Raw genomic sequence first — 144,179 nt, 5'->3', positions numbered from 1 at the left:
TATTTTTTACCAAGCTTCCTGTATGATTCTGTGTAGCCCAGAGTATGCACTTTAAAAATCACAATTTCATTTTTTTAAATCAGAAATGAATTAATTAGACATTTCTCCAAAGAAGATCAAAGTGACCAACATGTATAAGAGAAAGTTTCAAAATCAGTAATTATTAGGGAAACTCAACTTAAAACTATTATGAGATATTATTACCTTATATTTGTTAGGATAGCTATTGCTGAAAAGTCAAGAGAGTACAAATGTTTACAAGGGTATGGAGAAAAGGCAACACTTGTATGCTTGCTATTGGTGGGAATGTGAATTAGTCCAGCCATTATGAAAAACAGATGAAAGTTTCTCAAATAATTAAAAACATAACCATGGCCAGGCCAGGAGGCACACTCTGTAATTCAAGCAGCTCAGAAGGCTTATATAGGAGGATCACAAGTTTGAGACCAGCCTGGACAACTTAGGGAAACTCTGTCTCAATAATCTTTAAAGGGCTAGGGATGTAGCTCAGTAGTAAAGCACCCCTGGTTTCAATTCCCCAGTACCAAAAGAAAGAAAAAGAAAGGAAGGAAGATAGGTAGATGGATAGATAGATGAATAGATAGATAGATAGATAGATACATACATACATACATAATACATACATACATACATACATATATACTTACATACATATATCATATGATCCAGCAATATCACTACTGGGTATATATCCAAAAGGAAATGAAATAAATATGTTTGAAAGACATCTGCACTCCCATGTTTATTGCAATGCTATTCACAATAGCTAAGAAACAGAAACAACCTAAGTCACCATCAACTGATGAGTGGACGAAGAAAATATAAGTATAGATATAGATATATTATTCAGCCTTTAAAAAGGAGATTCTTTGCAACAACATGGATGAATCTGGAGGACCTTATGCTAAGTGAAATAATCCAGATGCAAAAAGAGTAATATTGTATGATCCCACTTATATATGGAATCTTTTTTTAAAATGTCAAAAAATACAGAAAGTAAAATGGTAATTACTAGAAGCAGGAGTTGGGGAGAGGAAAGGGGAGGAAGTGGGTCAGAAGATACAAAGTAGCAGATAGTAGGAGGAATAAGTGCACAACATGAATACTATGGTTAATAAACTTGTACCTTATTCAGGTAAATTTTAGTTACTCTTGATAGAAGAACAAACAAAAGCGGTAACAGGGAGATGGAGGATATGTTAATTTGCTTCATTGAAGTAACCTTTTAACTATTTGTATGTACACCTTAAGTGTAAATGATAAAAGTTATTTTTAAAATACTAAATTGTACTTGTGCTGCGTACAGTTTGCTGTTGGATACATAATTTAATCTTGTAACCCTCAGTGTTTCTGTTACAAAAATGTAGATGAAAAGATCTAATTCTTGGGATTGTTTCAAGAATTGAGTGAGATCACACATGTAAAACACATTACATATACTAAGTATTTCATAAACATTAATTACAAAGTGCCATATTACAGGAAGAGATTTAAAAAGAATGTAAGTTAAAATATATTTAATGTTCCCTGTGTGCCAGTATTTTATATGCACATAAGCTCCAAAAGGGCAGAATGTCTCACACCATCTTATATTCCCAAAAAAGATGGGGGTGGGAAATAAGGTTAAGGTAAGATTAACAACAGGGTGAAAGTTAGGGAAGGTTATTGTACATATCATGTGAAATACAGTCTGTGTGTATGTGTATGCATGTGTGCTCTTCATATCTGAGGAAAGATGTATTGACACTTTGGATTAACAAGATAAACCCATAAATGATTGGTGTTAAGTTTGTAGAATACACAAGTGCTGTAGAAGTTAAGTAGGCAAGGCATTGTACAGAAAATGAGAGTCATGGCTTGATCTTAAAACATGGGCAGAATTAGATATAAAGGCAGGAGTATCTGCAGGTGAGCAGAGTTTGGGAAAAGGATTTTTGAGATTAATTCAACCTTACATCCAATGCAGGAATTCTCTCTACCATATCCATGACACTTTTCCAGTCCTCCTCTATTTAAAAACATTCATGGATACAAATTACCTGACTAGGTAGCCCATCTGTTCTGAGTAGATCCGACTGTAAATGAAGCTCTTATGCTAAGTCAGAGTCTACCTCTTTATAATGGCTGACCATTAGTCATAGATCTGCCCTCTGGAGCTCCAGAGAATGTCTACTTACTTTTCCACATGATGACCTTCTACATTTTCGAAGGCAGCCCTCCTGATTCAGGATAAAGCAAAGAAGACATTCCTTCCTTGGACTAATGTACAATATGCCCAGGCCCAGTAGTGTCAGGAACATTCCAATCCCAGTGCAGCCTACCCAAAGGGAAAAGCATTTCTGCAAAAATAAAATAGAGACAGAAATGGGTCTGGTGAAATAATCACTGCTAAAAACAGCAACTTGCTGGGTGGCCTCCAATTCACAAAAATAAGCAGCCAGCACAAATGTGTTCAAGTGAGAAACTGGGGAAATGGATCCATTTTCTCTTCAGCAATTGTTCTTCCTGACATTGAACAATCTCTCACACTATTCTATATTACACACTAATTATTCCCTAATGCTGAGACCAGTAGAGGTTCCTTAACAGAAAAGTCCCAAAGAAATTAAAGTCCCTCCCTCCCTTCCACTTTTACATTTCCTCTCTTAAGCTAAGGTTTATTTGTCCTTGGGGTGGGGGGGGACTAGAGTGTCCACAGAATGGATGAGCCTCAAACATGTGTTTTCATGAGATGACAAGGGGAATAATTGCACTTGCAGAATTTCACAGAAAATTTGAGAGAATGTTGAGGATGTGAAGAATTTTGCAAGAAATATTAACATTGTCAAAAGTAGCATATTTCTGTGAAAATCTTTAAAATTCAGCCACACTCATCTCACAAGGAAATTGGTCATAACCTAATGGAACAGATTTTAATTTCATACTCTGTCTATGCAGCTTTCATTTATAGTTTAACAGTTTTAGTGAAGAGTTCATAGTGCATGCTTTTACCAAGAAAATTCTATTTCCTGGATGAATTTTAGGCACTATTTCTCTCCACAAACTGCCTGTATCTTACCTTTCCAATTGTAGCATAGATTCTTCCTTTTTGAAGATTGGTCTATTGGCCATGTTTCTAAAATACTTTTGCTTCCCTACCTGCACAATTTTCCCTTAGTGATTTCTTTTTCCAGAAAAGTCTCATTCCCTTGATTCCACCCCCATATACAAAAATCCTGCTTTTTTAAAGGTACAGTTCAAATTATTCTTCCTCCATATACCTTCCATGTTTCTCCCATACCAGTTCCTTCCTCTAAATTCTGTAATTAATGTATCTTTACTAGCCCAGGACCAAAGCCTGCTTTAATACAATAGAAGAAGATAAAGATGATGCTAGAATTCAAGGGGAAAATACCCAATGGTCAAAACCCAAACAAACAAAATGTTTCAGCAAATCTGAAAAGGCTAGAATTGGGGTTAATTAATAGAAAGTATTTATTTATTCAACAACTATCTATTGAGTACTCACTATGTGCTAGGCACTCTAAGAGTTGTAGTATAGCACAGAATAAAAAGGAGACAGGTCATACCCAAGAGATCCAGAATAATCAAATTATCATCAAATAGACACAATACAAAGATTTTTGCTTGAGCAACTAGATAAATATAGATGGTAGTGCCAGTTATTGAGATGAGGAAAATTGGGAGAAGTGCAGGTTGGGTGGAACACTGAAGACTCAAAAGTTCAATTTTTGGTCACTTAAAGTTGGAGAAAGCTGTGAAACATCCAAATGAAAATGTCAAGTAGGTAATTGTATAGACAAGTTAGGGACTCAGAAGAGAGGTGAGGACTAGAAATGAGAGGAATAGTTCAAGTCAACAACCAGATGTCAAGAGATGGAAAAGTAAGTGAAATGGAGTCAACATGCAACCAATTCTGTAAATGTTGATTCTCAAAATGTACCCTTTTTTTTGTATTAGTGACAGGCTTTGCAAAGTCAGGAGAAGAATCTTTAAAGAGCCAAGCCATATTCATGGTATTTATCACATTTATATTTCCTTATAATTATATGTGGACTATCTCATGCCTGTATGAGACTTTGGTAGGGGTGATAAGGAGATCAAATAAGTAGCATTCCTCTGAATTCCCAGTGAGCTATATAATATTCATACCAGTAGAAATTAAAAAATAATCTTTGTTAATGCTAAAGTCTAGGGTCAAGGACATAGCTTGTATGCAGAATTGTATAAACCTATCCGCTCAATCACAAATGATATCAGAAACCTGTAGGTCTCCCCATGTGGGGACTTAAGGCATGCAGGAGCAGACCAGAATGTATGTTTACTGAAAAGTCCTCAAACAGAAGCAGGGCACAGCCAAGCATCACCTGTCCAGTGCCTTCTCTCAAACCCATCAATCAGAGTAGTCATTTCTCTGTATTAGAGGAGGGGATGAAGGGGCAGAGAGAGACTACGAGTGTTATGCTGAGAGATTGTTATTCCATATGGAAGAAAACAGCAGTGGGAGATAATGGACCTCCTTAACAGACCTGAGGCTCCTGAGAGAGGAACGCAAGGCTGAAGCTATATACCTCCATGTATCCTCCAATGAAACCTACATAGTGCTATGCTACGACAGATGCCAAATAAATACTTATTGAATCAAGGAATCGTGCCAGCAGCACTGTATGTATGTGTTGTGTACTTCCTTCATTCAAAACTCAGCCTAAAATTCTTCTCCTTAGGAAAGGCTTTTACTAACCCTGCTTTACTGTCATCATCTTTTTATTCTCAGCCTCCACAGACCCTCCCTGCTCTAGTTGCACCACATTGATTTGCATTCATATCTGTATGCTCTTTTGCAAATGTTATTATAAGTTTGTCATCCCCCCTACTAAAAATATTTTTGTCAGCTATATAGCAAGCTCCTTATGACAATGGGCTCTAAACCTCCCCCTCAGCTGTGTGCCTAGAAATAGTGATAGGCACACAGTGGGAACTTAGAAAACATCATGACTGATATTGCTAATTGTTGAGGTTGTTAGACTTCTTGGAGAAGTGGAGTGCAGTAATATTCAAGATGAAAAAAAAAATTCTGCCAAGGCTCTGACTTCTGTACTCGATGCATTTCTCACTGCCCTTCTATACTAAACTCTCAGAAAAAGATTCCTTGCCTATTGCCTTTTTCCATCTATCACAAAGAAGTGCATAAAGAATGACAGGCTCTAAACAGACTGAGCTTATTCCCGCCCCTTTCAACTGAAACAACACTCCACAGTGACAGGCTTTTGAAGAAGATGACAAAGAGAAGCTCCAAAATGAAAGCTGACAACTTGGAGATTTCTCTGCATGCAGTTGGTCTCGCCCTAGTTCTTCTGTGAAGTGGTTATGAAGCCATCAGTGGTTATACAAACTGATAATGCATTTGATAGGGTATTAAAAATAGTAGATATAAAAAATTCTAGAAATAAATTTCCACTCAGATGGAATTCATAGAATAGGGAAATAATCCAGCATATATTAAGTGAAATACTAGTTTTAAATCTATGGGTCTTTCAGTTCCTGGTCTTATCTTGACCTCACTCACTGTGTAATGATCTGGCATAAACCAGGGGTAAATTAAAAATAAACTCCACGAGGAAGGCAGAACTTTTACACAAGTTTGTCATAACAATATTTGGTGAGATCAAAGTTCATGTCTTAGCATTTCTTTGTCACACTGCGAGTATGTGGTATGTATGTGTGTTAAATGAAAATAGAGGGTGATCAAGGGGAGACTGTGTATATGATTGGGGGTAATTTTCCTGATTTGAAAATATATAATATATCAGAGCTGGAAAAAATGAGTAAACATTAAACTCAAAGACATTATTCTATAAATGAAGAAAATAAATCAAGACAGGGTATGTCTTAGTTCTCAAACACAGGCCTCTGGCCCCTAGTGATATCTCTCTGCTCTCTGCAGGATGGGGACCTCTAAAGGGTAGGCTATTTAACATGACAGTACTTTAATGATTTGTCCTTTTAATCATATAAACTGTAGTGATATATTTTAACCAGTTTACTTACATGTAACTCCAGAGCCACTTTTAAAACTATCAGTTACCATAGCTCTTTAAATAAAACACCACATCTTATTTTTCCATCTGGTGTGCAGTACCACTGAGGGACAATGACAATTTTTTTCCTAATATACAGAGCTCATTATAAACCCCAGTACTGCACCTTTACTGCATGGGTACTTAGAAGTTTGGATTTTATGGTAAAACTTATCTCTACTGCGCTCTAAATTTGCTGTGTGTTTTCATCAAGTTATACCTTGAATTATGCTATTACTTTGCCTGTAACATCTTTCTACCAACTCGTCTTCCCCATTCCCATCATGGTCTATCAAGATTCTAACTTTAATGGCACAAATCAAATATTGCCTAATTCATAAAGCCATCCCTTATACCAAACTCTCTAACAAAATTATTTCTCTCTTCTCTGAAGCTACAGAGTCCTCAGATTATACTGCCCTGAAGTATTCTCCCTTTTATGATGACCATTTGTTAAGGCAAACACTCTTGTCACCTACTCAACAATTTCCTCTTCTTGCTTGGAAATCTTCATTAAAGAAGCAATGTAACCAGCCCTAGGGAATGAACTATAATTTACCTAAGACTAGTAAGATTATTCCATTTTCCTTTGCTTTACAACCTCTATCTCAGTCTCCCACACAGCTAGGGGTGGCCATATGAAAAATATTTGCTCAACAAAACTCAAGAATTGTGATCTTACCCTACTTACAATATTATCCTGCCATCATGTTACAAAGAGGGCCACATGATACTTGTACACTTACTGAGTTATAACAAAGGAGAGGAACCCTGAATATAAGAAACCCAAATATTTTATAATGTGCTGTAAGCATACCAGCTTTTTGCCCTGAAAGAAGATATTATTTATATTGTCCAAGGCCATTTCCTATACAGACATCCTTGAAAAAAATAGTCAAGAACACAGGGCATCATTATCTGTATTAACAAGATATGCTGAAATGCAAGTAACCATTGGAGAATCGTGTCACAACACACACATAAGTAGAAATATTATCCAGCCATCTTGAAACTTTAGGGAGAGGTTAAATGAATCCCAGAGTGGTGACCCAGTGCCCTAGGATCATAGAGCTGCTGAGATATCCCTGCAATCAGCTACCTCCAGGCTTACTGTAAGTAATAATATAGTGGTATAGTGGTCTTATAACTTAAACCACTCAGTAGAGTTTTCTAGTACCTTCAAGCGAAAGTGTATAATCTGAAATGTTTTTCACAGGTCTCATTATTTACCCACTTATTGAAAACAAAACATATCTCAAATGTAGTAACTAAGATGAACATGAGTTTAAATTCTTAGTGTATTGTTGACTAGTTCTATGATTTAGATTATTACCTAACTTTTCTAAGTCTCAGTTTTCATGTCTATAAAATAGGCATAATAACATAGCCTATCTCTAAGGGGTTTTGTGAGGATGATGTGAAATGATGAATGCCATGTTCTTACTCAGCCTAATCCTGCTAGTATTTTTTATTTTCCTCCCATAAGAGACCTAGGTTAGAGCCAGATATAGAGTTGGGGAACTGTATAAAGATGAGTTCCATAGGGTCACGTTGCCTGGAAATTTAATTACTTCTTAACTTCCAGGGATAGTGATAAACAGGAAGAATATAGCTAAATAAATCTTCTGAGTATTTTACAAAATTAATTTTTTCAATATTTTCAATTTATAACCCTATTTTTCACTGAATATTTGCAAACAAATTTTCCCAATTATAAGAGTGGTGCATATTTGGTGTAGAAAATTTGGGGAAAATGCAAAAGAAATAGAAAGGGTCAGAAAAAATTATAGTACCACATTCAACCACTGTTCATCCACATTTCAACCACTGTCCCCATTCAGTTGTGTTTCCTTACATCCTTGGAGTATACTTATATACATATTTTTATAATATTATTATGTTCACTCTGTCTATAAAAGATTGTGTTTTTTCTGTTTCTCCAGTTAACATTTCAACTTAAGTGTTTTGCCATGTTATTAAAAGCTGCTTATAAACATATTTTTAATGACTTCTTAGTAGTGCATAATGTGTAAAGCCATAAATGTACTTAAACCTATTCCCATACTCTCATTTATTTTGGTTGTGTCTGGTATTTGGCTAAAATAAATAAGTCATAATGAGCATATCTATGCCTAAAACTTCACCTACTTAATACCACTTCCTGAGAATGCATACATTCCCAGAAGTTAAATTATAAAATAAAAAGATATACACACTGCCAAATTGTTTTCTAAAGCAGGTGTACCAGTTTACAGTTCTTCCAGCAATATGCAAGTATGTCTATTTCATAGTATCGTCTTCAGTTTCGTATTTTAATTTTCCCTCCTCTCAATGCTCTAATGTACATGTTTTTGCTTATCAATGAATCTAAAGATTCCTTTTTCTGCGTATTTCACTGAATCCTTTGATCAGACACACTGACATATCACTGATCTTAATGATTCATACCTTCCTTATTTCTATTCTGGAAGTAATCCTCAGACGAAGGAGGAGGCAAAAACAATACCTAGGAAAAGCTTCAGAGGTCCAAATTGGCTCCTAAACAACTTATTTGATTGTACAAATAGTTGGCTAGAGATTCTCCTTCCCACAGTGTTCCCTGCCTCCAGGTCTATCCCCTATAAACATCCCAATTATTGACTGAGCTACATCTGAGTTGGGAAGGAAGTGAGGTACTTTCCCACTGCCTCTGGGTTTTATAAACATAACCTATAAGCAACTGATTAAAGAAGCAAGAAATCCTGCTTTGGAAACCTCAACTTTAGAAGATCTTGCTTAATAGGCCCTTAAATCAGTCATCATGCTTGCTTTTAACTTTCCTTACCTTTAAGAGGACTCTTGATTTACAAGAATGCAGGATATAATGTAAGTCTTTGTCCATCAAGACCTGACAGATTTCTCACACCTGCCTATCAACTCACCTCCATTACACCCACGCAGTTGTCAGTGGAATATCCTGAAGAGTGATTTAGGCTAACCTCACTGGGTCACCATTTTATTTTAGAATATTTGGAGGGGAGGGAAAGATGTACAATTATTCTTGGGTGAATGTCTATGTCTTCAGAGCCACAAAAGGGACACATACAATCTCTTCATCAGTTCCTGTCTGCACAGCATGAGAAATACTTTGCTGTTCCATAGGCAGTTTTAGATGCCTACTAGCCAGTTTTGTCACAGTGACTATCTATCAGGGCCATCCACATGACTTTCCTTAATGAAGGAGATAACTTTGCTTCAAATGTCTCTGCATTTGAGAGAATCTACTTTCTGAGAATGAGCCTGAGAGAAGAAACCTTGAAGATGTTTGGTATATGATGTGTAGAAATTCACTTCTTGATCTAGATTCCTCTTGCTTTCCTTCCCAAAGTTTAATTGGATCCAAGATCCAGCTAGCATCATTTTCTGAAGCAAGGCCACTGTTGTGTTAGGCAGACAACACAATAGATCAACTTGACAGGGAAAGCCACCAAAGGTGTTTTAAGATTCCAACCCATTTTCACTTACTCAGCTTGACATTAAGTCAGCACAAGCTTGCATCTCTTTTAAAATATAATGGGCATTCTTCTATGCAGTTCACTGAAATCAAGAGTGTGAGGCTTGTAATGGAGGCATCAACCCACAACCACTTTCTGGAATAAATCCCCATAATAGATGTGTGTGCTCTGGGGCTGAATCTACCATTATCACACTATTTTAGTCTGACTATCATATCCCAACCCCCTCCTTCTCTCAGCAACCCTCTGGTCCACTGCTGACATGTCAGATGAGGCAAAGCCAGGGAATTATGAACTCACCCTCCAGTGAGAATATTGCAGTTTGACTCAGATGTGAGTTCCATTCAGAAATCCCTTTTTCATCCTCAGTTGATAACCTTAACTGTCTTTTGTCTTTATTTTTTAAAATATCACATTCTGGTCTGGTGAGAGTAGAGTGACTGACTTGGGTGCCAGTGCCATGTCACAGAAATGATTGTGTTTTGGTTTAACATGGGCACTTAGCCCAAGAGCTCAGGACCTGATATTTGCTTAACATGCAATAAATGTTGAATTGGATTGAACTGAGCCACATGTAATCAAATGAAGTTAAATAGAATTCAATTGGTTTAGATTTATTAAATGGGGTATTTCCTTTCATACATATGGCAGCCTTCCAAGTATCCTATTTCAAGCTCCCTCCAACAACCTGAGAATAACTAATCAATAGAACATAGAATATGTGAGAAACAAAGATGGAGCTGGGATTTTTGTAATAATAACCATCTAATTAAAAGAGGATAATTGTGTAGTTGGCACAGAAAGCCCAAAGTCTACAGGAAAGTTCACTTTAGAAAGTTCTATGAACAGAACAAAGCTTGTCCCCAGGACCATCAACCTCTCCATTATAGGGCCTTCTCATATTCTCTTGTAACCCTTTCCCCACAAAAATCCAATTTCAACAAAGGATGAAATGCAGATTCAGAAATGTAAATTTTCACAAAGTCTTAGAAGAATCACCCAAACATACCTGTGTGTTATAAGGACTTAAAGGCTTATGCTAAAGGGATAAAGAGGTGTATCATCAGTCAGCAGTTAGAGGAAACCACTGGGGACCAACATTGCCTTGGTGCATTCTCCAAATCATATCACCCCAAGAGAAAATAATCCCTCCTCAGATTTTCACTTCACCCTGCTTAAAAGTTGGAGGTTTGGATTGTTTTGTTTTGTTTTGTTCTGATTTGGTTTTAATTACACTCATGGCTTAACCTCTGTGGTCTTCCACTTCCTCATGATGGAAAAACAAAAACATAAGCAAAATTCAGACAGCACTTCCTGAAGGCACTTCTCATTAGCAATCAGAAAGCCCCCCCAAACTGAATATCACCTTGGTTCCTTAAATTGTTTATGTCTCTGGGCTGATATGTTTGGGAATACATTTCTAAAGTGTTAACAGTAAATGCAAACCAAATATATCCTCCAATTACCTCAGTCTCTTCCCCAAGGAGACTCTAAACTATGTACTTGGAAATTCCCCACATTAAATTGGTTCCTCTGTCCATTTCCAAAAGGTACACAATCCATTCAGATTAGAAAGAATGAGATCTAAGTCATAGCCAGTTTGAAGTTAGGAAAGTTGCTAATGAGTATAATCTTCAATGGAATGATAAAAAAGATATGATTATTTTCCTTAAAAAAAGGAGAGTTGGATGAACTGGTGCCCACCTGTAATCCCAGCAGCTCTGGAGGCTAAGACAGGAAGATCACAAGTTCAAAGGCAGCCTCAGGAAAAGTGAGATGCTAAGCAACTCAGTGAGACCCTGTCTCTAAACAAAATACAAAATGGGAATGTGGTTCATTGGTCAAGTGCCCCTGAGTTCAATCCCTAGTACCAAAAAAAAAACGGTGAGAGAAATATCATTCTTCCTGCATTCACACCAAAACATGATTCATAAGAGGGAAAATCCATAAATTATGCCTCATCAAAATTCAGACATTTTGCTATATAAATTAACAAAGAAAAACTCTGTTTATATGAAAAGATAAATTACAGACTTGAAGAAAATATTTGCAAATTACTTATCTGACAAATACCAAGATGTTTGCTTCTAAAATATAAAAGAAACTTCCCAAATTTAAGAGTACAAATAACAATTAATTAGAAAATGGGAAAAAGACATGAGCAGAAATTTTACCAAAGAGGATCTAGAGATGTCAAATCAACATTAGGAAAGGAAAATTAAAACCACAATGAATTATTAGTACATACCTACCAGAATAGAGAAAATTAAAAATAGTGATAATACCAAATGATGGGAAGGATGTTGATAGCCAGATTGCTGATGAGAATTAAAATTGATACAGCCACTCTGGGGAAAAAAATCTGGCATTTTCTTGTAAAACTAAATGTTCAATTACTGTATGACCCACAAATTCAGATTTTCATGTCAACTTTATGCCTAAATCTGGAAACAGCCCAGATATCCTTCAATAAGCAAATATATAAACAGATGAAGGTATATACATATTGTGAATTGCTACTCAAAAATAAAAAGGGAGGAATTATTTATACAATACATGCAACACCTTAGAGGGATCTGAAGGTAATTAGCTAAGAAAAAGAAGTTTACATACGTTATGATTCTGTTTATAAAACATTCTTGAAATAACATACTATATTGATGGAAAAGAGCAGTGGTTGCCAAACATTAAGGCTCTGAAGGAAAGGGTGGCAATAAAATCATTGTATGTGGTTATTTTATAGCAGTAGAGCAGTCCTACATATTGATTATGGTAGTTATTAGATGAAGCTACCCATGTGACATAATTGCATAGAACCATACATATACATACCCACCTGCAAAAAAAGGACATCTATGACTAGTCTGAATGAATTCTGTAGTATGTTCCAATGTCAATTTCATGGTTTTAATATTGTGCTACCTTTTAATATTTTTAATATTTTAATATTGTGCTATAAAAGTTGAAAACATTGGAGAAAGAGGGTTTAATGGCGAATGGGATCAATCTGTACATTTTTGTAATTTCTTATTAATCTAATCGTATTTTAAAATAAAACAATTTAAAGATGAAGACTCAGTCCCAACCCTGCCTGCTGGCCTCCAAAAAGAAGAAGGCTGGCTATGGCAAGCATTAGCAAGCATATACCTTTGGAAAGACCTGACATTAGACTCTCCCTAGGACTGGACACTAGCAGCAGGAGCTACCCCTGACCTTGTTCTTCTGTTTTATAGTGCCTTAGATCACACACATGGCTGAGACTTATTCCTTCAGATAGAGACAATAAAAAGTAGCAGATATCCCAGGATATTGTGAGAGCCAAAAAGTAGAATGGAAATGGGTCTTGGGGTCATGTGTCAGGGCACCTTACTTAAGAAAAACATAACTTTTGACTATTGTCCTTTTCATAGACCAATCAAAATTAGAAAATGAGACGAAGCAACCTATCTCAGTAAGTTGCTTTCGAACACAAAATTTTATGCCTGACTGTTCTACTTGTTGGTTTCCTGTCCTGTGATGTGAAGAAGGAATGAGTTTTTGCTTCACTGAAAATTCTACTTCTAAGTTGTGTCCTTAAGGTATTACATGTTAACAAAATGTTGACAGATCAGACAGCATTTTTAAATGCTTCTTATTTTTTTTATTTTGACTACGTTTTTTTTTTCTTAAGCAGAAGTACTGCTAGCAGCACCTTCAGTGTTCATTTCATCAAAGGACTCTCTAAACATATCGTATATTTATTGCATCTTTGGGAGTAATAATTTTCTTCCCAGCTTTCAAATTACTACATATTTGTTACTGCACCACTGAGGGAGGAGATCATTTGTTATTAGTTCCTTGTCTGATGTGAACCATTTAATTTGAACTGAAACCACTGCACAAGAAAATAAACAGTGCATTTCATACTCAGAGTGTCTGCTTCCCTCACTGGGAGGCAGTGAGAATCATATTGACCATATGGTGGGTGTTTATCATCTGATGGCTCAGGAGTATCTCTGCTGTCTGCCTCCCTTTTCCCCTTAGACCTAGTCACTGGCTCTTTTTCAAAGAATCCAAGACAGTTTGTTTCAGAGTTTCTAAACTCTGAAAGTTCATCAGAATCCCCAGGGAATATATTTTTTTCAATACTAATGATGAAACCATATCACTACATCACTGAATCTGTCAAGAGAAAGGACTGTTTAGTAAAGTGGTTACTCTCCTGAACTTTGAAACCAGACTGCTTGGACATGACACCCAGCTTTATCACTTATAACCATGACTTGGTGGGCAAGTTATTTCATATATCTTAGTCTTGGTTGTCTTAAATGCCAAGTAAGAATAATAATGCTACCTAAATCATAGGGATATGTTGAGAACCAAATAATAGAATTAGTGTCAAGTAATTGAAGCCAAGCCTGGTCATAGTAAGTATCAAATAATATTTGCTTTTACTTTCTTGATGAACAGCCCAGTTATTCACCTCTAACAAAAAAGTTAGATCAGTGAGATATTGTTGTTCATGGAGTACTGAGACAGCACATCAGCCTTCTTTTAATAGCAGATTTTCAAAAAGGAATATAAATGAAAGCTAGAATTTATCCACCAACAAACTTTTCTTACCTCACTGAGTTTTCCCAGCCATTGTTGATTAAATTCCAGACAATTTGCAAAAAAAAAAAAAAAAAAAAAAAAAAAAAAAAAATATATATATATATATATATATATATATAGAGAGAGAGAGAGAGAGAGAAATTCCAGAGCTAGTTTCAATTAGGCCCAATAAAAAAGTTGGATTTATTTATTTTACTTACAATCAAAATTCAAGGTGGTATTTTTGGTAGTTGTAAATGGACAGTATGCCTTTATTTTAGTTGTTATTTTTATGTGATGCTAAGAATCAAACCCACTGCTTCACACATGCTAGGCAAGTGCTATGCCACTGAGCCACAACCCCAGCTCCAAGGGTGGTATGTTTTATCTCATGTAGCAAATAGAGAAATAAAAGGGAAAAGAAGGGGGATCTCCTGAAAATAGAAGGAACATCAGTTGAGTAGAGGAAAGGGGTGGGGAGAGGGAAGAGAAGAAGGAAATTACTTGCATGTATGAATGTATCACAATGAATCCCACTATCTTTTACTTTCTTTATTAGTTTTTTTTTTTATTTATACATGACAGCATAATGCATTACAATTCATATTACACAAATAGAGCACAGATTTTTCATATCTCTGGTTGTATACAAAGTATATTCACAAAAATTCATGTCTTCATACATGTACTTTGAATAATGATATCCATCATATTCCACCATCATTTCTACCCCATGCCACCTCTCCTCCCCTCCCACCCCTTTGCCCTATCTAAAGTTTGTCTATTCCTCCCATGCTCCGCCTCCCTACCCCACTATGAGTCAGCCTCCTAATATCAGAGAAAACATTTGGCATTTTTTTTTTTTTTGCGGGGGGGGGGGATTGACTAACTTCATTTAGCATTATCTTCTCTAACTCCATCCATTTACCTGCAAATGCCATAATTTTATTCTCTTTTATTGCTGAGTAATGTTGCATTGTATATATATGCCACATTTTTTTTATCCATTCATCTATTGAAGGGCATCTAGGTTGGTTCCACAGTTTACCTATTGTGAATTGTGCTGCTATAAACATTAATGTGTCTGTGTCCCTATAGTATGATGTTTTTAAGTCCTTTGGGTATACACCAAAAAGAGAGATAGCTGAGTCAAATGGTGGTTCCATTCCCAATTTTCCAAGAAATCTCCATACTGCTTTCTATATTGGCTGCACCAATTTGCAGTCCCACCAGCAGTGTATGAGTATGCCTTTATCACCACATCCTCACCAACACTTATTGATATTTGTCTTCTTAATAGTTGCAGTTCTGACTGGAGTGAGATGAAATCTTAGAGTAATTTTGATTTGCACTTCTTTAATTGCTAGTAATGATGAACATTTTTTCATATATTTGTTGATTGATTGTATATTATATTCTGAAAAGTGTCTGTTCAGTTCCTTGGTCTATTTATTGATTGGGTTATTTGGTTTTTTTTTTTTGTTTTTTTTTTTTTTTTTTTTTGGTGCTTAGCTTTTGAGTTCTTTATATAGCCTACAGATTAGTGTTCTATCTGATGTGTGAGGGGTAAAGATTTGGTCCCAAGATGTAGGCTCTCTATTCACCTCACAGATTATATATTTTGCTGAGAAGAAACTTTTCACTTTGAGTCCATCCCATTTATCAATTCTGGATTTTAATTCTTGTGCCAAAGAAATCTTATTAAGGAAGTTGGGGCTTAATCCCACATGATGTAGATTAGGGCCTACTTTTTCTTCTATGAGAAGCAGGGTCTCTGGTTTTATTCCTAGGTCCTTGATCCATTTTGAGTTGACTTTTGTGCATGGTGAGAGACAAGAGTTTTAATTTCATTTTGTGGCATATGAATTTCCAGTTTTCCCAGCACCATTTGTTGAAGAGGCTATTTTTTCTCCAATGCATGTTCTTGGCACCTTTGTCTAATTGAAGATAATTGTAGTTTTGTAGGTTAGTCTATGTGTCCTCTACTCTGTACCATTGGCCTACCAGTCTGTTTGGTGCCAATACATGCTGTTTTTGTTACTATTGCTCGGTAGTATAGTTTAAGATCTGGTATGGTGATGCCACCTGCTTCACTCTTCCTTCTAGGAATTGCTTTACCTATTCTGGATCTCTTATTTTTCCAGATGAATTTCAGGACTACTTTTTTCTATTTCTATGAGGACTGCCATTGATATTTTGTTCAGAATTGCATTAAATCTGTATAGTGCTTTTGGTAGTATGATCATTTTGATAATATTTATTCTGCCTATCAAAGAGCAAGGTAGATCTTTCCATCTTCTAAGGTCTTCTTTGATTTCTTTCTTTAGGGTTTCTGTAGTTTTCATTGTATAGATCTTTAACCACTTTTGGTAAGTTGATTCCCAAGTATTTTGTTTTATTTTATTTTTTGAGGCTATTGTGAATGGGGTAATTTTCCTCATTTCCCTTTCTGAGGATTTGTCACTGATATACAGAAATGCATTTAATTTATGGGTATTGATTTTATATCCTGCTGCATTGCTGAATTCATATACTTATTCTAGAAGTTTTTTGGTGGAACTTTTTGGGTCTTCTAGGTATAGAATCATATCTTCAGCAAATAGTGATAATTTGAGTTCTTCTTTTCCTATGTGTATTCCTTTAATTTCTTTCATCTGCCTAATTGCTCTGGCCATTGTTTCAAGAACTATGTTGAACAGAAGTGGTGAAAGAGGGCATCCCTGTCTTGTTCCAGTTTTTAGAGGGAATGCCTTAAATTTTTCTCCACTTAGAATGATGCTGGCCTGGGGCTTAGCATAGATAACCTTTATGAGGTTGAGATATGTTCCTGTTATCCCTGACTTTTCTAGGGTATTGAAAATGAAGGGGTGCTGTGTTTTGTCGAATGCTTTTTCTGCATCTATTGAGGTGATCATATGATTCTTATCTTTAAGTCTATTTATGTGATGAATTACATTTATTGATTTCTGTATTTTGAACCAACCTTGCATCCCTGGGATGAACCCCACTTGATTGTGGTGTGTTATCTTTTTGATATGTTTTTGTGTTCAATTTGCCAGAATTTTATTGAGAATTTTTGCATCTATGTTCATTAGAGATACTGGTCTGAAGTTTTCTTTTTTTGATGTGTCTTTGCCTGGTTTTGGAATCAGGGTGATATTGGCCTCATAGAATGAGTTTGGAAGTGCTGCCTCTTTTTCTATTTTCTGAAATAATTTGAAGAGTACTGGTATTAGTTCTTCTTTAAAGGTCTCGTAGAACTCAGCTGTGTATCCATCTGGTACTGGGCTTTTCTTGGTTGGTAGACTTCTGATGGTGTTTTCTATTTCATTGCTTAAAATTGATCTGTTTAAATTGTTTATATCATCCTGATTCAATTTGGGCAAATCATATGATTCTAGAAATTTGTTGATGCCTTTGATATTTCCTTGGAGTACAAGTTTTCAAAATAATTTCTAATTATTTTTTGTATTTCTGTAGTGTCTGTCATGGTTTCTTACAATCTTCACTGTGTGATCAACTTTTTTTCCAGAGTGTATACTTTGTCTTCATTATCTGATATTCTTAGTTCCAAGTGATCTGGTCTGTTGGTTATGCTTTCTATTGAGTTTTTTATTTGGTTTATTGTATCCTTCATTTCAAGGATTTCTGACTGTTTTTTTTTTAAGAGTATCTCTTTCTTGAAGTAATCTTTTGCTTCCTGTATTGCCTCTCTTATTCCTTTGTTGGAATGATCGATTTTTCCTGTATTTGCTCATTTATGTTATTCTTTAAGTCACAGATCATTTTAATTATGAACCTTCTGAACTCCTTCTCTGTCGATGTGTTCTGTTATTGTAGTATCCTGGTTTGTTTGGGGCACTTTCCTCCCCTTTTTTTTTTCATGCTGTCTATATGTCTTCCTTTTTGCCGTGTGAATCTGAGATATTACAGTTTATACCCTATATTCTTGTAGTTCCTATGCAGATTATCTGTACTCACCTTGATATTGGACTTCCAGACCCTGCTGGTGTCCCTCGATGTATGCTACTGCAACTAAAGGTGGTAGTGGCGATATTCGAGGTAACTCAAGATAATAGTGGAGGTGCCCCAAGATGGATGCAATGTCTTACAGAGATGGGGCTGAAAGGATGGGCCTCACACTCTCTTTGGGATACCTGCTGAGATGCAGTTGCTTCTAGGCCCTGACTGTGTCAGAAAGGTAGGGGCTACTCTGTGTGGAAGGCTATGGTGATGACTGCAGTGTCCCAAGATGGAAGTGGGTTAGGCTTGGGCTCCCAGGTGATGGGGGACAAACTCGGACCTACCCTGGACCTGGGAACCACACAAGTCTGTGAGGGCAGATCTGGTCTGGACATGACCTCCTGTGATAGTCTGCTGGTTGGAAGGAGTGGTCCTGTCCCAGAGGCTGGGCTCCAGCCGGTGTCTGCCAGTGGCGGGATGGACCCAGTCCTACTATGAGCCTAGGTCCCATGCAGGCTGGTGTTGGCCTACCTTCTATTTTTACTTGGTTCTCCTTAGTTATACATGACAGCAAAATCTGGTGTATTCATATATGTCCAAGGGAAACTTATGTCAGAATCATTCTACTTTCTTTCCTATTCCCATTCCACATCCCTTCTCTTCATTCCCCTTTGTCTACTCCAATGAACTTCTATTGTCTCTCCCGCCTTATTGTTGAATCCAGCTATATATGTAATTATTATGTGACAATTTTTAAAAGTTAACAAAATCAAAACTTATTGAAAAGAATCCTTTGAGGAAACCTGATGCTTTCCACTTGAAAAAATTTAATGCACATACATGTACATGCACAATACCAAAAGACTTCAATATTCCAAATTTCACGTCTAAATATTTTCAACCATCAACAGATTACTAAAATATCATATGCAAAGTGGGGAGGGAAAAGAATCCATCATCCAAATGGTTAGAGCTTTAGGATATGTGACTACAGACACATGACAAATACAACAGTGACTATTCATTGTATTCCTTCTTATAACCAAACCCAGATCTGATGGCCCTGGTTATTATGCATCTATAAGCAAACACATTGTTTTTCTGATTTCTTCTAATCCTTAGCCCTCTTGGATGAGTTAGATTCATGGGAGTGCTTTCACCTTAAAACATGCCATTTGGTCATCACAAATATATGAACCATTACTTGGCTCTTTAGATTGAAGTCTTATTGCTATTAAACAGCCACTTTAGTCTGTGTTGGAGTTGCTGATTAACACATGTTGATGAATTTTCAAAAATATTACATATAAAGGAGCAGGGGAGAGAGAAACATGTTAGATAGGGCTCTGAGCTCTCTCATTTTACATTTGAAACATAAAAATCTACGTTTTTGTTCATTCCATGGCACCTAGCATAGTTATTTCCACAAAATAAGTGAACAATCAAGATTTGGGGGCTATCGAATAACATAAAGTGCTCTGTATGTCCTGGAGAGTTTACACATATTTAGGATGCAGTATAGAACATTACTTCCAACAGCTTTGTTTTAATTTTTATTGCTTTAAAATAAAATAAAACTAAAAATCTTCTTATCTACAGAGACACAAAATGGAGACTGATAAAAAGTCTTTTACTTACAGTAATTTTTGGATCTCTTCTGGTTATTGCTTATATTTTCACCACTCATATTCATCTTCTTTTATTGATGCTCAACTACAAAACATAGTCCTGTGTTTATTGTGGCTTATAACTCTGAATGAGACATCATTTGATAAGTGAGCATGAATCACTAGCCTCTCTTATCTAAATCTATCCTTGTACATTTTTCTAGTGTCCATTAGCCCATCAGCCAAAGGTACCCAGCCAAATATATTAAATATATCTTACTTTCCTGTTAGATAAGAATGACACTTCAGCACAAAGTTTAAGAGCCCCCAAATCAAATCGTGACTGCCATTTTCCAAATATGAATATACGTTGTTAAATTTAACCCTCTGAATCCACCTACCTGTTTTTAAGTGAGGCTCCTAAATTAAACTAGTTTTATTGTTAAAAGGCGATGCTTTTTCCACTTCGGCCATGGCAGTAAGTTAATATAATGGAAAGTTATTAAACATACAATATTCTTTTAGCATTGCCCTGTCACATTAGAATATAATTTTATTTTTAGATCTTTGAGCAATTTAACACACTATGGATTTCACTATCTTAAGAGTACTATTTAACTAAAAAAAAAAAAAAACGGGGGGGGGGGCATGGAGGAGAAGGAGAATAAGAAAGAAAGAAAGAAAGCTTTTTACAATGAAGAAGCTAATGGCCTCTTGTGAAAGGGAACTTTGCAAGTGCTTTTCCTTTAAAGTGAAAATGTATACAAAGACCAGACTGATTGTTGAGGGAAAAATATCATCATTGTTAGGAGGAATGAGTTAATTGACCTGATAAGTTCTTTCCTAATTTGATACCCATAACTTTATCATTCAGTTCTTACTAAGGTATCCACAAATAAATGGACTGTAATCTTTCCACACACACAGTTCATGGAAACATGTGAGCCCTGGGTCTCTCAACAAAAGTTTGATGTTGAAATTGACACATGGGCAGGTCTTCTTACTCAAAAGACAATGTGTATTCACTCAGCATTTGCAGGTTTAAAACTGGTAGACAAAGAACTATGCAGGAAACAATCTGGTGAGGTGACAAACTCCAGTCTCCAGTGCTCTGTGAATTTCTAGTCCATACCACTTCCATCTGCTAAAAGTATAGCAGCCCCAACTATATCCCTGCACTACGCATTGAGAGCAGATGTTCTCTCTGGAAATAGGTTTCCCTTATAAAGATGAACCATCAGACTCCATTATAATCTGATCTCCTGTCATTTGCTTTGTTACACTTTTTTGTGCCAACAGATTGTGAGACACAAAACATTTTAAGTGAAGCTCTGTAAAATTGTTAACATCTAGCAATAAATATTAATGTTCAACTGATATAAGATAACTAGAGGTGGATATAAAGTTGGCTAACATTTGACAATAAGTAAGAAGTCATTGTTTGATTTCACCTTAACAAATGTGGTCAAGAGTGAACTTTTATTATTAGGAGAGATGTGAAATACAATTTTATGTGTAATTCTATTATATAACACTTTCAAAAAGGAAAATTATAAAGAATGAATGCAAAGGATACTTATGTGGGTGTGTGTTACTCAGGATTGAACCTAGGGGTATTTTACCACTGAGCTACATCCCAAGCCCTGTTTTATTTTTTTTATTTTTTTTTTTTTGAGACAGGGTCTCACTAATTTGCCCAGGCTAGTCTCGAACTTGTGACCCTGTCACAGCCTCCAGTCACATGGATTGAAGGTGTATGCCACCATTCCCTGCAAGGATACGTTTTATATACTGTACTCAACTGGGCTGGCAATATTGGTGACAGTGTAATTGAGTTAATTTCTTTCACTTCCACAGGCATGCACATATGCACACCTATAAGCATACACAATCATATACATGTGTATGTGCATACACAAATGAAGCACAAAAAAATAGCAGCTTTCCTAATGTTTTTTTCAATACAGACTTTTCACTCCTATTAAATGCTAGGAAAAACTGGTTTGTGTGCATGAAAACTAAGATACTTAAAGGTCAAGTAACTTGCCCAATGTCATGCAGTTGGAAAAAAGGAAGTAGACTGGATTTCAACTCTGGACTATATAAGTCTAAAGATGACATGTTTAACCACTATCCCATACTGATTCTGCACCCATGGACACAGTGCAATTTTAGAAGTGTCCTACAAAATGTTAAAAAGTAGCCTATAGCACCAGTACAAATCTATCAGAACTTCTAGAGATATCAAACTAGCAATATTGCAGAAATTGAACACCTTTCTTGGGTAGCTTTTCAAATCCCTCACAGCAAAGTATATACTCATACAATATGGACTTAGTACCAAAGATCAAGAAATTGTATTAGTAGTTTGAAAATAAATGGAAGCAAGGGCTGCACATGGGAAGGTTAGAACTTTGTTATTCTGTAAGATTGGCTATGTGCTTGTGTATTTGCTTAAGCATTTTAAATACTTATTTGGAGAGCACAACATTATGGAATGTGGGGCCAGAAAGTTGCTTCATTTGAAAAATGGTAATTATAATATGATCTAACCTTTAGTGAAAAATGGGTATTATAATATGATCTAACCTTTAGGGTTGTTAGGAAAATGAAATGAAAGAAAGTATGTCAAAATCTTAACACAAGGACTGGGGTACATTATGCTTTCAATAAATGTCAGCTACTGCTATTTTTGTTGTTTGATAATGGCTAATGTTCTTTCCTGCTCTCCAAATAATCCACGAGCCCCTTGGGTGCAGATTCTTATTCTTTTTCTTCTTTTTGCACTTATTTATTTTTATTGGTTCTTTTTAGTTATACATGATAGTAGAATTCATTTTTATATAATTATACAAGTATAAAATATATTTTATTCTAACTAGGACCCCATTTTTGTCAATGTAGACAATGGTGAGATTCACTGTGGTGTATTCATATATGTACACAGAAAAATTATTGCTTTCACTCTTTTTTAAAAAAATATTTTATATGTATGGACCTTTATTTTTATTCATTTATTTATATGTGGTGCTGAGAATCGAACCCAGTGCCTCACACATGCCAGGCAAGCACTCTACTACTGAGCCACAGCCTCAGCCCCTACTTTCATTCTTTTTGAAAGGCAGAAGGATGCAATAGTTAAAATAAGTCTCAGGAACCACACTACCTTGGTTCAAGCCCATTCTGTCACTTATTGTCAGTGAGATATTCCTGTGTCTCAGTTTCCTGAACTATACTATGGGGTTAATAACATAAGTAAACTCTTAAAGACATCATAAGGATTAGAGTATGTTTCATGAGGGCATGATTTTTTGTCCATTTTGTTCAACAATGTAATCCCAGTGTCCATAACATACCTTGCACACAAGTGCTCAATACAAATGTGATGTATTTTTATACATAAAGCACTTAGACCAAACACTGGTGCCAAGGTTAGCTACTTTGAAAAGGTTAGCAATTAGTATCATTTGTACCATCAGAGCCTAGTACAGTGTTTATAATAAATAAGACCATCAGAAAATGTTTGTAGAAGAAATGAATGATACGTTTCCCTAATCTGAACCAGCCATCTCTGATGAAAAACTGTTAAGATAGAAAAGTCTGAACTTTGTATGTCTCCCTCACCTATATTACATACTATGTAAATATTCTTAGTAATTAAAAATTATGGAGATCAATAAAATAGAATTTTAGACATATACAGAATCTCATAGAGCCATAATTCAAGCCCCCCATTCTGTTCTTTTAGTCTATATTCTTATAATACTTTTGTATTAAGCACCTACTATATGTTTGACCCTATGATTAATAGTGAGGGTTTCAGTTATGAGCAAAATGGTTATGATCCTTGCCCTCACAAAGCTATGTACCTTACATTATAGTCATTTTCCTTCTCTGTATTTCATTTTTCTTGACTTTAAAATTAGAGTTATCTCTAAGGTTATTTCCAGCTGAGAGATAAATTATAACATGCTGATTAAAAACCATGGGTTTTCAAATGAGGCTACTTATATTTGAGCCCCATTTCTGGTACTTGCTACTATTGGAGCCTGATGAAGTAAAGGATCTCTAAGCCTTGGTTTCTTCAACTGCAAAATGGTAATGATGATAAAGTGTTTTGCTATCATGTTAGGTAGACTGTGAGAATATGTATATATTTCAATTTGATGGTGCCTGGCACATACTAAATGATCAATAAATAGTGGTTAATATTTAACTTCTGTTATTCTATGATGTGCAATCTGTAGGTCCCCATGTGAGAAGTTATTCCCCCAAAAGCCAGCCTTGACTATAGAGGTGAAATAGGGCCAACCTGCATATCAAACTTTTTTCCAAAATGTCTTTGTATTTCACCTGCTTTTAATTGGGCTTGAGCCGTCAAATGAAAAAAAAAAATGGAAAGTTTGTTCCATAAAAAAGATTTCTTACCTGTGGCACATTGCTGGGAAACATCAGTGCCTCCAGCCACCCCTAAATAGCAACCTAGGAGTGTGTGTTTATTTCCTCAAGGTTTCCAAATATGCAATCTGCTTTATTATGCTGTCTTGGGAAGAAGGGCCTTCTTGTGCTCACTGCTTTCTGATGGAAGCACTGCTGTTTTGATCACATTATTTCTTGGTTTATCAAAGCCAGGTGTAGCTTCCTCACAAAGTGCCAGAAGGGATTTTAAACATCTTCAGCTTCCTTTGGAGGCCTCTTGAGGGATTGGTTCAGGGCAAATATTTGACCTGCCATCTGAAAATAAGTAAGTAAAAAACTACCATGTGCTCAACTCAAGCTGCACCCAGGTGCAGGTTCTGGAGCCCATCCCCAATCTTCCACACCACCACCCCAAGGGCTAGTCTATGGCAAATTAGCATGGCCCTCCCTGATAAAGCCTCACTAGGGTTCTTTGTGTCAAGCTAGCTATTTACTAAGCAAAATTGCACCAGCATTTATCCATTGGGCCCCTTATTGGTAACAATTACTGGCCAAAAGAATGGAAACATCTGTAGGCACTCCCCCCACATACCCACCCTTCTCTAGAGCCACATAAACCACCCTTCCTTCTCTATAGACAAAACACCTGCATATATACACTAACACAAATACACAAATACATATTTTTGTATCCAACACAATTGAGATTCAGGGGCAAGAGTAATTAAATTGGTACAAAGTTAAGCTTGACATTTATTCTATGAGGAAACACTGCAGAAAACTTCAAAGACCTTACATCTTTTAAGAAACATAGAGCTTGAACTTTAAAAAGTCAACATATTGCAAAAGAAAAGTGAGTGAAAGGCAACTATTGGCAAAGTAGATTACTTTACTCATGGATTTCAATGATGAAATATAACATTGAATTAGTGTTTCATCAGAAGGAAAGAAGGAAAAGCCCTTAGTAGAATGAATAAACTGAAAACTTTGAGGGAGAAAAAAGGTTAAGCAACTCCATTACCTCTGGGAGTTCATTCTTTTTTTTTTAACTTTTTATTGTTGGTTGTTCAAAACATTACATAGTTTTTGATATATCATATTTCACACTTTGATTCAAGTGGGTTATGAACTCCCATTTTTACCCCATATACAGATTGCAGAATCACATCAGTTACACATCCATTGATTTACATATTGCCATACTAGTGTCTGTTGTGTTCTGCTGCCTTTCCCATCCTCTACTATCCCCCTCCCCTCCCCTCCCCTCCCCTCTTCTCTCTCTACCCCCTCTACTGTCATTCATTTCTCCCCCTTGTATTATTTTTCCCTTTCCCCTCACTTCCTCTTGTATGTACTTTTGTATAACCCTGAGGGTCTCCTTCTATTTCCATGCAATTTCCCTTCTCTCTCCCTTTCCCTCCCACCTCTCATCCCTGTTTAATGTTAATCTTCTTCTCATGCTCTTCGTCCCTACTCTGTTCTTAGTTACTCTCCTTATATCAAAGAAGACATTTGGCATTTGTTTTTTAGGGATTGGCTAGCTTCACTTAGCATAATCTGCTCTAATGCTATCCATTTCCCTGCAAATTCTATGATTTTGTCATTTTTTAATGCAGAGTAATACTCCATTGTGTATAAATGCCACATTTTTTTATCCATTCGTCTATTGAAGGGCATCTAGGGGAGTTCATTCTTTACAGGCATCTCTGTTTTCTAGTTTTCCTTGGTAGAATTTTCTCAATTATAAAATTTATCATTTTCTCTTTACCCTAGATATTCTTTAGTCTGAAAAATCTGGAGCTTCATTTATTTCTAGATGTGACTATACTGAGTTTCCTGATTGTAAGGAGATCAAAATATCAAATTTTCTTTTGGAGAAAAGACGATCTTACCCAAGAGAGCTACTTTCCTTTACTGTCTATGAAGTTCAAGGCCTAGGTGTGTTGGTAATTATTAAAGCTGCGTGATATATCACATTCATTATATTACTCTTTCAAATGCTTTTTTATTTTCACTTTAACCAACATAATATTTGTGTGTGTGTGTGTGTGTGTATATATATATATATGTGTGTGTGTGTGTGTGTGTGTGTGTGTGTGTGTGTATGTATATATATAGGGTATTGTCAAATTTTTCATAATAAATATTTTTAAAACTCAAAGCCCAAACAATTTCCTATATGTCTTACTTTTTTTCAGTCTTCTGAAGGAATTATAAGTTGTTATCTACAAACAGATGGTCCTAAACCTCACAAGTATATATCATATACTTGGTAATCAGAGAGCAGACAAAAGAAGGAACTTTGCCTATATTACATTCATATAGGAAGTACTACTCCAAAAATGGATGGGGCTGTTCTGATCCATTAATTACTTTTCCCAAGACCAATTACAAAATCTTTTTGCCTCATTTAGCTTGGAGAAGAACAAGTATCTCCCTAATCTATACATAAAAAAGAGAACAAGTTCATTATTTCAAAATGCTGTAAATCAAACAAGGAGATAGATAAAGGCATGGTGATGGTCCAGTCTACGTAATCAGAAGCCGTTGATACTAACAAAGGATTTTAAAAACATTCTAATTCCCTGCCTTTACTCTCCCATGTGACCCTATTTTTATTTCTCCCAATTATTTTTCCTCCCCTCCCCATTGTCTATTCCTTTTCATGCACCAGGCCTCAAGTCTCCCTAGCATTTTACAACTCTTCTCTTCCACTCTTCAGCTTTTATTTCCTTCCTTACTTCCCTTCTTCCTTATTTCTTCCCCCCCCCCTCGATGGGGTTTCATAATATTCCCCTTAAAGCTCATGGCATATACAATGGACCATGGCTATGAAGATAGAGTTATGGCACATGAGGTTCCGAGTAGAAGAAGCTATATGCAGCTAGATTTCTATAAAGATCAGAGAGGGGCTGATGCTAAAAGAAAGAAGAGTCTAACTGAAGAGGAAAATAAGTGGCCTGTTGTCCCAGACATTGTGGTAAACATTAGAATGAGAAGAGCCAGAAAGAAAATGTGGGGGGGAAATCTAAATAAACAGAAAGACTCAAGCTGCAGCATTCTCTCCCAAATTTGTAAGATATGGGTAACATGATCTGAAAATGTAAAGCTAACATGCTTTACAAGGGTAACTTTTTCTCCTACTGTGTTGTGTTCTTCAAAAACTTAATTTTGTTCAGTGGGGATAGAGATTAAGTTTATGTTAAATTGTGTTTTATTTGTTTGTTTTGTATGTATTTACATATCTAAATACACATCTCTCTGTGTCTGTGTGGAGAGAGAGAGAGAGAGAGAGAAGAAAGAAAAAGAGACACAGACCTTGTTGTGTGACTCATTGATTTTCTTTCCGTTTTAGGGTTAGGGAAAATTCTTTTCTTGCTCATGGCTTCTAATTGACATTAAGTATTTCATTTGTATTTGAGAAAAAATGTAAAAATGGGAGGTTTAATACAAAAAGGGGATACTGGTGTTGGACAACTCACAATCTGGGCATGTGAGTAGGGTACTGTGTGATAGTGAGTTATCTCTAGTTAAAGCATTTGCTACCCAAGTGGAGGGTGGATGCTCTGCACTTCAAAACCAGGGGATCTATGCCTGGGGGATACACAAGGCCCCTGGAGTTATAAACAAAAGTATTTGTGTGTGCTGCTACAGTGATAAAATTTAGCAGCTGCAACAGAGACCATATGTCCACAAGGCTTAAAATATTTACTGTCTGGCCCTTTACAGAAAAAGCTGACCCTTGGCATTCAGTGTTGAATCGAAAATGTCAGAGTGCATTGCAGGTAACACGGATAAGTATTGTTTGTGAAATGTTCATTTCAGTTATGAGTGTGTGATACTGAGTTTGATGTAAAACGCATTTTTTACTTCAGGGAGCAGAGAAAAATTGGAAAATCACTTTTGTAGTCCATGTTAAGGAAATTAGATTTCATCTTAAGAGAAACCGTTGATGGTTTTTAAGCAGAGGTGTGATTTAACTGGTGGTATATTTTAGCAGGATCCCTCTGGCTGTAGTGTAAATAGAGTGATAAATAGAGGCAAGGAGAATAAGAGGAGACAAATTAGGAGACTGTTTCCGTCATTCAGATGAGGGATGCTGAGGCCTGGACCCTATGGTAGCAATGGAAATGAAGAAAGTTTATCAGACATTTTTGGAAAAAATCCTGAGTATTGATTTGGAGGCATAAATTACTTCTGTCTTAGTTTCTGACACTATCCATATTTTTCTGCTAAAAGTAAAAGAAAAAATGCTAGAATAGTGTCGGCAAAGCTTCTCAGTGCTTAGCATTGCATGTAACTCAGCTCTGACAACCAGAACCCTGTAAATTAAATTCCACACTGAGGAAGTACTGGGACACCAGGCATATTGGACAACAATACTTCAACAACAGGAATGTTAAATTGAGTTTTTCTTTCAATTCTATATGGAGGCCTCCTTTGAGGAAGATGAACCATTCCTTACCAAAGGCTTTATGTATGCAGAAGGAATCATTCCTTTCCTCCCTTTCTTCCTTTCCTTTGACTGAACTTACTGCCTAGCTTAGCTCCATGTCAGGGCCCTTGCTGACTTGGAAGGACCCAATAAAGGGATCTTGAGGGCCTAGAAATACCTCCTAAACTCCACCTGAACTAGGCAGGCATTTCCTATAAACTGGTGCCCCAGTGCTCACAACTGCTTCAGCCACTTTTCCCAGCTGAATTTTTGCACCCCCTGACATCCTTCCCTGCAGTAACCAGCAGTTTTAATTTCTTTTTCAAACATGCCTCCCCTCACCACTACCACTACCACCCTGCTTTAGCCTTTAACCTCTCTCACCCTCTACCAACCTTCTGCATCTAAAAAAGTAACCCAGGTCTATTGTGAAAATATATTGAGATTGACTCCAGCTGTGCTGACCTGTAATACACATGAATACATCCTTGACAGATTGCTTGAAACCCAGAGGGACAGATGAATATAGGGTTACCAGACCTTCATTTCAAGGGCTGTTGACTAGCTAGAGTGCACAGACTCTAAAAGGAGCCACAGTCTGCCATGCATGACTAATGCAACTTGAAAGGGAGGCACTGTGTAGAGAAGGAGTAGGGAGATATGTGGGAGGCCGATCAAAATTACACTAGTTTGGGCCAGCACACTGGCACATGCCTATAATCCCAGTGGCTCGGGAGGCTGAGGCAGGATGATCACAAGTTCAAAGCCAGCCTCAGCAATTTAGCAAGGTCCTAAGCAATTTATCGAGACCCTGACTCTAAACAAAATATAAAAAGGGTTGGGGATGTAGCTCAGTGGTTAAGCACCACTGGGTTCAATCCTTGTTATTTAAAAAAAAAATGCTGGCCTGAAAATACTGCTGCAATAATCACTTCTCTAGGCCACGACTTTGGGTTCTTAAAGATTGCATTGCAGTTAAAATGTCAATATGTTCTCTAGGATGAATCACTACCTTAAGACAACAGCACCCACTATTAATACTCTAGTCAGAAAGAACTTAACAGTTTGGTTGCTGATCCCTCAGGAGGAGTTGAAAAGGTTAATCATTTCTAAGTAGACTGACATGTGTTCGAATCCTAGTTCTATCCCTCAGTCACATAACTATGTGACTTGGGCAAGTTCCCCTAAGGACTCTGAGCCCCAATTTATTTGTGTATAAAACAGAGATATCATCATCTATTACACAAAATTGCTGTGAGAATAAATGGGATAATGATTGAAAAGTGTCTAGTATAAAATAAGGGCTCAAGCAAAGTTCTGGTTCCTGAAATCCTAGCAGAGAAAAGGCCTAAAAGGTATAGGATAGAGCTCAATTTTAGAGACAATTTAGAGTAGAAAAGGAAGTAGGGGACATATTTTCAAGAGAAGGGAGAGCTCTGGTTAGAGAGAAAGGTCCGTACTAGGGAATCTGGACAACTAAGGGAAAATCAGGGCTTTGGGTACCTGGGGAAAGTTATAACAATAACAAATAAAAAGAAAGTATGGAAATTCTGGTATCAACAGCACAGTTACCTTACTCCTCACTTCCAGACAAAACACAGAGGTTCCTGACAGGGCTCTGTGAAAGCTCGGGCAGTGCATTGATCACTAAGACTGATGGGTATAGTTAGAGCCAATAAGCCAGAAATGGCAGATAACTGGGAGAGTCTTGTCTCACCACTTCCCACTCATCCTCCTTCTCCACATCAAAAGCAGCACAAGGAAGTGTTAGATACATGCAAGTGGGCAGTTTGACAAAGTGGGCAGCAGGGTTCAGAACTAAAACTCTAAGGAAACATCTCTCTATTCCCATCCTGGAGAATTTTGTCTTGAGGCCCTATTTCCTTTCAAGTGCTGACAGTGACATCTAGGGTATGCCTTTATAAGTCATATCTATACCCCAAAAGCAAAATAATGAAAATGGTTAGTCATGTCTTTGTGTCTGGAGCAGCTTTTGTCTGCTATCAGAGAGTATTGCCTTAGGCATCAATTATCACCAGGGTTTCTTGACCCCATACAGCATGCCAGTGACACATACAAGTTGTGTCACAAGCACCTGGTTACCAAAACGAAATACATCATTTTAATGATTTGCTTTGTTTTGTTTAATAAGTGTAAATATATTTGAGTTGATGCCAATAAACCCACACTTAGGCAGTTACTACCATTGTCATAAACTTGGATATGCCTGTCTTGCCTGTGTGAATCCCCTTCATCATGTGAGAATTTATTTTCTCTTGTTCATTTCTTGGAGGATCTTATTTTAAGGAAGAGTTGCCTTTCCTTTTTGTCCTGCCTATGAATGGTAGATGGAAGAGGGTCAGAGTAACTTATTTTCTTTTTGTGTTAACCCAGAATCGCTCACTTTGCTTCCTATGACTTAATGGCCTCTAAGTCAGTGACAGACTAACCACTTTCCAACATGCCTTTATGAACATCTGTGAAACTGTTTGAACACCTGTACATACACCAGTGTATGTGACTCCATGTGTCCCAGCATGTCTGTGTTTGCATTCCAACACCTGTTAAACTGTAATAGCATCTCACTGGCTATTGCTTTGGCTCTAGGGCTAATTCTGTGGGTTATGATGCAATCTCAATTTAATCCAGGTGGATAGAGATAATAGTAAGATGGAGATCCAGGGAGTCAGTGGATTTCCTTGAGATTATTTTTAATTGTTCAGAGAGAATAGGTCATGCTGAAGCAATTTAGCCCCTAACCACTAAAGGCACAATTTGGAATGTTCTGTCATGCCCCTGATCCCGCCTCCCATGGCTCCCACCCTCCACCCCCTGCCAGTTGCAACCAGAATGAATACTTACAGCCCAAGTGCTAAGTCCCAGAGAATAATGGTTTGGATAAAGAAAGCTTGTCAGGGCTTTCTCTGCAGCCTTGTTATGTGCAAAGTCAGAGCCTCTCCTGTTGCTTTGCTTTCAAACCTAAAGGCATCAAAGGGGCAGCCAGGTCATCTTTGTTTTAAACTCTCTTTTTCCCTGCTGTCAGCCTCTACTGTTTTTCACCTTTTTTAAGATTAATTCTTCAGAGAATCCCACTGTGAAGTTGCCCTGAAATGATTTATTTTAAACAATGGTTTTAGTGCTCTTGTTTAAATTACCACCCAGGAAAATCTTTACCATTCTGGATGTGAATGGACCCCCCTCCTCCAGCAAAGGTATTGACTGACAGGAGTGGCAAGAAAGAGAGGTGCACAAGAATAACTGGAGTCTGAATGGAGGAAGAGGCCCCTCTAAATTGGAGAGTCAGGGTAAAATGGCAAAGACAAAAGGAACCTTTTGGGCCTGAACATCAATGATTCCAAGGATTCATTACCGCCTGGGTCTCAATCACCCCCACCCGGAACCAAGGAACACTCTCCAGACACATTTCATCAAACACTCAATAATTTTTCCATAATAGCCTTTAATACTAAAATGCATTTAATTTTTGAAGCAGAGAAAACACATTTAAGGGGGAAACAGAGAACCACCAGATAAAAGGAAACAATGTGGCAGATAACACCATTTAAAACATAACTGTAATAATTTAATAAAGCTGCTTTATCATCTTCATAAAATAGACAGTGTGTTGATTCTTTTTTGTCTTTTTCTTTTTACAATGATTCAATCACTGTGAAAATGTACATAACATACAGATCAGCATATACAACAATTTCATCTTCATATAATCAGCAACAGAGACTGCTTAATGAGACATACTGTACTTGCATCCCTCTAAATTTCCACCCTGGTTTGACAGGTAAACAGTAATAGCGTCATCAGGCTCATTCCCCTCACTAGAGGAGCGAAGGCGTAAGCCTTTTGCAACTAATACCTTAGCATTCAAATAGCATGAGGAGGTATTTGTTGCTGAATTTCTAGCTTGAGCTAGTCTGGCTCTTGGTCATTAAAGTCTGTATCCTAGCCTTCCTCAGCTGAATGCCAGCCAGTGCCAGTAAAGTCTACTTGACCAGTGCTGTAATGGTGTTAGCTGGTTTCCTTGCTAACTAAGGTTGACAGTGACTTTAGGTTAGTAACAAGGTCATCTTTAATTGCCAACACAGCTGGAGCAACAGTCAGTATCATCAGTTTTCCCTAATGACCTACAATGCTTTCCAATCAAGATCAGGTGTTTGTGGGTTTTTCTTCACCAAGAGCGCCTCACAATATCTATTTCAGACAAGGTGGTTGATTTTCTTTGTTTTACAAAAGCAATATGATTCCTATTTGAAAATAATTCACTTTTGCACAACAAGTGACCCACAGGCCAATGTCAGCCTCACAAGAAAACAAAGAGAGCTGCAACAACTTCATTAGGACAATGTGTTTTGCTCTGGAATATTTCATTATCAATATAAAGCCACCCAGTCCCAGCCCCACCCCCACACATCCCCTTTGAATATTACTTTGTTACATACTTAAACTAAAGAACAACATCTCAATACACTTCAGTGTCAGCAGATACAATTTGACTCATGAAATGACATCCTTAAATGTAATTTTTCCAAGAAGGCAAACACTAGGACTGTATACAATAGACTTCTTAAGCTCATTTATGCCAGTTTTTCAAAGTCAGTAAGGGTCTTATTACCCTGGGTAAAGAGCCAAGTGGACCAGACTTGTCAGAATGCCTTGGGGAGCATTCAACATCAAAATGATCCCCATAAAATGGTCCTTGTGATTCCAGCCAGAACTGCTATTATGTACAACAATAATTTTTTCCACCTTGGATGCCCAGCTGAGCTATCCCACTTTACCCCTGCCTCTGCCCAAACAGCCCTTTATCTTCGCTGCTTCAAGTGGACCACTTTGTTTTCTTTTTAATGATATGATAGGTATATAGAAAAAAGTCATCTAAATTCCCCCATACAATCAGTCAGTCATATGTGAAGTGACACATTGGGAAAATACTCTGGGTGGTTCTGTCCAGTTTTCAGAGTTCTGAGTTGTATTTCCTTTAACATTTCTCATTAGTGACTACTGCATCACCACCTCAAGGAATTTGTTTGAATGGGTACCTTAGGTGAAATTAGCCCTATTAAACATGTTTTCTCTAGAGCAGTGATACACAAAGTACAGTCCCATCAGCATCATCTGAGAATTTTTAGATATGCAAAGAGGGAGGCCCCATCCCAGACCAACTGAATCAGAAACTGTAAGGGCAGGGGCCCATACACCTGTGGTTTAAAAAGCCCTCAACCTTCAGTGGGCATCTGATTCATATGGATTGCCGGGCACTATACCCAGAGTTTCTGGTTCAGTTTGTCTAGGCAGGGAAATAGAATTGGTATTTCTAAGGAGGTCCCTAGTGATGTTGTTACTGATGTTCCAGGGACTACATTTTGAGAACCACTGCTCTGCAGGAACTGCAGGATCCCTTTGCCCATTACCTATTTTGGTAATAAGATGGACCATAATTTAATGTGCTGGCTTTAAGAGGATCAAAGAAATGCTAAGAACAGGTTCACGGACTAGTCAGCTTAGGGAAAGAAAAAAAAAGATACTACATTCCATCATGGCTCTCTTTTCCTATCCCTTGTTATATAGTATATTCCCCTACTTGTAGGAAAGCAATCAATCAATGCAAACTAAATCCCTTAGATTGCATGAAGAAGTTGTCTTTCCCAGGGAATTTCTGAAAACTGTTGTTTGAAAAGTATGTCAGACTCCAAAACCAAGGGATTCAGGATAAATGGAACAGAGCTCTTTAGGACTTAGGAACCAAAATTGTCCCCTCATATTTAAGTGTGTAACATGTTTTCAGAAGGAAAATAAAGAATATTTGGCCTTCTGGCCCTTGTAACTTTTCTTCAGGCATGTTTAAAAGGAGGAAAAAACATTGGGCAAAGAGAGATTTAGGATTCTTGCACAAATTTACTATTTGCAGGCACAGCCTGCCTGTAAAATCAGCTTACAAAGCCCTCCTAGGATGCACTTGCACTTCTGGGAGGACGCATACATCAGAAAATTGTAGGGGAAAAAAAGATATTTTCTTAATGAGAGGAATCCTGTGAACATGCTCAGTAAAGGCTATGGAAGCCAAAAAAAACTCTGACTGCCCATTGAGAAGAAAGTATTTGGATAGGGAAAAGGGATAGGTTCACAGCTTAAAACTGAATTCTGGGGAAAAATGAAGGCGAAAGAAAACTCAATAAAAACAGCAGTATCAACACCACTGCTACTCTAACCATTTTAAACTTGGTTGGCAAGAGGCATGGCAGTCATTGGAATCTCTGATTCAGCAGCCATATAACATTCCATAGTCTTGCACACCTGTAGAAAACTGTCAAATCTGACGTAAAAGTGACCTTGAGGTGGTAGCTAACAACATAATATAAGGATGGGTCAATGTAAGGAACAGTCTAAATTCTATAGGCAGCCATCATAACTTAAAGGGGAAACTTTCATTTTTAATATGTTAATCAAATAGTCACTTGCAAAAAGAAATAAATACCTAATTCAGAATCTAACAAAATGAAATAAATCATAAGAGGAGAAATTATATGAAACAGAATGAAATGAGGCAAAATAAAGATGTTATGGTAAATTGATCTCTATTTGTGTCAGTTTCAGAGGGAAATTTGCAGCCACACCAATATTTTGCATGAGGTAGTATTCAGCACTGAATAAGAAATAAGAATGGATTTGTAGCTCATTATAGGTTCTTCCTCAGAAATGTTCTCCCCTACCTAACCCCACCCCCACTGCTTTACCCACCCTCCTCCCTCAAAACCCTTCCCCCTCCCATAAAAGAAAATATTCCTAGTAAAGTACAAAGCTAGAAACTCAGGCAAAAATAACTAAAACATTTAAAAGACATGACCTTATTTACCTAAACTTAAGAAAATAAATTATCTTTTGCATTCTAGTACTCTAACCTAGGGCTTCTTTCTGGGTATTCCTGAATTTCAAAAAAATGAAACAGAACAGATCCACAAAACTTGTTTCTCAAGAAACAACTCTTTTAAGACCAAGGCAGAGCAAAGGTAACATATTTCTTGAGTTTTTATTTCTAAAGAATGAACTCTTAGGCTGCAAGAATACTATGTTGGCTAGTGAATATTAATAGACAAATTATAAATTGTGGATTTAGAGCAATGTTAAAACAACAACAAAGAAGAAATGTGCAGTCTGTTAATAAAAAAGGTGTATTCCTAGCCTACAGCAAAAAGAGTTAGCTAAATCTAAAGGATTTTTGTTTTAATAATTTCTTGTTCACATTTTTAATCAAAAAAGTATTAGTCATAAAAAGACGAGTTCAAGTGTCCAAGTGTCTCCATTTAGAAGGCACAGTAATTGGATTAGTGATGCTGTTGCCTATTACCTGTCTTTTCCTAAATGTACATTTTTTACTGCTTACTCTATCCCTATTTGTAAACCTAAGATACAGAGCAACATGGAGTTCTCGATTCAAGCCCATGACTTGCTTTACAGTCTAATTCCAATCATGATTGAGAAACACTGAATCAGGAAGTGTGTGTCTAAAGAGACACTAATTTAGATCTCAAAATAGATTCAGTCAATTTTGAGTTTTAGATGATTGGAGACAGGGAATTTCTAAGCCTGGAACCCGATAACTTCAGGAGCAACTTTCCAGTTCAGGGTCTGAAAATTAGAAAAATGGATCTCATGAAAGTTTAAGCACAGTATTTCTGACTACTGCAAATTAGATAGCAGCATATCCAAAAATGACTTTCTGTGATGATCTATCATGGACCTGGGCAGAAGACTGAAAGGCAGGAAAAATACATTGCAAGGTGGTGAGCAATCACTACTACATGGGTTAAAAAATGTGAGTATCCTCCAAGTACTCAATCTATATGTGTGGTGTTGCTCATTCATTTGCTGTCTCAGTTGTTTGCTCTTTGTTTTTATCTGTATTTTTATTATTTTTTTAAGAAAAAGAAACACCAACCTTTAAAAGCCTTTTTGCCATCACCACACACATAGCAATTTGCAATATCAAATACAACAATAGCACAGCTAGCAAAAGGGTTCTTAAAGCAGGGGTGTCCACAGCAAAGTAGCGGCATTAGGGCATTAGAAAGTACTTGAGCTTCAGAAACAACCTTTTGGGGCTCGATTTCACATCACTGAATCAATGAATAGTACACAATAAATGACCATTAACTTGTCTACACTACAAAAAACAGTGGCGAGCTTATTAAAGGTGTCCAGAGCTTTTTTTTTTTTTTTTTTTTTTTTTTGCTTTTGCTTTTTTTTAAATGTAATCCTCCACAAACAATGGTAATTTATATTATAATTTTGACATAGAAAAATATATAAATCCAAACACTTAATACATAATACTTTTCACAACTGAATTTGTCTCTGTTTCCCCAACATCAAGGCCCCATGAACAACTCAAGCCAAAGCTAATTTGCTCTAACTGAACACCCCTGCTGCCTGTTAAAACGAGAGGGATTGTCACAGAATGATAGTCATTTATAAACAATACATTTAGGGAAAGCTCTGAAATATAGCCACTCAAGAACCAACCATTGGTGAGCAATTAAAATGAGTAGCTCCTACATCTTCGCTAGCCAGCGTAGTTTCTTTCTCTTCTTCCCAGAGACTGGTTTAGAGAACGATATCCTTCAGACGCTTCACACCAGGGGACTCTTTGTCGCGACCCTCCTTCAGAATGGGGTTAACCTCATGCATGATTTTCTCGCTGTCAGCTCCACGGGGCTCAGCTTCAGAAGGACGGGAAGGGCCATTGTTGACATTATTGACATACTGCTCCAGATCACGGGCCGGGGGAGCCAGGGCAACGGTGTAAGACATGGAAGGCTTGGTGGGCAGAGGGCTCTTGAGGTGGAGGGGGGAGGTGACAGGGCTAATCGCCTCACAGCCGTTGCCCGCCTCCCGGATAGCGCCATTGACCTTGGGACTACAGACGGTTACATCGACAGTCCTCTTCCCTTTCAGGGTGGACCTCTCCTCAGCTGGGTGATCGCTGACATCTTTCCCAAAGGTTGCAAAAGTCCGCTTGGTGGGGCCGCAGTCGTCGTAAGCTTCAACATCAGCAGCAGTAGCTTCAATGGAGAGCGCGATGATGTTCCTCACATGCTCAGGAGACTTGGAACGAGTGGGCATGGGATTCCGGGGCATCCAGCACCTGTCAGAGTGGCCAAGAATCCGGCATTCTTCTCTGCAATGAAACCCTTCATTCTGATCTGTTTGGAGAAAAGAAAATGTCAATTTCATCAGCTTTTCCCCAGGAATCAGTGTTACTCACCAGTGTTCTTGTTTCTTAGGTATCCACAGGCCCTTCTGGGAAATGGTACTTTTAGATAGTCCTTTATTGCCTTTTGGGACAAGTGTGAAGAATTGTATTTTTAAAAGGCTATATATCTCCCCCTATATACTCCTCTGTTTTTATTGTTGTTGCTGTTCCCACTGCTGACAAAACAAAAAAACCTAAAGGGAAACACATTATGATGAAAAAATATATTTTAAAAAAAGTTTATCGTGAGTGTCAAGATGCTGAGAGTCAGCAATTTCATCAATACCTCCTATTAAAAATCATCTGAGTTTGAAAATGGATTCAGCAGAAGAGGGAGTACAGTCAGGGCAGGAAATCCAACAGGCAGTATATCTAAAAAGACTTGGCCATATTTTTGAGCAACAGAACTGCCATCCACCCTTGTATCCTACCCATCACCGACACATAGTGCTTAATTTAAGTTTAGATTAGTATCGCAATCCCTTTAAAAGTCCACTCACATCATTTCTTTTTTTTTTTTAAGAGAGAGAGAGAGGAGAGAATTTCAATATTTATTTTTCGGTTTTTCAGCGGACATAACATCTTTGTTTTTTTGTATGTGGTGCTTAGGATTGAACCTGGGCTGCACGCATGCCAGGTGAGCGCGCTATCACTTGAGCCATATCCCCAACCCAGACATCATTTCTTCTTGACCACTATTCCTATCAGCCAATCTCCTCACTATACCATTTCTATGATTGGATTTCCCATCAGATGAACTACACTGAGATCCCTTCCTTCCAGATAACCCATATGCTTCAAATACCTATGCACACATCCCTTATATGTTGGGCATCATTTAATTAGATCCAAATATCCATCCCTCTTTATCTTTGTTATCTACAGTTTTATTAGGGACATATTCCTTAAACTAAAGAAATATAAACTGATGATGGGAATGTGAATTAGTATAGCCATTATGGAAAATAGTATAAAAGTTTCTATAAAAATAGGTCTACCATATGATCCAGCTGTCACTATAGTAATAGTGATAATTAGACACAATACCTTTATTTATTTTATGTGGTGCTGAGGATTGAACCCAGCGCCTTGCACATGCTAGGTAAGCACTCTACCTCTGAGCCACAAGCCCAAGAAGGAATAAGTTTTAGTGTTCTACAGCATAGTAGGGTGACAATAATATACAATAATCTATTGTATACTATATTTGAGAAAAAATAGTGGAGAGGAGCTTGAAGGCCCCAAACATGAAGAAAAGATAAGGAGGTGGAAATGTTAATTACCCTGATCAGTACAGGCTGTATGCATGTATTGAAATATTACACTGTACCACACAAATACATACAATTCATTATATGTTAATTAAAATCAAATATAAATACTTCATGGATTACTTTTAACTCTATTATTCAAGATCTCAGCAGCTAGAATTCACAGCTATTGGGGTGAATATTTTTCTCTTTACAGATTAGGTTCATTAAGGGTTAACAAGTTATTTAACTCTCAGAGGGGCTATCTACAGAGAATGTTTCACCAACGCATGGCCTCATGGTTAATATCTGTCACTTCATTGGAAAACTGTTCATTTCAATGTCTAGTTTATAACCCTAGTTCCCCAGACCCATTTGTATTTATGTTACATTCTTGCATTAGGATGATCTGATGAAAATTTTCATCATTTTGCACAATGCATCAAAATATCAGAAGCCTAGCGTTTATAGAAAACCTTGAGGCAGAGTTGGAGGAATTGAGGAGATTAAGAGAGATTGCAAAAATGAAAAGTGTGTGTGTGTGTGCACGCGCATACCCAGGCACAGACTTGTACACCAAAAACAAGTTGGAAACATATGCTCTGACTGCTTTTTTACAGGGGTAAAAAGCCTGCAATTCAAGTTCTTGCTTGAAATCAGTATTTATAAAACAAGCCAGCTTTGTACACTTGCATTTCTATTTTTGGAGTGTTTTCTGTTTGATTCTTGATTCTAAAGAGTAAATGGCATTGCAGAGCAAGGTACTGACCTTCCTCATTCACCAAACATTCATTGGTGAATGGGCCCAGGGAAGGGAGCTCAAGGAAAATGGCTAAATTGGTTGTACATTTCAACATTTGGAGAAAAGCAGTTAAAGGTCAAGGATCTAATCCAAGCTGAGTCCAGATTTGAACACAACTCTGGGCATGGCCCATGGCTTCATTTATGCTACTTAAAAGACCCCATCTGTGTACCTGGACACAATTCGCCAATTTATCTTTAATAGGGACATTTTCTACCCCCTTTCAATGATGGGGAATGAAACCTTCAGAGTTTTGCAAACTAAAGTGGGGAACTTGAGCTTCTCAGAAACTTCTCTACAAAGACCATGTTTACCTTCAGTTTACCCACTGCCTAAAAGAAATGAATTGCCCTTCAGAAAGGAAGAGACAAAAGTAATTTATTCAGCACCCCAAATAATGCAATCAATTTAAGTCGACCAACCAATCTTGCTAAACCTACCCTATATGAAGTAGAGTAATATGCAATTATCTGAGATGACTTATATTAACTTATTACATATACTACTCTTACCTCATCCAAGTTAAGACTTAAATCTAAGATTTACTCACCCTTGGCCTAAATCTGATACCTGTGTTTCCTTTTGTCCTTACCAAAGACAGTGAGTTGCTGTTTATAATTTTTTTTTTGTTTCACACAATACTTCATGACATTTATGTCAATACAGTTAAAACAAATCTAACCTAGCTTTAAAGTATTTATACCCATTTTATGTATGAAAGAAAACACAGTTAATGTATAAAAGCAGGAAGAACATTTCTGCCCAGCACAAGGTAACCTACATACATAAATGTACTGCAAATGAATTACCTTTCAAAAATCAAAACTTCAGCTTAGTAAATAAATTAAGTGTTGTATTAAAAGTAAGAAATTTACAATATAAGAATGGCAATAAAGAGACCTGATGAAAAAAAGTGAAGATACTATTTCCAGAATGACACAGTACTGGTAAAGATTATGTGCTAGACACCATGTATTCCAGCAGCTGGGGACAGAACTATGAGACTAGAAAGGAACCATTTCATATCATCAAAAATAACTTGTTAAGATGCTGGCCCCTGCTTTAACACAGGCCAAAAAATCACTGACTCCCTGCTAAAATTCCTCTATGAGCCTATTTATGACTTAATATTTTGCTACATCTTTATCTGAAAGTATTGACCTAAACCTAAGCAAGATAAAATTGAAGAACCTAAAATCCACACATACTTGTGGAAATTCAAACACATTACTCTGTATGGATGAATTAATTTGCAAACTAATCTCCCCTGCTTCTTAAGTTGTCCCTAGGATTTGCAAACAGAAAAAAATAACATGAAGAAAGCATATAAATTTGGAAGAAGGAGTCAAATATTGAGGCCTAAAAACTCCTTAGTTCAAAACAGATCCAGTTATTTTAGATGATGAAGAAAGAGGAGGAACAGGAAAAGTATGTGGAGGAGGAGAAGGAGGAAGAGGAAGAGGAGGAGGAGGAGGAGGAGGAGGAGGAGGAGGAGGAGGAGGAGGAGGAGGAGGAAAGTGATAAAGAAGAACAAGAAGCAAAAGCAGCAGCCATCTCTGCCAGAGACAAGACAAAACTTCTTCAATCTAGACAGTAATAAGTATTTTTGGTCACAGTTTGTCATTAGGGCACTAGGTAAGGGAATTGCAAATCCACTGGCAAAAGAAAAAAATATTAAATCTTAAATAAAATCTTAAATCTTAAAAGCATCAGACTTGTGAGGGTATGGGAGGCATAAGAGGCAACAATGTCTAAGTTATGATGGATAAGGAAGTAATTCAAACAGAAAAAGGCCAGAATATGCTATTTTGTACACACAATAGAAAACTTTGTGCATTGATTACTACCTTCCTTGGAATGTGAAACTGCTGTTTCTTCAGATGTGGGCAAACAATGTGCTTTTACACTAGAAAGAATCTACCCATGGTCCCAATCAAAGTAATATAAGAATATGTTGAAAACACCATCTTCAAGTTTTTCTATAACTTTAAAGTTCTAGCAGAATAAAGGAGCTGAGGTTCTATTGAGTTTGTAGAGATATCAAGTCACAATGGATATGTTCAATAATCCTGGCAGTTCTTTACTATGATTTGGAGTTTGGATGTATTAACTCAAAGATCCCAATGATCAGAGACAAAAATCCAATGCTAAAATAGTTCAAAGTTACACTTACAAGAGTTATGCATTATCTCTTCAGAAGCAATGTGAAATCAATGATGCAGAAAAGTTAAATTAAAATAGTTCCAGTTCCTGCAAACTCAAATATTTGGCTACTTCTAAGTAGCACCAGTAACATAACCTACAAAAAAAATGATGTGTAAATCAGAATACCTTCCTAGATTGTGCTTTTTACACATCGATTTAGTATAATCTGTATCAGTTCATGAAAAAGGCAAACTATGACCAAAGCAGGACCAATATGAAATATAATGGAAGGGATTGTGACACTAATTATGAAAAAGTTAAGTACTATTAAAATTGGTCACATGTGCCTAATCAAGAAAACAGAAAAGCCAGGTGTGGTGGCACACAATACTCAGGTCCAAGTTTAAGGTCAGCCCGGGCAACTTAGCGAGACCCTATCTCAACATAAAAAGGGATATGGACGTAGTTCAGTTGTAGAGCATCCCTAGCTAAGTTCAATCCCCAATACTGTAGTAGCTGTACTAGTACTAGTAGTAGTGGTAGTAAAAGAAGAAGAAAGAGAAAAAAAAATTTTGAGCAATATCACCCCTTGACCTACCTAACTCCCACTTATCTAAAGCAGAGATATCTAATTGCCTACCAAATATCTTTATTTTTTTAAATAACAAAGACTCTCTTCTATTAGGGATGGCAATGTGTGCAGCTAAAAAGTCAACGAACATTCTAGGTCCTCCCTGATAGGGATGACCATATAACTAAGATTAGACCAATGTTATGAAGGCAGGATGTCAAGAAAACTCCTTAAAAGAAGGGAGTTGACTTAGCTGGGAGACGATTTTGTCTTTATTTCTTGCCATTTTGTCTTTTCTGGAACAGAATCATAATTTCCAGAGCTAAAACATGCATCTTACTACTAGAGAAGCAACCCTAGGATGGAAGCCATGTGCATATGGGTGGCAGAATAAAAAGATGCAAGGACCTTGGGATACTGAAGATATAGAGCCATCTCATTGGATCTGAACTCCTTTTTTTTTTTATGTAAGAGCAAAGAAGGCTCCCTCTCATTTAGGCCATTGATTTATTTTCCTTAGCCGGAGAGAGGAGTCTTTATCACCAATAGTTAAACATAATCCATGACTGACACATTATCCCTGAAGCCCTAACTGCAATTTCTCTTCCTCAAGGAGTTCTTTCCTGATCCTTTAGACTAAGGCAGGTTTCATAGCACCTCCCTTTTATAGCACTCATCATACTTGTAATTACCTCTAGATGGACAAAGATTATGTCTGTCTTATTTCCTACCCTGTCCACTGAAACTAGCAAAGGGTCCAGTGCAGAGCAGGTAGTCAATAACAGTTTAACTTAATTCAATGAAAAAAATACAGAAAGAACAAAGACTCTTGATCAACAACCCAGATAACTGTGCCACTGATATGACTCCGAAAAGAAGAAATAACTATTCTATCTGAAGGAAACAGTATAAAAACCTGCAAAGTAAACTATGTTGCTTTGTCAAAGGCAATAAAGTAAATGTAGAACTTGAGAAACATTAGTTCAAGTGTCAAGTGCCTCTGGGTGGTTTCTTACACAGGATATACAAAAGAGATCTAGTGTGCTTTGATGTGCAATTAAAAATACACTTGCTTGTACCTGAAAGTATTCTATCTTAACAATAGTTAACGGGGTGTACTGTGATAATTTAAGAACACAATAAGCAGAAAAGTCTAAAATGAGCTGAACGAGCTGTTCAAATATTAAGCATTGTTTTTGACATGAAACAAAATTGTCATTATTTCCTATAAAATAAAAGGCCAAAATGTGACCTATGATAAGCCTTTTAGAACCATTGCAGATGTTGACTTTTTCACTAATTAAAATATACATGACAAAACTAATATTCCAATCTAATATGCTAGGGAATTATGAAGAAAAGAAATATTCAGGAAAGATTTCTTGAATGCATTTGAAGGCCTTCAGGGGCAAGAGAAAGAATGCCTATCCTATTTATGTAACTACAAGGCAAGTGGAGTAGCAATGGGCTCAATGTAAAAGGAAGAAAGGAAAGAGGGAAAAGTGGAAGAAAGGAGAAAAGCAGGAATTACTAGTCTTCAAATAGTATATCTTGTTTTGATTTGACTGACATCTTAAGAACTGGGCTTCTTTGGAGTGTTTAGATACCATTTAAAACAAATCAGACATAACTTTTCTGTGTTCATACACAACCAGTATAACTCCACATCATGATCAACCATACAAATGGGATCCTAATGAGAATAAGTTATACTCCATGTATGTATAATAAATCAAAATACACTCTACTGTCATGTATATCTAAAAAAGAACAAATTAAAAATATTTTTAAAGTATCTGCTAATCATCTAGCAAAAATTCAATAAAGACTTAATGACAATTACCCAGAACCATCGGAGTCTGTGATGCCTTGGGGGGGGGGGTTACATTCACTTCCTAAAATAAAATTTTAGCCAGAAAAATAAATAGAACTCAGTATGTGCAACATCCAAGGGAACATCAATGAATGATGAGACATTTTTAGAGACGCAGGAACCAATGACACCAAACTATCCTGTAGCAAGTCTAATTAAAATGAAAAACAATCACAAATTATACTACAAACAGCTACTTGTCTCTTTCTCAATACCTTCTTCCCTTTCCTTAAGCAATTTTTTTCTGTTTTAGTTTCTCCATTAAGCTTTCTTTTTGTTCTCTTCCATAGCCTCCTGCTTCTTTGCAGCCCTTCCTGTAGTATTAAGCTCTAACAGAGAGAGGGGAGGAAGGGTAGGATGTCAGAACTGTGACTGGCATTAGAAATACCTATCTGTATTATTTGACAGATGCCAAAAAGTGCTATCCAAAAACAGCCCTTGTAACATGGGAAAAAAATCACATACTTCATTTATATGGGCATACACATTAAGAAATGCCTGTTAAAGGAAGCAAGGTAGTGCATACCTATAATCCTAGCTACTCAGGAGGCTGAGACAGAAGGATTGCAAGTTTGAGTGCAGCCTAAGCAATTTAGCAACACCCTGTCTCAAAATAAAAAATAAAAAGGAGCTGAAGATGGAGCTCAGTGGTAATTTACCTGGGTTCAGATCTTAGTGCCCAAAAAAAGCCTATCGAAATAAGAGAATACATTGCCAAATTGAGATCATCAGATTTTCTTTGATTATTTAGCTGGGCCCTGGGTGAAGAGGACCCAAATCAGAGAGTTTTGACAAGGTAAGAAAGACTAAACATGTCTGGGGAGTGGAGATGCCTTGGGAAGGATAAGGGGGGAGGGGGATAGGGCACAGAAACAAAGTTTCCAAGGCTGGCAAGAGGGATCTTGCCAATAAAGAGAGAGGACAGATACAAAAAAGCTTGCTCTGATTAGCATAGCTTGCCATTTTCAGGATGGCTGACTAAAGAGCAGGAATTCTGTAAAGTTTAGTTTTAGCTTTGAGATAGGGAGTATACCTGAAAAGATTGATGAACCCCCAACCTGTCCTAGTCCATTTGACAGATCAGCATCAGTTAACAAATGCCACCCAATATTTGGCCTCTGTGATGCCAAATGGCACACAGGCCTCTCTCCTCATTCACAGTCTATGTACCTGAAATTCACTTACTCCCAGTGCAACATGAAAATAGATTAAAAAGATGCCCCTTTTAGAATTCAAAGCAATTGAATTATCTTCAATGGAATCTTTAGTGCTGAGCTGGTTGAAGAGACAAAGTTAAAACATATTGAAGTATAAGTGCTTGAGAATTTAATATTTATGATAGATGATAGTGTTGCATGTACAGTCATATAATCTAACTTGTAATTTGGGCAATCACAATAGTTCCTGGAGTTTTCATTTTTGTACTGGGGCTCAATTCAACTCGATCCATAAAGAAGAGATTTCAAGATGTGTATACGTATAAATCATTTGTGCTGATGCATGGGGAGCAAGGAAATGAAGCAAAAGGCTGCCTGGAAAATTGAGACTGAGAAATAAGAGGTGCTGACAGTGACTGAGATAAGCAGAGATTGACTAGGCTGGAATCTTTGTATTTTGGCTTCTGTGATAGAGAAAATTACATGACAAAGTGCTGGACTTCATCTAGGTGCTTAAAAACCATTTGAAAAAGCATCTTTATAAGTAAAATATGAGATGACACAGAGGGCCACTGAACTATTCCCCAAAAGGAGGAGCACTGAGGTATCACAATTCTGAGAAACATGAGGCCATTTTCAAGAGTTTCATGCTAAGACACTCACAGAAATGTCCCTTAGTCTATATCAGTAGGATGCCTACAATACCTAGTCAGTTTTCTGAAGAGTTCAAACCAGTTGTTTGACTTTGTGTAGATTAAAAATAAGCTGTTTCACACATTATACAGGTAGTCATGCTACTGGAAAGACCGAGTCTTTAGATCAGGCTGATAAGCCCCTATAAAACTGAAGTTGTCTGCAACTTGGTTTTTCTGCTTTTCGTGGAAATTAGGCAAAGTGTTAATGCATCATCAGCTTCTGAAAAAAACATTTTTATTATGACTATGAGCTTCTTGATGTCTTAGAAAACATGTAGTATGGCACAAACAATGCTGGTACAGAAAGCAAGAGAAGGTAGTACATGTAGTCTATGAGAACAAAAATCTTCCCTTTATAATGAAAATTTAATGCTGGAGTTTTAGAAAAAGGCACCCAGAAGCTGGTGTCCCCCTTACCAGACCTGACACTTCCTTCAGTCAAGTCCCAGGACACTCAGTTTTGCAGAACACATAATGCTTGATATAAGCCAATGAAAAAATATTGCAACTCTAACTTATAGATTCCTTAAAGCTTCTCAATGGCTAAAATATTTGTGGGATTTGGTGGGAAAGCTAAGAAACAGCATTAATAATTTTCCAATCACTTCTTCCACAGATGAAAAAGTAAATGCTTAATTAAGCCAGTCACTGCCTCTTGCAATATTTCAAAAGAATAATATGTCATGTCATCAACTGGGCAGTAATCACTAGAGACGATCACTGGAAGCAAATAGGAACATTAAGAGGATCAATGTGGATTAGGTACCTAGAATGGACTCTTTGTTACTAATATAAACCTGGTATAAAAGGGTAGCTTTATCTCAATATTTCATCATAACTTCAGCAGCCATCTGGAATACTATAGTGCAATGACACTGCTTCTGGGTACAACAAACAGCACAATCATTGAAAAAAATCCATTTCAAATATCTTCCTTCAAGCTAATAAATTTTACAGCAGTTTCAATCCTTTTTCATTGCAACAAAGAAAAGCTTAGTTCCAGACAAATTAAAAGTAAATTGATTGCCTTAGGGGAATCCATTCAAATATCACTTTTCCATGTTACAAATCTTTTTTTTTTCCTAAAACATTAAGAAAGGGAGAGCAAAAGAAAGAGAGAGAAAAATCGTGGGTGGGAGAGTGAGATGGATGTGATGGATGATAAAGACAAAGAGTGTGAAAGGTATAAAAGTCAATATACAAAAAAAGACAAGCTATAGCAACAGAGGGAGAGGGAGAGACAACTGAACCATTAAATCTTTGTTTGCAAAACGAGGTAGAAATCAACTTAAAATAAAATGCAAATATGTCACTGGGGTGTAAGCCTAACATTTGTGCTAGAATTTATGAATAATAAATATGAATAATGAATATTAAAATTGAAGGGATCAAACACCACCTTCTATGTTTACTTGTCATTATCCATCTTTCATGGACAATTCTCGGTTCATTTTTTTGTTCTTTTCCTTAAAATTACATAGAATTATTCTTTTTTAGTTGTCCACTTAATCATTCTAGTAGGGGAAAGCAAGCTGTACTTTATTAGGGCGTTGCCTCAAAAGCAATTGCACAAATTCAAAAGAGAAGCCAATTAATCAATTCTTTGAAGAAGTCTGATAATTTGAAGCCATCCTACATTTGTCCCAGTGCTCTTATTAAGAAGAAAAAGTCCTTTATGACTTTAGCACATGGATGTTCCATCATGAACCCCTGACCTCCAGCTTATCCAACTCATCTTTGATGGGGAGAATAGCTGCTCCATCTGAAGCATCAGGAAGAACTTGGAATCTATTTGGGCCACAGCTAAAAGGATCTTTCTGAGTTGGCACAAACTTTTGCCTATGGGATTAGCAGAAAGCTCTCTGGTTGATATTACATGAGCTAAGACACAATTTCACAGCTCTAGAAAGATTTACATAGGAAACAATGCATAGAAAGCACACACAATCATACACACACACACACACACACACACACACACACACACACAACACCAATGCTACCACCACAATTAGTCCTCATCTTTAACACTCATTTAAATTCACGAATTAAAACAATGGAAATCAAATGCTCTGCCTATCTGTAGATTATGTATCTTTACACCCTTGGAATAATCTCTTTTCACAGCATTGCATCTCACTCCAATTTTATTGTATTTGCCTCTTGTTGGTTCAAATGTCAGTCTTTCATAGCTAGGTTTGTGAAACAGGGGGCTAATGAATGAATGTCATACTGTGGTGAGAGGAGCCCTGAGGAATCTAGTTCTGTGTAAAGACAAGACAGCATTAGGAGTAGAGAATTTGAAGGTTCATTCAAGCCTGCTTGATTTCCATTCTCTGAGATTCTAATTTGGCAGTTACAAGAGGAAGGGTGCAGATTTATTAAATAAAAGATTTTGGACTGCAGCATAAAAATATTCTAAGAATAAACTGAAATTATTATTTAAAGGAAAAGCCTTCTTTAGCCCTGGAGCTTCCTTATCTGCTTACCTTTACTTTGCAATATTTTTTATTTACTTCTATCAGTTAGTGAACAGCAAATAATCTGGTTTATTATTAAAACTGCAGATAAAATAATCAGCTTTAGCAGTGCAAATCGTGCCTAGCTAAAGGGCTAAGGATAATCATTTGCTCATACATTAAGACAGCACAAGTCCTTCATCTATCCTAATGGCCCTGGATTGGTGGGTGTGGGTGGCAGAGAGGTAGAAAGGCATTGGAAAGAAGAGTGGGGCAGATGCAGAATGATATTTCAAAACTCCTGCTGGTGTTCAAAGAACTCTCAGCTGTCTCTCTCTCCATCTCTCTCTCTCTCTCTCTCTCTCTCTCTCTCTCTGTGTGTGTGTGTGTCACACAGAAACACAGAGTGTCTACACAGAATTATAATGCTGACATAGCTTTCTAGATAAAATGCTTATAGGACAGTAACAAACAAGGACATTGACAAATGATTTTCTTCTCCTGGAGAATCTTTGTCCGCCTTCTTCTAGAGTTTATGCAAACTGAAAAGTTTATATTTTTAACACCCTGTTGTCCATTCCAATATAAGAGGTCAGTGATAGTTCAACAAAGAAACCACTCATGAGTAATGATCTTACAGAGACAAGAGTAGGGAAATGAACTGTTTGAAATGAGTCTAATTCCTTGTGTGACGGCTAATAAAAAGAAACATCTGAACACAGTGCTTGAGAAGCATTTTTGTACTGTTCAACAGACTGAAAATAATAGCCTTTTTTCTGGTCTGCATTACCATTAATAACAGCCTTCCCTTCTGGTCATGTGTGTTTACAGAGGGAATAAAGATTGATACAAGAGCTCATCTTTCTTTTGTACCACCCAACTAGACAAAAACTGGCCAAATGATCTTTTAGCATACATCAACTTTAATTTGAAAAAGCAAAATTAATCACAGCCTTTAAATAGTTCAGAAACTACCTGGTAACTGAGGAAACCAGAAATTCTTCAAGATAGTTCTCAGTAAGAGGTTGTTTGGAAAGTTAAAGGTGACACTCACTTCTCATCTTTATTTAAGAAAGCTCTTGACCTCTCTTCAGAGAAAATCTTTCATCTTTTTGTATTTATTTTCTCCTGACCACACCCTGCAGATTGTCCAGGCCAGGGGAATAACCCACAACCTGCATGCTGTCAACTCACCCAGTCCATTTAAGATGCAATTTCCTTTACAAATTTTCAACATATTCAGACATTGCATAAAGGAAGTTTCCCCTGTTCAATAAACCTTTTATTCCAATCTATAAATAATAAGTGCTTTCATGAATTAATTCCCATTCTTCTCATCTCATCTCCCTGATCTCCATTCTGTAGTGTTTAACTCATCTCTGCCATGACCAAAACACCCTCTAATCTTACCATTCACCCTATACAGACCTTATGTCTCTTCCTTCAGTTTTGTGGCCTTTTTTCACCACAGCAAATCCATCTGCTTAGAAACTCATACCACCAAGAAAGCTATAGGGAGGCAATCATAGACAATAGAAGTGACCAAGTCTCTGCCAGAAAATCCACTGATATGGAAAAGGTCTGTTCTCTTGGGGCATTTCCTCCTTCCTATCAAAGAACCTTCAGAGTAAGCTGGATAGTTCTGTAGGGCCCCTCCTATTATTAGAAACAGCTGTGTCTGGTATGTCCTTAGCAGGATATGTTACCAGCACCCCTCACAAGAAAAACTTGAGAGGAATATTAAATGTACAGTCTGCACACCCTATAAAGAGAATCCACATTCTCTATGAGGGGAGTAATGGTTAACATTTACAATACAATAAAATTTTAAATATTTCAATCCCCTCGAATTCTAAAATGCTGCCATGAATTTTGTGTCTGCCAAAAAAAAAAACACAACAACCAAAAACGCAATGGGGAATTCAGTAAATCACTCAAATATTTGCTCATTGGAAACTCACAGCCTAATGTAACACTGGTCCTCTCTTGTCCTTCATGTCAAGATCATTGGGCCATTGGCCAAAGCCTAGAGAAGTGAATTGGAATTCACCAATTCATCTTGGTGAATTGGAATCTCTGTGTCAGATACAGTCAGCTTGACTAATGGGAAGCACAGCTTGCCAAAATCTACAGCCTCCCTGTCTGTTCCACCCATCAAATAAGCTTAGAAGTCCCATGGCACAGGCTAACAGTCTACAGATCCCAATCAACTATCAATAGTTTAAGTGTAAGTGATTGTGGATAAAGTACAAGCCAAATGTGTTTCCTTTTTAGTTGCAGGAATTCTAATGCTATCATGGCACCCATAATGCTCTCACCTAATGATTTAGACAAGAATCCAGGAATTGAGTGTTATGGGATGCTCTGCACATAGTACAATTACAACATTCAGGACAGCACTAATAGGCATCTCAATTTCAAGATCCAGGGACACCATACGGACAATACTGACAGGACTTCCCCACCCTAGTTGAATATGATGGAAGATGGAGGTGTCCCCATATGCCCTGCTAGTCTTCTGGAGGAATGTTTCTCTTTCTTCAGGATCCAAAGCTGGTGAACAAGGAATGCATGTATACAGATCACAGTTTGGAACACTCTAGTATTGCATTAATGGTATTCCAGTATTGCATTAATGGTAATTCATTGAATTTTATTTCCCTTTTTATAATTAAACACTTTTCATATGATTCAAACTCAGTGCACTCTATCAGCCCAGATTTTTCTTCTCATTGCAGAGCGCCCCATCCTGTAAAAAAAGATTTTGTCTCAGAAACAGCATTTTGAAATGAGCTGCTTAGGAAAAAGGGATTGAATATCACTGACTGAATTATTCCTAAATGCAGTAACACCACAGTGCATTGAAAACAATGTTTTTCTTTCTTTCTTGATCAGGACCCTGTCCTTACATTCACATCCAGTGAGAATCCAAGTACCTCTGTGTTAACTCTTAGTCACCTTACCCCAAGAATAACCTGGAAAATCTGAGGCATCAAACAATACCTGATATCTCATAAATAACCTCACACTTAAGAGCTCAGGAATATGTATGCCCATGTGCCTCTTTAGAAGGACAGAACAATTACTAGAGCTCAGACTACTGAACTCAGAAGAGCCAACTTTGTATATAATTGCAGGTGGTGGTGGGAACAAAGAATTAGAATGATCCATAATATTTGTATTTATTATAGAAAATCACACTCCCATATTAATAGTTCTCATATATCAGAAGTATCAAGCATTATTTAATTACCCATTATTTAAACAAATCTCAAGAACAAAGCTGAGCACAGATATCAGATATGATGACAATATTTTTTTCCAATCAACATGATATCTCTCTGCCCTTGCTTTCAGTGGCCAAAGAGAAAATCAAATGGAATATAAATACAGCTACAATTTTAGTAGATTTTATTGGATTTTTCTTGCATATTTAATATTTTAGGCTTCCTATTTTGTCCAAAATCTTCCATTTCTTTCTTTCCTACTGCCATAACTGGAATACCATTGAGGATATGATTTTATATTTCACTAACTCTTTACTAGTCCTCATTCCTTAATGATAAGCAGCTATAAAACAGTATAATTAACTCCAGCTGCCCCATCTTCACTTTGGCCTCCAGGAGCTGAGCAAGCCAACCCCGCAGGGTGTGGACTGAAGTGGGTGGAAGAATGTCTGGCTCCATCCCAGTCATGGTGTGCCTCTCCCAAATTGCAATCCTCCTCCACTAGACAATACCTAAGTTCTGCAATCATGTTTACACAGCTGGAACTAAGCAGACCCTGAATATCATGCAAAGAAGACTGAGTAAGACTGTCCCTTCCTTCACTCTGAATTTAATCCTATTTATTGAAAGAATAAATTAATGTATTAAACTTCCTGTGTTAGGGTAAGGGCTGCTGAAAAAGAGAATGAGTGCTCCCCTTCTGAACAGAATGCTCATTACCATGATTGCAGCAGCTCACAGGTGTGAAGATTTCTGTCTGCTAGTAAATAAGCAGCAGCCAATAAAATCTCAGTCCAGAAGGAAAAACCGTACTAACTGAAAACACAGCCATCCACCTCAGAAAACAATTCATTGAATCACTTCCTTTAAAAAATGTCTTGTTAGAGAAAATGCTGGCACTACCTGATTAAGGCAGGGTTTCTAGCCATTCTGGTCCTTGAATGTGTGAGTCTGCTCTCCCTTCACAGAACCCCTGCCTTGGACTGTAGACTATCATACTTCTGCTGTCTAACATCAAGGAGAGACCTTACATGGTCCTAAAGTAAGGAAAAGATAGAATGTAAGCTTGGTACTGGGTATTTAGCAAGTAGCCCTGAGAACCTAAAGCCATAGAGACTTGTGAAGAAACTTTAACATTGCTAATTATGGGGTGCAAAAAAGCAAAAAACAAAACTTTCTGCTGCAGCACTGTGCCCAAAGACAAGCTTCCCTCTAGAAAGAATGAGGCATAAGCCAGATCTGTTCCTCACCAAAGGAACAGATTACTTCACTGCAGCACATGTGAAGTTGATTCCTCTCAGTGAAGTATACAAGCACACAGGACACCAGCCCTTTCCCAACAGCAGTGTAGCCATGGGTCAAAGAATGTGGGGTTTAGGGGCTGGGCATGTGACTCAGTAGTATAGCGCTTGCCTAGCATGTGTGAGTCCCTGATTTAAATGTGGGCTCTGAAACAAGACTGTCTTAGGGTTCCAGCTCTAAGTCTTAATAGACTGTCATAGCCCTGTCCTATGAAAGTTACTTAAACTTACTCTCTGGGCCTTATTGGTTTTGTTTCCATCTATAAGATAGGACTAATAGCACTGACATCATGGGATTGTTGAGATGATTAAAAGAGGAAAGGCATGTAAATTGAGCTAAAAAGTGCCTGGCACAAAGGAAGAATTCAATACACATTAGGTACTCTTATCCATCAGACAGCTCTAACTCTTCTGGATAGGTGATGTCCAAGTTTACATTATTCTTATACCATGTAATTAACTATTGTTAGGATATGAAGGAAAGGATTCTGAGAAAGAGCTCACCTTAAAGACATCACTCCATCAAGTTTCACTGGTGACCCAAATGCCTCCGTTATTCTCTTGGATTATCATTACATTGAGATGTAAATACTATCTGGAAAGGGAGGACAGTTCGTTTTCAAGGTCCCTAAAAATAAATAAGGCTTTGGGGAAACAGAACATGGAACAGGTACCTTTTTGTATGGGAAGTAGGAAACAAGCAAAGAAAGGCTGGGAATGCAGAGCCATGAGTAGAAAATTAGTGATGAGGGAAACTAAGAAAACCCAAAGACAACAACACTCAATGCCTATGCTCCCAGATGAAGGGAAAGGTGTAGTCAGACATAGCAGCACTGCATACACAATTGTGCCAAGGGTTGGACCTTGCACACAACTTCTGAGAATGTGACAAATTACCCTGTGCTTTCTTTTCCTACTAAGCACAGAGCTATTCTTTCTGTTGCAGATCTCATCATTTAAGTGGTGGTGGGGACCACATGCAGAATGCATTCAAATTTAAAAGACAGACCTCAAACAGGAAATATTGATGAATGTGCCTAATATGCTAAGTATGTGGAATTAAATTGAATGAGCAAAAAGAGGCTGCACCACACACATTTGGAAATGCAATACTAAACCCACAGTATTGAGTTGATTAACAAGGGGCATAATATGAGAGGGGAGTTAGAAATAAGTGGAGAAGCTGACTTGATATCATAAATGAATAAGAGGAAATCCCAACAATTAGAAATGGGTGTGGAATGATAAAATTAAAGGCCAGAGGGGTAAAGTCAAAGCACCTGGGGAAAAACAGCAATATCTTTCTTAAATGCTGGTACATAAAACTAAAACATAAAGACTAATAGGCAAGGGGGCTTTTTAGAAATCATTGGCAACCCCATGACAAATGAAGGCCATTTAATTCAGGAACAAAATACATTTAGGACTTCTTATTCTCTATTTCTTCATCAAAACCGTATCAGAGACACCAGGCTGGGTTCTCCTCATGGATCAGTGTCTCAAATGATTGAACAATAGAATCACTGGAGATAATAATGTATGTGGGGCTCTGAAAGATTGATAAGTTCCATAGTTCATATGAATTAAGCTCCCAGAATATCAAAAGGCCTCAAAGGCAAATTGGGGCAACTCTGGCCATGGGATTTGGTACTTCTTTCACAAGAAATGGGCTAGTAGTTCTGAACTAATGGCCAGTTAAGAAGTCAAAGAAAAGAGCTAATCATTCCATTTTGGGAAAGGAAGAGGCAGCTGCCAAAGTATCAGAGGGGAAACAGCTGTGTTCTTCACTTAGGGGAAAGACCTAATTAAGTTGAAAATTGCAAACTATTCAGAAATAGATGATTCAGTAAGGGAGAAGGAAGATGAGAACATGAATTGGGTGTACAAGGAAAAGAGGACAATTTCCAACAAAAATACACACACTTGAAAGCAGAGTTAAGTTAAACATATGCAAACAAAAGCCAAAGAGGAGAAAGAAGCTGTGAGTATTTAACACAAGCTAGCTCCACCAATTTTCCATCCTCATTTCCCTTCCACAATGGAAGGATTTTTACTACTCAAAGCCTCATGACTAAGTCAGATTTCTCACCCTAACTTGTTCTTTAGAAATATGGGAAAATTCAGCCAAAATATGCTCTGCTTTCCCAATAATCCTTTCATGCTAAATGAACAACAGTAGTAGAATATTAGCAATAATAAGCCCTGTATAAATCACTCCTGTCCAAACTCCTCAATACATATATAGAAAGTGGGGCCCAAAGAAAAGAAGTAGAGTACTTGATATCACACATGGAGTTAGTGGCAGATCTAGGACTTGAATTCAGAAACTTGATTGAATTTTTCCCACTCTTCATACAAGAAAAAAACACAATAAAAGGAAGCGAATGATAGGAAACATCTTAGTAGTCAAGGGTGATCATGTTCCACATTTTGACAATGTAAAAAAACATATTTTAAAGATCATCACTGAGAAATGACCATCTCCAAACTGTCCATACATACAGCACCAAAGAAGAAGAAGGAGGGGAAGGGAAGGAAGCAGCTACCGCTGCCAATCTAGAAAGGCTGGGCCTCAGCAAATTTGCTGTCCAGTAACCCAAAAAGAATGGAACCATCTGATAAAATTTTTAACATTTAGTGAAAACATCCAGCCCATATCAGCAGAAATGATGAGGGGAGCAGAAGCTAAAGACTTGAATTTCATCAGGTATTTTTGAAAGAAAAAGATTTGGACACCAATCTGAGTAAGAAGTCATCAAGGTTGGAAAGAAGGAAACAAGGAAGACACAGTTGTGATTCAATGGGAGTGTGTAGTCAATGGAATGACCAGTGACAAGGATAACAGCAAGCCAACTCAGAAAGTAAAATGTAAGAAACAAAGTGAGAGGCCAGTATCTGTACAGATACCAATGCTGTAGAGATGCCTGGTACTAAAAAACCTGCCCCTTGGGCTAGTTAGCCACACCAATTATTTCCTCCCATGTCATAGTAATGTTTCTGACTCCCCATTCTTTCTGGTTTAACTGCTATGTTCTATTGCAATTTCCCTAAGCAACATCTCTTCCAAACTAGAGGAGGTAGCTCTTTTATAACAATGAAAACTTCCTGTCAGTCCAGCAGCCTTTGAGATTTCAAATGGAAAAGCAACAATGCCCTAGAATAGCATAATATATGGAAGAAACAAAAACTCTTTTTTGATCTGTGCCCTGTCTTGGAATAAATCATTTCACCTCTGGCATCTGTAAAATGAGGTGGATAAGAATTGCCCTGGGAAGCAAAGATTGGTAGATAATATGTGTTCTTTGGTAGTGTTTAGAGAAATGAATTTATCAATACTTGTTCACTGAGTATCTTCTTCATTCATAGTATTGTGCTATCAGCTCTGTGGGGAAAGGGGAAAAATATTAAAGAAGACAACGATAGAAAATTTTAAAAAGCCATTAAAAAACTTCATAAGGGAAGCCTGAACCATGACATCCAAACAAAAATTTTCATTCAGTCTCAATGAAAATATCTCTACTTTCTGTAATAATACAATAATGAATTAGAAGTTGTCCCTAGAAGGAAAGGGACTTGAAAAGAGAAGTTTAAGGAAGAACTAAATAATCATCAAGGAAATACTGTGTAAAGTGAGGGGGAAAGGAAGGAAGAGGGAGGGAAAGATTGTAGTACAATTAGCCTTTTGCAACTTGGAGTGTTAGAATTTAATAACAAACTGTGAGAGGTTTCACACATTAGCCAAGGAGGAGGAGTCTTCTTAATCTTTTTTTTTTTTTTTTTAAGGAAAAATGGAGGTAGTGATCAACTAGAAATAACTACCTTGCTTAGGAGAGGAAGAATGAACAGATAATTAAGGCTGTTGTACCCTTAAGAATTATCTGGTCCCCAATATTGGGGTTAAAAGTCTCTCCCTTGGAAGAACTTCACTAGTTCTTAGTTTAACTGTAATGCCTTTTTTAGACAGACAAGTGACCTGATACTTCAGTTTGATTTTCACCTCAAGCTTTATGACATTGCCATTGAGCAGCTTCCAAGGAAGGAATGCCAAAGGGAGGAAATTAAGATGAAAGAGCAATTACCCCCTCAAAGCAAGCACACCATACCATCTGTTAACTTGAGTATGGCACTCATTAAGATCCATTGGCAAACGGCTATGTGCTCAGGAATTTGAAAAGGTTGTGCCCAGAACCCAAAATCAGAATAAAAGAAGCTTACAAGTTAAAGGGTCTCAGTAATTACCAACCCCCTCATTCTGAATTTTTTTTTAAAAAAATAAGCAAAACATGAATTCGCACAATACAAATCATAAACATAGATGTTGAAGAGTGTGCCAAGTAGAGTTCAGGATGAATTAAGTGTTAGACAAGAAAGGCTTCTTAAAGGACTTGAACATTGCCCTTGATTTTAAAGTGAAAGAGAGACATAGAATTATGAAGGAGAAAGAAAACCAAGGAGAATGTTTCATTAACATCATCTTACCAACATCTATGAATGCCTACTCTAGAATAGGCACTATGCTAAGTGTTTTATATGTATTATTTCATTTAATCCAAACAACCTCCCTATAAGGCAAGTACTACCAACATCCTGCATTCTGTAGATGAGAAAAAACAAAGACTAGACAGACAAGCAATTCATTTATAGTCACACAAATATTCATTTGTGGAATGTAATGAGAAGCTAAACCTTGGCTCTCAAGTCAGTCCCCTTGCTGCTAAAACAGATCATGCTGAGATCAAAGTGTTCAGGTCAACAGGTCAAGGAGGAAGGCATGAAAAAAAAAAGAAAGAAAACACTAACTATCTGATTCATAATTATACTGTACTGGAAAAAGCTACTGCACATATATAAATATCAATTTGGTTATTGATCTTACCAACATTGTTCATCATCCCACTTATAAATATATGAATTGAGATTTTAAGAGGTTAGTGACTTACCCAAGGCTATATGATGAACAAATACTAGAGTAAAAGTTAGAATTCTCATTTCCCATTAGGCCACATGACATTAAATTATTTTAGGGACCAAAATGATTTTGGACTATTGCATATATCATATGGACTTGAATTTTTAGGAAGGCAAGAGTTATGTACTTCCATTTACATTGTCATCATGGAATGCGATAATCAAGCTATGAAAGAAAGTTATTTTCACAATGAATCTGCCTTTTTCAAAACCATGATGCTTTTGCATGTGTTTTAAGTTCTTTTTGCATATCCAAAATGGCCCACAGTTCTGTGTGTGTGCATGTTTCCCCTCCCTCCTTTCCATTTCTATATTAAACAGAAACATGTCATAAGGTCTCTCACAAGCCAAAATATTTTATGCCACAAAAGTGCAGCCTGCCAGCTAGATTCAACACCCTAAAACCAGAGAAGGTGAGACATCTAACTTACTTAAAAACAAACAGCTTTAAACAAAACAGTGGTACAAAAAGTTTGTTGTTGTTCTCCATTTATCAATTGTGAATCTGAGTTGCTTTCTCCTGGAATTTATATAGAGAAAAATTTTAAGTCTTTTTTTGCAATCATTAACAAAGTCATTTTTCCACTACAAAAAGAGGCAGAAATCCAAAATCACATAAATTCCCATCATTTTCTCAGATGACAGTGTCCCCATGGACATGCTGTGAGCTCATTCATATGGCAAGGAGATGTGACCTTTCAGGTAGGAGCTGGGCATTTTTCAGCCTATTGTTAGGAAAAATGAAAAGGATATCCTTTGCAGGGTGACTTTTTAGAAGAAAACTAGAAATGAAAAATGCATCTTCTCATTTATTTTTTAATGAAAGTCTGGGCATGAGGTGGGAATGACAACAACAACAAAAAAGATCAAAATGATGTCTGCCACCCATTAGCCATTTAAGAGCAGTAGGGCAAAAGAAGGAGGATAACCAAGAGGAAAGAGAGACCCTGGGGGCTGAGGTGTACATTTTTTGACACAGGGAAGGGAAAACAGAGTCAACACCACCAGAAAAGAACAGAGTTTTGCTCATCTCACCACAAGTGCTCAAGAATATGTGCCTTTTGCTATTTAGATGGGCACAGACCTCTGTTTAAACCTTTGGTAGGCATCCTTTAAATTGTCAAACCAAAATCTAGGCTTATTCTGAAAAATAATTTGATACTGAAGGCAGCTTTCTAACATCCAAACATTTTAGAGTGAGTAAATTAAATGACAATTACCTCATGTTCCTTTGGACACTGACAATTCCCTTGGCAAACACCTGAGGTTGGCACCCCTTTTCTGTGCATTTCCCTCCTCTAAGATTCTTAATGTTCAGTGTTCTAGAAAACATTCTCCCCACATCCTCATCAAATTCCAAACATGGGGAAAAATATCTCATAGCAGCTATTTACAACTAAGTGTGAATTTGAATAAATACATTGCTTCTCCTTATGGGCTGCTTGAATTTTGAACAATAATTATTAAATGGAATGCCTTACCCTCTGTTAAAAGGATAACAGACAGCAGAAAACAGAATAGGAGTTCTAGGTGGTGGGGACCCTGAAATCATACAAAGTGGAATATCTCAAAGACTCAATGTACTCTCTGTTTTGGACACTCATTAGGTGCAAGGAAGAATGCTAAATGCTTTACCTGGATCATCTCACAAACATCCTGGTAAGCAATTTCTATTATTACTTCCATATTGCCAAAGAGAAAATTGAGTTTAAAAAAATAAGTAACTTGGCTGAGGTCAATGTCTTTAGGTGGCAAAAGTAAACATGAAATTCAGATTTTTCTTACCCAACGTGTATACTCTTGGCCACTATGGTCTTCTGTGTGCCTTTAGGTTTACAGGCAGACTAGCAATGCATTCTTGAAGATAATGGAATAGTGTGGAAGTATTTAAACTAATTAGGACTTGCTCATTTTAGTCGGAGCCTCTATCTGGAAGACTCCAATAAGAAAAAGAAGTCTCCAGTTTACCTATGAGGATAAACTAGATAGTATATATTAAAGAAGTCTGGATTATAACCCTCAAATCCCTGCCAATCTTAGTTTCAACCACAAATATTTGTATCTTACTTCATTTCTCTCTTATCAAATCACTCTAACTTTTGGAACTTCTCTCAATCTACTAAGATTCTGACTTGGTTCAAGTCAATTTAAATGGCTATCATTTCTCTCAATTTTTTGGAATTCAATGCTTGTCTCTTAGTGTTGCTGTAAGTGATAAATAATACCATAAAATGTGCTCCCTATTGCAATTATTTCATGGACTTTTTAGTACTTTAAACCTGATGCATTGATATCAGAGGAAACTTCAGATACCAAAGGGACTCTTGGTAATGCTGCAAGTGGAATACTAGGATCTGTGCCTGAATTTTAGTCTCTAAAGCATCTGCATGATTAACATTATACTTTTAGAAGTACCCCTTTTCCAAATCACATAAAACAATGTCTAACATTCAAAATCTCACTTATTTCATAGACAACCAATTCCTAATCTAGAGATTCTGCCATATAGGGTCATATAAATCATTTATTTTATGTAATTTTTTCTTTTATAATTAAATTATTTATTTATTCTAATTTTTATACATGATGGCAGAATACAATTTATTTCATATTATACATATAGAACACATTTTTTCAAGTCACTGGTTGTACAAAGTATTTTCACACCATTCGTGTCTTCATACATGTACTTAGGGTAATGATGTCTAACTCATTCCACCATCATTCCTACCTCCTTGCCCCTCCTTTTCCCTCCCTCCCCTTTGCTCTATCTAAAGTTCCTCCATTCCTCCCATGCTCCCCCCACCATCACTATTATGAGTCAGCATCCTCATATCAAAGAAAACACTCAGCCTATGTTTTGGGGGATTGGCTTGCTTCACTTGGCATTATATTCTCCAACTTCATCATTTACCTGCAAATGTCATGATTTTATTCTCTTTTAATGCATCTACTCATTTATTTTTTAATGAAAGTCTGGGCATGAGGTGGGAATGACAACAACAAAAAAAGTTCAAAATGATGTCTGCCACCCATTAGCCATTTAAGAGCAGTAGGGCAAGAGAAGGAGGATAACCAAGAGGAAAGAGAGACCCTGGGGGCTGAGATATACATTTTTTGACACAGGGAAGGGAAAACAGAGTCAATACCACTAGAAAAGCATAGAGTTTTGTTCATATATATCAAAGTTTTGTGTATATATATCAAAGATTCTTTATCCATTCATCTGTTGAAGGGCATCTAGGTTGGCTCCACGATTTAGCTATTGTAAATTATGCTGCTATAAACATTGATATGGCTGTGTCCCTGTAGTATGCTGTTTTTAAGTCCTTTGGGTATAAACTGAGGAGTGGGATAGCTGGGGCAAATGGTGGTTCCATTCCAAGTTTTGCAAGGAATCTTCATACTGCTTTCCAGATTGGCTGCACCAATTTGCAATGCCACCAGCAATGTATGAGTGTGCCTTTTCCCCCACATCCTCACCAACACTTATTGTTGTTTGTATTCTTGATAGCTGCCATTCTGCCTGGAGTGATATGAAATCTTAAGAGTAGTTTTGATTTGCATTTCTCTAATTGCTAGTGATGATGAACATTTTTTCACATATTTGTTGATTGATTGTATATCCTCTTCCGAGAAGTGTCTGTACAGATCCTTTACCCACTTATTGACTGGGTTATTTGTTTTATTGTGTGTGTTAGGTTTTTTTTAGTTCTTTATATATCCTAGTGATTAGTGTTCTATATGATGTGTGAGGGGTAAAGATTTGCTCCCATTCTGTAGGCTGTCTATTCACCTCACTGATTATGTCTTTTGCTGAAAAGAAGCTTTTTAGTTTGAATCTATCCCATTTATTGATTCTTGGTTTTAATTCTTGCACTACAAAGTTGGGGGCTAATCCGACATGATGGAGATTTTTTATTTAGAATAAAAGAGAAGTAAGACACTAAAAGGTGCAGATCGATAAGCAAAAGCACAGGATGAACACATGGGTCCAACATGCTTGAAACACTTATAATGCTCTTTGTTTAATGAAACACTTCCTGGTGTAAACACTAACAAAGAGGGAGTGTGATGGGGACTTAGAGAAGCAAATAATGCTGCTTCTCCATCTTCATCATACAAATAGAATAGTTTCAATTTGGGGTATGCCTATTTGATAACAGATCATTTTGAGTTAAACAGTGCTTCAACTCAGAAGACATTTTTTCTTCCCAGTAGTAGTACAACATTTATTCCTTGGCTCATCACCCCACAGAAGGGAAGCAAAACACACCTCTTACACTCCTCAAGCAAAATCTAGAGGAATTCAATCCAAAACAGAAGGCAGTCTGGCAAACAGGACTACAGCCTGGAAATGGGTACCTTCAGACCGTCAACACATAACAGTGGTGGAAACATTTGCCACCCACTTCAGTACCACCAGAATCTGGAGAGCATTATAAATTATACCAACTGCAGCAGCAACTTTTTCTGGCATTTTAATTACCAGAACATTACAGATTAATCATCTCAAATTGATTTAAATGGCAAGTCAGTCATTTTCCTTCATAAGAGGAAACACTACACAAACAGAAGCCTTAAAGTGGACTGTGTTTCTTTGAAAACTCTATGTTAAACCAAAGATCCAGGTCAGATAGCTTTATGGGTCTCTAATTAACATCACAAAGGCAACACCACAAGGTTAATAAGAGATGGTTAGTTAGGAGTGGTGGTTTCCTGGTGCCAGCTCCAGCAGCTCAGTATGTTTGCAGACTCATTAGCTGCATAGATTGATTATCAGCTGAATTCAGGAAGTGCTCACTTGCTGTGTTAGCAGAAGGCTAGTGTGATTTGATACAACCCTCCAGCTAACTAGCACCCAACAGTAAGGTAATGTTTTCTACAATCAAAGAAGGAAGGTTTTCATTGCCTTCAATTTCAGTTGACATCAATTATAAATCTGAAGTATTTGGTGAAGCTCAGAGAGACATAATGAAGCCTTCTCAGTTGACAGTTGGCACAAACAAAGGTCTGGCTCTACATCTTTAAAATTCACTTTGTGTATAGGCACTGTATTTCTGAATTCTCATCTTGCCACTAAACAAAATTATCCAGTGTAAGAAAATTCAAACTTAATAGAGTACTCACAAGATAATCACTCAACTTTTCTAAAATGTAGAAACAGTCTGATAGGCATTGAATCAAGCAAAAGAATTTGCACTTTGGGTTCACTCTGGACTTTGCTATCGATTTGTGTTCTGGCATTAATAAAGTCCTTAAACATTTTGTCCATTGGGTTTTCTTCAGAACACAAATGGAAGAAATATTTATATGCAGCATATCTCTAGAATACAATGGCTCCTTGATTTAAAAGGACTAAATTTTCTGGCTAGAGATGATAATAAAAGTTCTCCAAGTTTAAAATAGTTTACTTTTACATATGAGTGACAGCTCAGCTTCTGCTTCTGACTTGCTTTGGTTTGTCAATAGTGTACAACCTGACTCTTATAAGCTGGAGGCATTTTTGTTTCAATAAGCTGATTTTTAAATTAAATTAAAATCAAAACCACTCTTTTGGTTCACCTCCCAGATTAGAGCAACTGACAGCCTCATTAATGATTAAAAACAGCAGGTGGTGATGCCTTGGAACAGTTTGACCAGTCTAAATATCTTGGAACCTACATCATTCCTCTTTTCCTCTTCTGTGTACTAAAAGGGAAAGACTCTTGTTCACACAGGTTAGAAACTCTATACAAACTAAAAAAAAGAGGGAAGAAAGCAAGATGTCCAGCACCTATTACAAAGGGAGAGAGTATGGGACTTAGAGATGGAGAGAGTAGTCACACAATGTTGGAAAATAAATCTCTGGCACTGGATTTGAATTTGTAAACTCATGCCTGGGAAGCTGCCTTGCTACAATCAATTAAGGCTACCAAGTTTTTCCAGGTAATCAGAGCAGTGTATGCCTACAGGTTTCTACCTTAAAAGGCAATATTATAAAAGTTATGTTTTTATTCAAACCAGATTACAGTTACACTCCTGCATCACTTAAAGTCTAGATACTAGACTACAATTTAGGAATACTCTAGGACTTAGCTGACTTAAATAGAGGCAAAGAAACTTGTGTGAGGGGTTCTAACTTCAGTCAGGGTAAAAAACTTCCTGGTAAACCAAGGAAACTAAAGATTCTCAAAAGCTATTAAACTGGGTACTACCAAAGTTAAAAAGAACTAAACTTACAATAAGATACTGTTGTCTGTTTTTCATATTTAACCACTTGCCTGCTTGTCGTCTAATCTGTTACAAAGGATAACAGACTAGAACTATTATTTCTGATTACAAGGCACCCTTAAGAGACAAACTGTCTCTCAAGAGGCAACCTCATTTGACAATGTGAATTCAGCCACAAAGAGTTCATATTCGGATAAACTCCTTTAGCCCCTTCTGGATTCATTACTTTTCAATCTCTGCTAAACACCGTATTTCACATACCTACAACCATACAGTAGATCTTTGACCATATATTTTTATATAAAGTCCAGCATTTGACATAAAACCCCAAATCCCACAGTACCTTTTCATTTTGTTTCCTGCACACCCATATCTATAGCCAAATGATTTGTTCCAGACCAACTATGGACCCTATCTCATCATTAATCTCTTTAGCCCTAATTGTCAATAACTGCTTTGTATTCTCTAGAGATGGTAATTGATTGGTTTATGGAATTACATTCTGCCCAGTTGCAAAAGAGTCAGTTTTTTTCCATCTGCCTTGAACTTTAAAAGGCCATCTAAGACTGGTGCAGTGATATATGCCTGTAATTCCAGTAACTTCACACACTGAGGCAAGATGATTGCAAGTTCAAGGCCAGCCTTGGCAACAAAGCAAGACCCTCTATCAAAAGAGAAAAATAAAAATGGAAGGTCTGGGAATGTAATTCAGTGGTAGAATACCACTGGGTTCAATCCCCAGAAATCCCCAGAATCCTCAACAAATAAATAAATAAATGACCACCCAAGACCTAAACCTAGATTATGTGACTTAGAGATGGAGAGAGTAGTCACATAAAGTTGGGAAATAAATCTCTGGCATTAGATTTAAATTTGTAAACTCATGCCTGGGAAGCTGCCTTGCTACAATCAATTAAGGCTACCAAGTTTTTATGTGAGAGCTTTCAAAACATCTCCAGAAGAACCTGTCCATACGTCCTTGAAAAGCAACTTTTCTAATGGACCTAAATGCCTGTCAAACCTTGTCTGATCTGGTTCTTAGTTGTTTTTTCCAGAGTGCAGTTTTATTGGGGGCAAACTTTGTAGGAAAAAAAGGACTTCCATATGAAAAAAAAGGATGTATCAAATGAGCTTTTCTTGGCTCAAAGTCTACTGAAAATAAGCCATCTAGTGAAGACAAGAGATTAAAAATCCCTAGGCAAACCCTAACCCTGGATGACAAAAACCATCTATGGTAAGGGAAGAAAGCCATCTCACAAGTATTTTGACTACACAATAAAGAAATGATGTAGAATTTTGGTATGATGATTTAAGTGGCTTCTTAAATGATGACTGGATTTAATTCCCCATATTTCTTTCATAATAAAGGGATTAGAGGAAAAATAAAAAAGGTAGTCTATAAATTCTTAAATGCCATGTTTAGATTCAGGTTTTTCCATCCTCATGGAGTTTATTTATGGTTCTTAACCATCTTAGGACAGAAATAATGTTATATAAAAAGAAAGACCCAAAGAAGATAATGATCTTGATATTTCAAAGGGCTTTTTGAGCATATGAAGCAATCTACATGATCTGGTCCCATAAGACAACTTGACATTTTTCTCATCTATTATCCTCTTAGCAGTATCCCTATTTATCATGGCCTACAGAATTTGCTTTTTCATGCAGCAACTGGAAAACATTCACCCAGCAAATCACCAAAATAGAGCATAATTTTATCTAGCATACCATGTTGGCAACTGTCTTCCACAATTCCGTCAATGGGATTCCATTACACCAAAGTGTCCTTTTAAATGTGTTTTGTTTTCTAGTTCAAGTAAACTTAATTAATTTCTTCACTGATCCTATGTAGCCTATTCCATACTGGACCATTTGTGCTACTGTGCCATAAACTCCTAGAGAATGAAATTCTTAATTGTTCAGTGTGCTCCCTTTATATAGCCTCCATGCTCCAATGCTTTCCAAGTATTTAGAAACATAGAAATTCTTAGTGTCAGCTAGACAAAAAAAAAAAGCCCATGGCATTCATTTTCTTGACAAATAGTCAATCCCTCACCACAGGTAATAATTTTTAATTTTTTTAATTTTTTGGGGGGTACTGGGGATTGAACTAAGGGGCACTCTGCCACTGAGTCACATCCACAGAACTATTTTTTATTTTATTTAGAGACAGGATCTCACTGAATTGCTTAGCACCTCACTTTTGCTGAGGCTGGCTTTGAACTTGTGATCCTCCTGCCTCAGCCTCTTGAGCTACTGGGATTACAGGTGTGTACCACCATGCCCAGCCCTACCACAGGTAATAAATAGCAACAGCAAATTTTACAATTACCTTAAATATGAGACAACTAAAAGTTCCAAGTGGATATCAGAAAAACATTTACACATACAAATTGGTGTGTGTGTGCGTGTCTATTTGAAAGCAAATGAACAGTTGGTATTATTCCTGATGTACTGTATGAAAAAACTGATGGTGAATTGTCCTGAAAGTATTCTCTAACCAAAATAACCAAACCAATAAAATGCTAGTAAATAACTGCTAATAGCATAGATGTTTCCATTAGTTAAGAACAACTTTTTATTCAAGCAACTGTCTTGTCAATAAAATGTAAATAATGCTTTGGAAAGAATCCAATTACCTGGTGCAGCAATGTAGTCGAAATAAACAATGCTCCACCTGTCACATTTCTTCCTACAGAAATTGCTGAGATTGGGAAAGGATTAAGTTTCCAGGCATCCAAGGCAAAGAGGGACTAGCCATTGAATACCATTGAATGCCTCTAAACCAGAAAAGGAACTGGGTGTATCAGAGATTAAACCTACCATTCTATGGTGAAATTAACCAAAATTGAGCAGGAAATTCAACCTCAAAGCAGGAAGGTTTTAAAAAAATGTTTGCTAATGTAATACTGTTCAAATTAGAACATCAAGGAAGAATTTTCATGATATTCTTATTGAAAATAAGACCTTATTTGCAATAGTCTTCTCATTTTTTTTCTTTATTGGTACAATATTAACAAATTTTCTAATAGTTGCAAGCCCTATTCTTATGGTCTTTAAAATAAAAATTGCTGATTTTATCATTCAGGTGAACTTGGTCATCTCAATAAACCCCAGGTAAGCCAAAGTAAAAAGATAATTGCTTACAGTGAATAACACTTCCCAGAGCCCAACACATAGTGCGCCCTCAAAAATATTGTTGAATAAATGAATAAGGTATATCTGTAAATAGATTAATCCTGGCTAGTAGTAGTAATACTTGAGGCAGGATGAAAGAATCTGAAAGTCACATAGAAACACTATATACACAAACCTATGTTCAAATAATTAAACATTTCACTCAGTATATTTTCAAGAGAATGAAGACATTTTTTTAAAAAAAATCTATATGAGCAAAACTAGGGAAGAAATAACCGCATGAATTGCAAAACAGTATATCTAGCCTAAAAGATGCTAATTCAGGTCCAGGGGGATCTAATCAACCTCTTTGTTGAAGTAAAGATAAAACTTTTTTACAGCAAATGCTATTCTGATAAAATGGAATTTTCAATTACTTTATGAATATCTGGTCTATGCTACCATTTCTGGAGCCCAGCAGCACACTGCTTTGCAATGTCACAAAATATTCTCCATTGAGAACTCCCTATTTTTCCAAGAGATTAATTGAAATGATTTAATTGAGTGTTTGGAAATTTAGTGAGGTGGAAGGTGAGTCAGGGGGATAGGTAAAAGGATAAAGACAGGGATATTTAGTCACTGAATCACAGTTTCATTAAAAGGCTAGAGAAAATGAAATTGCACATTGTTTGTATAGTGTTGAAAGTGTAAACAGCTTAATACACCCATGGTTAACATTATACTACGGGTAGAATGCAGACTATAGAACATTTTAATAGCTAATTTTTTATAAGTTTTACTCCATGTATATATACCTTTATTTTATTTATTTATTTTTATGTGGTTTGGAGGATCAAACCCAGTGCCTCACATGTGCTAGGCGAGTGCTCTAACACTGAGCCACAACCTCAGCCCCCTTCATGGCTAATTTGTAGTAGCAGTTGCATTAGGCACAGATCAAGTTCTTCGAATCCATGTTTTGCACAGAAAATATGTTGAATGGTATTAGGTGATAAGATTGGTAAATAAACAAGTTTAATAAAATCCAGAAAAACCTACACTTCCAGAAATAAAGAATCATTATATTTCTTCCAGATGTGAAAAGGAGATAAATGTTACTGCAAATTTCTGTACATGGCTTCCATTTGGTATCAATTAACATGGGAAGGAAATCAATTCAGTGTGTACTGAACTCCAAATTGGGTGCATATTAGAGCAATTAGAGTCATCTTCTCAACTGAAGAATTTATAATCAATAATTAAAATCATAAGGGAAAAGAGACTGCGTATGATTTGGGGCAAATTAGTTGGACTTGGGACTAGAGTACAGTTCTACAATATGATCCCCCAAAACCCCAATTTCATATCAGGACTGCATTTTTAAGTAAGCATAATGGAATATACAAGTCATCATAAATGGTCATGCAAAGAAGCAAGGAGGAACCAGAAGTCTATTAACTTCACCACTATTCAACTCAGAAATAACCAGGATAGGAAGAATTTCAAACCCAGTCATATCCGAAATCATGCAACAAACCCATAAGCTTCTGGCACCTCTGACCATCCTACTTGTCAATTGCTCCTCTTAGAGATTTGCCTGTAGGAATTGTATGGGGCAAAATTCCTACCCCCACCAGAAGGTAGTCAGTTTACCAAATAAATTCAGGGAGGGAAGATTTGATTGTGACTCTCAAGCTCCAAATGAGGCATTAAACCTGCTCAAAATGACCACATTTACTTGTTGTCAAGGTCCTCTGAGAGCTATGGGGAAACAGCATCTTAAGCAGTACCATGTGCCATTAAAAAAACACAAGTTAAAGAGTTATTTATTCGCGTTCATTTCTGGGAAGCCATGATGATAAAAGCCAATGAACTAGGGAGAGACATTAATTCCTGAGCATGATGGATGACAAATAAGTTTGTAATTCAGTCAGCTGGCAACCAGAAAATTCAGTTCAACTAGTTCATCAACCTACTGACCTGGTTTTAGACATGTTAAGAGAGATGCCAGGATTGAAAGTAAGACAGAAAGCAGAGATTCCTATCATTCCTTCTTATCTCTACTCTGATCCAGCTCACGAATGTGTTTGGATGGGGTAATCAAAACAATCCAAACTGTCAATGACTAAATACCTGAACTTTGGCCTCTGCATTAAAAAGTCTTTTACATATTCCACTTTCTTCATTGAAACTATTGATTCTGAATTCCAATGGCTTGTAAAGTTCTCAGTGAATAGTTATTGAAACTTTAGACACTTGGGCCCTTACATAAGTCATAAAGCACCCTTAGCATTCACACTTAGCATTCTTCTGCTACTGTATAGTATAGTTATAAGTACAAATCCCAGAGGAACTTTCAGCAGTGTGAAGAAGCACAGGGCCCAGTGTCTCTCAGAAAAGGAGGAACAAATACATTTTATATCACTTCTTCGAACACTAGCAACACAATAATAGATCACTGAACAAACCATTCCTGCTCAAGTAAAAATGAACAAATGCAGAAATTTTCTTAATTTTGAAAATTCTGAGACTTCTCTATCAATTACATGTCCACATACATGCAAAGGAAGATGCAGTATCAATATTGAAATTAGAAATGTCATAGAGCCACAAATAGGATATCCAAGATGAACCAAACTATTCAATACAATGATATAAGGTCCACTCTATTGGGTGAATCTAGGCCAAATTTGGAGTGGTTCTAGCAGAACCAAAAGAAATATCAGGATCAAAGTTTAGGCTGAGAACTTCAAGATCAGGCATGTATGGTAGATTCACCAGCAACTGCATTCCCACAACTGTTCCTTAGGATAAAATGAAATACACTTACCATGGGAGTGCAGGTTGAAATAGTAAATCTATGAAATGTTAATTGCTGGAATCATTGCTATGTTTTGAGGTAGTAATAATCAACCCAAGATTGTGGTGACACAATCTGTGTGGCAAGCCTAGAGTTGATTTAGGACACACAATTAAATATCATTATGGAAATCTTCAGAAATAGTGGGATATCACAAGGTACAGACTATGTAAAAAAGACCTTCATACATAAATTTTAGCCACTCAAGTTGTAAAGAACCAACCTAAGGATTGGCTCAAAGTTCAGCCACTGCTGGAATAATGGGAAAAATAATGAACACGCATTTGCAAATCAAATACTGAGAAACAAATGAAGAAGTATTGCCAAAATGGAACAAAAAGTACATCTGTGCATGTGTGTGTGTGTGTGTGTGTGTCTAATCATCTCTTATAATAGGAGAATCTTGGGATACTGTCACATCTTGCTTTAGAATACTCTCGTTATTATCCAATCTACACAATATATAATGCATCCCATTTGTAAGAAACAGAAAATCTAGCTACAGTCCACTTATATTATTTTCCTAGAGAAATGTGCTAAAAATTAAAACAGATGTTGTTCTAGCCAGGCATAAAGTGAGAATTAATTATGACTATTTCTTTTCCTGGAGTCATTTCATTTCACAGAGCACCTAACTAAAACCCTTTCTGATATAAATGAAAAAAGCATTTCTTTGAGACACATGCAAGGAGTAAACGATACATATCTGTCTGCATCCTGTGACACACTGCTAATTCTCTGAGAATTAAATTGCTCCTGTTTCAGTTATATAAATGTTTATTTTTTTATCCTTAGTCATAGTAAGGATTCCCAGAAAGTATATTATCTCGGCAGATGTCACCACTCACCAATTAGGGAAGGCAGCAGTGAACAATTGGTAGTGACCTCTCTATATTATGGACTTTGACACTTGGGTCTGCTGGGTAAGGAATGGATTAGCAATTTAATAAAATCTACAGTGACTATTTTTCCCATAGAAAACATTTTGTTTTGTGAATCATGCATTTTTTGATTCATTTACAAAACCAAAACAAAAGCATTTAATGATGTTTACAGTGAAATGAAACAGCTGAAGACCAGCACATAATCACCATATTTTGTTTCCTCGTCTTTAAGACTTTTAGCAGTAGGACTTCCAGCTGAGCTTGAGCCTAGCTTCTCTAAGACATAGCCAAGTATTCTGAAGCTTCACTGAGCCTAAACACTAAGTTGAATTCATACTTCTTAATTGAAAAGGACAGGCTGTTTGCACAGCATGTTAGCATCAGTAAAATATTGAAAATGACATTTGTGCCCAAGTCCATCTGAACATTCTGCCTTCCTGAACTCTGCTAATGCTTTTATATCCTGGTTTCTGCCTAGCATAATTTTAAATAGTGCTTCTTGCTGAGGGATGTGTGGCTGAGTTCACAAAAACAGATCCTTCTTCATACATGAGGACGCTGCTCCTGACATGTGCTTTCCACATTAGTGGAATGTTTTACATTGATTCAGCTGCATTCTCTTGCCCTGGTCTCCCCTATGACTGATGGCATGGATTCATGTGGCAGCCAGACAAAATGGGAAGTTCAGTACTTTCAATCCTCAGTAAAGAGCACACACAATCTGTAGTCAGAGAACAGTGTCTCTCCCGGTAAATCTAACTAGCCTGATTGGGAAATAAAACCTACCCCTCTGGTCTCATTAGAGTTGTGTTCTATGCAACTCAATTGATCAGCTGAATTCAGGCACCATAGCAAAAAGAGGCATTTATTCCTGGTGAGAAGGCATCTGCTCATTTCCTGTGTGCTCGCTCAGTGCAGTTACTATTGAAGTGAATGCACGCAATATGTATATGGTGTTATCCTGTAAAATGACCAAACAGTATATGATCCTGAGGGAATCATTCAGGGAAGCAGAAGAATCTGTCTAGATTCTGCTGTAGGTGCTGCCGAGTTATGAACTTAGTGGATAACTTGATACCACATTCATTAAAGTAGTAAAATGTGCCTGCAAACATTCTGGGTTCTTTGGAGTCTATTGTTGTAACTTACAATCAGTCAACCCTTACCATGGTCAGGCATCTGAGATCCCATGGACGTCACACTGGTATTCAGCACATCGTTGACAGCAGTATCACAATACAGGCTCCTCTGGACATCATGCTCACTGTCAGTCTGGTCACTCTCCTCATGTCCACTATCCTTCAGGCTGTTGCCCTCTAGGTCCTTGAAGGTGGAGCTGCTGGGTTGAAGAAAGAATGTTCATTTACGACTGTGATAGATCTGACTTTTAAAATCTTTCCAAGCCAGGATGATGTCAGTTCTGTAATGGAGCTAACAGTGGCTAGATTGCCCAACAGAGCAGGGATGAGGGGAAGAGAAAATTTTGTTTAAAGATAATGGAACTTAACATTGCAGAGAAGTCCCCACTATTGGATGCTGATGCAACTAATATTTTCATTCACTCATTTTCAGTGCATCGCTATAAGCGAGATACAAGAAGATAAAAATCTAAAACAACCACCTCTAAAGAATGCTGTCATCTCAGGATTTTTCTGTTTTAATACAATTGAATTTTTAGTGAGAGATTACTATAATGAGTAACTGTTTCAAGTGCTTAGCATTAACTTTTTAAGTCATCACAGCTCTATCAGAGAAAGGTGCTACTAATATTCATATTTATAGATGAGATAGCAAAGATACATAGAAGTTAAATAACTTGCACAAGGTCACATGGCTGACAAGAAGTTTATCATATCTAATACCAAATCCAGATAGTCTAGCTCCAGAGCCTAGAACTTAACCACTATGTATAATGCTTCTCCAAATATGTCTACTAACCAATGGTAAAAAAATAAGAGTGGAAGAAGTTGATACAACACAATTAAAATAGAAAGGGCTGTCAGAATTAGAGAACTCAGATCAGTTTTAACTGAAAAAGGAAAAAGGACAGATTCAAAGAAAAAGAGGAGGTGAGGAAAGAACCTTAGTGCATGGAAGGTATGATGGCTAATTCTGTGTCAATTTGACTGGGCCACAGGATGCCCAGCTAGCTAGAAAAATGTAATTTCTAGATATGTCTGTAAGGGTGTTTCCAGAAGAGATTAGGAATTGAATTGTGAAATTGAGTAAAGCATGTGACTCTCCCCAGGGTGGATGGGTATTATCTAATCCCTCCTAGGCCTGAATAGAACAAAAAGGCAAAAGATTGAATTTGCTCTCTGCCAAATTGTCTGAGCTGGGACATCAATTGTCTCTTATACTCACTGCTCCTTGTTCTTAAGCCTTGAGAAACAAATTGGAATGTATACCATTGGGTATCTGGTTCTCAGGCCTTCAACTACATTGCCAGCCTTCCTGGTTCTATAGCTTCTAAATGGAAGATCACAGGACTTCTCGGCCACCATAACTGCATGAACAAGTAACTTACAATAAAACTTTTTCCAGACAGATATAGATATTTAAATGCCTATTGGTTCTCTTTCTCTGGAAAACTCTAATATAGAAGGTAAGATAAAAGTGAGAGCCAGAGAGCAAGCATTAATGTAACTGTGGATATACTAAAATCAAGAAAACTGTCAGCTCAAGAGTTTGTGGGTAAATTTTTCTTGCATTTATTAAACCAATGCACCACACAAGGCACTAAGCATACTAGCCAAGAACTCCACATCATTTTTCACAGAGAGTAATATACAAAGTATACCCATAAAGAACCCACCTGCTATTTATAATACTTTGTACATCTTGCCTGAATTTGCAATTGTGCTATACCATGGATTGTACATTATGCATCTAAAGTAAGTAGTGGATGGTGAATCCATTCCCTAGTTAGTGAGACAGTAGCAAAGGCACACTCAAGAAAATGTGTTGCTGTCCTAACAAGGAAGAGTGGCACACTTGTGAATTAGGACAAGCCCCAATAGACTTACTGTGCCTCTGCAAAGGGAGCCCTGTGGAGATAGTACTGCAAACTCGCTTGATCTGCTCAACTTTCAACATTCACAGGCCTGACTCTCTGAGAATTTCATAAGAATATTCAGTACATATGATGAAGAGCTGTGCCATATACACAATAAATACACTGTAGTTCTTTGCACTTGGCCAAGAGGAATCACAACTAATTTTTAACATATGACCCAACTAGGTGCTAAAAGCTGGCTGACCTGAATTTTAAAAGGAAAAGATCAAGAGAGTAATAACTGGAAAGCAATATGTATAAGAAAATGAAGAGTAGGATAGAGTGAAGCACTGGCCTGTTGGGTAATTATTTTCAGAAAGGATAACTGAGCATCAGCTTACTTCACTAAAACTAAAATCACTTAATAGGCCAGCTCACTCAGATAACAGCCCTATGAACATACCAGGATGCAGCTCTATTAAAACAAAATCATTCTATAATTTTTTCATGGTCAAGAAGACCAATTGGAAACACTTCATTTGAAGTGTCTTATAATTTCTAGCTTTATGGTACAGATTCTGTAAATACCAATTCCACAGTTTAAATAGATTCAAAGTTTGTACTTTAGAAAAACAATTAGCCCTGCCTACAAGCACTCATATTCTTCAAGAGAAGGGAAATGACCTGTCTGGATGATATTACAGACTGTTCCATTTTGATAACAAAAATTAACTCACAACCTGTATTATCTGTTATCTGAAACATAATGAAAACTTATTTAATCCCCAAAACAAAACTGGCATGTTAAGCCAGAAAATTCAATTCTGAATTGACTGCATTTCAGCAGTTGCCAAAACTTACATAAGATATATGATGGTGAGGGATAGAGTGCAAGGACAATGTAGTTGACCATCCTTCAGAGCAGGGTTTCTTAACCTTGGCACTATTGACATTCTTGGCCCCATAATTCTTTGCTGTGGCTGTCCTGTGCATTGTAAGATGTTTAACAACATCCCTGAGCTTTATCCATGAGCTGACAGTAGTGGCCCACAAGAATAACAATCATTTTGTCTCCAGGGAGATATTGTCAAATCACCCCCAGTTGAGAACAACTGCTTTAGATTCTCTAAACTCTATTCCTGTAACAGACTATACTGGAAAAAGCACTGAACTTGGAGTCATTAGGATACATGAAAATCTGTCATCTGCTCCTTAATCTATGTGATCCTAGGCTTGATATCTGATGTCTTTGAGTCTCAATTTCCTTGCCTGTAAAATATAGTTGCTAAACTCTCCTTCAAAAGACCATTTTGAGGGTTCAACAAGACAATACACATGAAGTATCACATATACAAATGCTCAATAAATAGTAAAATTTACTATGATCATTACCTGCATGGTAATACCTTCATTGAATTGTAACTAAATATTATATCCATGGTCTTTTACCAGATTGTATAGGAAAATTTATATTTAAAGACTATTTCTACACCTTCTGTAAACAACAGTCAGACATTGTCCATAATGTTATTTCTCCTAAAATTCAGTAACAGAAAAAAAAGTAGTTCTCTCAAATATGTACACTTTCTTAATTGAATAATGAGAACTATATGACCTGATGCATTTATTTTTCAGTCTTGGCATCTCAAAAGATGCAAGGTAAACGTAATCTTGAATTGCACTGAGTTACCTCCCTGGATACCAGGAATCTCTATCTTGCTTCTCCTAATTGGTTTTTGATCTGCCTTTTTAAAATTTGATCATCCATCTTATATGCATCTGAATGTTATAAACTACCTCAGAGCTTTTTTCTTTAGGCAAAAAGGATAGAAATAATAAAACAAAACTATAAAGGACTAGCTACTGGAATCTAAGGGACTGGTAGTGTGAATTTGAGAAGTTGTGTATTCTCAAAAGGAAAAGCAAAAGATATAACCACTACCCTCCCCCAAACCTTGGAATAGTTAACTCATTTAAGGATCACTTTGCTCATCTGACAAACTAAGTACCACTGACCCTGATCTTGTAAGGACATTTATTGGCTTAATGAATGGATTTGTGTAAGGCAGTTTAAGACTCAGTGAGCAAGATGCTACAAATTGTAAAGCAGTCTGATAAATGGCTACTCACCCAAAACAAATAACAATTTATGTAAGGCATAAAAAATGCTGATTTCACTTACTTTATTACCTGTGAACCTCTTGGGAGATGAAAGACTTATAAAACAACTTTTGTAGGACAATAAATTAAGGGTACCTGTTTGCAATGGTATTGTAAATGCAAATGTTTCTATTACTGTTCTGGTGGCCAACAGGACAGATTCCCTTGAAAACACCTTAACAGGACTCTGCATACAGAGTTACTCAGAAAATGCTTGATGAATGAGCATCATACACATTCTGATCTGTATCTACCATTTAAAATATTAGAATTCTTTTAAAATATTAGAATCTTTTTCAATAATATGAAGAATCTGAAAGGAAATAGGCCATATCTTCCCAGTAGGTGACACCACATACCCAGGGAATACAGCTGAGACTAAAAATAAGAAGGGGGTAAGAATTGAAAGAGTATTATAACTGTGTTTAAGGAATCTAAGGAAGATCCTAAAGTGGTTTCTATACCAGCTGTATCACAATCACCTTGGGAACCTGTTAAAACTGGAGGTTCTCTAAGAATGGCGCTAGAGACTGTATTTAACAAGTCTCTTAGGTGATTCCCAACACACACTAAAGTTCAGAAATCACTGGCTTAAAGGGAAGTTTAGCACTAGTTTTTTTAATGAAAAAAAGCTGAGGTTTCCTTAAACTTCCTTCTTCCATTCATTCAATAAACATGTACCAAGCATTTACTATATTCAAGGCACCATACCAAATGCTACAAAATCTCAGGACAATGTTGGTGATAAAGGAAAGCACTGTACATGAATTAGGAGCTGATGTTCATTTTCCTTTCCATGCTGCTTCAGCATCTTGTTCATTTCTTATTCTATTTCCTTTGATCTACATCCTTAGGCCCTGCTTGATATTGCTCCAAAAGCACTACAGGAGTGGATATCAGACAACAGCATAGAAAGCAGGCATGAGCAAAGACAGTGTTGCATCAGGGGCAAAGTACCACTGCTGGCTTTCTTCTTCTGAGAAGATAGCAAGAAAACAAATACAGCAGGAAGGAAATCCATCCAGAATAATTTTCAGACTCTCTTGGTTTGCTAATCTGGAACTCTTTTATAAACCTCCTTGAGATACCTCCAGACTGCAGATGATGTTCTGGAGGAAAAAAAAAAAACTACAAAGATATAATGCTAGATTCTTTATTAAAAAATATTATGGAGAATGTGCCATATATCTTCCTGTTCCCTTCTATATTCACTCTTGACTCTTCTCAACTTTGATTTATGCCTGTGAAAAATCCCCTTGCCCTGTGGCATTCCATTGGGATTAGCCCATGGAGGACATGAGAAGGAGGTCAGAGGGTAAGAGGAGAGTGATGTTAGGGTATTCATTATCTCTGCTCCCCTCTTGCAGGGTCACTTAATGGTGACTGTATCCTTCAATTGACCAGAAGTCACTATTATTCTGTAGTCAATGTTCCCTCCTTGCTCTCTTCCCTAGTCTTTTCAAAAGTATTTTCAACTCTATTGTTCTTATACCAGAATACTGTGTTATCTCTTGCCCAAGTCTTTGCAAATAGTCCCTTTGTAAAAAAGAACTTTCCTTAAATTATTACAATTCAGTGTGTCAACTATATCATGTAACTATTTCCTGATTGATACAGGAAAAAGTTAGAGAATAATGACAGGCCTGTTCAACTATCTAAGGTAGATATATATGAAAGAGGAAAAGATGCCCATGTATAAATAGATTGTCCAAGAACGGCAGGAAGAATGATTCAAGAAACATCCTTGGATGAGTAGATAATGAACAGAGGCTGAGAAAAGAGATAGGAAAACAAGTTCACAAAGTAGGCTTGAGATTGGACTGGCATTTTCAAAATTAAAATTTATAATCCAATTAAGAATTTCCTGGCCAAGAGCTTTTCCCATGCATAGATATGGATCTTCAAGAAACCACATATGGAAAAAAAACCCTTTCAAACATTGTTGTGAGCTATTTGAACATAATTTTCCTGGTTTGATCACCTGGTGTTAGTAACTACTCTCTTTTAACATTTTCCCCACACTTTATACTTATAATGGTTACTCCACAGGAAAGCATAGCATACAAAATAGCACCCTGTATCTTTCCAGGTATTGTTCTTTGTCTAAACTCAATTGACCCCATAAATTCCAAAGCCTTAATGGTTTTCCAAAACCTTTGCAGTCCCATAACAGAAACTGGCAAAAATGCATGTATGTCTCTCTGCTTTAAAATATTTTGTCTTAATGAAGAAGGTCCTTAACTCAATGCATGTGCCCATCAATGATCAAATGTGTAAAAATATTGTACTTATATACAATTGTTATTTAGTTGTAAGAATATTTTGTCTCTTAAAGTCTTATAAGAAATATAGGCAGGACTTTGCATTAAGTGAAATGTGGCAAGCAGATATTAACTTGCAGGAGCTTTTGATTCACATGTGGAAGTCAGAAATTTAGTGAGTAAAATTTTGCTCACCAGATACTGTGTTTTGTGAAGGGTTGATATTACAGTCAAAGTCTCCATATTTTTATTTTATTGAGCATAAGAGGGTAAAGAGTTTTGTTTTACCACATGGTCAGTGTATTATGTTTTTCATAAAACTAGTAGAAGGAATACAATACCTTGTAAGCACAAAACTGATAATTATATGAAATAATGATTGTGCTAATTCATTCTATTTAGTCATTTTACCTTGTATATATAGTATAAAATACCATGATGTATTTAGTAAATAAACAAAGTTGTATTTGTCAATGAAAAAATAATGAAGAAGGTCCTTAGTGAAGACTTAAAAACTCCTAGTTTTTGTTTCAGCCACCATCAGGCCCTATTAATTCCAGGTCATGCCTTCTCTCTCTCTCTCTCTCTCTCTCTCTCTCTCTCTCTCTCTCTCTCTCTCTCTGTGTGTGTGTGTGTGTGTTTGTGTGTGTGTGTTATAAAGTAATCAAATGAGAGATTCCCAGTTCCCAGTGAGTCAAAAAGCTATTGTGGAAATACACGTATCCCAAAAGGTAAATGTTTGACATAAGTTTTAATTTCATCAGTCTGCCTTTTAAATTGGATATTCAGGGCTGACCTAAGACTTGAGGGTCCCCAGGAGTCTTAGCTTTCCGCCAGGCAATGAAAATACGACTCATGTTATCAGTTTAACTTGGTCATAGAATTCCTAAGTATCCAGAAATAGCTTGCCCAAGGGACCTGTAAGGATAAGGCAAGTCACTGTTTTCACTAGAAATTTTAAAAGAAGCTTTGAAAACAACAATCTTGAAGCAGAAAACAAAGCAGACCTCTACTGTAAAGCCACTCTAATCAGTGTTTGTAAAGATTTTTCCTTCCCATTAAAACAAATTAGTCAGAGAATTTTAAATTCCTCACTGTTTGCTTTATTCTGTAGACCAAGAAAATATTCTAAATGGATTCTTCCCAACCCCTCAGAAAAATTTCAAACTATACTATGCCTGGGATACAGTGCTTTCCATTTTCAGATGATTAATGATCATCACTTAAGGTCACAAGCTGTCCCAAACTGATACAGATAAACGTAGCATGATGTGGAGTGGTGGTGGGGGGTTACTGTAGCACCATGAATTAAATTAGATATGAATTCAAGTTACTTGTACAACAAGCTAGTTTATTATGTGAATCCTACCCTTCCAGTGATTTATGTAAATTTATGGGATTAGAGCCAGCAAAACAATAGAAGCTTCAGATCTTCTCTACAGCAGCTCTAATACACCCTGCTTGCCTTTCTATTTTGTTTCCATTATTTTAACAAACACACTCAGTGTTCAATTTTAGCTGCCAAATAACCACTGGACCATTCAAGAGGCTATTTACATGAAACAGTAATAAAGGCATCATCTGAGTGGTCAGTTCTGGATTATTTTTGTTGTTTTGTTACTTTTATTCACAAGAAAATTTCTCATTTGCTTAGTTCTCTCTCTTTAGGTTTTCTACATGTCTTATTTTTTTTCCTATTGGATGACTTTGGTGCCCACTGCACCAGGTGAAATCTTCATCAGTATTCAAAGAAACACTTCTAAATATCTTTAACTAGAGTACTAAATCAGGCAATTTTCTTTTCCTATCTCATCTAAAAAAAATTATAAAAGATAAAAAGTCAATTTTTCTGTCATTAAAATATCTTTAATATTTCAAAGTTGTCAAAATAACAGCAATCTCAGAAATGACTGGAAATTCCATAGGAAAAAAACTTTTAAGGCCTTTAAAATGAATAGCAACAAGTATTTTGCTAAACAAGATTTTGGAAGTTTTCTAATATTTCTCATATTACATTTTTAATCCACAAAACTATATTTTCATATAACTCCAATTTTATTTATAATTGTGAATATGTATGCATGTATTTTAATGGAAAGAAATATGATAAAATGCCAACAGGATTACCTTTAAGTGATGGAATTACTTAAATTTTCCAAACTTTCTACAATAAGCATATAGGCATTCATTTTAAAATCCAAAAAAGTATGGTTTTTAAAAAACTTAGTTTTTCTTTTTTATATTAAATCAAGCTAGGTAAGCAAATCAACATACCTTTTGATTAAATGGGCTCGGCTATTCACATAGTTGGAATCAAAAGAATAATTTTCAGTCTGTAATAAGAAAAAAAGAATTAAAATGTTACACAGGTAATTCATAAGAAGAATCCAAGTACCTACTTAAAAGGATTTTTTTTTAAATAGGCAAGAAGCAATAAATGAATCAGAAACTAACACCATAGCGGGGCAGCAGCCTGGGAGGGGCAGGGGGGGCTATCCTTTGTGGAGGTAGCAACTCACCCCTGCAGACCAGGACAGACTTGGCACAAACATTTCCTAGAAGAGGGCTGGCTACTGACCATGCAACCACTTATAGAGAAGAGACAATATGACTCACAATCGTTACAGAAACTAATTGCTTCCCATTCCCCAGTGGAGACAATTCTATGCCCATCAAATTGACTGGAAGTTCAAAGGTATTTTTATTAGTAGTAGATAATTAACATGTTAAAATATTTATTCCAAAGATATGGAAATGCAGGCAAGGTAATCCCCCACTGTGGATTTAAACTCTGCACTTCCCTTTGTTTTAAGACATTTGCTCAGCACTGGTTATGCAGAAAGACCTTCTTTTATCACAAATATAAAGGCAAACAAGCACTATGCCTAAAACAGGGTGAAGGGCAGACCACAGGGGGTACCAAAGCCTTTCATGTCAGACATGAAGTTTGCAAGCAAACCCCTGTCTCAGTTTTTATCATTAAAACACTACTGTCTAATCTGGTTACAGCAGACTGCCAGAGCAACAGTTTTACAAAAGCAAATGCAGAATACCTGCCAGATGAAAGAGATGGGAAAACCGTTTATGAGCATCCAATGGCTGGATGAATTGAAGGGGGGAAGCACCTCTTAGAAAGGGTGGGAGATAGGGAAGAGTCTACACTGAAGTAAGTTAATGTCCTAGTAAAGTAGACCTTACCCCCAACACTAAAGTACAACTCTTGTTGAACCATTGTAGGAACTGAAAAATGCCCAAACACATCTCCTCTACCCTCCTGGCCTCCTACAGGAAATCCCTACAATGCCCACCTTTCCTTGAGGGCCTTCTGCAATCACTTCAACTGGAAAAGGAAACACAATAGCTGTCTAGAGAACAAAATAGCAGATACCTTTTTGACGATTACCTGTCACACATTTACTGCACTAGGCTCTTAGATACAGTTCTTGCTTTCAAGGAGTTCACAGTTTGATAGAGGAGAAAATGAGACTAGTAATAGCAGATCCAGCTCCCACATAGGCACTAAACAGCCAACAGTCAGAATAAGGACCCTAACCACCTAGAGTAAGTAAAAAGTGGGCGGTGAATAGTTGGAAGAAAGGAGAGTATTGAGAAGGAAACTAAAACCCAACAGTGCCCTGTATTGACTGGGGTACATCTGTGCCGCTTGCACATGCCTCTCATTGGAAGACACACTGTATAATATCCACTCCCACTGCTTTTATCTAGAAGTTTATATTCCCTTTAATGTAAGCCACAAGTAATTTTTGGTGCTGTTAGAAGCAATGGTTTGAGAGAGTAATAATCAAAGGGGTCAGTTCATTTCTGATTTGTTCATAAGAGAATGAATGGCAAAATTGTTGCAAATATAACTACAGGAGGAGGAAGCTAACTTGAAGGTCTGTGTTGGGAATACAATCTAAGTATTTGCTAGGATAGGTTATCCATCAGTCAGTCAAACAACAAATGCTTTTTGAGTCAATTCATTTTATCAATATAAGAGGGGGAAATGGGGTTGATCAAATGTGCTCTTCTATGATAATCACTACAACACATAATTTAATGAGTGGAAGTTCCCCATCCCCTAAAAATTAAAATAACAGTTCACTTATTCATTTCACCATGCAAACTTGGGTACATTATTTAATCTCTGTGTGCCTCAGTTTCCTCCTCTGTAAAATATGGACAATAAAACATGAATCCAAGGAGATTACAGTTGCATTTCTCATCACTCATAGTGGGAATCCTTATTCTTTGCTATCTTCAAAACTTGAAACCCCAAGAAGGACCAGAAATTTGACCTCATTCAGGCAATAAAACAATAGCACATGTGTATTCTATCAGCCAGGTTCAAACTTATCAAATCATGTTTTGCAAGAAAAATGGTAGATTCCAAATAAAAAGGAGAGGAAATCTAGAGGACATTGGCATTGTAGGGAAAGCATGATCAATATCCCAAGCTACTGTCATGTTTTTTGTTTTTTATTTTTGTCACATTTTTTGAAAGTCAGTTTTCAAGTAGAAATTTTTACATGGCTTTGCATATGAATGCATCTAGCCTGTGTTCACTGAGCACAAATATGGAGCTCTGTGGATATCTGGTCTCTCATCAAAAAACCAGAACCACATGTTTAGGCAAAGGAGAAAATTCAAACCAATTTTATCTCTGACAAATATACTACTTCTTGGTTCTAATGGAATAATGTATATGACCACGAGAATTCCCACCTTAACAGTCCCTACCCCCAAGACAAATCAGTTAACTCGGGACAGATGCTACAGGAATCATCTGCCACTGTAGGTAAAAGAATGTCATAGTAATTTATCACTTTCTTCTCTTTTTCTATTTTTACTCTACCCATTCTTTTTTGCACTGCCCATTCTTATGGGTCCTAACCTTCTAATGTAAATATCCCTTCCCCAAAATCAGCACAAACCATAATGGGCAAATGCCCCATGCTCCATCCTAAATGTCATTGGTAGCACTAGTAAATGAGGCAGGTACCTAGAACCAACTTTTCAGAATGATTGCGGCTAAACCAATTTGTACATTGTCTTTTTCCTTTGTAATCACTTTCATCTCTCTTTATGAAGCAGTTTAGTTGCAGTTATAGGAACAATATATGGAACAGAATCATTTTAATTAGACAGATACAATCTTTTGGCCTCATTAGTGCTATATTCCAAACAACTGAGTTAGCAGGCCATAGGTAGCCTATTTTATGGTGGGTCTATATCTACTGATATCAAGTATTCTAGTTTATATTTTTTCTAGGTGTGTGCTCAAGCCCAACCCATATGCACTGAAAGAGTAGATTTTTTTTTCTCACTACTGGTGGAGCATAGAATAAGACTCAGACCTCCCTGAACAAGGAAACAATCTTGTGTTAATAAATAGTTTTCATGTCTTAAGCCAGTGGTTCTCAACCCTAACTGCACATTAGAATCATCTGAAGAACTTAAAAAAATACTGTCACCAAAGATCCACTTCAAGAGACTCTGAGATAATTGACCTGGAGTTGGGCCCAGACATTGGTATTTTTTTAAAGTTTCCCAGATAATTCTAATGTACCTTCAGGGTAGAAAACTAGTGTTGTGAACAAAGAACTGGTGACAGGCTTTGGCCTGATATGCTGTGTTTTCTAAGGCAAGCCCAGCTGTTTAGGAGATTGCACCTTTTCTGTCAAATTATCTACTGATGTTATCTCAATATATGATAAAGAACCAGAGAAGGAATTCACTTTTCAAGAAATAACACAAGAGCTTTTCTGTTTTGCATGTATTGGCTCCTGGTTAGCCTTATTTAATCAAAATTTGTTTGACATTATTCCAATCCCATCTTTAAGTATTCTAAATGGCAAATAACATGAAACATTTGAGAGAGGAAATTTTCTCTAAATGTCACATTAATTTCACTATGAAATGTCCCCATCTCTAATGAGACAGGCAGGTTAACAGAGAAACACAGCAAAGAGATAAGAACAACATTTGTTTCTAAAAAACCTAATTTTGACATAAAAATGGGTCTACAGCAAACTTTTATTTCCAGTCTTGATGGCAAATAAGTCACTTTTTATCACTTAATATACTTCTCTCAAATCCTTTCTCTAACAAGTAGCTTTTTTTCTAGGAATTCACTTAGAGTAGGTTTCTCCTTGGCCTAGTTTTAATAAAATCTTGATTTTGTACAATCCCTATAGAATAAATAATTCTGCGTAGCTTGGTTTTCCAGATAACTTACGGCTTTCCCCTTTAAGAACTGAAACTCTAATTTAAAACCCTAACCATTATACCTTATTTCTAGAACATATCACAATGTTGCTCTTTTAGAGTAAAAAGACATAATTGTACATTTTATTTGTTATTTTGGTGCACCCTTCTAAACATAAATCATTGTGCCATGAAGGTCTTGCCTATATATTCAATGACCCCAAAGTACTGTTTTTTGATGTCTTGCCTTTAATTTCCAACAGCTGTCCTTCAACTAACTTGCAATCAAATATTCAGTGATGCTACTTATCAGTGATGTTAGAACAAAAGCAGCTTCTCTTCCATTTCAAGTTCAATGCTTCTACTCTACCATGCTTTTGGAAACTACATAATTACATTTGTAAGAATAGACTGGAACATGAGTTAATAAGTTCTGAGTAGAGAGCTGAGATATTTTTGTCCTAAGAGGGAAATTACATGATCTTTAATATATGAACTTCTGTGCAATGATTTGGGTTTTATTATTTGCTTGTATTTTACCTGTTCAGAAGCCTTCTTTGCTTACTGCTTTCTGTTCTCAACTCCCTTCTGGATATGTGAGGTTTTTAGTGAGACTTTTGGGTAGATTATATTTTATTATGTTTCTATGTTAATAAGTCTGGCACATCAGAAGTCAAATGCTTCCACTTTGTCAGGCCCCCAAGGTACCAGAGAATGCCCTACTTTAATTGTCATTTTGCATTACTTTTACAGTTCACTGAATTGTGCCCTAGTCTCTGGAAGAGTGACTGCAACTCTCTCAGTACCACATTTATCACCAGGGAGACTTCAACCCTGAGGAGAAAGAAGCCCAATAAATGCAGATATCTAGGACTAGACTCTTTGCCTACTGGCATAAATCCCCAGGTCACTACACCAAGCTAAAAAAAGTTGCAGACTCTTGGATTAAAATAGAGATTCCTCAAACCCAAAGGTTTGCATTTGAAAATGAACAATCTTCTTAAATTACACTTTAAAAGTCCCATCAAACTGAAAACATTATAACTGCAATTTGCTAACTAATTGGTTTTTTTTTAATTTTTAAACCCTTAATTCATTTTAGCAATACGAACCAGCAAAAATGGAATTCCAGATCAGATGCACAGAAAAGTTATTCTAAAGTGTTGGTTATTTTTTTGAACTGCTAACTTCCAGTAATGTAAATTGTGCCTATCGATTCAATGATGAAAAGACCCATAAACTTTTCCAAAAGGGGTCGCTGTTTTAAATGCTCAAATGGCCATCCCCTCACAAAATGATTTTTTGGAAATGAATCGACAAATGGCTTTTTCCTACTTCCTATGCCTAATACATAAAAATGAAAATGCAAATTCTACATAAAGATAAAGCCGGCATGCCTCTAGCTAGAATATATATTCACAGACTCATCCATCCAGACAGCAGCAGATGAAGTGTGAATTAGTGAAGGTGGAATAAGGCACCATCCCCATAGTTACCATCACTGGAAAGCTTATATTTATGCCAAACTTGAAAACAAAATCTAAGTAAGCTCCTACTAACCACATCTTGTAAGTCATATGTTCTCCACATACCACAGCCCTAATTCTCATACACAAATTCATACAGTTTGACTACAGAGAGCAATTTGGTCTGGTGGGGAAACCTCGACATCCTCTCCCTATTTTTCACTGAACTCACAGATGACCTTGGATAAGTCAATTTGTCCCTCTTAAGACTGCTTTATACATCTATAAAATGAGGAGAAAAATCCAAATGATTTCAATGTTTTCCTTCAAACTCTAAAAATTCTAGGCTTCTAAAACAAACTGATTGTTATTAACTTATTCGTTCACTCATCCATTGAATAAACATGCACCAAACCCTGAAAATAGAAAAAAATGCATAGCCTATGCCTTCAGGGAGCTCATTAACTAATGGATCTCTTACTAGGGATGGTCAAAATGTCAGACAATTAGATAAATGAACATAGAGACTGAGACAGTACTACCTGCAGATACATGCACATACTTGTACACAGGATCCTGGAATACAATTTAAAGAATTATACCAATACTTTATAGAATTCAAGAGCACCCTAATGATTTGATGAGCACAAATGACTACCATAGGAGAATCTGGCCTTTATATTTGTTACATCTACACAATCCACATGTTGTCAAATAGATTTTAAATTATTACCCTTCTTAGAAATAGCTCATATATCTTTCCATTTGGTTCCATTTCCCCAGTATCCATCACCTTTACCACCATTCCTTCATCTCCATTTGCCTTTTGCTTTGGCTCCTTCAGCAATATGCTATTTGGATAATCTTCCTTGTCCACTATTTTCATCATGTCACTTCTCTTTTCAAGACCTGCAGTGACTCCTTATTATGATTAGCATTAAATCTAAATGGAAATCCTTAGCTAAGCAGTCCTCCATACAAGGCCTCTACTTCTGCATATCCAATTCTCTTCATTTCTAATATATGTCCATCATTGATCATTCCACATTGACTAGAATTTTCTCAGCACTTTGTATACAGACTATACATGTGATTGTGCACCTTTGGTTCCGTGATTATTTCATGTGCACTGTGTCAATTCATCTTTGAACTGGACTGGAAGTTCTCTTTGCCATCTGCTACAATCCTGGTCACTTATTATTCGTGTAATTCAAAAATAAATGACCAGAGAAAGATGGAAGGGGTTAAGAATGTGGTTACTTATCACAATTAAGGTAGATGGCCAATTCTATTAGACCAAAGTGATCCTATTTCTTCAGAAAGTATCCATTCTGTATACTGCCTTCTGTAGTTACAATTTATCCTCTTATCATTCCCAATTACAACCTTATAAGTACACAACAGTGTGGATATAACTGTCACACATAAGATGACACAGTTAAGTGCTTCCTGCTCATCTAACTCCATCAGTTCTGCCACATCTCTGAGAATGGCAATGGTAACACATGATAATGATTTCAACTCAGGATAGACAAAAAAAATATTATATGAGAAAATAAGGGTTCATCAGAACATAGACCTCTGACACACAGCTGACAGTGTGGCAACTACTTTTCTATATGTGGAAGAAAACTCTAGGATTCCACTGGGTTTTAGTACAGGGCTATCAATGGGAAACACAGGCTATGTGGTTAACATACAAGTTAATTTGAAAGAGTTATGCTCCTTCTGGTCTTTCATTATCAGTCTTGAAGTTTTGCCAGCACCACTGAAATGGTCAGACTACCTAGAATGGGGCAAAGATGGCCCCAGGGAAAATGCTTTCCTCTGCTCTCATTTTTGGGTTAAAGTAGTGCCTTTAGAAGGACAACCTAATTACAGGTATCACTACAAAGGTCTCCTTTAGAAGCCTTGCTGTTTGCTGTAGGAATTCACGCAACTCAGAGGCAAATAACCTGCTGACAGACCAGGCTAAACGTTGTTCCACTAAACAAACAAATAGAGCCTTCTGAATAAGGCCTTTGGATGCTTTGCTAAGTCCTTTATGGGGTACAGTGTACTTGGAAATAGTATTTGCTTATAGAAAGCTCTCTGGAACCAGTCATGCCTATTGTATGTATAAATGCAAAATCAACAAGGCCACAGTGTAAGTAAAGTAGCTTGAGAGTAAATAAAATGAAGAATCTAGTCTTGTAAGTCAGACTATATCTTGCTACATAAACAAAATTCAATCTGAGGACTAAACAGCTATCACCCACATATGCCTGTGGAACAAATCCTAGAGTTCAATCACCATCCCAAATATGTAAGTACAACATATTAAAGCTATTTTGCAGGCACAGACAGAATGCCTTTCATCTCCAAAATCAAAGCCCTTTGCAAGCAAGTATCAACTGTTATTCCTCCCCTTAAACAGCCAAGAAAACAAACATACAGGTTAAGTGCTACAGCCACATTAAATACTGACTCAGAACATGCCACAACAAGAATGACAAAAAAAAAAAAAAAAAAAAACAGAAGCACCAGTCTTGGCATAACCTACTACTGAGATAGAAAGCAAATATAATACAATAACATCAGATCAGTCTGCTTCATACCTGTTTTTCTAAGAGTGGCATTCTTGGCTACTTCCAGTAAATGGGTAAGAAGAGTATAGCCTAGCAGTTAGACAAAGGAAAAATGTGGTACACACTAACTGGAGATGGTCCTCCAGACCTAGTTCAAGGACTAGGACACATAGCCCAAGGGCTTCAGGAGTAAGGTGCTTTGTTCCCTGGAACTTTGACAATGATTTATGAGGTGGCTTCAATTCCAAAGTCTATAACTTGATACAGCTAGTCCAACGGCAATACAAACTCCACCTAAGACTTCCCCAAAGCAATGAGATCCAGGGATCCACAGTATAAGCTCTCCTGGATCCAGCCAATCATTGAGCTCCTCTGGCTCAGAGAAGGCCCAGCACTCTCAGAACCTGAGCTGATCCATTCTTTTCTGCTAAATTCTATTTTATCAGTGTCTCAATTCCCAGTAGTTAGCAGCTACAGAGCCCTGACTGCCTGCAGAGTGCAGGTTCTATTCAGCGAGGCTTGTCAGCTGAAAAGACTTTCAAAATATTTGGAGGGAAAGCGACAGGTGGCCCTGTGCCTGTGGGCCAAAACAACACCCCCAAATTCAGTTCCAACCCCAATCCCATTATTTATATTATACATCACTTAAAACCCAGTTGCCTCCACAAGCTTACTTAAGAATTAAAGAGTAATAGCCTTTGGCATATCGGTCTAAATTCATTTCCCTTGTACCAGCTTGTTGCTCAAGCCTGTAATATGCGATCATGCTAGCAAGAGACAATGGAGTAATATACCATCTTAGAAATAGCAAATGCATTAGCTTCTAATATTGATGTTTTCTAATTAGATACAATATAATAGATCATTTTCTTGTTTGTGGTCAATGAAACCCTCCACAGCTCTCTTTTGGCACAGAGATTTTGATTACTGCTATGGCAAACGGAGTGGTGTCTCAGTACACTGGAATGAGTAGTCAAAGATGTGCACACACAGCATCCACATATATTTACTGTCACAAAAATATAAATAGATTATTTATTTCTGACCTTTTAAGTACTAATTTCAAATTTAATGAGGCACAATAAACATTTCTCAAACTCAGGCTCCATGGTTGCTTAACATTGGCAACCTTCTAATTATGACTGTAGTTTAAATAAAGGGCACTTGGTTCTGTGGAAATTATTAGGCACTGAAGGAAACCCACAGTAGCCTCCAGTTTCTAGCAACAAAAACAAGCACTGCAGCAAATCTCTGTTGGAGACAAGATAGAGCTTACACTTTAGCATCACTTTATGAACCACAAATGAAAAGCAATAAGAGGATTCAAGGATGTAACGGAAATGTTTACTCATTCTCTAAAACCCCCTACCCATTCTCCAAAATTCTAACAGACCTTCTCATTTTATGCAGGATGGAGGGATGAGGAGAGGTGATGGCAGATTAGAATTTGTCCTTTTGAACACAGAGATTAACCAAAAGGCTACTACTATATGACATAATAAGAGTGCTGGCAGCCCTGTATAAGAAAGCATAATTATACCTCACAAAATGGCTAATATCAGCAGCTTGAGAGTGTCACAGTATTAGCAATCTGTAATGCAGTTATGCAGTGCACCTCCAGAACAATTACTAATGCTCCTTGTATTTGTGTGGAACCTTTTATCACAAAGATTTCCAGAATGTTTAACAGGCTATTATAAAAAGGGATCATTTCTCCCCATAGCTGAAACACAATAGTCATTCTGCACCAGTAACAGTAAATATAAAAGGTTGCAGGAGAGAGAGAAATTACTAAACCTTAGAGAAACTATAAAGGAGAGGAATTATTTTTAGATGGGCAGAAAACAGATACCCAAGTTGGAAACTACAGATGACAGTAGCTACATTTTCTACAGAGCTCATAACACAGAACTGAAGAATTTTCCTTCTCATACAGCCAGCAAGATTTCCATAAAGTGCTTAATTTCTATAATAGAGCAGGTGCCTCCTATTAATAAGAATTTGCATTTGAAAATGAATACAATGCACAAAAACTTTTTCTTTTCCTGAAAGCCTTTTTAGCAACATGAACTAGTTAATCCTCCTGCTACCATTATGAGCTAAATAAATATTATTAACTCCATTAACAGCACTACAGAAGAGGTTAAGAGATTTGGCCTCTACTAGAAAGAGGCATCTAACATCTGCAACTAGAATTTGAGACTCTTCATGCTGGGTCCTGTGCTCACACCACCAGGCCACACCTCATTAGGATTCTGGAAAACGCAATGAAATGGAAGTAATTAGGACTGGCTGACTGAGTATACTATTTGGGAGAAAAAAAATTCCCTAGCCTGCTTAAACATGACAGTTCCAAGGGCAGTGAACACAACTGTAGCAATTTCCTCCTGAAGGAAGATTAAGAAATAATGAGGGGGAACTCCTCACTCTCCCTCTTCCATCAGATTCCCCACAGCAAAAAAAAAAAAAAAAAAAACCAGAGACAATTACAAATTTAATTGTCAAAAACAAAAGAGAGAGAGAGAGAGAGAGAGAGAGAGAGAGAGAGAGAGAGAGAGAGAGAGAGAGAGAGAGAGCTGTTAGAAACAACACCACAGTGTGTCTGGTGTCTGACAGCATATCCCCTTCAACCCATGCCTTCCTTTTCCTACCCTGTTCTCAGCTTCCTGCCTCCCAGCTCTTTGCTGGTCAGCTTTTCAAATGGTCTTAGAGACACCTTTCTCTTCATTCACTCTTATATGTTCACACCCTTCTCTCAAAGTAAACTGGTACACCCACTCCATTATCCTGCTTGGCTCAATACTTGTGTCTACTTGAAAATGAACATTTTGTTTGGAGATAAACCAGATGTGAGTAGTCACTTCTCCCTTCACACACACACAAATTTTGTCACAGAAAGGAAGATGTGTCTTTGGGTTTAGATATTTAAAATTGCTTCTTCGTGGTATACCTAAGTTACAGTTAAAGTCTAAAATCACCCTGGTGATTGTTTTTGCAGACAGTTATAAGCTTAGAAAAGATCACAGAATATTAAAAGAAAAATCCCAGAAAGTCTCCAAACACAGAACCTTCAAGATAATAATAGAAAAAGTTCTTACTAGCTGTGATACCTTGTATACATACAGAATCTGTCCAATCAGTTCTAACTAACTTACAGAATTGTTACTAGAATCAAATAGAATAATATATGCTCAAATATTCTCTAAAACTAAGAATCATCAGACAAATGGTAGGTCTTCTTATTATCAGGTAACAAACTTGATTTCTCTTAAATATTTATTTCTGTCTACAACTAAATTTCCATTGAACACTGTGAATGGCTTGCTTTCTAAGCTTCCCTTCTCTGCTAGGATATTTTTACCTTGTTCTTTCCCTGACTGTTGTATCAGAAAAAAAAAAAAGAATAATATGGTATGCAAGTTTTCTTTTGGCTCTAACCTTTCTGATGGTTGATTTATATAGAAATAGAAGGAACCTGACCCCCTACAACAGACGAGAGAGAGAGAGAGAGAGAGAGAGAGCGCACTAGCTTAAAGAATGTTAAAATGACCTCACACCATCTGAAATTATGAGAAAAGCAAGATTTTAGACAATTTAAAACCCTTTATTAACTAGTTTTCTTTCGCCCCATTTCCTTCCTTTGTTATGATTGAACTGTCACAGAATATCTTTAAAAAAAACTCATCCCAGGGTTAAGTAAAGCACATTAGCATGCATAATTCAGAGCTGTCAGCTGGAAATGAGCCATTCTACGGCTAGTACAGTCTGTGGATAGGAAAACAGAATTAAAGGACTGGGGCAGCTGCACCAGAGCCCACTAGGTATTGCCTTGGAGCCTGACTATGGACCCACTCTACCATTCCTTTAGAGCTATGCTGTTCAATAACATAGATATTAGCCACATGTAGAAATTTGAATATTTAAATTAACAAAAATGTAATTACATTAAAATTTTAGTTCTTCATCATAGTAATCACACTTCAAGAACTCAATAGCCATATGTAGGTACTGGCTACTGACTTGGGCAGTGTAGACAGAGCATTCCCATCATCACAAAAGTTCTTTTGCACAGTAGTACTTTAGAGAAAGATCTTTGGCTTGTGATTCAGCATTCTTCTTTTCTGAAATGTTATACACTTAATAACTCAAGGAAATATAAGGAGTATACTTATATCTTTCATATCACATAACATGTTTTATGACATATTTATCTATCAATCTCACTACTCATTCGGCAAGGTACTTTTTTTTTTTTTGTACCAGAGTTTGAACCCAGGGGCACTCAACCACTGAGCCACATCCCCAGTCCTTTTTCATATTTTATTTAGAGACAGGGTCTCACTGAGTTTCTTAGGGCCTTGCTAAGTGGCTAGTGAGATACTTCTTATGGGTAAAGAATATATCTTTAGGGGCTGGGGTTATGTCTCAGGGGTAGAGCACTTGCCTAGCACGTGAGAGGCCCTGGGTTCGATCCTCAGCACCACATAAAAATAAATAAAATAAAGGTATGCTGTCCAACTACAACTAAAAATAATTTTAAAAAAGAATATATCTTTAATGTCTGTGCCTTCACTGCCAATCACTGTTCCTGACACATAGCACATGCTCACTCACTTCTGTTAACTGATTAATAGTGACGTTCAAACCATCTATGAGATAGGAACATTTCTCCTCTTTCATAAATTAAGTCAGAAATGCAAAGTTTGCTAAGCTCTTTTAAGATAGGCTATTGTGCTTCTAAAACATGTATTTGTCTTAACATTTCTCACAAATTGACAAATAAGGGACTGGCTTAAGCCAAAAAACAACAAATTGTCTGTTTCCTCAACCCTCTATTTCCATCTCTATCATTCATCAAAGTATCATTTACAAACCTAAAAAATTAAAATGCTATGCTTAGTAATATTAAGATGCCAATGTGTAATATAAATAATATTGAACATAATATAATTTGACAGAGAGTGTTTTACAATTTAGCACAATGAGAAATATCTGTTGGGCTATGTATTTCAATGACCCAAATTTAAAAATTATTTTCTCAAATAGCATCTTATATTGGTATGATGATTATTTTAAGATGGCTTTGACCTGTGTTCTATTCCAGTAACTATGTTTTGATAAGTACATAGGCAATGTATCATTTTCCCTTTTAAACAGATGGAAAAACCAAGGTCCAGAGAGTTTGTGAATCCATGACCAAATAGCCAATTATTGGAAGAGTCAGAGCAAGAACTAGACCAGGGGATTTTCCACTCTATAGACAGTAGGAAATGGAAACCCAGTTAGCTGATTTACCACTTTTGCTTTTAATCTATGGTCACTTCCGAGATTTACCCTTCATTAAAAAAATACATCCTTTCATACAACATTAATTATTTATTCAGATCATGATTGAGCCTTCAGTTGCTTTACTGCCAAATGTGGTCATTTGAAAAGGTTCTTGAAATCATTACAACTTGACAGTCCTACACTATCACAGCAGGCTTTGAAAAATTCCCTTTTGGGCCCAGGATCATTAGAGAATCATACGCCCACATACCATTAAAATTCAGTATAACCTTAGAGATTATCTAATATCTAATCTCTGTCTTTCTCTTTCTTCCCCCACCAAATACACACACACACAAAAGGGGGGGGCACTCAAAGAATCTTACCCCAACCCCAAAGTCACACAGCTGGTTATTAGAAACCCAGGCCTGGGTTCAGAACTCATCTATTCTGATATCTAGGTCATAGTTTATCCTTCTCCATTTGCCTAGTGCCTTCCTGTTATTTCTCCTAAGAAGTCCCAGAAGAATAAAACCTAATGTTTGAGGTCCCATCAACTCTTGGGAAGAAAAAAGTGAAACTTGGTGCAAATGATGTTTGTAAATCACTTTCTGTCAATATCCTATCATTAAGAAAAGTAATTGTACCTAGGGATATTGTAGAAAGAGGATATATGATCTACCCAAGGAAACAGACTGTCTTTAGTTAAGTGATCAGGAGAATGTCAAATGATAAAGCTTTGTGAAATACAGCCTCATTCTAGCAAATGACTTGCTTCGTTTCCACTTAAATTGCTCATCTATAATTGCTGGAAATAAACTGCAACCAAAATACAGTATCTTCTATCAGGTTTGCCCACTGGGGATTGTCTGATCATAGTGAAATTATCCAAAAGGTAAATTTTCTCATTTTTACTGCTTCAGTGAAAACTCTGGCATTAGGCCACTGAGAGTAGCTGGAATGATGGCAAGTATTGCCTTCTGATGAGGAAACTCTTTTCTTCTCTAAATAGGACTAAACGACTAACTGTGAGCTTATACTTCTGAGATGAAAAACAACTATGTAGGAAATGAAAAATCACCATCTTGAAGTCATACCTTTGCAGTTCAGATTTCACTCATTCATATTTTGTGATCAATCAGATGGAGCTAGGCTGCTGTATCTATTTTTATGAAGGATTGCTGGACAAACTATGGTATAAACAAGATTACAAGGAAAGTGTTTAAACTACTTAAGAAAATAAATTGTTTTTAAGCACTTTAGAAGCAATTTACAAACAATAAATATGTTAATTGCACATCATTCTTATTTATTCATTAAAACAGGTCCAAGGACTTCTACTTGGCAAAACTTCCTGGCAAAGGCTTTATTAGTCTACTTCTTATTATTCTATGAACTTAAAAGTAATAAAATTGCATTTGTTTTCTATCTATAATTCTGACAGGCCTTCCCCCAAGTTAGTCTCAATTAATCAGATTTGATTATACTATGTAAAGGCTGAACAATGACAAAGCCACCAGCCTCAGGTCAAAATATGTAAGTCACAGAAGTTCCTGAACCATGTTTAAGATCTTTCTTTGCACAAACTGTAAGTAAGCATTAGTGGAAAAGGGTAGATGGGAGCAATGAGAGAAAGTAGAAGGAAAAGCAAAAAGAGATCATTCAGAGGCCTCCCACAAGTGAAAAGATTTTCCTCATGCTCCCTGGCTATCCTTGACTGACTGTTGCAAAACAAATGGCAGCTAGTACAGCTCGGGCTGAAATAATTTAATTCTACTCAAAGGTTACTGTTCAGTCTAGGTGAAGTCTCCATGATGGACATAAACTCTTCTACTTCTACTCTACTCTCAAGGAACTTACTTTTGAAGTACTGAAGATGGGTAAATGAAGAGATGATTATAATGCAATGCCATAAGTGCTACCAAAGTTATACCTTAGTCTGTTTGTACTGCTATAACCAAATACCTGCAGTTGGGTTATAAATAACAGAAATCTTATGACTTGCAGTTCTGGAGGCCATGAAGTCCAAGATCAAGGTGCCAGGAAATTTAGTGTCTAGTGAGTATTGTTCTCTGCTTTTAAATGGTACCCTATTGCATCCTCCAAAGAGGATAAATACTGTGTCTTTACATGGCAGAAGGGCAAAAGTGAAGTGGCTAATCCCTCAGGTGCTTTATAAGGGCATTAATCCCATTAATAAGGGCAAAGTCCCCATAGTCACCTTCTAAATGTACCACTTTTAACACTATCACATTAAGTCTTAGATTATAACACATGAATATTTTGTGGGGACATATATATTCAAATCATAGGAGGTAGTATATGCACTTGTGCCTTGGAAGCAAGAAGGAGAAACCAACAGAGAAGAACCCCCCCCCCCATCAGTAATATGTGCCATCAGAACTTCCTTCAGACACAAGTAACCTGTGGGAGGATTGAACTGGGAAGAACCTTTGGTTTGAGGGAGAAGCATACTTCTCCCTGATTTTAATTCTTGATTTTGCAAGTTTCTTATGAGTGCTTGGGGGTGGTAGGGAGGGGGAGGGAGGGATGAAAGAATGAGGAGAGGGAGGGGGAAAAGAGAAATGGGGGAGAGAGAAAGAGGGGGAGAGGGAGAAACTTAAACCATGCTTTAAAAAAAAATCAAGCAACTTCCCTACAGATACAAATCCAGCTGGATTTGGGTTGGCTCTTCTACAAAGTTTGGAAGACAAGTTATCTTCCATTCTAGTGTCAGAAAAATCAATGTCCAAAGGGGTACAAAATTAAACTACAGAGATTTATTTTTGAGCCAGTAAAGGTTTTATCTAATGGTCAGTTGTTCATGATTTTCAAATTCTTTTTCAGCCTTTGCAGATGAATGAGCCCTGAGACAAGTCAACTGTATCTCAGAGAGTCTCTGCAAACTTGTTCCAGTCCCCTTGGCAGAGGTAGGAAACAAAGATCAAGCTCTTTGTGCAGCAGCTTGTAAGTAGAGAACTTCACTTTCCTCAGTAGTTCAGACTCACTCTCAGCCCTCCAAATAGAGATTACAATATAACTTGCACATTTGGTGGGGAACAAAGAAAGTAATTTCCTTTCTTATGTAGTTTAGGGATATGGGTTTTATAATTGATCTCTTCCTCTTCTGATCAGCTAAACATATGTCTTTTCTCCAAAAGAAGCTAAAAAGCTATTAGGTCACACTCCAGTTTTCCAGGTGCTGCTGAAGCCCTAGTTATACTCTCTCACACCAGCTGTGTACCATCCCTAGAGGAAGGGTCCTATACAGTGCCCCAAAACAAGGGAAAGTCACAACAACAAACTAGGGAATTCTGGGTTTGTTCAGAAACCTGGTCTCTACACCAAGAATGATGTTTCTGTTTTCTCTTCCTGAATAGCAGTCTGGGGGAATCTGAAGCCAGACTTTTTCTGTCCATAAGGCCTTAGGCTAACAATGTTTACATTGTGTTGCTGTGCAAACAGGGATTACTTTTATCTCTTCCTCCCCAAAGTTTTCTCTGTCTTGCTTTTAAAAAGACATGAAAATACTGAGAAGGAAGAAATAAAAATATGAATGACCACACCCTGTTTGCTCTAAAAAGAATTAGGATCCTACAGCAGTTGGCCATTTTATAAAATTGCCTTTTAAAATTTTATTTTTTTTATTTATTTTTATTTTTTTAAAGAATTTTAATATTTATTTTTTAGTATTTGGCGGACACAACATCTTTGTTTGTATGTGGTGCTGAGGATTGAAACCGGGCCGCACGCATGCCAGGCGAGCGCGCTACCGCTTGAGCCACATCCCCAGCCCCTAAAATTTTATTTTCATAAGTTATGATTTCTTCTGTCATATGGGCTTATCATCATTATTATTATTACTATAAATGCCTTTTAGAAAAAGCCTACAGCATCTGGAAATCTCAAATTTTCCCACTATGTGTTCATATTCTCAATATCACTAAGAAGAAAACAAGCCACATCTAAAGTTTTTCTCAGACATGAATTATTTCCTAACCCAATTAAAAGCACACGACTACAAAGCAGCAGACAATGTTGTCTTAGTCTTTTTTGTGCTGCTATAACAGAATACTTGAGACTATATAATTTAGAAAGAGCAGTGATTTGTTTCCTTATAGTTCTTCAGACTATGAAGTCCAAGATCAAGGTGTTACCATCTGGTGAAGGCCTTCTTGCTGCATCAGAACACGGAGGAGGGCATCACATGTTGAGAGAGCAAGTGGGGGACAAACTCATTCTTTTATAAAGAACCCACTGTGAGGATAACAAACCCAATCCCACAATAATGATATCAATCTATTCATGAGGATAGAACCCTCTGATTTCAATAACTCTTAAAATTCCAGCATCTGGGAAGGGTGAGGCAGGAGGATGTGAGTTCAAAGCCAGCCTTAGCAACTTAGTGAGACCCTATCTCTAAATAAAATACAAAAACGGTCTGGAGATGTGGCTTAGTGGTTAAGCACTCATGGGTTCAATCCCCAGTACCAAAACAAGCAAACAAACGAATAAATAAATAAATAACTCTTAAATACCCAACTCCCAAGTACCACTATATTGAGGATCAAGTTCCATCACATGAACTTTGAGTAATATATTCAAACCATGGCAGGTGTCATGGAAATGGAAGACAGCATAGCAGCCATCAGTCCATCCTTTCTAGAACTCTTCTTCTGCTAGTGGTGAGCACCTGATTTTTAGTGATAAAAAGATTAAACACAGAGCACTTTAGATAGGGAAGGAAAATCATCCTGGTCACCCAAAGATCAGGCTCTGTCCTTATGCCTGAGAACAGATTGCCCTTGCTGAATATGTGAAAGTTATTGTGCTACTCAACCAATTAGGTGGTCCTAGGATAAAAAAACAGTACATGTTTTTACCTAAATTAACTAATTCAGAAGGCATGCTGGGCACAATGACATATACCTATAAACCCAGTTATTCATGAGTCTGAGACAGGAGGATTGCACATCTGAGGCTAGCCTGGGAAACTTAATGAATCCCCATCTACAAAAATAAAAAGCTTTTTATAGTTCTGGGGATGTAATTCCATAGAATATTAGCCTAGCATATGCAAGTACCCCACACCACAAAGGAAATAAAAAACCAAATATTGAGAAGATTTTATGATTTTGTGATATTTCAGTCTTAGTCTCTTTTTTTCCAACACATTTGCCCAGTGTAGACAACCAATGCAAAAGTTGGCTTCATACAACTAACTTTTTGCTTCTATCATAATTAAGCAATATGAATGTTGTTCCACAAATCACATGGTCTCCAGGGCCTTTGCCAATTTCTTTTTTTTTTTATTGGTTGTTCAAAACATTACAAAGCTCTTGACATATCATATTTCATACATTAGATTCAAGTTGGTTATGAACTCCCAATTTTACCCCAAATACAGATTGCAGAATCACATCAGTTACACATCCACATTTTTACATAATTCCCTATTAGTAACTGTTGTATTCTGCTACCCTTCCTATCCTCTACTATCCCCCCTCCCCTCCCCTCCCATCTTCTCTCTCTACCCCATCTACTGTAATTCATTTCTCTCCTTGTTTATTTTCCCATTCCCCTCACAAACTCTTATATGTAATTTTGTATAACAATGAGGGTCTCCCTCCATTACCATGCAATTTCCCTTTTCTCTCCCTTTCCCTCCCACCTCATGTCTCTGTTTAATGTTAATCTTTTCTTCCTGCTCTTCCTCCCTGCTCTGTTCGTACTACAGGGATACTGCTACATTGATGTTCATAGCAGCACAATTCACAATTGCTAGACTGTGGAACCAACCCAGATGCCCTTCAATAGATGAATGGATAAAAAAAATGTGGCATTTATACACCATGGAGTATTACGCAGCACTAAAAAATGTCAAAATCATGGAATTTGCAGGGAAATGGATGGCACTAGAGCAGATTATGCTTAGTGAAGCTAGCCAATCCCTAAAAAACAAATACCAAATGTCTTCTTTGATATAATGAGAGCACCTTTGCCAATTTCTTGACCTTGCTTGAAGCTCATTCTAGTCTGGAAGTGTTCTACTTAAAAGAAGGCATCCAGAATTGAGTATAATTCTCCAGATATATTCTGAGTAGCAAAGACTTCACATGAGTTAAAAACTCCTATAATCACAAAATTATATTTCATTAATGAGACCTAAAGTTGGATCTCTTTTAGCAGCCCATTTAATGTCTCTCTAGTTGCATCCCTTATAACATTTCTACCCTTCCCAAAGACCCCTTCCTTTTCAGTTCCACAAGCTCCAGTCTGGACAGGTATCAGCTTGGAACTTCCAAAAAAGACCACCAAAAGGGCAAGCAGAGCCACTGAAAGGAAAGTGGACTGAAAGACAAAATAACAGACCTCCCAAACAAAAGAAATTCTTCTGAAAAGAAAAGGGAGCAGCCCAGTGAATGGTGTTGCCAATGTGCCCAGATATAGAGCAGAATGGAAGAGTGTCATATATCATGGCATGGATAAGGATATCATAGCTGTATCTCCTGCACTCTTCATTTGTAAACAACTAATTATTCCTGCTCAGGAGTACATCACATCACACTAAAGGAAAAAAATCAACAGAAATAACCAATTCATTATCTACCTAAGAAATAAACCAGAATGAAAAAAAAAATAGCTGAACTGTGTTTCACAGCTGTCCATTTAGTTGACTTTTACTGAAAATCAGACTCCTAGAAACACTTTCCTCTGATTCAGCCTTTTGTTCTTCCATCTCCCCCTCAGCTCACCTCTCTGCACTATTAAGAGTTTGGTAAATAAAGTCAATTATTCTAAAAGTGCCAAAACTCTCATTTCAACTGGTTTCCCAGTTAATGTACCATAGCAAAGAAATGAATCGTTATTACAAGGAACTAAAAATAAAAATGTTTCAGAGTCCATAATTGGCTTGTCTTGTTGGACTTTTTAGGGAGCCAAAGTACCAGTTCCAGGCTATTAGCCCTTGGTTTGTAGGAGAATAATATATTTCCTCATTAAAATACTTTGCTCTCCACAGTTTAAAAAGATGCAGTTTGTCCTCCAATCTTTGGTTTTTAGGGGATTTTGAAGCTTTGGAGGCACAATGAAAAGACAAGAAAAAACAAATAGGCACTATGCTGTGAAATCAGACATCACCTTCATTAATACTTTACTTCCTCCTAAGTCAGTTTTCTAGCAGCTCCAAAATTCACAAATCAAGAGGTCATTTTTTTCAAAAACAAATGTCCATGTATTTGTGTGTACAAGCATCTGTTGAATATCAAATGTCAGTAATTAGCTAGGTTAGAGGCCAAGGTATCTACATGTAATTATGGCAATAAAGACAATTGAAATCACAAATTCAGGGATCCTTTGACACAACCTAATCCAAATGAGATTTGCTGCTTTGTAATCCATGTCATCAGGGCCCTTCCTATGAGAATCCAGTGAACCCAAATGTTTTGTGGTCTGTCTGTGGCCTTTTACCTAATAGAACTGTTACCTGAACCCAAATGTTTTGTGGTCTGTCTGTGGCCTTTTACCTAATAGAACTGTTACCTGTGTCCTGGTCTCCATGAGTGGTACATGTTATTACCTTGTATTTCTTTTCCTCACACTTACTATGATTGCAAGTAATTATCTGCATAATCATTTTGTTAATATCTGTGTCCTGCACTATAATCTGGGCTCCAAAAGTGTAGGAGCAATGACTATTTTGCTCCAAATGTGCATCACATGCTTGGTAAGATACAAGGGTAAGTAGAGTAGATACTAATGAGTCAATGAACCATCAGCTTAGCTGGAGAAGAAAGTCTGTGTGGAGTGATGAGAAATAGAATTGTCTAATCAAAGCTTTACCTAACCACTCTCTTTAAATTTGTGAATTTTCTTCCATAATCACTATTGCCCTTTATCTGTCTTATTTATCCTCTATGACACTTATTTTCTAAAATATCATATATTTCATCTGTAGACTTTTTCAATTATCTCTCCCTATTAGAAAGTTAACTCCTTGATGCTAGGAAATTTTATCTGTAAACTGCTGCCTAGAACCCTGAAAATAGACCTTGAGCATGAAGTAGGTAATCAATAAATATTCATCCACTGAATGAATGTTTTTTCTAGAATAAGTGATTTGTTGCATTTTTTTGAAAACTACTAAATGATACCACTGCCCATTTTAAATTTAAACATGTCAGAGAAATGGGCCTAGAATAACTCCCTTTTGCCAGTTATCAGCTTTATACAATGTCAGAGCATGGTCCTGATCTCTGGTTTGCTAGAACAGGGACACCCAGAAAACCCTATCCACCTCCATCTCCTTTGCATCTTGTGTGGATTCCAAGCACTACTGGCCACTCTGACAGCACACACCCTGTCTTCCCCAACAAAGCAACCGAATATAAAATAGAGAAGAAGCTGCCTTAGACTCCAGCATGACATTGGAAGAAAGTGCTATAGCCCATTTCTAAGGTATTAACCTAATGCCCTCTGCTAAAAGCTTTTTACCAGAATTGCTCCCAAACTTAAATTTTATGGGTCAGCCAGAATGCTGGCCCCTGACCTAAAAGTTTGCCAAGCTGATGGTTCATTGACTCATTAGTATCTACTCAATTGCCAAAGAGACAGGGAAGAGACAGAGACAGAGAAGCAAGAAAGAATTGGCATTTCTATTCCATGGAAGCTTGAGCTGTGAACAAGTCATCTGGAATTTTAAAGTCCCAGAAGCCTCTCACTTTGCAGGGGTGGCGGCAGGGCCAGGGGGGACTCCATTCTAGCTGGTGGAGAAGATATGACTCGGTCCCAATTGTGTATAACCTTAGAAAAATTACTTAAGTTACATGTACTTTGGTTTCTTCATTAGTGAAACTAGGATAATAATGTTTCCAGTTTCCTAGGGGTTGTTGTAAGGATTAAATTAGTTAATAAATGAAAATCATTGAGCCCAGGAACTGACATAGATTATGTGTCCAATTAATGTTCTCAGTTCTCTTCCCTCCCCATATCCCTTCCCTTGTTTTATGCAAGAAACAGGAGAAAATTAATTTGTTCTTCAAAATTATTACCAAAAGCCTCAAATTCCTTTTGTGAACAATGGTAGCCTCTGAAAGTATTATCTCCTTGAGGAAAACTGGTTTCATTTTTAACCTCTCCCTATCACTCTTCTTTGTACTAGAACCAAGTAAATGACTTAATATGCTGAAATACACAAGAAGAAATTTGGACTTTACATTTTACTTTTTTAGGGAAGAGAACGAGAAAGCTCTTCAGAGCTATCCCCTTTTTATTTCATTGAAAAAAGAGCCAAACCACCATCAGGCAATGTTAGATGATCCCCAAGGCATTAAATTAAAAAAAGGCCTTCAACAAAATTAAAACTTGGAAAACCTCTGAGGGGCAGAAACCTAGGTGAGAAAAACCTACAACTTCCTTGTGAAGGAAAATAAGAAAAGAAACTGTTGAAATGAATAGGCAGCAGAGCATGGCAATAAAGTTCTAGATGAGGAAAAAAAAAGAAAAAAGAAAAGAAAACAAAGCAGGGCTCTGATAAAAGTGAAAGCCAGAGGGACAGTCCCTTGGGAGCTCTCATAGGTAACTAAAAGAAAAGCAGCAGCCTCAGGGAACTATTTAGCTTCTCTTCTTAACTACATTATTTTTTCACTGTGGCTTGTGTTTGTTGGCTTTGAAACATCCAAATAGGAAAATATTCCTTAAAAATAAGGGTTTCTCTAGGGGAGCCACCTTTGGAGGGTGGGTACCTTTCATTGATTTAAAAAGTAGCTTTCTTAGTAAAAGTATCCAAACTTTCATTTAAACTTTACCTCCCACATTTTGATAATTCTTAGGCCATATCTTGGGAAAATGGGGCCAAATAACAGTTATTAATTACCCCAATTAACCCAATTCATAAAAACATATTTGTATGGCTGTCATGACAACTGCTTTGACTAACTTGCCAAGAATAGCTTAGCTGTCCATTCAAATAAATCCCTGATAATTACCAATCTAGTTTACTGGGCTTGTGTGATAATAATAATTAGTGCTACTGTGCAAAAGGTTGCACTAAACAATTTATGAATTATGCTTTTTTGCATGGAGATTATGTGAGTCACAGGCAATGTATAGAATGTTCAGCATTATGCTATGAATGTGAAAGGGAGTGGTTAGATTTGAGGCAGTGACTGACTCTGGTCTTTATAGTTAAAAATGAGAACAGGGGGAAAGTGGGGAATTTTGCTGTTAAATAAGGCATATCCAAGGAACGGCAGATCACAATGGAACTGACTGTTTCTCTGAACCCATAACCCATAAGTTATGGTCACAAGTCTTGGATTCAAAAGAAGATGAAATATGAAACACTTGAGTTATAGAAGCACAGGCCTTAGTAATGGTGTTTGTGAGGATAGAAAGATATGGCAATATGCACAGAAGGAGCTCAGTGAAGTTTGGAAACAGTGTAAGGGAAAAAAATCTGTGTTCAGATGTGCATGTTGAGCCCTATGCAATAAGGACAAGAAGACTCAGAAAAGAAAACCTCTCTGTCTACTGGTGATAACTATGATCAAATAAGTAAGTAGGACATTTCGGTTGAAGATCTATGTGTTCTTCTAACAAAATAATGGCATGGTCCAAATGCTGTGACTAGTAATATACCTTTGGAAAATGAATACTGAATGCTGCTGTCACTTTTTCATACTGGTAAAATCTCTTTACACTGCACAATTAGATTAGGAAATACAGATATCATGCTCTGCGTTTTGGACACATGATACATTTGACAAGTTAAAAAAACTGATAGATTGCAAAAGTGTTGGTTTGGTCACCTCTTTCTCTCTTTCTACTTTGCCTTACTTTTGTTGTTCTTCTTCAATGGCATTTTTTAAAATGGCACAAGATTTTGATGTCAAATAAAAAAAATTAAACCAAAGTCTGGATTTTTAATTAATTCCAATAACAAAGAATTTTACATTTTAGCTAGGTCATTTGCTAAGCCATGTTTCTTTTTAATCACTATTTGTCACTTCATGCTTCAGACTATGCTATGAGTACTATGAGTACTTTTTATATCAAATTAGAAATGTGGCATTAATGAAGCACTCGGGTTGCATTGGCAGAAAGAGATACAAAACACATCCCTATGTTGCCAGTAAATGTGGACTTTTTAAAAAATCTCCAGTAAATGCAAGGAAGGAAGGTTCATTTATGGGATGTAATCACTGGGATGCTACAGTAAAGCAACTGGAAAATCTCCTGGCACATGATAAGTGTTTAAGGAATGCAAAGCTACATGAAGAAGTAATTAGGGAATATTTACACTATTGTGAGACATGAGATTGTGAATTTGACCCCAACTAAGAGCACAACTGTTACCTGTGGGAAACTATGACTCACTCCACTTTGTATTACTTTTCCCCCTTCATTTCAGAGATGAATAAAATTGCACAAAATTTTGATATTAAAAGGTAAAAAATGGGCTGGGGTTGTGGCTCAGTGGTAGCACACTTGCCTAGCATGCATGAGGCACTGGGTTTGATTCTCGGCACCACATACAAATAAATAAAATAAAGGTCCATCAACAACTTTAAAAAATATTTTTTAAAAAGTAGAAATAGTCCCTAGCCCACATGTAATGTGAAGGTATGGTTGAAAGTAGTGTACATAATAATCTTTATGTCTCTGTGTCTAATATTTATCTCTGGAAATCATACTATTTTTCATATTATGCTAGATCCATATGAAAGCAAGACTGTTAAGAGACCCAAGAGTTTTACCCCAAATCTTCCAATAACTGCAGTGAAACCTGATAAAAAATCTTTTTACACAATTGTGCTTCTGATTTTTTTTTCATTATGGGGCAGATGAGTGCCATTATTGTGAACAAGTTGCCTTCTTATGTGCTTTATGTCAAATACCAAACTGTTTCTAGGAAAGGAATAAAACCAACACTTACCCTTCATGCATATAGTTCATCTTTTATACTGCTCTGCCCTGGCCCCACTGCAGGAGAATGTAAAGTCCTTGAGGACAAGGATTATTCTGCATTCATTTTTGCGAATCCTGCATTTACCTAGCACAGACCTTGATGAACAGGTGCTTAATTCCACACAGCTGAAGTAAACTGAATCTCTGAGAATATATGGCTGAATGAGGCACTGAAGTGTGAGGTCAGAGCTTATGGGGAGCTGTGCATCAAAAAAAGTGCAAGAGAAGTGAATCTGAAAGTGTGTAATTAACATCCCAGTGACTGTCAATGAGAGAGAGAATCGACACTTTGCAGCACCAAACACAACTTAACAAGCAGCAATCCATGTAAGGGAACCTAATACTCTACACATTGTAGAAAGGAAAATCCTGCTAGGCAGTGAGGTGTAAGGGAATCTAATCCACTGTGAATGGAAGTCAGCTTAATAGGGTTTGATGTGATTGGAAATGCAATGTACTGAAGTAGATGGAAACCCAATACAGAGTAGTAGTGAAGAGGGAATAAGCTTTGGTGATTAACCAGACTGGTTACTGGAAGTTTCCTTTGTTCCAAAAACACAAAACCAAGCCGGATAAGTATCCAGCCTAGGAGCAAGTTTTTTGAGAAAGGGCAGAAATGACCCTTACTATACAAACACTTCTCCAAAGTCAAAGTCGTTCATTTATATCACACAAACCAAGAAGTAGTGTAGGCCCAACTCCCAATCATTCTCCCCTAGTACAGAAGCCATCCAAAGGAGAGCAAGTTGGCAGCACCACTTGCTCCATCAGAAACAGTTACTGTGTTAAATGTCCTTTGTGTTTACAGTATTAGTGTTTTGCTGGTACTGAAAGCAAGAATGCTTCTTTTGCCTTTGCAAGCTAACATGAAATCTGCCCATATGGATCTTCAAGACTGGAGGGGGGGGGGCACCCTAGAGTCCCAAAGGGAAAAGTTGAAAAGAATTTTAGTGGGAAATCATTCTGCTTTTTAAAATAACCTGTTCTCCAATAAAACTCTTTTCTGAGCTTGCTAATGATAAGGAAATTTACATGAAAAATGGCCTTTAGGAGCCATGACAATTATTTATGAAGAGCTATAACTGTGCCTGATGCTTTACAATTGGCAGAATATGCTAAACTAAACCTTGCCTGTTCCTCCAGTATAGTACTCATTATGAGACTAGTTGGTTATAAAACACCCTACACTTGTATTAACAACGTTATTCAGCATAACCACCAACAGCTAAGTAATTCTTTGTGGCACAAGAATTGTTTGAGCCATCTAGTACAAAAGTCAGGTTAAGACATCAGAAGGAGATTGGCACTAGGGGCAGATGAATGTGAAGTGTGTGGGCTTTTGTCACAAGACTATACTAAGCTTCACACCTCCTTACTCCCTGAAGCTAGGCCCCGGATGTCTTCTCTGATTATGTCATTGACACAAACCAACCTCCAATTTCATCAGCACTGCCATGCCAAGACATCTTTGGAGGAGCTTAAACTAGCTCTCCTCAGCCTCTTACAAATCATATACAGAACTGTCAAAGACATATGTGGATCATTCTCTGCGGCTAGTGATGTTGGAAGCAGACAGGCCACAGCTGGATTCTCTGACCTTGGGCAGAGTGAAGAGGGCACACAGTTAAGAACAGACAATCCTATTTGGACTTCAGCAAGGGGCAGATTCAGTGAAGAAGTCAGATTGGGGAAGAAGCTGCATCTCCCCTTGGCCACATCATCCTCATTATTAGGACATGTCAGGAATCGGGGCAGCTGCTAGCAGGACAACAGCCCAGGGAAAGCAAAGAGCCCAGACTGTTTGCTTTGCTATTGGCAAAACGAGTCCTTTCCAAACGAGTAATGTAGGGTACTAGGAACTCTGAGATCTGTCACTACACACACACACACACACACACACACACACAATTTCCTCTCAGATCTCAAGGAACACAATCCTTTTCTCTTTTTATCTAGACAGTAGCTTTTGCCTACCTTCAAAAAAGGGGTGTAGAATAGTTGTCCTTGATGGGAATATTACAAAGAGAAAAGGCCAGAATGAATCCCTGTCTCTGAGGAATGTAGAGATAAAGACAATGAAATCACTGTGGCCAGAGGTATAAAGGTTGGATTTTGGTGCATCTGTGCGCCCTCTGCTGACTGTCAGGCAGAACTTCAAAGAAAAAAGTTGGAGCAGAGAGAACAGGAAAAGAGAAACTAAGACTGGAAGCAGGAAATAGAAGAGAAAAGAAGCCTTTCTTTTCTGGGGCCTGCTGTCTATATATTGAGAGTGAAAATGGAGAGAAGGGATTTCTTGTATTCTTATCTATCAAGATCAGCCAAGAAGAAAGATAGAATCATGCATATTGCCTCAACCCTACTCTGATTTCATGTTGTGGATATAACTAGTTAAGCTTTGCATGCCCTACAAAGACCATCTTATTGAGCTGCAGTTACATACCACTCAGGAACATGGCTGGGGGTGAGGACATGGTCAACACCAAAGGCCATAGAGGAGAAAATGGATTTGAGCCACAAACTATCCACCCGAATTTGGCTGCAAGCTGCTTCTTCCTTAATGTTTCCACGGCTGATTTTCTGAAATGAACTTGCTTTTTGCACAATTCATAGTAGAATGTAGTGTTACAACCACCACCCTCCTGCCTCAGCTCCTTTCCACTTTGTTTCAACCAATAGCTATATGTTGGATTCAAGCCTTCAGCACTGAGATTCAGAGCATCTTGGGAAGAAAGAATAAGTTCTTCATATTAGGCCAAGGATTTAATTCCAGATCCATACTTTGAAAACCACAATGCCACTCCCTCTCAGCTTCTGACTATCTTCCCAAATCCATTCCTTTTGACCTTACAACTCATATTCATTCTTCAAGGGTCAGCTCAAATATTACTTCCCTAATCCCCCAGACTAAGTGGGATTTCACCATTTTTCTCTTTCATAAGAATAAGCTCTTTTCTTTACAGCACTATAATTTTATATTGGTGGCATTTTGTCTCCCTACTCCATGAAGACAGAGGCTATGTCAGTTTTGTTAGCCACCATTTAACCAGTATCTAGAAAAATACCAAGAATAGGGTAGACACTGGGGAAAAACAGAATTAAATCAATTAATATAACCATACCAAAGCAAACTAATCTGTTCAACGAAAGGATTTATTAATATTGGAATAACCCTTAAGAAAGCATTTTGAAATACTTCCCCTAAAGTATGTTTCCTGGTCTTTATTCCTCCCAAATACCCAGATATACTTAGTCACTTTGAGAAATGCTAGCAGATATTTTATGCCACAGCCTGCTTTCTGCTTCAATCACCTTTAATTTTGTTTTCAAATTCCAAATCAAAACCCTTTTCTCTGCTACAACTTATCACTGCAAGTGCTTATGCTATGTTTATTTAATTGTGCAAACCAAGGAATCAATAAAACATTATATTGATTACATAATTTCATTGTATCCTGCAAACAGGCCATAAGCTGATACTGAACCAATTAATATTGAGCTCTATGTATTTTCGTTTGGTGTAACAGTCACATGTGATATTTACAAAGTCCATTGTTCAGCAATAAAAAGATCCTGAATTATTTGATTTATTTCTGACCTTCCAGGTGCTAAACAGTCTTCTTTTTCCACCCATTTTGAAATATTATCTATAAGGCATTTGACCACACTGTATGCTGTGTGCAATATATAAAGTCAAAACCAAAGAAAAATGTTATTATTTTAGACCCCCTCTTCCTACTAGTAGCTGAGTAAATATGTAATGTTGCCTAGCATGTAAATGTTTAACACTTATAAGCAAAAGCCAGAAGATCTTAGGTTTCTAGAACTTAACTTATCTGACTTAAAGATGGGTTAATACAAATCCACCAACAGAGACATTTAAAGTTTTTTCTATGGCATGTGTCTACTATCACAAAAGACAACATAACCTGATAAACTGAAATCCCCCAAAGACCAAGTTTATTGTGGTCACCAAAGGTAATTTTTTTCTCTGCCACTCAACACAGAAATAAAATTTCATTCAGGGTTAATGTTTATTTGATTTGCTGTGGAGGGAGTTTTTCTCCCCCCAGGCTTTTACATGAAGAGAAAGCATATCCCATGGAATATTTTAGGTAGACTGTCAAGGCTATAGAGCACAACGTATGTGATGCCCTTCTCTCCACTACACTGTTATCAATCACTGAATTACCTTCAGCCAGAACAAGAAAGCCAAAACAAAGTGGGAGGATCCATTTAGTGCATGGAACCGCTTCTAAAATTACTTTAAAAGGAACCATCCACCTGAAATGACTCATTAGATAAGCCTCGTATTTTGTACATTTCACAATAGTTAGGATGATGTAATATAGGCAATTACACACAAGCAACTAGAAAGTTGTCGTCCAAAATAGCTACAGCACAGCTGAGGTTTGCTCTGGGTCTGTGGTTTATAGCAAAGCAACAACCTTCCCTATGAACAAAGCCACTACAAATTCAAAGGAAATTCTGAGCTGCATTAGGATATCATTTTAATTTTATGCACATGGATTACAACTCTATAAACTAGAGAAGGGGAAAAATCAGCTTGTATTTAAATGAACAGAAAGCAGTTGGTACTCAACTGCTGACTCTATGGGGAACAATATCTAGTCATTTAAAAGAGCAAACTAGTATATCAAGGCTATGTACAACCTGATTAGGAAATAGTCACAACTAGCTACCTATTATTTTGTTGGCAATGATTCACTTACAGTAAGAACATGTTTGCAAGGATTCACACATTTCATTCAGGCTAAGTATTATGGTAGACAATCACACTTTGTTCTCCTCCCTTCACCAAACATCCTGGCCCTTCCCTAAAGCCCTCCAAAAATATAAATTGACCCCCAAGTGTCCAAAGTACAATTAGGGTCCCTGCTCTAGGCCACTATTTTTCATCCCAAAATTAAGGACAGGGTATAAAATATTCTCAGAGAAGAAATAGAAGGAGCTAGTTTCCTGGATGGGAGGAAGGTATGTCTGGGCCAGACCACAGTCCTGGGAACATGAGCTCAAAAGTTCTTTACCATGAGCTACCTATTTAAAATTCATGTGTAAGCCACTTGCATGAAAGAAAGAAGGAAAAACAGTGGCCCTGAAACAGATCCCAGGTCTGTGGAAGCAGCAGGTCACAGGAGAAGAAAGACTTAGGGTAGTATTTATTAAAGTGCAGGTCACAACCCCAAGCCAGTGTTCCATGAAATTGCCATCTCCAGAGCTTCCTAGCTAATGCAGATGCCCAGCACAGAGTCACGCAGGAGAAAGGTTGAAAAATGCCAGATTAAGGCCTAAATTGATATCCACTAACTCTGGAAAGAAAATACAAGGGGATAACATCAGAGAACGGCTTTTGGCTCTCTAACCAGCCCATCTAGCTAACTCTGATTCATGTAGGACCTCCTCCAACTTCACAGTTGAACTAGAGATGGGTGTCACAGTATAAAAACAAGGAGAAACCTCAAAGTGCCACTACTGAAAAGAATAAATGTAGTCATATAAAAGAGACTTTGTGGAACTAAGAGGAGAAAAGTATGCTGGAGTGGAATTGATTTGCAATAATGAAATGGAGGCAAATGTAAGTTTTCCTTAATTTCATAATTGGATTGTCTTGCCCTCTATAGTATATTGTCAGGGGCAATAAGAATCTAATTGTGGGGCTGGGGATGTGGCTCAAGTGGTAGCAAACTCCCCTGGCATGCGTGGGGTGCTGGGTTCGATCCTCAGAACCACATAAAAATAAAAAAAATAAAGACGTTGTGTCCACCTAAAACTAAAAAAATAAAATAAAATAAAATAAAAATCTACTTGCTTCCTTCCAGATTGAGAGGTACAAATCGGATATTTTCTAGACAAAAGAAGTTGATGATAATAAAAAAAGCTAGCTAACACTTACTAAAGACTTACTATGTGTCAGGTGCTTGAACACTCAGATTGTTCACAAAAATCTTATGAGGTAGGCACTATTGCTCTCATCTTACAAATGAGGAAGCTGAAGCACAGAGAGGAAGTTGTTTCCATAAAATCACTTAGCTACTGATTCTACCTTTTAAAAACCAGATACAACACATCAAAATAACTATTACATGAGCACCCAAGTGACAAGCCATGTCTGAAAACAGGACATGCTTAGGAAAAAATATAGAAGCTAAAGTTAAGAGCTCTCCTATGAACTCCATCAGCTTTATCTGATTAGAAAATGCAGGGGGAAAAGAGCCCATTCAAAACAACGGATAAACCATTAAAAGGCCAGAAATAATCATAACAAGAAATGCAAGAAGGGGCTGAGGTTGTGGCTCAGTGTGAGGGCGCTTGCTTCACATGTGGGAGGTACTGGGTTCCATTCTCAGCCCCATGTATAAATAAGTAAATAAAATAAAGGTCCATCAACAACTAAAAAAAAATTTAAAAAAGAAGTGCAAGGAGATCTACATAAATGTACTGATGACATTATAATGAAGCATAACTAAATGAAAAGATGCCATATTCATAGATAAAAAAAACATTATAAACATGTTATTTATTCCTAAATTTATCAGTTTGACACATTTCCAATCAAAATCCCAACATAATATTTTTTAAACAAAACATGGTTCCAAAGTTACTCTGAAAGAATAAACAGAAAAACTAGATTTTTAAAAGACAAAGAATAAAGGGAATCTAACCCTACCATATATTAAAACCTATTATAAGGCATCAATAAATAAATCAGTGTGGTAGTGGTAAAAAGGAAACAAAAAGATCAGTGGAAAATACACAATAGTTTGGGAAAGACCGTAGTTTACATAAAATCAACATAAATAGGCTAGAGATGTGGCTCAGTGGCAGAGTGCTTGCTTGGCTTGTGTGAGGCCCTGAGTTCAATCCTCAGTATGGCAAAAAAATAAAAAGTCAACATAAATATTTTTAAGAAGTACCAGAAAGCAGTAGAGAAGGAGATAAAATAAGTGGTACAAAGCAAACCAATTAACCAGTTAGAAAAGAATTTTTTTTAATTGTTATCTCTAACAATATAAATTATCTCTAACCAAATAAATTCCTCATGAATTAAAAAAGCTATGAAAGCATTAATTCGTGAAAACAGTGAAAGAAATGCAGTTTATATAATTTCTGGATTGGGAGACAGTTTTATAGCTCAAAAGCAACAGAAGAAATCACAGATTGAAAGACTGATACATTTTTCTACATGATCTCAAAATACTCTGTCAAAAGCAAGCATAAACAGAATTAAAAATCATTCAATAAACTGAAGAAAAGTCTTTGCAGTAAATGAAACAAGGAATTTACCTTTATATGATATATATATATATATATATATATATATATATATATATTTTCCTCCCAACAAGTATCCATTCTAATTAATTTCCTATGTATCTTGCCATATAATTTCATTCATTTGTAAACTAACAAAAAATGCATTTTTCAGGCTGGGGTTGTGGCTCAGTGGTAGAGCACTCACCTAGTATATGTGAGGACCTGGGTTTGATCCTCAGCACCACATAAAAATAAATAAAATAAAGGTATTGTGTCCAACTACAACTTAAAAATAAATATTTTTAAAAATAAATATTTCTCCTCCTTTTTTTTTACAGAAATTAGTATATGCCCTACACATTTTTTTTAATCTTCATCTTACGTTAACAATGCATTTAGAGATTTTTCCATATCAATATATAAAACATTTTTAAAACTTTTCTACTGCCGGACACACACATTGCTTCCTTTTTTGCTATTTCAAATAATACATAAGTGAATATTCATATGTATTAATATGTGTGTATACATATATAAACATACATATCTACTCATATTTACATATGTGTATAAATTTTTATATATATAAAATTTTATTTATATATATATAAAATTTTGCACATAGTCAAGCAGACATCATAGAGACAGTATGAATTCCCTAAAAGTGGAATTGCTGGGTTAAAGGGTATATGTATTTGTAAACTTAAGATTGTCAAACTGCTCTCCATTGGGACTTCTACCCATTTATACAGAGAATGTATGGAGATGGTCTGTTTCCCCACTGTTTTACCTTATTGGAGATAACATTTAAAACTCTAATAATGGGACCAGGGTATAGCGCAGTGGTAGACACTTGCCTAGCATACTCAAAGCCATGCCTTTGATTCCCTAACACCACAAAAAAGGTGATGGTAATGTTTTATTATTATCAAATAAGCAAAAATAGACTCTTATACACTGCAAGTGGGCAGGTAAGTTGGTACAAATTTCTGGGAAAAAATATCTACTAGAAGTCTTAAAAACATAAACCTTCAGATAAAACAATTTGTTTCTAGAGAATTTATTCTAAGAAAGCAATTAGAGAGTACAACTATATTTATGTACAAGGATATCCATCATAGTATTGTTTTTATAAGACAAAAATTTAAATAACCATAAAGTTCAATGTTAGAAATTGATGAAAAGCAAAACTTATCTATAGAACAATATATAATTCAGCAACTAAAAAAATCTTGCTTGTAAATATTTTCTAAGGACATAGGAAAAAGTTATGATATAATATAAAGATACAAAAGAAAAACAGAATAATCTCAATTAAATTTTAGAACATTAAAACTGGGGAAGTTTATCATTAATTCAACCTATATTAAACATTTATTTTATGTCAGGCATTGAACAGAGAATTAACCGTAGTTGCCCTGAAATGGTAGAATCATGGATGATTTCCGAACTTCTTCTATTATTTCTGTACTTTTCCACTTTAGACATAAATTGATTTTATAATGAGTAACCAACAAAAAGAATCATAAAATATACTAGAACTGTACCTACTTTTCCCCTAGAAAGCAACTGCATTTTTAATAATGGTCAAATTAAAGTCAGATATTATACTATAGTCACTGTCATGATATCAGCAGATGTGTCTAAAGATATTAACCCAAGTACTGGAATTGTGGCTCAGTGGTGGAGTGCTTGTCTAGCATGTGTGAGGCCTGGGTTCGATCCTCAGCAACACATAAAAATAAAATAAAGGTATTGTGTACAACTGCAAGTAAAATAAAATGTAAAAAAATTTAAAAAAATTTAAAATAAAGATATCAACCCATCGAGATTAGCCCCTTTTGCAAGTGGCTTTTACATATCTATGACTCAGTCTCCCTCATATAGGCACTGGGAAACAGAGCATCTAAAGCCACAACAATTGATTCTGTTCTTTTTCTTAGGCAATAGAAGCCAAAGGGAGTGGAGGATGGAGGTACTTCAAGACCTTTAGGCCTACCTAGGATCCATAAACAAGTTCAAAGTCAGGCCTTCACCCACATCCTAAACAGCATTTTAGGAAGGCCTTCCTCAGACCCAGTCCCAAACCCACACTGACTGGCAAATGTAAATAGAATTAGAATTTTACAAACAAATGTCCTTACTTTTGATCCATCACCTTAAATTCACATTAGTGGTATATGAATTTTTATAGTAATACATAATTTTTTTCAGCTGGAACACTGCTCTGTTGCATTAGCTTCTTTCAAATCCTGGCTTAAAGGCAATTAAATATTTTAATTTCCTGGAAATTCTTTTTTAATCCAAACAATCTCATCTTTAAGCCATACAAAGGAAAATGTGAACCTTTTTTTTAAATTTACTTCCTAATCAAATTTAAAACATTCTCAATATTTCCTTAAATGAAGACATTTACATTAAGGAACTTAGATTAAAAAAAGAAGGAGGAGGAGGAGGAGGAGGAGGAGGAGGAGGAGGAGGAGGAGGGGGAGGAGGAGGGGAAGGATTTCCCCTCAGTTTTCAGCAACTTCTGTGCTCTCACACACAAAAAATGCAAAGATAATTATTTCTATCAAATGCTTCATGTGATAACATTAGCTAACTTCCAACTCAAAGCTAAAGTCATCTAGTTAAAAGTCTTCACATAAAAGAAAAACAGTCCTACTGAAGGCCATGGTCTCCATTTATCCAAGGAACAGACCACAGAATACGGCTGGAGATGTTTTCCTGTAGCAGGCAAACATTTCATCCACAATCAAGGTGATGTTGTACAGGGTTCTCATATATTAGCTATGGGGTTGGGGTGGGGGTTGTAGCATCTGTATGTGGGGTTTTTTTCCATGAGAATTTTCTTTACAATATCTAAATTGTTCTTTTGTCTATCTATGTGGGACCACTGAATTAAATATTTTTCACTTAAGTATAGTGCCTAGTATGTGAGAAGTGTTAAAGAAATGTTCAAATAGATGCTGGTTTTCACATTAATGTTTTTCAAAACTAGGATACTAGATAGAAAAGTAATCAAATAAATTTACCTTTCTTAAAAGGTTGAACCTGTTCCACTTTGTTGGGGAAAAAATGCATTTAGTTGAGGCTGCATTTGAAATTTTCAGCATCTTAATGACCACCAACTTATTAAGTTTCTTTTTTTTTTTTTGTCGTTGTTCCAAATTGTTGGGGCTATTATCTGTAAGCACTATATGTGCCTCAGAGCCACGGGGCAGGAGCATGAAATCAAATATTGGAGAATATTTTAAATTGTCCATTTGATACTGAAAAAAGGGCTCTGATAAAAATAGTTTGCCAAAAGTGGCCCTTAGATGAAGCCTATATCATTTTATAGTGTTAAAAACCTGTACATGTTGCAGTTAAATGTTACTATTTTAAAACCTCTTGTCCTATAAATAAAACTTGTGAACCAGATGTTTAACACTGATGAGATAAGCCTACTTTTACAAAGTATACATGTGGGCAAGAAGAATTAAGAGGAAAAATATTTTTAATAACATTTTCTCTCAAATTTTAAACTTAAACTTTAAAGAAGGTGTTATTGTTAAATGTGAGTCTTCATACTTTTTTGAGAAATAAAAAGATATGATCTGACTGAAAAGTGAAAATAAAGAACATGTTTGGTCTGTTCTTCCTCAAGACAACTTCTTTGGCCCTTAATACTTACTGTAAAATATAGTACTAAACTTAAATGATTGCTTTTATGATCTAAAAAAATAATATATTCTCAATGTAGAAAATGTGGGAAATTAGAAGTGTGTTTAAAAATCTTTTTACAACCTGAAATAAATGTTAATGCTGTGATAATTTTTCTTTCAGTCTTTTTTCTCTGTGTGTTACTATGAGTATAGTGTGTACATGTCTGTGTATGTGAATTAAACAATTGAAATCCATCTATAATAGGCTCTTTTGTTTTCTCATTTTTCTCAATTTTATCATAAAATTTTTCCTGGGTCATTAAATATCCTCAATATATTATTTTAATGACTGCATAATATTCTGGTATATGTATGTATGATAATAATTAACTATTCACAAATGATGATATTTGGGTATTTCCAATGTCTTATTTCTATAAATTATGCTGAGATTAACACCTCTGTATGTGAATTCTATGCAGATGTAAAATTATTTCCTTAGGATAAATTCCAAAATAGTAGGTAAATTCTAGAAAGAGTAGATATTTTAGGGCTTTTAGTATGCATTGCCAAATTGCCCCCAAGAAAAGTATATTGGTTCCATCAATTATACTCCATATAGCAGTGTACCATAATCACGCCCTTGCCACCTCTGAATTTGTTTTAATCTTTTCCAATTTGATAAGTAAAAAGTGACATCTTATATATCAAATTGTTGTTCCCTTGAGCTGAGGTCATAAGATTAGTGAGGATGCAGTTGTGGAGATTTCAATTCCTATATTGCTTGACATTTTAAAAAATATGCATAGTTTTTGCAATTAAAGTTAATAATGGCTTTCCATTTCTATTATTTAATTACTAAGATTGAAATATTTTCATATGTCTATTGACTATTTGTTCATACCTATTTGTGTTCATTTTACATTTTGGTTTGCCTTTGGTGATTTGTAAGAGGTCTTAATATATAAGGGTATTGCTTAAATGTCCCTTTATCTGAGATGTCTTTCCTGATGTTCCTAGAACAACCTGCTTCCTGGCAGAACACGTATGGTTCATTCTTTCTTATGTTTCTCATATTACCATCCAACTTTCTATTTATTATTTGGCTCAGCCCATAAAAACACAAACTCAATGGGAGCAAGAACACTGTTGGATGCCCAGCACCATGAATAGTGACTAGCATGTAATTAGCTCTATATAACTATTAGCAGAATCAATTAATGAATTAATTAACATATGTTCTTTATAAAAAACAGTAGAATGGTAATATTGGGAAAAATGGAAATATATTAATTAAATGGTACAAAGTTTCAGTTACACAAGGTAAGTACTAGAAATCTCATATGAAGCATAATGACTAGAGTTAACAACACTGTATTATATTCTTAAATTTTACTGAGTGGATAGATCCTATGTGTTCTCACCATTTAAAAATGGCAGCTATATGAGGTGACAAATATGTTAATTAGATTGATTGTAGTAATCATTTCACAATGTATACATATGTCAAAACATCAAGTCATACACCTGAAGTATATAAAATGTTCATTTGTCAAAAAAACTCAATAAAGCTGAAAAAATGAATGCATATCTGTGTATGTATATATAGTCTCTGACTGCCCTATAGATTTAAAATATTTTCTCAGCGTATGACTTATTTTTAATTTGGCTTATTATATTTTGGAACATACAGACATTTCTAAATTTTATATAATTAGAGCTACTGGTATTTTTCTTTGTTTTCATTTCCACTGCTTCTATGCTTCTGAAGTCCTTTTCAATTTCAAAATTATATGGATATTTATTTGCTTTCTTCGAATAATTTCACTGAGTTTTCATCTTTACCTCTTTAAATCATGTGGAATGTGTGTCATATAATGGAAAATAAAATATTTTTATATTTATTGAATAAACCTTGCCTTCCTCCATTGATTTAAAGAAAATATGTTTAATCTCACATTTTATCTCTTCAGTGACAATATACACTCTGAGGGGAGGTACTGCTTATGTTTTTTTATCTATATCTCTCAGAGGTGAGTACAAGGCTGGTCAGTAAAAGATGGTCTACAAATATTTGGTGGATGAATGAATGGGTGGATATTTTCAAGCCAACACAATTTTTTTCAAAAAAAAGCCTAACTACTAAAAAGTAAGTATATTCACTAAAGTCTGAAAGCAAATCTTCAGAGTGTCAAGTTTAACCTACAGTAAATGAATATCCTGTAAGAGCAAGGCACTTTAACCCCTGTAAGCTAAACTCATTGGTAACAAAAATACTTAATGAACACCTGACCTTGTATAAATGAATTGCACAGAGTGGCCCTGTCCTCAAGGAATTCTTAAAAAATTATTCTTTACAGGCTTATAGTAGAAGAGTGCTTCCCAAGGTTGAGGTTACTGACTTCCCCTTCCCCTGAAGTAGCAGCTGATTCCCAGAAAAAAAAAAATAGATTACTTTGTTGCAGACAGTGCTCAAATCCTGCTGAATGCAATCCACCAGCCTCCAACATGCATTGGGTTTAATAATTCTGGAATCAAATCCAGTTTAAAAGAAAATCTACCTCATCTTTGGCTCTCAAGTAAAATCCCACGTGTCCCATATTGATTCTGTAAGGCTCAGTTAGCCTCCTCCTATGGCCTGAAATTAAAAATAACAACAACAAAAATACATTTTTTATTGAATTCTGGCTCTTTGCTTATAATCTATAGCAAACAGCAAAATGAACAAAGCCTTGCTGAACTGCCTCTCATGCCAACAAATCCCACAAAGAGAATGACAATCAGTGAAATATATTGTTAAGCATGAATTGTTAGCTAAAATATTTATCTCTGTTGCAAGGTATTAAAATGAGAAAACCTTCAAAGTGGAAGCTTCAAGCAATTGCATTAGAAGTTGCATAATTTGGTTAGACTGACCTTAGAATGGAATAAAAAGTTGCTTATTTCCATAATGTTGGCCTCCAATGGTATAAAAGGTTAGATAATTTATCATGATACACAAAACAGTTCTCAAGAATAACTAACTTAGAAAGGAGATCTCGGTGACTTCCAGCTCTGTGAATTCTTAGTGTGAGAATCAACATAATTTATACTTAAGTGAATTTGCACTCTCCTGAAAGGTCTAGTTTGCCAGACAAGATGAGTGTATCTCCCATTCAGCCCTAGAACATGTAAAGAGCAACTGAAACAAGGTTAGCATACTCATTGATGCATTTATGGCAGAAGTCACATTGAACAGGAAGACATATTTGAATGAAGAGGCTATTGAGTTTTGATGTATAAAACTCACAACTCAAATGACATGCAGAATATGTTGCCCTCATTTAAAAATTAAAGGACTCTATCTATTGAATCACCTGCCATATCTGTCATTTGCCCTCAATACCACCTATAGAGCAGCCATTATCATCACATGAACTCAAACCTTAATGCAACCAACTATATGAAGCCCTTCAAACCAATGCTACAAAAATTCAGAGAATTACACTCAGAAATGGAAAAAAAAATGGAAATCCCCTGATCCAACTTCTTCACATATTGTTACAGGTTTGTTGCAGTTTGGCATTTGTTGGAATTTTTCAAAATTTTCAATGTCTTAGATTCTGATTTCCTTAGTAGTAACAGGTTTCAATAACTAAAGCTCATTTCTCATAAGGTTGTTAATTTTGCTTCATCTGTTTTGCTAACAACTTCCTCTATTTTCCCCAGATATGCAGATTTGTGCATTTGTTACCTTTGTGGATATAGTGAATCAGGGTCACTCATATATTAAAGAGAACTGTCCTGATGGGGTGTGCTGGGCTCAAAGATCGAGGAAAGCAAAATGTTGTTAGCATCACACATCTTTTTATCTCATTCTTTCCAAATATGACATCATGCATAGCTACAAACCTTTGCAGTTCCAGAAATCATTTTCCATAATCTCTTCTTGTGGATACCTGATAATCAGATGTGGAAAGACCAAATCCCCAGATTGTCATTTCAACAATTCCCAGTGCCATGGTATAGTTTACCATCTTTATGTGGTTTTATTCTATCAGGTTACTAAACAATGTAGAGTTAGTGCAAAGGCATTTTAGTTTTCTTCCCATTTCAGCATTTACTGACAGTATTTTTTACAACAAAGTGCACCCCTTTTTCCATTTCTAAAGAATTTCCAGTAGAAGCAAAATCAGAAAGAGTGACCTAGAGGTCTAAGAACACCCATCCCATTAGCAAACTCACAAGCCATACAGAACATTGGTACTGCATCTATAACATTTGAAATTTGTTTCTAAGGAGCTATAGCTCTCATAAATTGTTTTTCAATTTAAAATTGGGCAAAATCCCACAATGATAAAAACCATTATTTAATACTAATGTCATTGTGTTCTATCCCCTAAGCTCTTAGGAACAAACCTTACCATTAGCATATCCCATCACTCAGAAGTGTATACTTCAGAAATAGGAATGTATTAATTAAAGAAATGATCAGTACAGCAAGGTCATAATCAATGCCAGTCATATGAGAATTTTGTGTCTTCACGATGGCTTCTGTGCCTAGCAACATAGAGGAGGAATTTAGTCTTCCAATAAGCCAGGCACCATTACCTGTTGCCAAATGCATTTGTTCACCCCTGCATTCCCAGAATCCTGCTTTTCTCATGCATGTCAAGTTTCAAATACAAATGTTAGATTACATATATTTTAGCTATTAAAAATACTTAAAAGCTAACCAATTCTAATTAATGCAGTCTTATATAGTCTCCCTACTCATGAATTACCTATGTATACAGGCAGCCCAAATCAGACTTTTCCAAACTAAATAAATTAAAGAGGAAGAGGAAGGCTTGAAACAAAATTAAGCCCAAAAGAGACAAAATGAGAAACAAAGCCTCAGAAAATAATTTCCAAGGAATTGAAGATATTCACTATAAGATATTCTTCAGCTGAGCTTTATGCACAGCAATGATTATTTGGCTGTTTCTTACTCAGAGATCTCAATTATGAATAGTCACAGAGAGATCTAATCTTGGGATACATCAAATCAGGGTGTCTTGGCCTCACATTTGGAGGATATCACTGACTCTGATTAGGCTTATGAGCATTTCCTCAGGGAGGCAGCCAGCAGAGGAGAGTGGAGAAGGGGGCCCTGAGGACCTAAGATCATAGATATGTGTATAATCAGCACAGCTGGTAAAGGCTCCATCACAAAAAAAGTCATATAAGTAAGGAAGAGAAGCAGATACACACACACACACACACACACACACACACACACACACTCCACTTCCCTAAAGAGGAATCTAACCTTTAGATTAAACTTTTCTTCCTGCTAGCTTACACAGGGAATTCATTTTATTCAAAAGAGCAAGCTACACAATCTAAGAAGAGGTGCCCTTCATGCTCTGGAAATCAGATTTAGGAGATAACATAATCCAGAAAGCAAAGCCGCCAAGGCCAGTGCTGGTGGTAGTTAAGGAGAGCAGCTTGCCACAGAACAGTGGCCAGATGGGGCCCAGTGGGAGAAGCTGAAAACTGGCCACCCTGGCACTCAAAGACTTAATGAAGCATCAGAAGACTATGCACACGAAGGCAGTGCTTAAGCATATGACAATTAAGAAGCCTTGGTGCTAGTCCATGAATGCTGAACTCAAGGAGAACACAGGTTTGACACTGAATTCTCACCTGCTTCAATCCCAAATGGTCTGCTCAGGACTCTCAAGGTACCTGCTCCTGACACCTGTCTGTTAATCTCTGTCTCACAGTTTTTTCATGAAAAGAATTTTCTCTGTTCCTAAAGGCTGAATTTAAAGAAAAATCTTAAGAGACTCCTTTCATTTTCCAAAGTAATTCCAGTGTTCCACCCAATCCAGGAAACCCTCATTGACTTAAGGAATTTTCATTACCTGGCACATCAAGTTGGAACCACATCTCTTCAAGAACGAGCTCAAGAAGAGAAGGCAAAAAGCATTAAAAAAAATTTGTGGTGGGCTTCTATTCTTTCAGCAAAAGGCCTACAAAGAGTGGAGGAAGTACAACACGATGGAAAGAGGATACACTGTAATATTTCGTTTCATTTTTTTTAAATCTGGAGCAAATACAAATTACCGAAATTTTTAAAATCTGGATGCTATGTATCTGTCTTTTCTGTATATTTTAGCTGTTACATAATTTCACTTTTTAAAATTAAATGAAAATCCACCAGAAATTAACCAGTGAGAATTCAAAGTCCAGATAAAAGTCAAGGAAATACGGAATTACCTCACCTCATGAGGGTTTTGTGAATCTTGTCAAGGTAATGAAACTCAATTTAAGCAAACAAGATACGTAAAAATTCAAACTTACAAAGGAAACCAGTTAGAAGTTGATTTTGCACATTATACAAGGACACTTTCCTCTAGGAAAGAATCCACCACAGGGTTACTTTAAATATAGAATGCCACCACTGTGGTTAATATGAGGTCTAATTCACAAAACAGACATTCACTAACTGAATAGCTTTTCAGGAACCCAACTACCATCAAAGGTGTATCTATAGATCCTCCTGGAGAGCTCAGTCAGGTTTTCTCTTCTGTGACAGAAAACACTTAGAGGATGCACCTGAGGAACTAATTACTGTCAAGCAACACAGAGTGTATTTTGGTTGCAAATGTTGTGTCTTTGAGCAAGTCATTTGCCTTTTCTAACTCCATTTTTCATACAGTAGAAAAGAAACCTTGGTCCCTTCTGACAATTCTTCCAGGAATACTATGAAACTGCAATGGTCCTAGCTAATATTTTAAAATTAAATTCTGAATGATAGCAAATGAGATTTCTGCATGGGAACCCAAGCTCCTGGAGCTGGCAGAGATGCCCTCCCTGCAGCTCCAGGGCTTTCATCATTCCCCTGGGGTGACACAGGGAGGTGCTAGCACACCAGGTACACCCACTGCAAGGTGAGTGACCCCACTATGCTGTCCACACAAAACCACTCAAAACTACGCAACAGCTAAAGAGGAAATGTAACTTGAAGAGCATTTCCCTCCACAAGCAACTGATCCTCTGGGACTTTCACTTCAAGCCTCTGAATTGTTTGAAGTAAATGAGGCTCGAATTAAAGGCCAGCCACTCACACATGAAGAAATGAAGCCTCCTCTCAGAAGGGGAAAATGGTGGCTCCAGAGCCAGCCTCCCACCTCTCAGACACAGGACTCTTGTACAAATGGCTTCATCCACCCATATCTGAGGCACTTGATCCAGCCAATCATAGCCTTCCCAAGCCCTGGAAGCTGAAACATATATGCAGAGGGGTCAACATCTGAAATTCTAAGCAAACACCTCAAATCCACTGCAACACCATTAATGAAAAACTCCAGCTTTCTAGGAGGTGACTTCATTCTCTTTTTTTTCCAGTTCTCTAATTTCTCACAAGCAACCCCTTGAGCCCCCAGTTTCAGCCTCTGGGCACAATACATGGAAGCTACAGCAAACTTTGGCAAGGTGAGGGAGGGAGAGGTCTCCAGCTTCTCCCATCTTGTAAGTATAACAGAGAAAAACCAGGTGGGGCTACTGGGGCCAAAAACAAGTGGTCCTCTGATAAGAAGAATTCCAGTGCCTCAGAGCCCTCTCTGGAAAATGTCCTGCCTCCAGCACCCGAGGGAGAGAAATCTCAGGATCATTAGCAAGCACTCTGGCTGAGCTCAACTTTAGTGAAGGTGTATAGGGAGAGAGGTGATCTCTAAGGTAACCAGTTAATTGCCAATAAGGAATGATAATAATAAATTAGCAAATACTAATGTAAACTAACTCAGTTCTGCAGCAGTTGCATGGAGACGACAGAGGAACAGTTTATTCTGGAACACATCTTGCAAGCTGATCCCCGCTGGGAAAGGCACTACCTCAGCTAGATGTGTAACAGGGCAAATAAACGTACAATGTAGGCAATGGGTTTCCTTAGAATGTCTAATAGTAGAATTGGAGCCCTTGATTTTTGAAGAAAAATGGAGTGAGTATGCTTGGACAGATGAGGGCTCCATTGTTTTCTATTGTTTCCTTCTGCTGCCTGAGGGTTATTTTGATCTCTAGATTCAAATGATTCCAACACCCCATCATAATAAGGAAACTAAAATTTATAAAAGCAAGCTCACTAGAGAATTTGTTTTCATTGGTAGTGATATGTTGTGTCATTCCATGCTATCCAAACAAGCTTCATCATACCTACTAGTTTTCTAGTGCTCTCTCAATCTGCCATGTGATAGATTTGTGGCTGTCCTTAGCCCAGAGTTTCACTCTAATCACTGCAAATCCCTAAATTTTAAATTGTGTTTAAGGACAAAAACATGCTGAGATATTTATTTCTTTTTCATTTTTCTTCATAGTCTAACTGATGTTTTATTGTCATTATTTGCCCTAAGATGACCATGCATTCATTCAGCCTTTTTGTGGTAGTCTTTTTCGAGGATAACTGGAAATATTCAATTCAGCCTGCCACACATTCCCTTGTTCTATAATCTTTTCCACTGCTACTACATAACTATTCATGAAATTGTTGCATGAGTGACCACAGCAGAGCACACACAGAACCTTTAGGACAAATCATATCAAAGATGCTACAGATTTCAGGCAAAAGGTAGGAAATATAAGGAAAACTTTCAAGAGACTGGGGATGTAGTCCAGTGGTACAGCACTTGCCTTTCATGTCAGGAGGTCCTGGGTTTAATCCCCAGGATGGGGGTGTGGGATAGAAACTCAAGATAAGATTAAAATTGAAGCCAAAATCTAAATCCCTATGTACCTATGACTGGAATTTTAGAAGGTCTTGGCTACTATAGTCACTCCTTTAGAACTGTCAGATTAAAAGCATTCAGCATCAAAAAACTAAAACTTAAAATACACCACACAAAAGAGAATGAGTATTTTTTTAACATTTCACCCCTCCTGAAGTCAGGAAAAGACCCCACTCAAGTCTCCATTCCCAGCAGAATACTATATGACATACTAAGTAGCACTCAAAACATAATTTTAGAAAAATCTTACGAAAGTGACCAACCTACTATCTTTCTTCATATTCACCTTCTTTTTCAAACTTCTTTCCTCTTTCTTCCCTTTTTCTCCCTGTATACACACACAGAGCATACTTTCATTCACACATACACACACACACATACACACACACACACACACACACACACTAAGTCTGAACTAAATAAAGCAAAACACTAAGAATTCAAATTTCACCCTCCAATTCAAGATATTTTAAAAATACTGGCATCACTAATTCTGCAAAAGTCTTGTATAAACAACAAAGGAATCCTTCACTTTGCCTTCTCAAATTTGTGCACAAACCCACAAAATCCACATAGTTGACTTTCCAACCAATACCAGAGGACAGGTAAACAATGATATCAAATTCTATGCAGGATTATCTCTGCAATATGAGAAGTTAAATTCAAATTCTCTATAATTGTGCTCCATTCCCTTTACTTTACCTACTTAACTGCTTCTAAATTCATGTTCCCCATAGTATCTAGAGCGAACATTGTTCAGATGCAGCTAGGTCTATATGCTGATGCAGAAACCACCCTCAGTACTGGGGATGTGACTCAGTGTTAGAGTGCTTACCTAACACATGCCTAAGGTTCCCAGCACTACCACCAAAAAAAGAAATTCACCCACAATTCACCAAACTTGGAGAGTCCAACAGTAAATTTACATATAAATAATGGCAGGAGAAGGAAGTACTAAAGAATCTACAAAGTAATAGGTGATTAGAAACTATCTTGTATTTTAAGATAGTTTGACCAGGCCCAGTGGCTTGCACCTGTAATTCCAGTGACTCTGGAGGCTGAGGCAGAAAGATCACATGTTCCAGGACAGGCTCAGCAATTTAGTGAGGCCCTGTCTCAAAACTAAAGAGGGCTGGGGATGTAATTCAGTGTTAGAACAGCCCTGGATTCAATCCCTAGTACCTGAAGAAAATAGAAAAGAAAAAGAAAAAAGAAACTATCTTATGTTGCTTGCAAGTGAAATCATATGGGTGATCTTAGCTCCCCAACTAGACTTTGAACTCTCTAAGGGCAGAAGTTACATCTTATATTTATTTGGAATCCCTATGGTACATGCTACACAGCTGAGCATAGTGGATGCATTCCAAATGCTTACTGATTTGATTTAATGCCCCTGTGATGAATTTCAAAGTACAATAGAGTAAAGCAGCATAGGAAGCAAGCACAGTAGTTCTGACTCTGCTGGTGTATAATACCCTGCTGAGTAAGTTCTCTAAGGGACTCTACAGTATTGAAGAAAATGGGTTTGTCACAAAAGGGAGCCCAGTGTCCAAATCTAAAGAGAAAGAATGTTACATGCTCAGGAAAGAGATATTATCCTGAATTAAAATTATCTGTATATTGTGTGTTTCCCTACAAACTCCCTGGGGTCAAAGATCAAGTGTATTATTTTGTTTCCCTAGGAAATAGTAAGTACGGTGTCTGACATGTTCTAAATGTGCAATAAATGCTAGTGGGTTGAACTAATGAAAAAAATGAATTGTTTAATGAAATCACATGAAGGACAAAAGAAGTGATACAATATGATTTAGTAGAAAATTTTCCATAGAATCTTATACTTATCACATCATAGAACTTATTATTCAGTTCCCTAATTATTTAATAAATGTTGTTTTCTTGGATGGATTCCTTAAGTAATGAGGAAAATATAAAGAAAGTTAGGGAATGTAGCAGGATATTATTATTCTAGGAATCCCACTGAACCCTATAATAGTACTTATCATTCCATATTGCAAATCACCTTGTCTCCCCATTAGAATGTGCATTCATTGTCTTTTTTATCTGTACAATGCCACCAGCCTAGAGCAATACTTTACAAAGAGTAGACGCTCAACAAATACCAGTTGAACACATGAGTCAACCATGCCTGCTCTTCTATAGATTTCACTGGATTTAAGTATTTTATCCAGTTCACATTCAAGGGCTTCTAGTATGGAAGAAAAGGAGAAATGTCATTTTCCCCATGCAGGGCTTTGTGACAGATACAGATCAAATGGCTTGACTGTGCTTGGCTGAGTAGGCTTCTGCCTTTTCTGAGTGGGTTTTCAATTGAACTTTCTATGAATGCATATTGGAAATACACACTTAACTTCACAGTGTCTAATACATGCTATCATGGACCTGCCTACCCCTCCACACCAGCTCTCTGTGATTTTGTTAAACAAGTAGAACATCTGGCTTTGTGAGTCAGGAACGTCATCAGAACTGAGACCTTAGGTTTTCTAAATATTTGAAGCAATACATTATTCACTCTGCCCATAGAGAATCTCAGAACACTAAGTTCTTAATAAAACCATGTTATAGTTATAGAGCTCCTGCCTCTTGATTGTATTTCATAGACACTTGGCCTTGCATTTTTCTGGTGCCCTGAATTGATTCCATGAATGATCACCAGGTCATCAGGATTCAATACTTTTGTCCATCTCCCTAAGCAAGAACACTATCAGCAACCAAATACACAACCTTGGCATATTTCACCTCCATTGTTGAGAGATCAGTGTGAAGAGTCTGGCCACACCACTTTGTAGGTATCATCTATATAGAATCAGCTTAGATTCCTCTTTGGTTATAAGTGCTCAGGAAGACACACTTAGGTATACACACCATTGTCAACAGTGATTCCCAATTGCCTAGCAAAGAAATATACCATTTTAGGGGCACCTATGAATCAGACGCTTATACTACACAATGTCATATTATCCCTTGCATGGCAAATGTACCCATTTTGTAGATGAGGAAACAGAGACTCAGACTACATAACAAACAATGACATTTGGATTCAAAATTGTGATCTATCTGGTTCCACTACACAGAACTGCCTCTCTCCTCTCCACTGCTGAACTATTGATGGTCTACAAATGATCCTCCAAGTAGTCTATGGTCTAGGCCCTAGTAGTATTCAGGAATATTAATAATTACAACTGAGTCTATCTAGCACAATATACTTTCAATAAATTTTTATTTATGGAGCTATGAATTTATAACCTTGGTGCTTTTGTTGCCAGCAAACTACCTTCATTTGTTCATTAAAAATACAGCTTTTGGGAGCTATTAATTCTGGTGGGAACTATTTTTCAGGGGAAGCCATCAATGTAAGTGATCCTAAGATCCCTTTGTCCTACAAAATTGACATAAACACTATGCAACCATTTTATGTAAACATGATGGCCTGGGTATATCAGGCGGAAATATTTCTGAAACAGGAAGATATCACTGAAACAGTACTTTCCTAGAAGTTTAGCACCCTGTGATATGCCCTCCCTCTCTTGATGACCTGCTTTGTGAGTCTGAACAAATCTCTTAGCATCTCTGCACCTTTGTTTCATCATCTACTGAAGGACCATCTATCAAGATATCCAATCTCAAGTATCAAAGGAGACAACAATTGTAAAGGTGCTTTGAAAAATGTTGACAAACTCTCCAAGTGTATAATATTTCTTTCATTAGTGGCCTGAATGGGGGCACATGCCTCCCACTGCATCAAATTTCCAAACAAAGAGGGAATTAGGCAATTCATAGAAAAATGAAAACAACATAAAAACTACCTTCCACCTAGCCACCCACCACCATCATCTGAATATCACCCTACTATCCTGAAATATTTCAATAGCCAATAAGCATCTGACCACACTGTGTTTTTAAAAATCCTTCCATTTGGAAACATTCATTCACAGTAAAGGGAAACAGAATTAACTAAAATACATAGCTAATTCCTAAAATATTCATATTAGTGACAGTTTCAACCTCCTCAGCTGTCAAATGTTATTACCAGAACTGCTGAGAAATGGCAAAGTGGCTTTCATTTTTTACTTGCCTCCCATGAACCAGCTCATCCATATTCTTGGCAAGATGCTAGAGAACAGTGGTGTAAGGGGGATAAAAAGAAAATGGGGCTTTAGGAGACTGAACAACTCTCACAGGAGAACATTGCCCCCACTGGAGTGTTAGAGGGTTTCATTCATTTTCAACATTACTTAGTGACTCTTTCTAAGCTATTTCAACTGACATATTGTTACCACTGGCTCTCAAGCATGTGATATTTGCAACAGGTGGAGCAAACTTGTATTATGCCAGGACACCGTACTGGACTTTCAAAAGTTTAGACCCTTCGGGTTCCTCCTCACAACACCAGCCCACAAAATCCATATATGTTGGGTTACCTTTTGCCCCAAGAAACACTGATAGCAAACCTAAGTAAGGAAGTGGGCTTAGGCAGAGAAGTTCTCCCTGCCGCTGCAGGGGATTGTACCAGCATAACAGTCTATGGTATACTGAACAGCTCAAAAAGAGATCTGTGAAGACCTCACAGAGCTACTCATCTACACTCACCTCAGGCAGAGGCACACCATTGATGATCAGATCTGGCTGCTGGGGGCCCTGGCTGTTGAAAGAGTGATGGTAGATGTGGTTGGCGCTGGTATTGCGAGTATTCTGGTTCTCTACATTCAGGAAAGTGCTCTCAGAGCGGCGGCAGCCCAGGGGCAGCGTCTGCTGGTGGTAGTCGAAATAGTTGAGGGAGGAGGTCAGGGAGGAGCAACTGACAACATTCATCTTGTCTGTCTCCTCCACATCCCGGGGTACCAGGCGGATGTCATTCTTACTGATTTTTTTCTTCTTGCTTGATTTCTTTTGATGCCCATAGGAGTACTCAGCGATTCTATGTGACAGAAAAGGCAGCATGAATTGATAACACCCTCCCAAACCATGCACTGATTAATAAACATTAAGCATCCCAGAGGGTTGCACCCCATCTCCGCTCCAGCTCCTTATTCTGGCGCATTACATCATCTGGTTTCTCCCTGTGCTTTTCTCATGCGAAAACAAGCTGAGGGCCATGAAGTTTTCATATTGAACATAGTAACCTCCCCCTACCCCCACCCAAAAAAAGTTCCTATAATCTGGATCTGGAATTTTTCATTTGAGTGGCCAGTGAGCAGGGGTGGGAGGATGGGGAAAGTTGAGCCTGTGGGAGAGAAAGCATTAAAATGCTTAAATCTGGAGCTTCCCTGGAACCCAAAACAACTTCGGGGTAAAGTGAGAAGCAAACCCCAATTTAACAGAAAGAGGAGATGGAGGGAAATAAAAAATAAACTGCTTGCCAGTTCCTCCAGGCATTTAACATGTAGCAAACTCCCTTAATCAGCTTCCTCTGTGATTGACCTGATCAGTTTTGGACTGGGGTAGAAGATGAGATCCTGTCCTTTGAAGTCTCCTCAACTCCAGTCCTCCACACCCTCCGCCCTGCCCTAGCCCAGCTCCCTTCTACTCTCCACCCAGCCCCCTCCTCTTCCAGAGAAATCTGATAGCCAAACCCATTTGAATGAGGGGAAATGCCTTTTTACCTCTTTCCCCTTAGGCTCACTTTCTCCTCTGCCTTTTTGTCTTGCTCCTCGCTAATGGGAGAAACCGAGATGCAATGCAGACACTTGCTGTTTTGTCCTTTTATAAAACAGCCGAGGAGACAAGTGATGGTTAAACAATTACTGCAAAGGAATTTAAAGGTTAGTGCGTTCAGCATCCTTCTCCATTCAGGTGTACCTACAAGCAGCTGTGCTGCAACTGGAACATAAAGAGCTCAATTTAATTAACACTGACACAGACCCAGCAACGTGCACCAAAGACACCAAGCATTAAGAGACTTGTCAAAAGAAATACATTAAAATGTAGGCAGATTCTCAATGTCACTTAGCAATAATGATTTAAGCTTATTGTTTGGAAATTCAATTTCTAGGTAATAATCAGCAAAACAATAGGGTTAATAAATAATATAGGTTGATCTTTACAAGGGAAAGACTGCCTGTATTCTCGCTCGACAAAGCTAATTGTCTGAATACAAAAAGGGAGCCCAATTCAAGCAGCAATTGCAGATCATCTTGCAAGTCTCATAAATGAATGCATTTCAGGAAGAGGCTCTGCAGAAGCTGAGAACAAGAAACCTCTGCCTAATCACATAGAAAGAAACGCTCCTGAACTTTAGGTTTCTAAAAAGTCTGAGCAGATGGGGAGACTGCATATCTACAGAGGCAAATAATTGCTCTGTCCCTGGGATCTACCTAGAGCTAAGCAGTTGAGTTCCTTCCCCTCACCCTTTCACTCTGTGCCCAGGCAGACTTGCAATGATGGCAAGCTGATGCTACTGGGGATTGGGAGCGAATAAAATCCCCCCCAAACCCCTGGAATACGGTTGATTTTCTTTTCTAATCTGTTTACAGAATCAATGGGAAGTTCTAATCATTTTGTTTACCCATGATGAGTAAGTTTGGCAATGCCCCATCCAATTATTCAGCTGAGACATTCATTGCATAGCCCTTTCTGTATTGACCAATTATTTAATTAAACTGTACTTCATTAATCCCAAACCATCACAGGGAAGAGAGTGCTTTACAAAATACACATTTGGGTGAAGTTGGAGAGCACTGAGATTTGCACTTTTTTTCCAAATTCAAATGCTCTCCTCCCTGTTTTAATGATCTCCCTGGCAAGCACTCAGAAAGAGCTCTCACTTCTAGTCATATATCACGAAGAGGTGGCAAAGCCTTCAATATCTTTATTTCAAGCTGATTTCTTTTTCATCAAGGAAAGGGTCTTATGCATTTACTTTATGCTGAGAAAATGGCTTAAAAAGAGTCCCCTCTATCATTATCTCCATATAAATAAAATTTTATTGACCCTGCATTTTTCTCCTATAAAAATCGCCACTGGCAGTCACAGGTTTCAAAGGTAAGAGCAATATTAATTTCCATTTCTCCCATCTGAAATGACTTGGTGCTGAAGGAAAGAAAAGTCATGGCCATTTCACTAGTAACAGGATTAAAGCATTTATGAGGCATTGCAGCTGCTCTTTTATGGCACCTGATTGATATTCATGTGTGGTTAGCATTTGTCTACTAACTTGTGTAATGCAGAGAATAGTAAAAGGGAAACAATAATTGCATGGCTGTTACATATTCAGGGAGCTCTGATTCACAGAAGTGTGCATTTCAGATGGTGTCAACTACAAATCTGACCTACAGGAACATATTTTGACTGATTAACATGCAAGCACAGATGGCACAAAAGACAAACTGGATGTGTAGGTGTGTTGAAAGCACACACACACCTTGGTTGGAAATAGCAGCATCATTCATTTTCAGCAAAGTAAAGAAACAACTTTTTTTTCAACTGTTTCGATGAGACACTGCTGGAAAAATTATATATTAAGTTGGGTTCTAGAAATTCTTGGACTTATTTATACTATCCAATTGTAAAGAAGAACTTCAGCAAGACCCTCTAATGTGCTAATCCGGATTGTTTTTTAAATGCTATATGTCATTCTAGTTTCCACATTTCTCTTCCTTTTCTTCACCCTTCTCCTCATCTCTCTTCTCCCCCACCCCAATATACACATCCTGCACACACTTCAAGAGAAATTGTAACACAATAGCCCATAGTGACATCCACTGGTAGCAACCAGATCTTAATGCCACAGCACAGTTCCACATAAGAGGAAATCACCATAAACTCCAAGATTGCTATTTTTATTGAAACATCTGGACACAAAGTCTTGTCCCTCATTGGGAAGTTAGGTCTTTATACACCAACCAAACAGATATTTGAAAACATACAGATGCCTGACAGAATTTCACTTTATATAGTCAGATGTTTAGGGATTAAATCAAACCAAACCAGGAAGAGACATAAAAACACTAATCACCTGTTCTTTGTTCCTTACTCTGTTTCCCAACTTAAACTCCTACCCCCAAACTCTCTTCAGAGTTTATCACTGCAGCAAAATAGGGCAGCTGCCCAGCATTCCCTCTCCTTTCAGTACCTGTCTCCAAATCACTGTGTTTTGCTGAAAATGTGAGTCTCATCTCTTCTCTTCTTTCTCCCTTTCTCTTTCTCCCTCCCCTCTCTCCTCCCCCGCCCCTAGTTCCCATAACTTCATGGAGACAGCTGTGCAAATTTTAAAATGATAATTGCTTTTCTGCTCATCATCATTATGTGACAGAATCCATTCAAACAGTAAATGATTGTCTTCCAGCAAATTGTCAGATCAAAAGAATTGATCAACTTGGACTCTCATAAACTTTTCCCCCCTCCACAAAGAAGCTGTGTGAGTATGCTGCATGCAATTAAGTGGGAAACAAAAGCACTGGGGTTTTCACACAGAGACACAGATACTCACACCTTACTCATCCCAGACAAAGAAGAAAAGAAAGAAAAGTTGGCTCTACCTGCAGTTGTAGGTTCGGATCTCTTTGTTGTCGCGCTTGCACTTGATTGCCACGAAGATCATAGTGACAAACAGGATGCCAGCAATAGAGCCCAGGGCGATAATGAAAATCAAGGATAGGTTCACTGATCCCATTGACTCTTGGGCATCAAGAGCTGGGGAAAGGTAGATTAGGACCAGCGCAGAGGCTGAGAGAGACGTCTTGCCGTGGTCATGGGCCACCACAATAAGCTCATAGGAAGCTTTAGAGCTCTCGCTGAAGGTGCGGGTGGTCCTGACTTCGCCATTAACCTGGTCTATTTCAAAGAAGCCACGGTCACCCTCAGTCATGTCATAGGTAACTCGACCATTTTCGCCCTCGTCGTAGTCGTCTGCCTTGACAACAGTCACCAGGTAGCCTATGCCTGAGTTTCGGGGGATGTAGACCTCAGCAGTGCCATTGATTAGTGGCGGGGCTGTGATAACTGGGGTATTGTCATTGACGTCTAGGATGATGACCCGCACTGTGGCGTTGCTTTGCAGTGAGGGCAGGCCACCATCCTTGGCCAGCACCTTGAATTCAAATGCCTTGGTCTGCTCATGGTTGAAGGATCGCAGAGCATAGATATCACCAGAATTGGGATTGATGGAGACATAGGTGAATACAGGCATGTCCCGCACCTGCGACGGCACTATCTGGTAGGAGACACTGCCATTGAGACCCAGATCAGGATCGCGGGCAGACACAGAGAGAAGATAAGCGCCGGGAGTGTTATTCTCCTGCACAATGACCTGGTAGTAGGGCTTAGAGAAGTGCGGGTGGTTGTCGTTCTCATCAGTTATGCGCACTGTAAAGGACTTGGCACTTTGCAGCATAGGTACGCCGCCATCGCGCGCCTGAATGGTAAGATTGTACTGATCGTGCTGCTCACGATCCAGCCGACCGTCCACCAGGATAGTGGAGAAGCTCTCATACTCCTGCAGGCGAAATGGCACGTTGCCCAGCAAACGGCACTGCACTCGTCCATTGAGGCCTGAGTCGCGATCGGACACCCGAACTAGGGCGATCACGTAGCCTGGGGGGGCGCTCTCGCTCACCTCCACAAGCTCACTGTTGACCGATAGCAAGTTGATTACCGGTGGGTTGTCATTGGTGTCCAGAACGCTGACTGTGACCTTGCAGTGTGCTGGGATAGAGTTGGGCCCCAGGTCCTTGGCCTGAACGTCCAGTTCGTACACGTGGCCCTCTTCATAGTCTAGGGCACCAGTGACAGTGACCAAGCCACTGTGTGGATCGATTTGGAAGAGCTCGCGTGTTCGGTCGTTGACATAGCCATAGAAAGAGTAGACAACCTGGCCATTGGTGCCCTCGTCTGGGTCACTAGCATTAAGGCGAATGACGGGTGTGTTGGGAGGCGAGTTCTCAGGCACGCTCACCGCGTAGGTGGACTCGCCAAACACCGGGTTGTTGTCATTGGAGTCAGTCACCTTGATGCTGAGGCCCACGGTGCCCAAGTGCGGCGGGTCTCCGCCATCGAGTGCAGTGATTCGAAAACTGTAGTGCGACTGAGTCTCGCGGTCTAGACTTTTCTCCACCACGAGTTCAGCAAAGCGTGAACCGTCGCCACGCGTCTTGATCTCCAGGCCGAACAGTTCGTTGGGCGTGAGCTCATAAGTCTGCACCCCAAAGCTGCCAGAGTCCGGATCATAGGCGCTGTCCAGCGGGATACGTGTGCCAGGGCTGGCCGCCTCTGATATCTCTAGCTCAATCTGTGCCGCTGGGAAACTGGGCGCATTGTCGTTCAGGTCCTTGATCTCCACCTTAATCACGCAGATTTCCATTGAGCTGGACATAACCTCGAGAGAGATGATGCACTTCGGGCTCTGACGGCACAGCAGGTCGCGGTCAATCTTCTGCTTGGTGACCAGCAGGCCTGAGCTAGGGTTGATGTCCACCAGGTGCGGAGCGGAATTGGACACCACACGGAAAGCGGAGGCCTGTCGGGGGTCCAGCGCGAAGCCCGCCTCTCGCGCGTCCTTGGCCACATTAGCGATTACCGTCCCAGCACGCTGCTCTTCTTCCACTGAGTACTTGAGGTTAATGAGGGCGGCCGCCTGCGTCCACAGTACGGCCAGCAGCAGCAGCACCGGCAGCAGGAGTGACTCCATGGCTGCTCGGGGCTCTGCTTGGCCTCGCCTCTCCACACCCCTCCGAGGCCGACGCCGCCGGCGCTCCAGCTTCCCGCCGGCTCGGGCCGCCTGTTGCGCGCGCCCCGTGGCCCCGGAGGCCGCGGGAGGAGTCCCGCCCAGGGCGGCCCGGCGGCGCGGGGCGTATACCCGCGCCGGCTCCAATGCTGAGGTTGAGGTGGACTCGGCGGGGGCTCGCTGGGGGCCCGGGGGCTCCAAGGGGCCGAGGGAGCGCCGCGCGGCCCCGAGCCCCCTCCCTCCAGCCCGGCTACTCAGTTTTCCCCCTTCAAAGTTAGCCGGACGCGACTGGCCACAGCGGCGCAGGGCTGCGGGTCTGGTGGCGTTTGCGAAGCCGAGACCACCCGCGGCTGAGTCTGGACAGTACTTGGAGCAAAGACTCAGAGGGCCCTGGGGGTGCAGCCTTTCAGGCGCTGCCCGACCCGCCGCAGCGCACCGGCACTGGGGCTGCCGAGAGCGTTGTCTGTGCACCTGGCATGCGCAAGGACCTCCCCCCAGCGCTCCCGGCTCACTGCGGAAAGAGGACCCGCCTGGAATGCGCCCTCCGGGATCTGGGGGGCCACACTGGCCTCTCCAAGGCCTGTTGGGGGAAAAGAGGGATCTCAGGCGGGAGTCTGAGTTGCTGGCAAGGGCTGCGGGTGCCCAGGGATCTGGCTGAGCTGGATGGCGGTCCCAGGGCTGGCAGAGGAAGGGGGAGGGGACAGAGGCTGCCGAGGAGAAAGCGTGCTCCCCGGCGCTGAGATTGGCTTCGGAGGGCTTGGGAGGCGCGTCTGTTCAGGATCCCAGGTGGGCACGGAGTCTCCCCTACAGAGCAGTTGAGGGGCTGCGGGCGTTTCTCGGAAATCAAAGTTACCAACGCAGCCCAAGCCTCCACATCAAGTTTGTGAAAACGGGGAGATGGCAATTTGTCCAACAAAATCAAAGTCCGGGTCTTTCCAATGGCCCGGTGGGGGGAGGGAAGTGGGGAGTGGGGAGGAGGGGAAGGGAATCTACAACAGTACAGACCAGGAGAGGCGGGGCAGCCGCCGTGGATACCCGGGGCTTCTCCTCCTCCCTGGGTTTGGGCTGGGGTGTTGCTCCAAGGGTCACCGCTGCTGTCGCCGCCGCTGCCGCGGGAGGAAGCCCTCTTAGTTCAGTCGCATGTCGCCGGGGTCCGCCTCAGCAGCTTCCACGGATGACGGTTTTGTCGCCGCCAAAGTTTACTTGCGGGAGCGTCTTGATTCCATCCTCCCGGAGAGGCGCTGACCGCACTGCCTTGGGCTCCCTCCCTTCCGGGCACTCGCGCGCTCGGAAGGTCTGCCTCGCTTTTTGTCTGCCTCGGGCTGTGTGTGAGAGAGAAAGAGTGAGTGTGTGGCGTGGGGAGTATGAGTGTGGAGTATGAGCGAGCAGGAAGAGATGGGTTTGGGGTGGGAGGTTTCGGATCTTAGATGAATCTGCTCAGCTGGAATGCCGCGGAGAGCAATGCGCCCTGGGCCCGCGCTGGGCTAGGGACGCGGATGCCAGCGCCCCCCGGGCAAGCCAGGCATGGTGCGCGGGAGATGTGCTGCCGTCTGCGTTAGCTCGTCCGTCTCCCCTCTGCGCCAGCCGCCGCCGCCGCTACTGCTGCTGCTGCTCCTCCTGATGCCGAAAACTACTGGCCGCGGAGTCTGGAGAGAGCCGGAGAGACCCCGAGCAGCCGAGCCCGGCTACGCCAGGCGTTGGCCAATCAGCGCGCCGCCCAGCGGGCTCCGGTCTTGGGGCGGGACCAAGGCACCGGGGGCGGGGTGGGGCGGGGCCAGGCGGAAACTTACACACCCGCGGGACTGAGTGGTACCCGGGCCTGCAAAGCCCTTGCGGGAGTCGGGGGAGGCCGGATAGGGGACAGGCAGAGGAAAGAGGGCAGGGTAGAGCGGGAAGGGGTTGGGCTGGTGCTGCGGCTGAGACTCCTTGGGAACCATGTGCCTCTCCAGTTTGCAGAGATTGCAGGAGAGAGGAGGATTTGGTTCTCTTGGCGTGTTTATCTCCCTCACATATCTTCGTATCTTGAATATAATATGTATTCTCTCTCCTCTTCCCCCACCAATTCTTTGTCTCATCGCCCTGGATTTGTCTGGGTTTTTTTGTTTGTTTGTTTGTTTGTTTTTTGTTTTTTGTTTTTGTTGTTTTTGTGTGTGTGTGTGTGTGTGTGTTTTCTGTTTTCCTCTCTTCCCATTCTTGGGTAATGTAAGGAAGAAAGGGAAAGAGAAAGCACCCTGGGGTGGTAATTCACCCAACGCTTGGCCAGTTGCGTCTTCACTTCACTGGGGGCCAGTATCCACCCAGATTATTATCCCCATCCCTAAAACCCTGGCAGATGCCGCACTCCCGCCACCCCACCCCCCCCAGCAGCAAGGTCCCTGACTGGGTTCAGCTAGCTCTTTTCTGTTGCTTGTTAATCAAACTGAATCTGTGGTGCAAAGACTGAATCTCGAAGAGATCTGGACACATTTTACTGCCCCTCTCCCCACTCTTTGGATAATTTAGCTCCCTATAAATAAATTGTACGTTTGAGAAAAGCCAGCGGAGCGAACGCCGCCGCGCTGCGCCGCCGCCTCACCTCGCCTTGCCTAGCCGCACCAAGCTAGGAGAGCCGAGAGCTGGACAGACGCTGTGGGGTGGGCGCGCCATTCACATAGGTCTCTGGCAGCTGGGATCCGGTGTGTGCTGGGCGCCCCAGCCTTCCCACCCGGCCTCAGTCTCAAGGGGCTGCCAGTTCCCCTTGGGCGGCTGCGGTGGCTGTGGCTGTGCCAATGCTGGGAAACAGGAGGCCAGCGTGGCCAGGACTGACATCAAGCTTAGCCTGCCTTCTGGATGGAAGGCGCCCTGGGGACTGAAGGGACTCCTCCATGCCCTGATTTGAGGCTCTTAATTAAGGTCACCGGCGGAAGGAATCAAAAAGCACTCCCGCTGCACAAGTTTTATTCTTCTTTTTTAAAATCATGTGGGGGCAGGGGAGCAGTTTCTGAATTCCAATTCTTGGAAGAGTAAATCACCCTTCTGAGTGAGTTGTCTCTGGTATTTCCGGAGTTTTGGGTGAGCAAACTCCTAATTAGCCCAGCGATAATTGACCCGACTTAAAATGAGAATCACTTTTGTCCTTTAAAAACATTAAACAAGAAAAGGAAAAGGCATTTGGACATATCGTGGATTTTCTCAAAACTGCCATCTTCTTGCAGAGAGTAACTCAGCTGCTTTTTAAAATATTTCTCCTTCCAAGGGGAGCTAGTTTAGCAGCCTTTACCTTGTCGGTGGGAGGAGGGAAAGATAGCTTCCTCCTACAGAAAGAAATTTGGTGAGTAAGGTTGCGACCCTCCGAACGTACATCCAAGGCCAAGGGGAAAGCGCGGAGATCCTGTTCCGCTTTCTGCGAGGGGGTCGTTTTACTCTTTCATATCAGAATGCAATTCAGCCCAGACCATCAGGGAGAAAATTGAGGCGTCTGCAATGAGTATCGTTTAATTTTGATCATTTAGAGATGCTGGTGGACGGCAGAGAGGGTAGCTCGAGGGAGCTCCGTGGTCCGCTGGGTTTTTTGCAGACAACGTTGGAAAAATGGGCAAGTAGAGGAGAAGAATGACAACATGGCAGGCAGCGCGGGCGCACCTCGCGGGCTCCGCTAAAGGAAAGGTTCCATTTGATATATCACAGTTATTTACCTTTGATGTCAGCGAGTGGGGATGAAGTGCATCTTGGTCTAATTAAAAAGGCCTAAAAAGGCATTTGAAATGGGTTTGCTATATGATCATGGGAAGAGAGTTCAGCGTTTGGCAGCTTTCTAAAATATTGCCTGGACTATTTAAACACAACAATTAACAGCATGCTAAAATGTTTGCATGCTATGCTTAGAAGCTTCTAGCTGTAAACTTTAAGGCGATCTGTTCCCCTTTAAGTTAAAAAAGGATGATGCTGCTTCCTTGTGGCGAAGGCTGTCAGGAACCCGCTGATCAATAAAAGTAAACTGGCGCCTCCATGGCTTGATTGAGCGGGAGCAAAGAGTCTGAGAAGTAGTCTCGGCCATTAACAATCCCCCAGGTAACAAGAAATGGAAGAATTACTCAGGTAAAATGATTAACATTGCCGTGGCATCTGAAAAGATGCACACAACAAGATAAGAAGACTGCAGACCTCTTACCTTAGGGAGTGCTAATAGAATGTCTATATTCTGCTGTCTTTTAAAGATACATAGGAGAATTCAATTCGTGTAGAATGTCATTACTTTTGTAATCACAATCACATTGTAAAGACATGCTCTGCATTTGCAAAGACAAATGCTCTTTACTAAGGCAGTGGCACCATTTCCCCCTGCTTCCTGCTCACTGCTCACTGCTCACTGCTCACTGCTCACCGCTCACACTCCAGGAGTCCCTCTTTTCAAAGCAGAGCACCCAAGTACTTCCAGCTATCAAACTGCTTTTACAGAAGCCAGATGCTGAGAGAGGCAGGGGCGTATGTATCTGCTTTCCTTCTTTCCCATTACCTCCCCACCCCCAAGTTCAAAGTGACAGTTATGCCCACCCCCACGCACACACAATAGTTCTTCCATCCCCCAGTCAATTTCTACAGATAATCCTTATACCCTTTGCTCTCTGAATCTTTTTTTTAAATTGGCATATTTGATCATGGTAGTCCAACAATGCTATTGACTAAATGAGTGGCCAAGAACTCTTTCATGATCAAGAATTTATTAACTAACTGAATGAAACCGTTCTGCATGTAGATAATAAACACAAAAAGAAAGTTCTCTTCATTTAGCTTCCGTTTACTTCAATTCTGAAGGGAGCCCCGCCTTCCCAGCCTCTTTAGAGACACAAGAGGGACATCTAGTGACCATCCTCAGTATTTTTTATACAACTGCTGTAGAGAAACACTAGGCTCTGGGTACCAACTATAGGGTTACACAACCTGCCTCAGCTCTCTAGGCCAAAGCAACTGCTTGGGTCACTAAGCTCCCCAATCAGAACTGGTGGAGAGATTGTTTTTGTTTTTGTTTTTGTACCAGGTGTAGTGGTACATGCCTGTAGTTCCAGCTACTTGAGAAGCTGAGGCAAGAAGATCACAAATTCTAGAACAACCTGGGCAATTTCATGAGACCCTGTCTCAAAATAAAATTTTAAAAGGGCTGCAGTGGTAGAGCACTTGTCTAGCATGAATGAGACCCTAGGTTAAATAATGAGAGAGAGAGAGAGAGAGAGAGAGAGAGAGAGAGAGCTTTTCATGTTTAGAATTTTATTATCCATGTTGCTAAAATAGTGCTGAATGGCAACAGAAGAGACCAAATCAGGGACATCTTTACCTTTAAATCATCCAGTGTGCCACAGTAATTCTTGTTGCCCCCACCAAGATTGATAAGGGGAGGTTTGTTCACAAAGTTTAAAATTGATAGTAGGAAATAAGATACCAGAATATGAGAGATTGAAGCACTGACAAATTTAAGGGAGCTTTTTGATATGTTTTTTAAGGTGTTTGTTTCAGCCTCCAAAGAAAATAGCCTTCAAATAGCTCCAAGTCTTTCTATCTTTCTCCCTCTCCCCTTCTCCTTTTCTTCCTCTTCTCTTGGCTCTTGCTGCAGAAAAGTGGATCATCTTCTAGCTTGCCTTTTGTTGCATCTCATGGCATCCTATCCCACTGAAATAATTTGACCAGCTGCCTGACAACATTCTCTCAGAAAGAAAAGCTTGACTTAAAATCTAGTCAAAGTCACTCATACTTTTCCTGCCTGCATCTCTGATCTCCTTACTTAGGTTATAATACCTAGAGAGAATCAAAGAATAAAAATGGTGTAAACATCACAAAACTGGAAAGTGTCATTATTAAAGACATCATCTTATTTAATCTTCACAATATCCCTTGGAGGTAAAGATGCTTTGCAGATGTATAAGCAGAGTTGCAAAGGAGCAGTTCAGTGATTTGCCAAGATGACCTCATTACACAAAACTCAACCATTTCCCTTGTGAAATCAACAAGTACTGGCTGTGTGCCCAGTATTGTGTTAGGGACTGAGAATTTTTCTAAGATGGACCTTGCCCTTGTGAAGATTAAAACTCAGTTGGTTAATTTAATAACACATGAAATTCTATGTACTATAAATATTCTTTGAGAAGGAAGATGAGGTATGTAATGTTGAAAGCTTCCTGAAATTATAATCCCTTCTGCCCTAAAGGATTGCCTGATTTCCTCCACCCCTCCTCCTACTGTCCTAGGCAACACAAAGAAAGTCATCAAGAGCAGCAGTCAGGGATGTAAACCTGCTGGGCAAGGGTGGGGTAAGGTTTCCACCATCCTGGATGCAATTTCTGGCCCTTCTGAAGGGCAGGAAGACAGAGAATGGGACCGGGAAAAGTCTTTGAGGTCCCTTGCACTTTTCCTCTCTTCTTGCCAAGTCCCACCCCCATTCCTATCCTGTTACAGAGGATAATAGTGAATTTCAGGAGCTGCTCTGCAGCAGAGTAAGTGTTAAGTGCTAAAATTGTTCATCATGACCCTGATGCCTGCTTTTACCAAGAGATACAAGACAAGAGAGGTGGGGGACAATGGTGAAAAAGAGACTGAGAAAGTTACTAATCACTCCAAGGCTTCCCATTTCTACACTCCCTGGAAAAATTATATCCAAACCCCCTCCTTGCCTTATCCCCTCTTTAGGAATGCTATTTCCCACAAGACCAAACCCCTGCTGCTGTCAAACTCATAAATATGCCTAAATAAACACACATCATGGGGACCATTTAATTAGCAAAGACTAAATCAGCAGATACATTTCAATAAATGACACTGCTCTCTAGCACCTTCTGTACTACCCTGCAGTGATCACCTGTGATGCTTTGACAGCACCATTTGGGCTCTCAGCATTATCGCCTCAGCCTTTTCATGTGAATTCTCTTCAACTATATCCCAAACGCCAGTCTCTTAGGTGCAACCTCATGCCAACTATAACTGTTCCCTACCACAATCGCTTTTGAAAACAGATAACTTTCCCTTCAAAGGCACTCTGATCAGATCATGCCCAGCCTTCCCACCACTACCTCTGTTGTCCCAAGGAGGGTATTCCACAAAGGAAATACCTTTTGACAACATGAAAAATAAAAACCTATTTCCAAATTAGAGACCTTGAAAACCAATTGAAATATGAACTACAATGTTAAAAAGAGGAAGCAATTGAAAATGAGCAGACTACAGATGACTTGTCTTAGGCTAAGTTTTTTGTTTGTTTTTGTTTTTTTCACCACTCTCCTCAGCCTGCAGTGCTGCAACTAATCATAAGATCTCAGGAACCCTATGCCTTTGTAAACTCCCTTCTGATCAGAGTTCCTGATGGGAACTTAGCTTTTAAGTCTCAGCCTGGACTTCTCTCTATCTCTTTTGCTACTTGTGGAGTGGTTTCAGTGGGGCCAGAAGGAGATAAAAATATCACTGGAAGGAAGAGTTGAGAGTATTAAAGAACCCTGACCAAAATGTCATCTCTATACAATGGACTCTGAAGATAATTTTCCAAATTAAAAAAAATAGTAATCTACCTGATTACCTGGGGTTGTAGGAGGCTGTTATTTTTAGAGT

The 144,179-nt window shown here is 37.9% G+C and overlaps 1 protein-coding gene across 4 annotated transcripts; it reads right to left on the bottom strand.

Moving 5' to 3' along the window:
* Positions 1–35,364: 35,364 nt before the first annotated feature.
* Pcdh19 (protocadherin 19) lies at positions 35,365–136,681 on the bottom strand. Of its 4 annotated transcripts, none has more exons than XM_058571268.1 (6): positions 134,428–136,681; positions 131,554–131,694; positions 130,541–130,868; positions 81,066–81,124; positions 72,542–72,714; positions 35,365–37,803 (listed from the first exon to the last, which is right to left on the bottom strand). In XM_058571268.1, exons 1-6 carry the CDS (start codon positions 136,572–136,574, stop codon positions 37,205–37,207), a joined length of 3,447 nt encoding a protein of 1,148 aa, XP_058427251.1. In that variant the 5' UTR covers positions 136,575–136,681; the 3' UTR covers positions 35,365–37,204. The 4 variants fall into 4 exon arrangements, with proteins under 4 accessions (XP_058427251.1, XP_058427253.1, XP_046275149.1 ...); XM_058571270.1 differs by having other exon boundaries at positions 72,542–72,711; positions 134,428–136,680; XM_046419193.2 differs by lacking the exon at positions 131,554–131,694 and having other exon boundaries at positions 134,428–136,679.
* Positions 136,682–144,179: the final 7,498 nt, after the last annotated feature.

This window comes from Marmota monax, unplaced genomic scaffold (assembly GCF_021218885.2).
Source record: "Marmota monax isolate L192 unplaced genomic scaffold, Marmota_monax_Labrador192_F-V1.1 WCK01_AAM20220418_F8-fsc00206, whole genome shotgun sequence".
In the NCBI taxonomy this organism is placed as follows: Eukaryota; Metazoa; Chordata; class Mammalia; order Rodentia; family Sciuridae; genus Marmota; species Marmota monax.
Note: the sequence above shows the minus strand (reverse complement) of the source record. Positions and strands in the feature narration are given on the sequence as shown.

Excerpts from the sequence above, each read along its gene's own strand:
- Pcdh19 (XM_058571268.1), bottom strand. The coding sequence starts at position 136,574 with ATGGAGTCACTCCTGCTGCCGGTGCTGCTGCTGCTGGCCGTACTGTGG. Across the intron at positions 131,695-134,427 it reads ATCCGAACCTACAACTGCAG|TAATTGTTTAACCATCACTT; the intron begins GTAGAGCCAACT and ends ATTCCTTTGCAG. Across the intron at positions 130,869-131,553 it reads GTGAGCCTAAGGGGAAAGAG|AATCGCTGAGTACTCCTATG; the intron begins GTAAAAAGGCAT and ends TCTGTCACATAG.